This window comes from Thrips palmi, unplaced genomic scaffold, assembly GCF_012932325.1.
Source record: "Thrips palmi isolate BJ-2018 unplaced genomic scaffold, TpBJ-2018v1 HiC_scaffold_8, whole genome shotgun sequence".
In the NCBI taxonomy this organism is placed as follows: domain Eukaryota; kingdom Metazoa; phylum Arthropoda; class Insecta; order Thysanoptera; family Thripidae; genus Thrips; species Thrips palmi.
Window position 1 is genome coordinate 6,291,219 of NW_023144635.1, and position 135,837 is coordinate 6,427,055.

Here is a 135,837-nt window from a genome sequence, read left to right on the forward strand (position 1 = left end):
TCCGGCTCTAGAACACTGGAAACGGCTAAGCGGTCAAGTGCGGTGGGGTCGGGCCTCGCTCCTCGCTCTTTGGCGTTCTTTCGTGACAACGGCGCCGTGCGGACACCGACATTGCAGGTCGCGAGTCCACCGCCCGCCGCTCCACGCCACGCGGATCTGTGTCAGGCATGGCCGTCAGGCCGCGGGCGCGCCTTCCTTCTACGTGACGGCCTGGGCGTCCGGAGCGGAGTGACGTCAGCGCCTCTTGGCCCGGCTCCAGCGCGTCCAGGATCGCGCCTCCAGGACGCCCGGAGTCCGGAGCGGTCGCCCGTTTTTGACTTTGACCCCCGCGACCGCCAAATCCACGAAGCTGATTAAAAACTGGATGCCGATTGATCGGCGACTGGCCAATGGCGTCACGGCGCCCATGACGTAGGCGGCGGCCTGGCGGCCAGGCGCGTGGATGGCGCGCGTTGACCGCCCTGTCCTGCGCCGGGCCACGGCCGACGCGCCCGGCATGGCCTACATGGCCACGGGCGAGGCGGAAATCCATGCGGCCAGTTCCTCGTACTGCTCGTTATGAGAAAGTCGTATTGACCGTGTCGGACTGGCGATATCGCCGGCGACATGACGGCCGCGAGGTCGGGGGTCCGCGCGCACACCAAGCACGCCATGCACGCCATGCACCGCGCACCGCATGCACACAACCCCCGCGGCCATCATCGGCTGCCGATAAAGAACAAGAACGCCCCGTGCGGAGAGCGGCCACAGAGTGCCACACAATGCCGGGCTGTCTCTGTCTCTCTCGCTCCCTTGCGGGGCGCGCGGGACGCCCCATAAGTGCGAGAGAGACAGAGCAGTGCCTGGAATCAGCCCGCAGGGCCCAGGGGCCCAGGGCGCGGGGATTGCCTCTAAAGACGTCACATAACACCTTCCTCCACCCGTTGTGCGACGTCAGCCTGATGTAACGGCGCGCGACGGCGGCGGCGCTTTCCACCAGGCCCGACGCCCGACCCGGCCGGGCCGCACTATCCCGGGGCTGTGACCCCGCGCCGCGGCCGCGCGAGGGCCGAGGGACCGATGGGCAGGCAGGGGCAGGCCGCCGGGGCCGCGCACCGGGACGGCAAGTCAGGTTAGGTTAGGTTAGGCAAGTCTGAGCCTCGAGGCCTGGATGCTGGATGTCTGGAAGCCTGGAGGTCCTGAGGCCTCTGGGAGCCTGCCTGGAAGCCTGCAGAGATGGAGGGCTGAACTGAACCACGATGACTGTATACCGGGGTGCAGGCATCGCGCGATGAATGTACCCCTCTGGCAACCTGTCGCGGTGGGTTCAGCTATCACGCGATTCTTGTACTGGCCGACCAACTGGCCGCCGCCTGCCTGCTGCCCGCTCACGGCGTTGCATGACTTTAGGTAACGGGTAACGGGAGTGCTGCGGGCTTCGCGGGGGTGGGGGATGGGGGATCTAGTCGGGGAGCGCGACGACAGGAGAAAGCACACGTCCCTGCTGCAAAGGACAGTGCAGGCGGCACCGGCCTGGGCCCCGCCTCGCCCCGCCAGGACAGCCGCAACAAAGTCTGCAGTTACAAAGGGCTACCCGCACCGGAAGTCCGAACGGCGGGGAAGGCCCTCCCCCTCCTCCGCCCCCAGCGCACGCGACGCCGAAATTCGGCGCCAATGTCGATGACGTTGAAGGGAACGACGGCTGGCTGCTGGCGCTGCTGGCTCGCTTCGTCGTAGACTCCGGGTTGTTGTCAACTGGAATCAAACTCGCCGGGCACCAAGAGCCTGGAAATTTCCAGGCGTCCACGCAGGCTATGTTTTTAATGGGAACCGGCCGGCTGCGTCTGTCTGCCGAACCGGCAGCCTCTGCTTTGCCGACGCTACCCTCTCGGATCCCGGAGCAAAAATAACCTGGTCGTGTGCCTGGTTTGCAGACTTAAGGCATGGGGCTGCAAGCACCGGTCAGTGGCGCGCCGCGCCGATCCATGAAGATGGAGCCCTCTAGCGAGCGGCAGGTGCGGCAATCCACCGAGCATCTGACTTCTCCACGACTGTTCGCTCAGGCCGTTCGCTTCGCGGTTCGCGGGGCGTTGGGCGTTCGCGGGGCATCGCGGGGCGGGACGGGGCGGGTCGGACTCGCCTCGCGTGGTCTGGTCTCGCGGTCCGCGGTCCGCGCTCGCGCTGCTGCTGCTACTCGCTCGCGGCTCGCGGCTCGGCTCGCGGCGGAGCGGAGCGGGAGCGGAGCGGGTGCGGTGCGGTAGTCAGTCGCAGACAAGACGGCGGTCGGGACGGACGGACGGGAACGTGCAGCTCTCTAAGCCCCGCCACGCTCCGCCACGCTCCGGAAGGCATTAGTTGGCTAGAGGCTCACGGCTCACGCTCCACGGGGCAGTGGGCAGGCAGGCTGGCGTGAGGGGTACCGCGAGTGTCAAGAGTGTGAGGCTGACTCCGTCAAGTCAGGCCGTCAGCGACCTGCCAGTGACTCTCACGGCAAGTCATGTGAAGTGCGCGCGCGTGTTTGTGTGGCTGTGCGTCGCAGCGCCCCGCAGCGCGTTCTGCTGCCGCCCTGCGTAACCTCCGCTTTGAGGTTAGGTTCGTCTGTTTGTTATCGTCGGACAAGTCGCCAAGTCGCAAGCAGCCAAGATGCCCAACATAATGTCCAGGTACCTGGACAGCACGGCTGCCAAGTACAACATCCCCAAGGAGTACCTGTCCAGGACTGTCCTGGGCACAGCAGTGTGTTTGTATGGCATCAAGCTGGGCTACCCCCTGATCCAGCAGCTCTGCACAAAGACTGGGAAGCCTACTGAGAACGGTGTGAAAAATGCCAAGGGGAAGCCACCTCGCAACGGCACGGTGGTCGTGGCCAATGGAGAAGACGTTTCAACGAATAACAATGATCTCGTTGTGCCCAATGGCAAAGCTGTCAAGAGAGAAACTGCTTCATCGAAAAATGGTCGCTCTTCTCCGGCTGTCAACCAGGAGTTTCTGCTGCAACTGGAGAAGTTAATACGCATCATGATTCCTCGATTCTGGTGCACTGAGACTGGCTTATTGTCAGTTCACACATTAGCACTGTTTACTCGTACATTCTTGTCAATATATGTGGCCTCTATGGAAGGACAAATTGTCAAGTTCATTGTGCGACGGGACATCTGGAATTTCTCCATCATGCTGTTAAAATGGCTTGGAGTCGCCGTTCCTGCCACATTCATCAACTCCATGATCCGTTACTTGGAGAACAAGCTGGCTCTTGCCTTCAGGTCAGTGCTCTACTTCTAATACCGTATCAATTATTCAATTACTTGGTACTTAGGTCTCATTACTCATCGCCTGAGTGGAGTCGTGTACATTTGAAAGTCCGATTGTCATTAGTGGCAGCTCTGGTCCTCATTTCATTTTGTACACACTGAGACCGACTGACTAGTCAGGTCATGAATTTTCAGTGCCATTGTCCTCTCGATATTTGCATACATTAACCTCTGACAATCACGGTGGACACCACACAGTCCACCACGATTTCCTCCTGCTTCATTTGTTCCGACTTGATCACATGTGACATTTTCTTTGAAACCGTAACCACTTTCACTTATTCAAGGCTGATACTGCATTGACATGCAGTGTCCTTTGGCCCCACCTTAAGACTGATGTCGGGAAGCCTTAACAAAGCCAATACAGGGACAGGGGAGGGGTTGGGATGGGGCTACCTGTGTGGGATTCTCACCAGGACAGACTCACTGAGCATGAGTAAGAAAACCATGGGCTGCCTGGGAGCCTGCTCAAGTCAATGACTGACAATAGCTCACATCGTCAGGTACATGGACAAGACGCAATGTGGCCATGCACTGTGAATTCCTAGAGGCTGCTCGCAACTTTTAATCTCTAGATTGTGTACCTGTAACTATTGATATGCAGTATTTGCTATCAAAGTGGAGTGGTCTCTGTGGTTGACTCGATGGCCGGCGAGCGCGCGGCGCAGGGAAGCCCCCCTCTCCCCTCCCCCCTCCCCCTGCCCCCACGGTGGAGCCGGCTCGGCGGACCCTGGGACCCGGGGTACCCGTTGGCCATCAGCAGCAGCCGTCAGACAGGTGTCCGCCGTGTCTGTCCTGTCCTGCCGTGTCGGCGGTCGGGGTGTGGATGGGCCTGGTCGCCATGCAAGATGTGAGATGCAAGCACAAAGCGCCGCAAGCGCTGGGCTGCCAGCAGCTGCCGGCTGACTCGCCGTCTCTGTCTCGCACTTGTGGGGCGTCCCGTGGGGGTGCGCGGTGCGGTGCGAGCGAGACAGAGTGTGTCGATGCGATGGCCCGCCCGATGGCCCGCGCCATGGCCGGGTCGTTGAATCCGCATCAAGCCACTCAGCGAAAATAGCAGCCTCGCCCCACATCGCCCGTGGCGTCGTGGAGAAGTGCTGGGAAACCAGTCTAGCCGGGCGGTGGCGCGGTGGCGCGGCCTCCCTGGTCTTCCCCGCCACGTCCGCTCCGCTCCACTACGGCACTACGGCCGCGGGGCGCTGCAGCGCAGCGAGCGCACCCAGGCCGGCTAGGCTAATGCACTGCAGGAAGGAAGGGACGCGCTGCGCTGCGCTCCCCGATGGTTCAAGGCCCCCGTCGTGGAGGCCGCCCCCGAGACCGCCGCGCCGCCTTGCGTCTGTGTGTGCCTATGGCCGCCGTTGCCGCCGTGGCAGTGTGTGGGAATCGGTAATACCCCGTATGATTCTGGTAGGCGTATTTTTGGCGTATTTTAGTCGTACTTTGTACGTCATATTTACTTCAAAAGAACGCCAAAAATACGTCAAAAGATTACGGCAAAACTACGCCAAAATTACGCCAAATGCGTGAGGCATAAATTTGGCGTACCGAAGGCGTATTCTAGTCTGGAAAACGTTCTGTTTTACGACTAAAATACGCCAAATTTACGGTCATCTGCTGGATGACGGTGGAGCAAAAAGCAAAAGGTACGCGTAGACAGGTGTCGATCCATAGATCTACGTGTTCGCAGACGCATGCGGAACCACTTGGCCAGAGTGGATCTGGAGACTGAGCTGGGCAGCAAATAGACAAAGATCTGTCCACGACTGGTCGGATCCAGGCGGGGGATGGGCCTTTTCACCATGGCGCGGCGTGCGGATAAATCGGTTATCAAGGACCAGGTTATCGTTCAAAATGAACAGGTTCGAACCACCGCACACCCGCGTCATGTGTTGTGAAAATGGCCCATCCCAGTCCGACGTCCGGAGGGACAGATCTTGTCTATGTGGGTGCCTGCCCATCAGGTCTCCAGATCCACTCTGGCCAAGTGGTTCCGCATGCGTCTGCGAACACGAAGATCTTGGATCGACACCTGTCTACGCGTACCTTTTGCTTTGCTCCACGTCATCCAGCAGATGACCGTAAATTGGCGTATTTTAGTCGTAAAACAGAACGTTTTCCAGACTAGAATACGCCTTCGGTACGCCAAATTTATGCCTCACGCATTCGGCGTAATTTGGCGTAGTTTTGCCGTAACCTTTTGCCGTATTTTTGCGTTCTTTTGAGTACATATGACGTACAAGTACGACTAAAATACGTCAAAAATACGCCTACCAGAATCATACGGGACGACGCGCAGCTCGCAGCCTGGCGCAGCCTGGCGCACCCCGGCGCAGCAATGCCCAGCCCGCGGACACGCTCCTCGTGACGCGCGCACGCACACACGCACAGCGACACGGACACTTACACTTCACACACACACGTGCGCAAACAGGCTTCTCGATTAGACATTCCCGCCGCATGACATCGGTCAGACAACTCCTCTTAGACTGTAATCTCCTTTCGGCCTTTTCTCTGCTGCCCGCCGTCGCTGTCCTTTTCTGGTCAGAGTGCACGGCATAGACGCGCCGCGCCGCTGCGCGCTGGCTGCTCTGACGCAAGCCCGTTGTTGAGGGCAGGCTCCAGGCAGCTCCAGGCACCAGGCCGGCAGGCCCCAGCCAGGCCTTCTGTTGGTCAAGCGCCGTGAATGTCAGCAGAATGGTGGACCAGCCGCGGCTACCCGGCCGCGCTGCAGCCAGACTCCGAGCAGTCCTGTCGCTCTGTCTCTCTCGCTCCCGTACGGCACGCCCCGTGCGCTCGAGAGGCAGAGCGACGATGACTGCGACTGCTCGGAATCGGTCTGCAGTGCCGGCCGGCCGGGCTGGCCGGGCCGGGCACTTGGCGGCGGCGCGGACTGATGTCGACACGTCGACGAGAAACCCTCCCTGCAGCTGCACTGCGTTGCACCGCGCTGCTTTGCGTCGCTCCGTCTGCGTCGTGCTCTACCCTGCTGCAGGGGCGCGTCCCCGGGGGGCGTGTCCGGCCGGCCGGCGTGCCCACGGAAGGCAAGGCGCCGCTCGCCCTGACGCCGTGACGCCGTGACACTGTCTGACGCACGCGTCGCGCACGCGTGCGGTGGGAATGCGGCCGGGCAGGCGGCACACCGTTTCCGAAAGTCGCCTCCATCGCGCCCGTCTCTCTCGCACGCACGGGGTGTCCCCTGTAGGTGCGAGAGAGACAGAGCGGCCGCAGCGGCCCTTGGAATCAGTCTGCAGAGCAAGCAAGACACGGCGGCTAGCGCGCGTCTCTGGATGCACTTTGCTGACACGACTGCCACGCTTGGCTGGACGAGAACCCGCGTCTAATTTCCCAACGTTTTTATGTTTTCGGCGGCGGGCTGCGGCGGCCCGGCCGGGGCCCGGCCTTCGCCATGACACTCTGCCGGTGCTTGTGTAAACGCCGCCGCGTCCTGCCTGCCTGCCTGCCTGCCGGCCGTTGCAGTAACACTTGACCCGCGTGAGGTGAGGTTCTCGAGGCGCGCCGGCGGCACAGCGGCACGCCAGAGTCCTCTGGTCGTGGCGGTCGTGGCCGCTCCGCTCGCTGCTCGAGGCTTCCACGCGGCGTGTCGTTGTGCCCTGCAGGCCGATTGCGAGAGTCGTTTTCGTCGCTCTGTCTCTCTCGCACCTACACGGGGCGCCCCATGAGTGCGAGAGAGACAGAGCGACGAAAACGACTCTCGGAATCGGGCTGCTGGCCCTGTCGGCCCTGCCGCCGTGGGCCTCGGAAAGCGCTTTGCCCAACCAAACATCCAATTTCAGGATCGTCACGAGCGTTGTGGTGAACTCCGTGAGGACATGTAATTTAGAAATGAGGTTGTCCTGCGCATGGCGACGTCCCGAAAGCTCCCACTTCACCACGAGACGTGGACGCACTTGGAGTTTGGATTTTGGATCCAGCGGTTGGGAAACGGGGAGGTGCCTGCATGGTGCGCAAAGGGCAGACCAGCCGCCTGGTCGATGGTCACTATTTCAGCTGATTTGCGCCGTGCTGCGCCCCGCCCTGCCCCGCCCCGCCCGCCCCGCCCCGCCCCGCCCCGCCCCGCCCCCGCCTCGCCCGCTGGCTCGTGCCGCCACTCCACGGCTCCACGGCTTGGCACTTGACCAGCGCACTGGGAGGTGCTGCCGCGTGCTGCCGCGCTGCCTGCATGGCGACAGGCGCGACAGGCGGCCTATCTCTCGGACCCTTGGCCATTGCCTCTCTCAAGTGGCGGACCTTAGTTCGCTCGGTCCGGCCGCACCTGCCCACCTTTGATTTGAGATGTACCTTTACACCGCCGTGTCATCGAGATCGAGCCTCGAGGGCCTTCGAGATTGAAGCGCAGCACGCCTGACGTGCGTGGGAGTTTCCTCACGTGTGATGCGTCTGATTGTGGGAATGGGCACTCATGTTTTCCTTTCCCTTCCAGGACGCGGCTGGTGCGGCACGCGTACTCGCTGTACTTCAAGGGACAGACGTACTACCGCGTGGCCAACCTGGACGGGCGCATCGAGAATGCGGACCACCGGCTGACGGACGACATCACGGCCTTCACGTCCTCCGTGGCGCACCTCTACTCGCACCTCACCAAGCCGCTGTTCGACTGCGCGCTCATCGGCCTGGCCCTGGCGCAGTCCAGCAGACGCATGGGCGCCAACATCATCCCCGGTGAGGACGGCAACGACGGCGACGTCGTCTTCCTGGGGCGCGGACTTTGTCCCCGGTAGCTGCAATCAGCACGATAAGCACGTATCGCGCGTGTGCTTGGCGGGCCAGCTCATAGCCCGCCCCGCCCCGCCCCGATGGCTTGTTGCTCCATGGGGCACGTGCCCGGCGTGTGACACGTGTGCCGCCGTCCTGCCCGCCGCACTGCCGGTTCACTCGTTGCGTTCGATCCGGACGACGCGAGAAAGGCGTTGTTGTTGTGCGTCTGACGGGCTGACCTCCGAAGCGGGGCGATAGCGGCGAGGACGCCGTCGTGGCTCGCGCCTCGCGCCGCCGCCCGGTAGTCCCAGCGGCCTGGCGGTGGTCCTGACGGCCGTAGACGGCCGCTGACGGCGGTCTAGGGAGAGAGAGGGGGCCCCTGGGCCCCTTGCCCCTTCCCGCCGGTGCAAGTGCACGGTGCAGGCCCTGCAGGGGCGGGCCGGCCGGGCCGTCGACCCAAGTGAGTTTCACCTCCCGGACTGCCTGGACTGCCTGGACTGCATGTCCGGCCGAGTCTTCTGGAATCCTGGAGATGCCCCCACCACGCCACTCGAACGGTCGCAGATGAGGATAGATTTATTTTTCTCCTTGAAAAATCTTTCCGTCGCCCGCTCGTGTGTGTGCGTGCGTGTGTGTGCGTCGCGTCCTAGCTCCCGGACAAAAGGACGAAAACGGAAGCGGAAACGGGTGGCCGCCGCCGTGGCGACGGGGCGGGACGGCCGGCCGGCCGAACCCGTTGTTAAATTAAGGGGCCCCGGTCGTGTCGAGAATCGAGATTTTTTTTTGTTTTTTTTTTTTGCCGTGCCTTGTTGATTCCCGCGAGTGACGCGCATTTCCCTCGCTCCGCTCCGCGCCGTCCGCGCCGCACATGGCCGGCCGGTCGGCCGTCTCGCCGGACTGGACGCGTCTACTAGTCGCTGCCGTCCACGCCGTCGTCCGCGCACTGCGTCACCGCCGCACCGCCACCGCGTCTCGCTGCAACCGTGGCCGAGGCTGACGGGGAACCGGCGGCAAGCACCGGCGAGGAAACGCCGTCGCCGCCCAGGCCGCCTCTGTCTCTCTCGCACCCCCGCGGGACGCCGCCGGACGCCCCGCGGTTGCGAGAGGGACGTAGCGACGGAGACTCGGAGGGCCGCACTACACTGCATGGCGCTGAATCGAATCGGAACGCAAGGCGCTCGGCGCGGCGCGGGGCGGGGCGCGGACTTTCACCGCGTTTTCGATTGAATCGACTTTGCCGCCGAATGGGCGAGGAACCGCAGCGCCCAGGGCCGCCCAGGGCCGAGGGACGACGCTGACCCCGCAGTAAAGCCATCCTAGTGCAACGCGGACAAGGCGCGCGCCCTCTAGGCCGTTGCTGTTGGGAAAGGTGTGAACGTGTGTGTGTGTGTGTGTGTGTAGCGGAGGCTCCGGCCAGGTGGGCGTTATAAAAGGCACTGGCCACGCGCTGACTCGCTGACGTCACTGCATACTCGCTGCGCCGCACCATACCGGCCGAGCCAACGGCCAAGCCGCACTTTGCCGAGCCGCGCGAAAAACGTTGTGGCGTCAGCGCATCGGCTCGACCCGGCGGACCTCGCTCATTCCCAACAGTGGTCTCGTCGCTCTATCTCCCCCGCACTTGTGGGACGCCGGGCCGGGCCGGGCCGCAGGGGTGCGAGAGAGACGGGGCGACGAAAGCACCGTTCGCAGTCAGTGCGGTTTGACGGGGCGGGGCGGCTGCCCGTCGGAGTGCCCAGACTATCGGTGACGGGGCCCGTGATGGCTGTCTGGCCCCCGCTTTGCCCCAAATCGATGGCGGGTGAGATTAATTGATGGACTTGAAAAGAAAACGTTTTTCCCGTCGCGCGACCGCTCGGCACCCAGTACACTGCCGACCGTTCACTGCTTGGTGCACTTCGAGGCGCAATTTGCAATTTGACATCATATCCGGGTGCCGGTCCGCCGCGGCCCGCGCGCAGGGGCCCCGCCGAGCCCCGCTGAGCCTCACCGAGCCAGACAGAAAAAGAATGTGTTATTCAACTCGGCCCAACTCGCAATATCATTACAAGTTTGGTGAGGTGCACCCAGCGCACAGGCCCGGCCGGCCGATTCCAAACGGCGTGCTCTGTCTCTCTCCCTCCCTCGCGGTCAGGGGGGCCGCCGCGCCTGGGTCCGCGCGGGTGCGAGAGAGACACGGCGAATCAACCTAACCTGCAGCGCCACCGCAGCGTCCTCGATCTGGCTAATGTGCGGGCGTGGCGCTGGAGGTAAGGCGGCCTGGAGGCTGCAGCATGCTGACGGCGCGGTGCAGAGGGCCGGTCCGTGCGCGTGTGTGCGTGTGTGTGTGTGTGTGTGTGTGTTTGTGTCTGTGTGAGTGGCGCGGACGCCCTGCTTTCCGCCTGTATTTCCACCGCGCGGCTCTTGGCAACGCATCTCGTTGCTACACCGGCTCGGCTCGGCTCGGCTCGGCCCGGCCTGGAGCCCGGAGCCTGGACAACGCGGCTGGAGCGGCCGGAGCGGGTGGCCGGCCGTGGACCCGGTCTCTTTCTCTTTCTCACACTCGTGAAGCGTCCCCGGCGTCGCGTGTCGGAGCGAGAAAGACAGGCCTGCAGGCTGAGGCGGAGGCTGCGCGCTGCGCGCTCTGCAACGAGTGATATGCAAATCTGTCTCCGCGATGTCGAGGACCGCGCTGCTTTCGTCGGGAGGGACGCTTACTGTCTCGGTAGCGTGCGTAGTCTCGGAGAGACGCTCGGGACGGGACGGCTCTGCGATTGCGACGATTGCGAGGCCCGGGGCCTCGCGACCGGCGCGGCCCGCGACTCTGCTTTGTGTGTGTGTGTTGTGTTGCTCGGAGGGAATTCTGCTGCAGCTCAGCGCGCCGCGGCTGGCTGGTCCTAACTGGGTTACGGCGTGCGGGGCGGGGCGGGGCGGGGCGGGGCGGGGCGCCCGGTCACCGCGTTGCCTAGGCGACCTTGAGCGCGCACCGTGGCGTGGCGCCTGCCGAGCACCGCCGAGGCAGCAGCTGGAGCCGTCGATGCAGGTGGCGATGCAGGTGGGGATGCAGTGCAGGCGACACCACACGCCAGCCTCGTGTCGCTGTCGCGTCCGCCGCGTCCGCGAGGGTTGCCTGGTCTTTTTGGGCCGCTTGCCCGCCGCTCGACACTTCCCGGTGGGGCGGCCAGCCGGCACGCCGCCACTTCCTGCTGGGGTGGCTGGTGGCTAGCCGCTCGCCCGGTGTCTGGGGCAGGCCGGCGGTACCGGCGGGGCTCGCAAGGACGCGGGGTGTTTGTTTTGGCGGGCGTGGGTGGGGCAGCCCCGCGGGCCCCACGGGCCGCACCGGTCCCACTGGGGCTCGGTCCGCTCGGGGCGTGGCCTCGGAGCCGCGGCGCGTCATGTTGCCGCGGAGCGCGCGGAACTTCCCAAGGCTGACACACCCATCCCATCCTCGAATCCGCGAATCCTCTATCATCGGCTGCTTGCTCGGTGACTGACGAGCTGCCGCTGGGCCTCTGCCGGGCCTCCTGGATCCCACCGGACCCTCTTTGTTTAGCTGCTTGGCCGGGACCGGCTGGGACCGACCGGGACACGCGCAGACTAGCTTCGCTGGAAAGGAGTCGAAAAAAGCAACGCCGCCTGATGGAGCCACTGAGGATGACGGCGACGGTCTGGGCGTGCGCTAGCCTTAATGTCAAGCGCCCATGTCCGCTTGTCGGTGCGCGCGCCGCACCAGCCAACTCGTTAAGTAGCTGTCGCGATTTTTCTCCCCACCCCACTCCCCCTTTTTTTTCGCCCGAAGGCCTCTTCATTTGCGTCATGTACACGCGTGGCGGCGCTGCGTCGGCGGGTCCTGGTCATTTTGTTTGTTTGCTCTCGGTGTTTCTGGTGGGGTTTCGGCTTGGCCGCCAAGCCCGCCGCAGTCGCCCGGCCGGCCGGCCGCTCGGCCAGCCTGCCAGGTAGGCCATCTGAGCGCCCGAGCGCTCGGCTGTGTTCCGGTTGCCTACCTGCCGGGCGCCCGGCCCGACCCGGCCGCCTCCTTGGAGGCCCAATCACATTGATTGGTGCTGGCCTGCTGGTTTTTCGGCTTCGTTTTTTCGCCTCGTTGTTTGCCTGCGCCGGGCCTTTCCGAGCCCACCGGCTCCGCTTCCTCAATCTCGTCAGTGATTGATAGCGCTCAAATTGCACGCGAAGGCAAAGCGGCGTGTGCTACACTGTGTGGCTGCGGCGCTGCGGCTTTGCGAGGCGTTGTTGCGCAGCGAGCGTGTTGCGGCGCCGGCGTCTCGCCGCCCTGTCTCTCTCGCACCGCCACGGGGCGCCCCGTGAGTGCGACGGAGACGGCGCGACGAACCCGCTGTTGAGCCTGCTTTGGTATTCACGCTGGCGCCGCGCGCGGCGCGGCCCGGAAGGCCCGGAAGGCTCGGAACCGCGCGCGGGAGGCGGGAGTTGCGGGAAGAAGGCAACGACCGGACGCCAGAACGAAAAAAATAATTGATGCAAATATGTGTGGTGGCTGCGGCATGGCTGCTGCATGGCTGCGGAGGTCGGCCGTCCGGCGCGCCCGTTGTCCGTGGTTCCGGCCGGATGGTGGCTGGACCAGGCTTGGCCCGCCCGCTCTTCATAGTTTGACCGAGTCGGCTGCTGCCTGATTCGACGTGCACCCACGCCCGGTCCGCTCGGGAGGCTCAATTTCAGCGCGCGGCAATCATCATCAAAAGCCGCTTGAATCCGGAATGCGGGCTGATGCCATTTCGACGCGTATGTGTTCGGCGGTGCGGCGGCGCGTCCGAGGACGTGGTGTCCCGGTGTCCGCGGCGTCCGCGGCGGCCTTGGCTCCACGCTGGCGGCGCCAGACGCGCTAGACGAGGCGCTGACTGCCTTTTTCTGTCGGTTCCAGGCCCCCTGCTGGCGTGCATCGTGATCGGCGCCACGGGACAGATCCTCAAGGCGGTGTCGCCCAAGTTCGGGCTGCTGGTGGCCGAGGAGGCCAACAAGAAGGGCTACCTGCGCTCCATCCACTCGCGCGTCATCACCAACGCCGAGGAGATCGCCTTCTACGGCGGCCACAAGGTACGAACCGAACCGCCGGCCCAGACACTGTACTGGAGGGAAGTCCAGGGCGCGTTCTCAAGCCGCTGTGTGTGTGGGTTTTCAGGTGGAGCTGAACCACCTGCAGAAGGCCTACTACATGCTGGTGCGCCAGAAGAACCACATCTTCCAGCAGAGGCTGTGGTACGTCATGGTGGAGCAGTTCCTCATGAAGTACGTCTGGAGCGGCACGGGCATGGTCATGGTGGCCCTGCCCATCGTCATGGGCACGCGGCAATGTGAGTTTGGGGACCGTCAGGGAGGCAAGGACGACACCAACATAAACATTTTTCTTATCTATTTATTTTATGTTTCCAGCTTCTGATGGCACACCTGACAGCGGTGTCAGTGAACGCACTCAGTACTTCACCACAGCCCGCAACCTGCTGGTATCAGGAGCTGATGCAGTTGAAAGACTTATGTCATCTTATAAGGTATCATGTCTACCAATTTTTATATCTTAGTTTGAAGGTTTTTGCCATTATGCTTATTTATTCGAATTTCAACTTCCAGGAAGTTGTGGAGTTGGCCGGCTACACGTCTCGTGTCGGAGAGATGTTGGATGTGTTTGGAGACGTTAGCGAGGGCCGGTACAGGCGGACAGCCACTTCGGCCACCAAGCAGAGCAGCAAAGGATACGACAGACTGGAGTTTAAGGATGGCCTTCCAGTTGCTAAAGGTGAGTTGTTCGAATCAACCCATCTGTGTTTTACTTGAAACCCAATTTTGCCGTAAGGTAACTAATTTGTTGTGTTCTTCTCTTTCAGGAAAAATTATTGAGTCTACAGATGGCAGCATTTCTCTCATTGATGTGCCTGTAGTAACACCAAACTGTGACGTTGTTGTGCCATCGTTGACTTTAGTTGTACACCCTGGTATGCACCTTCTTATAACTGGACCAAACGGTTGTGGTAAATCATCCATGTTCCGAATTCTCAGTGGCCTGTGGCCTGTGTATGCTGGAGAATTGCATAGGCCAAAGGACTGCCCTATGTTCTACATTCCTCAGAGGTAATGCATTTCTGCGATTCAACCAATCTATCTTTTTTACCATGAGTGCTTTACAAACTTACCAACTCTCTGTCTACAGGCCTTACATGTCTCTGGGATCTCTGCGAGATCAAATTATTTACCCAGACACTGTAGAAGATATGAGAAAGAAGGGTCTGACTGACGATGACTTGGAACGCAGTCTGTCCCTGGTTCACTTAGCACAGTTGGTTTCTCGCGAAGGTGGCTGGGATTCTCAGGCAGACTGGAAGGATGTTTTGTCTGGCGGTGAAAAGCAAAGAGTCGCAGTTGCTCGACTTTTCTATCACAGGTACAGTAAATGACATTCCCCTTGGACAGAGGAAAAGAAAACATGTTCAAGAATAACAAATAATAATTCTTTTTACAGGCCCAAGTTTGCCTTGCTAGATGAATGCACCAGTGCTGTTAGCATTGACGTTGAAAGTAATATCTATCAAGCTGCTAAGGATGCTGGTATCACCCTGCTCACAATAACTCACCGTCCATCCCTATGGTATTATGAGTTTCTATGTCCACCTGAACCAATATTGTTCTTCCTTTATAATGTAAGAGACTAATTTTTTGTACCCAATTTTTTTTTTCCGCTTTCTAGGAAGTTCCATAGTCATATTCTTCAGTTTGATGGAGAAGGAGGTTGGGATCTGTCCCCACTGGATGCTAAGACAGCTATGACTCTACGACAAGAGAAGGCGCACTTAGAAGCACAGCTTGCCGACATCCCTGTGACACAACAACGACTTCAGGTAAAATACTGATAATGTTGTAATTTCCTTTCCTTATCGAAAATCCATTTTTAAAATTCTAATGAATGGATAAAAACTAATTTGTTTTTTGCAGGTGGTATGCAAAGAACTAGCAGACGAGGAAAATCGTTTGTCTTCCTCTACACTCAACTAAGCTAAAGTTGTAAGTTTCATCGAATGTTCACTGCAAGATTCTGCGCGTCTTGCACACTATGCTAACTAATTCTGTCTGTGAATGTAGGTATTCATATTCGTTACTTTCACTAGACAAGTTAAAATTGCCATGTTTATTACTAAGTAATAGTAAGTGGAAGTTGTTTGGTCATTGTCATATTAACTTAAGAGATTTGTGATTTTTACCTCATAGGTAAGGTTTGATACACTCTTAGTGTCTGTCAGAAGTTGGGAAACGAAATAATGTAGTCCATTAGGAAACAGAGCATTTCTATCTTTGTTGTATATCAAACTTATTTTGACTTGTGCTCCATCTATCAGTTGAATGATCAGGAAATTGACTGTTCCTGAAAGCTGTTTGATGTGATTAACTGTTACCATACTAGTCGGTGAATGTGTGCTCTCTTATCACATGCACCAAATTCTTTTTTCATTATCATAAACTTTTGCTCAGAATAGAAATTTTGATTAACACACAATATGACCACATCAAACCATTAAATGCTCAGAAAATTCTTTGCTTAGAAATTTGTGTTATTTTTTCTCTCTCTTGTACTTCTATTTCCTGATTAGAACAAACAGTTTTCTTATTATGAGTATGAATTTCTGACCATGAATATGCTTGATGCGTATCCTTGATTTTAATATTTGTACTGTGAATTGTTGTAGTACGAAGGACTATCAACAGGGTAGAACTGATTAATCTGAATGTTTCCTGTCGAGTGGAATGTATATATTTCCAAGAAGAAGGAACTTCTATTGTTGGAAGACATGCTAAGACAACAAAATTCAGTAAACTTTGTCTTGTGAATTTGAATGCATTGCTGCTGTCTTTAGGAATTTCCTGGTGTGGAAATATGCACCTTTGGTGCATTGTTTCAGGGTTTAGATTAAGATGGAGAATAGCTGGTCTTTCTCTTCTGTCATTAATATTAGTTTTATAGAAGTTTTATTGGATTAACTTAATTGTGTGTATTCAATCAGAATTGTATAAATTTTTGTAATATTTTGGGCTTTGCTGTAATTCTTCTCTACCTGTAACTGTTTTGTTACACCTCTTTTTTACTGCTATGTGTTTTTCCTCCTTTTCTTTCTAGAGTGTGTGCTTAATTTCAATCCTTATGAGTAAGCCTTGTTCCGTAAATGGATCCTAGCAATTTTCTACACCAGTTATTTTTTTTCTATTGTATAGTCTTATAAAGATATGTTCCTATTTGTAACTTCCTTTCCCATGAAACGAGAAATATGCATTTGCATAGTTTTATTGATACTGCTGGGATAAGTTTTACCCCAAACTTGTTTCATTTGCCATGAATTTGAAATTTATATTATGTGTGCATGTGTGTGTGTGTGAGAGAGAGAATGAGAGAGAGAGAGAGAGAGTGAGTACTTGTGCGTGTGTTTAGACTGCCTGCTGACCATTTGTATTTGTGACTTGGATAAGCAAGTTGATGTGCTTGCCTGTTAATTTCCTACTGAGATTCCCATTTGTTGCACTGTTTTTCTGATTTAGTCTCTAGCCGCATTTAAAATCACTTCTTGCCGATTTTCAATTTGTCTAGCCAACATTTTCCTTCATCTTTCATTAAAATTTGAATGTTTGCAGTTGTCAGTTTGTAAACAAACTGGAAAGTAAATTTGCCAGTAAAGCAGTGCAGCTAATTAAATTGTACTATAGGAGTACTGTATTACGTGATATTATCAGTTTTCTAATTGGGTTTAATGTTATTTTTGCAACGGATGTTGATGTGATATTATTGACGAGTAAGTTTTAAACCAATTCACAGTGAGTTGAAGCTTTAACTGTTTGTAAATGTTTAATTTATGTATGGTAGTATCATTTTGGGTATTATTACTCCAGAAAAATGTGTGATGGTTGTGCTCAATTTCAAATATGCATTCATTCAAGAGGTACAGATAATAAATGTCCTTTGTACATTTTAGCCCGTGTCTTTATTTCTCTGCCCTGTGGTTACCTGAGACGCACCTACATGTACAAGTCGAACGGGTCCTGCACTGGCCTCCTGGTCGGGAAGGCGTAGGCCTTCCTGGGCAGATTGGCGCTGACCAGGCCGGCGAGGGTGGGCTGCATGGCGGGCTGCACCTGTCGCACGGTGGCCGTGGCCCTGGCCGTGGCGCGGTGGTCTTCCCTGAGTCGGCTCCAACCGCGCCCCTCGACCGCCTCCACGCTCTTGGCCTGCCTGGCCTCCTGCAGCGCGCGCTTGCGCTGCTGCGCCTCCCGCTCCTTCATGAGCTTGTAGGAGGGCGTGCGGCACGCGTAGTACACCAGCTCGACGAAGGTGAGCAGCGAGGCGCCCAGGAACAGGCCCGCCGTGCCGCCCATGGACACTGCCAAGCGGAGGGCAGCCGAGAGAGTCAGAGTTACAGTGCGCCCGCAGAGTCGAGCATCGGCAACCCGCTCGCTTCGCTTTGGGCTTGGCGGCTTGGCGGCTTGGCTCACTTACCCACGAGGTCCAGCCGCGTCCGCACCACGTTCCTCCTGAACCTGGTGGTGGGCAGCGAGTCCAGCATGAGCCTCACCCTGGTGCCCTGCTCGTGCTCCCCCTCGCCCTCCACGTCGTTGCTGCCGCAGAGAAAACGACACGCCGGTCACCCTCCAGGCCTCCAGGACGAGACGCCCGACAGAGAGGCTGCTCTCTCGCTCACCCCTGGCTCGACTTCCACACGACGCTGTACTCGGGCTCGGTGCAGCTAGAGACGCAGTCGCACGCCAGGCCGGGCTTGGAGCTCCAGGACGTCTTGAGACTCCTGAGTTCCTCTGGAAGATCCAGCATGCGTTTGCAGTTTGCGTGGCCGTTATGTCCGAACCGAACGCACTTATTCGACATTTGAAAAAGAAAATTACCTACCGGAGTGTGAGTTGAGGCAGGCCAGCCCCTCCACACCGCACGTCTGGACCTTCATGTTGCCTGCAACAGAAATGAGTCGAGCGAGTGCTTGGCTGCGAGTCCCAAGAGGGCCGGACTGCCAGGCACACTGCACACTCACGCATGTTGGGCATGTAGTGGTGCGTGCAGTTGCAGAACTGCATCTGGAAGCGCGCGTGGCACTCCACGATGCACGTCGAGTACGAGTACTTGTTGTGCAGGTTGAGGGGGTTCTCGTGCGGGAAGCGGCAGTTCCGCTGCTCCACCGACACGTCCGTGAGCTGGGGGTCGTTCTCGATCTCCGTCACCTGGGAGGTGGTTGGTTCAGCATCACCCGAAACGGCCGAAACTCAAAGCGCGCCGCTGAAAGTCCTCACCGAGAAGCGCATGTGGAAGTTCAGCCCCCAGAACAGGGACTCCTTCTCGTCCTGGGGGTGGTTGAAGTTCGGAACGTCCTCTGGCGCGTGGATGAAAATCTAGAACATTGTCGGTTTGATTGATCAGCGTCGTCGCGTTCAAAGGCCATCGAGTGATTGGTCTTGGTGTACCTTGATGGACTCCTTGGCCATGAACTCGAGAGTGCCAGGCCCGGTCATGCGGTTCGAGATCAGCTCCACGAGGTCCTTGTTCACCGGGGTCCCGTTCCTGGGAAACAAGCCAACCTCGGGCACGGTAAATAATTTGAAACACTGGAACCGTGTCCGGTCCGCCCGGCCAGCAGCACTCACGGCTTGTAGCGGTTGTGCAGGGAGTTGATGGTGTAGCAGAGCCCGGTCTCCGTCTGCAGCGGCAGGAAGTTCTTGCAGCAGTCGAAGGGCTGGCCATTCCAGCGGCACTTGATGAGCAGCCCCGGACACGTGGAGCGCACCTGTCCGTCAACACACGTCACAGTGGCGTGGCGGCGCGGCGGGAAAGGGCGTTCGACGACTCACCAAGTCGATGATGGTCATGAAGTCGTCGCGGCACTTCATGCCGCCGTCGTCGGGCCTGGAGCTGCACTGCGTGCTGCAGGACCGGCAGGTGCCGTCGAAGAACACGATGTCCCTCAGGAAGAAGTCCAGGTTGCGGTTGCGGTCCGTGCCGAACACCCTGCGCAGCGCGCCGCGCAAACCATGACGTCATGACACACGCTCGCCACCCCCACCCCCAGCCGCCACGCCACCCCACTCACTTGGTGGCGCTCTCGTAGAGCTTGTCGGGGCTCTCCGTCTCGCAGACGGACACCGCCGGGAAGGTGGTGTTCCAGTCCAGGTAGGCCGTCTCGCTGACGAAGCTGACGGCGTGGTCCCGGAAGGCGGTGTAGGACGCGATGAGCAGGTAGTACGTGGAGATGAAGGCCGCCACGCACACCGACATCCAGAACACCCTGCAGGCCGAACACCCCGTCGCCCTGTCTCTCTCGCACCTCCACGGATCGCCGCATCGCCGGACGAGTGCGACAGAGACAGAGCGACTCGACCGACCTCTCCGACCAGTGGCGCCCGGGGTCTGCGAGGTAGCGCACGCCGTGCAGGGAGCTCTCCTGCATGTACTCCTTGACGCCGGCGGCCAGGCTCTGCGAGGAGCAGCGCAGGCGGGTGGCGCTGGACGGCATGGTGCTGGTGGCGGCGGCCGCGCGCACACTGGCGGTCACGGCGGTCACGTCGTGACTGTCACGGCGTCACGCTGAGACCGGCGCGCTGACCGGGCATTGATCAGTGCGCGGGGCTGTGTCCCATTCCGGACAGGGCTTTCGTCGCCCGGTCTCTCTCGCACTCATGGGCCGTCCCGTGAGGGTGCGAGAGAGACAGAGCGCTGGCCAAAGGTATCGGCCTTCGGCTGTCTAATGCATGCACGCACGCTGTCTGACCGTCGCAGTAAAACGGCGGCAATGGGCACCAAGAAGGGGAACGCTAGTCCAGCCCCGTTTTGTCATTTTTCGGCTAAAATACACGAGTGTCGGTTTTGTGGGGTGGTTTTCAACGGATACATTTTAGTCCTTTTATTGCTGCTCCTCGGCGGTACAGACTTTCAGTGCAGGTACACGTTGGAGAAGCTCCTCGGCGCGAAGGGCATGCCGGGCCGCGGCACCATGGCCTCCTCGCTGTCCGCGGACTCGGCGCGCTCCTCGTCCTCCTCGTCCGGCTTGCCGCGGTAGTGCTCCAGCACGTAGAAGAAGGCCTTGAGCGTGAAGAAGTAGAAGATCTCGATGAGGCTGAGCACGGAGCAGCCCAGGAACAGGCCGGCAGTGCCGCCCACGGACACTGTTATGGTTGGAACAAATGTTGGAGTTAATTTGAGAGCAAAACGTGTGGGAGGCCGAACGACTAGCCAGGCGGCGGCGGTCCACCCTACCCAGGACGTCGATGAAGCCGAAGATGACGTCACGCTTGAGCCGCATGCGCGGGTACTTGGTCATCCCCCACTTGAGGTTGGTGCCCAGGAACCTGCATCAACGAGAAGAGTGAGAAGGGTGCATCAGCCAGGAGAGGGTGTCGTCGGCGGGGCTCGGGGCACTCGGAACTCGCCAGGGCATGGTGTGGTCGTTCTCGATGATGTAGTTGACGTCGTCGCACGGGGGCAGGCACTTGCAGTTGACCTTCTTCTTGGTGACGGGATCCCTCAGCGTCGACATCAAATCTGTAAAGGATCAGACGCGAACAAATAAACTGCCCACCGGACGCAACGCGACAACGCTAGCAAAATGGAAACTCACCCTGGTACTTGGCGAGGCAGTGCATGCCCTTCACGTCGCAGATCTTGAAGGGGTCTGAAAGCATCGAGGGTTACAGTTGCCCGCCAAAGTTTTTCAGTGTGCCGACGGCAATTGTCCTTAAGGACACGCGATACGCACGCACGGGGCGGTAGAAGTGCGGCACGCAGCCGCAGCGCTCCTGGGCCAGCTTCATGCGGCACTCGTTCCTGCACAAGTTGTACGAGTACACGGGGCTGAGGATGAGGTTGGTCTCCTTGAGGAAGCGGCACCGCCGCTGCTCCACCTTGAGGTTGGCGGCCGAGCCGGACGTGTAGATGCTGAGGGCCGAGATGTCCAGCGTCTTGTAGGAGCCGGCGGGCGACTCGAGGCGCTGCGAGGCGAAGTCGGCCGTCTCGTTGGAGCTGTGCAGGTACACCTGGCGGGGAAAAGAACAAAAGTGCGCGAAAAACTTAAACAAAGAGACGACGGCGCGACCGCGATCGCCTTACCAGATACCCGGAGTTCATGTCCATGACCTGCGCGAACACGTCGCCGTCCAGCGGGCTGCCGAAAAACGACCAGCCCCTGTCCATGATGGTGAGGTTCTTGGCCTTGAAGTACCTGGCGGAAAATTTGAATCTCTCAGGGAAGAGGACTCGGCCATCACGTCTGCGCTGCCCTGAGTGTCCAGTGTACCCACTCGGGCGAGTTGTAGATGGCGATGTCCGAGTTGAAGGCGTAGCAGAGGCCGTGCTCCGTGATGGTGGTCTGCAGCTGGCCGATGTTGTTGGCCTCGGTGTTGCTGCCGCTTACCGTGTAGTAGAACTCCAGCTTCACCTAGAAGCCCACCCCACCGTGAACGTGTTTAGGAACGCAAACCCTCCCTCACGCCGTGCACTTGCATGCTGCGTACCGCCAACACGAGGTCCATGTACTCCGAGGGCCTGATGACGTCGTTGAAGTCATCGGGCACGTCGCCGAAGGTGTCGTACGTGGCGTTGGCCAGCTTCATGAGGAACAGCTTGAGGCGCTCCTTGTCCTCGATTTTGGTCATTCTGCAGCAGGGGGCGCGCGGTCAGACAAATCGGGGTTGGCTTGGCTCCCGCGTACTCCATGAAGTGCGCTACTCACGATTCCGCGACCGCCTCCACGTTCTTCTCCTCGTACTTGACGGTGGGGCAGATGGTGACGGAGGGGAAGGACGTGTTCCACTCCTTGTAGTCGCGCTCCATGGAGATGACGGTGGGGTTCTCCTGGTAGTGGTTCCAGGTGGACATCGACACCACCACGGCGCCGCACAGCCCGAACAACACGAAGGCCGTCCACACGATGCTGTTTTCGGGAATTCGGTCAAAAGGTGGAACCGCCTTCTTCCCTGCTACTCTCCCCACCGCCACCTACCGCTCGCAGAAGTGGCGCTTCTCGTCGGTCAGGTGGTTGAAGCCGTGGATGGACGAGGTCTGCATCACCAGGAACAAGAAGTCCCACACCGACTTGAGCGTGAACCTCTTCTTCTTCTCGTCGTTGTCCGCGTTGGAGTACATCCCGGAGCCCTCGCGGATCATGGTGGGCGTGACCGCGGGCGCGAACCCCGAGACCGGCGGCGACCCCTGGAGGAGGCCCCTGCCGCGGTGGACCACCCCCGAGGGCAGGCCCTCCACGTCGAGCGGGGAGAGCCCCGGCCCCGGGGGGCCCGCGGGCTCGAGGGTGGGGCCGTGGCGCAGCAGCTTGGGGCTGGGCTCGGGGTTGGCGCCGTTGCGCAGCTTGGGGCTGACGGCGTCCAGCCTGGCGGGCATCATGCCGGCCAGCAGCATCGTGGCGGCCGAGGGTGCGGCACACACTGCGTGCCTCTGCGCTTGACATTGGCGTGGCAGGCCTGGCGGGCCACTCGAATCGACGAAACCACGCAGCACGTCCAGATTGCTCCCGATAAAGCAAAACGCGCAAAACGGCAGGGGCGGTGCGGCCCGGAGCCAGGCAGCCAAAGCGGGAGCCAGGGCCGCAATTGGCAGGGCATCTATTATTCAGACCACGAGTGGGTTCGTTTCCAGCAGCAGGACGACATGGCGTCGCGCTATCGCGATGCACTCACGCTCGCTCCGTCCGCGCGGTCCGCGCCCACGTGGAGGACGCCCTCCACTCGGCGGCGAGGCGTCGCGGGAGCAGCGCGTCGAAAGTGCGGCTGGCGGACAGGCCAGCGGGTGCGAGCGGTGCTAGTGAGTGAGTATTCGAAAAACGTGCCTCGGTGCAAGGATGGCCCGTCCGACGCCGTGCTCTACACGGCCACGGCACCGGGGCCCGCGCTGGCCCCCTTCCACCCGCCGGCAGGGTCCTTAGGGTCCTGCGCCAGCAGCGTGGCGCGCGCGTGCCAGTACATGCGCAGCGTGAGGAAGTACACCAGCTCGACGATGCACAGCACGGAGCCGCCGAGGAACAGACCGTAGAGGCTGCCCACGTGGACTGCGACAGCGGAGCACTCGTCAACCCGCGTCAGCCACGGCAGTGAGACCACCCGCAACCCCCTTGCAGCACCCCATCCCACACCCACCGAGAAGGTCCTGCACACCGAAGGTCAGGTGCCTCTTGAGTCGCATCCGCGGGTACTTGTTCAAGCTCCACTTCAAGTCCGTCCCCAAAAACCTGAATCAAATCGGGCGCATCCGACTGAAAAAATTCTTTCAAAAACTGAATAAAACGAATGCAGGCGGCGGGCTTGGATTGAGCTATCGTACCACTCGTTGTTGTTCGTGTCGCTCTCGATGACGTACTGGTCCTCGTCGCAGTTGACCAGGCAGTGGCAGGGGAACGGCTCCCCCGTGTCGGGGTTCACCATGGTGGAGGCGAAGCCTGGGAACGAACGGCTGAACTCGTTAAAAGGTTCGAATGGCCACGCAGTAATAAAGGAGCCGGCAATCCCCGCCCCGCCCCAATCACAGCAGGATGTGGCAATAATTGAAGCTCACCAAGGTTGGCCGTGACGCAGCCGAAGTCTCGCACCTCGCACATCGGCACTTGGACGCCGTGCTTGTTGTCTAGCAGCGACGAGCAGCCAAAACAAAAGACAAGAGAAAAAGAACGAGCTAATTTTGCTTTTAGCGCCGTGATGCCGCTGTTTTGAAGGACGTCCCTTCCGATGGCCCTCCGGCCGCTCCGGCCACCGCAGCGCCTCCTGCTGGCCCTGTACGTCGTGGACGTCTTGGACCACGTGCTGCAGCGGCCGCTGCTGCCGTGGCTGCTGCCTTGGCTGCTGCTCAGCGCCCTGGTCGCCTCCGCGGACCCCGTCCCCATCACCGTCACCACCGGCTACGTCGGCCGCCGGCTGTCGAATGTAGCGGTAAGTCCGCGGTTCGAGTACCTCCACCGACAGTGTGTATACAGCTCGCGTTCCAGGGCCGCTTCCACACGGTGGTGGAGCGCTTCGAGCAGTGCCCCGGGCCGGCGGGGGGCGTCGGCGCCGTGGTCGTGAACGTGACCCGCGTGTCCCGCGAGTGGGGGCCGCGGCCGCAGCCGCAGCGCATCACGGGCAACATCGCGCTGCTGCACGGCCTGGACGACTCGACCGCGGTGAGTGACGGAGACAGAGACAGAGTGACTGTCGGCGGGGAAAAACCGCCCGGTCCTGAATGCCTGCCTGCCTGCCTGCATGCCGCAGACGCTGCTCACCATCGACAAGTGGAGCAACAACGAGTGGAAGCACAACGCCTTCGTCATGCGCCTGCCCGCGCTCTGCTCCGCCCTGCGCGGCCTGGGCGGCCTGGGCGGCCTCGCCGGGGAATGCCCCGCCAAAAAGGTAGTCCCAAGTTTAAAAAATTGCAAACAAGCGCTGAGGCTGGCGCCGTGACTCACGCCCCTACACTGGCAGGGCGTGTACCCCGTCCAGGACATGCCCGTGGACTGGCGCTTCCCGTCCATGCCGGAGTTCTTCTACGGCACCTGGCGGGCGCAGGCCGTGTTCGAGCGGGGCGGCGCGCGGCGGGGCTGCGTGCGCGTGCTCTTCAAGACGACGCCCGCCTTCCCCGAGGACTGGCCCGACGAGGTGGAGCTGGACCTGGTCCTGTAGTGCTTGGAAGTCAATAAAACTTGCTAAGAGAGTCTGGGGTTTCTCACTCGCACTCACGCATGGGGCCGTACAGGTGCGGCACGCACCTGCACGCGCGCAGCAGCAGGGCGGCGCGGCAGCTGCGGCGGCACAGGTTGTACGAGTACACGGGCACGCGCGGCGCCAGCTCCGTGTCCGTCGTGGCCGTCATGGGCTCGTCCGTGAAGCGGCACCGGCGCTGCTGCGGCGTGACGTCGCGGACTTCCCTCGCCGTGAGCACCGCCAGCGTGGACAGCTCGAGCCGCTTCAAGCTGCCCGCCGGCGCGGTGAGGAAGGGCGACTGCAGGGCCGGCACCTCCCCCGGGCCGTGCACGAACAGCTGCGGGCCGGACAGGACGGGGTGACACGCGTTACTCGGCATCGGCGCCACTCGGACTCAGCTCGAGCCGCAACGCGCCTACCTGGTACTGGCCGGGCAGCCCCGACAGCTGCGCGATCACCGAACCGTCCAGCGGGTTCAGCTCCAGCAGCCCCCCTCGGCCCTTGACGGCGTCCTCGCCCAGCCGCCAGTACCTGCCGACAGAGCGACTGCAACTCCCGCACCGCCGGACCGCCTCGCCGAGGGGTCGCCGACGAAGGGCTCACCGCGGAGACACGTAGGGCGCCACCAGCGAGTTGAAGGAGTAGCAGACGCCCTGCTCGGTGAGGGTCGGCGCCAGCGTGGGGTCGTGGGAGGCCGCGTCCGTGGCGCCCGTCACCACCGTCATGTTCATCGGGAGCGACACCTGCACAGAGCGCCGCGCCGGTAGGCAACCCATCCACCGCTGAGCGGCGGAGCGGAGCCGCGGAGCGGTCGGCAGAGCCGGGCAGAGCCCGCATCGGGGAGCGGGGCGAGGGGGCGAGGGGGCACACGCGAAACGCGGACATGCGGGCAGCATGACAGCATGGCAGCATGCGGTACAAAGGCACGTTTACCTTTTCAATGATCCGCAGGAAGGCGTGGCTCGGGATGTGCTGGTGGGTGTCGGGCACGACGGGCACGTCGGGCAGGGACATGAGCGTGGCGCCGGCCAGGCCTTCCACGAACGCGCGCAGGGCGGTCTCGTTCTTCGCGCCGAACCTGCGCAAAGGTCGGCGGGAAGGAAGTTGAGGTTCCAGGCGCGTTAGTGGAACGTCCCTGTTTGCGGTCGCGACTGTCTCCTATGCAGAAAATGGATACGGAATGCTCTTGGCGGGAGCTTAAAATTGTGGCCAAAAACAGGGACGCGTTCACGAGGCCCCAGTCGCAGGACGCCGACGACGCTCACTCCTCGGCCAACTCGCTGACGGCCTGCGTCACCAGGTCCGGGTCGAACTTGCTCTCGGGGCAGATGGTGATGGGCGGGAAGCTGGTGTTCCAGGCCATGTAGTCGCGCTCCATGGAGATGACGGTGGGGGCGCTGAGGTAGCGGTACCACGTCGACACCGAGAGGGTTACGGTGCCGCACACCGCCGACATCACCAGCATCATCCAGAGCACGCTGCAGGACAGAGCCTTGGCTGAGCGTCTGACCGGGCGGAGCGCCTGTCATCGGCGGGGTAGGCAGCCCTGCAGCGCAGTGGCGTCCGCCACCGGCCGCGGCGGCCTGCCTTCCGGGCGGCAGTCACGCTCCTCACCGCTCGGAGGGATGGCGTCGGCTGGGGGTCACGATGTGCTGCATGCCGTGCACGGAGGACTGCTTCACGCAGTCCACGACGTACTCGAAAGTCCAGCGCACCAAGCGCCGGGCCAGGCCAGGCCTGGGGGCCGCGTTGTCCTGGACGCGGCCGTCCGGCGTGGGCTGTGCGGGCGGGGCGATTCTGGCCGTGGCCCGCGGCGGCAGCACCCTGGAGGCGCGAGCAGGCGACATCGCGGCCCTCGCGCCAGTGGCCGACAACGCGCTGACAAGCCGCCCCGTCGTTGCTCGACAGCTCCGGGCGGCGCGTGGCGTTGACGGCGACGTTGACGACCCCCCGGGGAAGTCATTTTCGTCACTCCGCCGCCACGCCCTCCTAGATACATCTTCACAGAAACCGTAAACCGGACAACACACTCCCGATTCGCGCAAGTCACGCGCCGGGGCGCGGCGTGACGACACAGCTCCAAGTACTGGCGGCCTGGCGGGCCTGGCCGCCGCTCTTCTTGAACTTGGCCGCGACGGCGTCGAAAACAGCAAGAATAATGGTGGTGACGGAGAGTGGCGTGTGTGCGTCACGGAGCCTCGGCCGCTCGCAGCGCCGCAGCCTACCGCAGCGACGCGTCTCAAATCCAGTTTCCCCCTCCCAGCGCAATTTGCAGATGTTGGCGCTCCGTGGCTCCGTGCGGCGGGCCTACGGTGTGCCGGCCCGCGGCGGCTGAAGGCACCGGGACGGGCTGGACGAGCAGGACGTCGTGGACGCCCGCCGCCAGCACAGCCAGCAGCGCCAGCACGGCCTGTACAAATACGCAGTGCCCCAAGGACGTCGAAACGGGCAGCGCCAAAAGGATTCCATGACACTTGGGTCCCTTTATTTCATTTTCATTTTCCCTGGATCTCGTTCCAACAGCCTGGCCAGTGAGTCGTCGAGCTTTCGTCGATGCCCCCCCCCCCCTTCCCCGTCCTTGGCATTGGCACAAAACCCGCGTTTCCAAACAAAGGGGCCTTCCCTCCCCCTCCCCCAGCGACATGACTATCTGCAGCCGTGTCGCCATTAGCCGCCCGCATCGAGATAGCAGGACATCCCCATGACGGCCATGACGGCCTGCTGCCGTGACGGCCGGCAGGGCGCACGCCATGCACCCCACTACGCCGTCCTGGAAACCAAAAAAACCGATAACAGTTCTTTGATTTTCACCGAGATCGTCATCGCTTGGCGAGCGCGAGGCAATGAGTGAGGAGCGGGGAACCAATCAAGACGGAATGTTTAAAATGGGAATTAATTTATTACTCTTCAACAAAGTCAACCGACCTTTAGGCTATTTCGCAAAAGTCGTAATCAAACTACTTAAAGAAGACAGTAACGATCGTAAAAACAAAGAATTACCATATTGCACATACACTTAGATAACTATAAAAAAGATCACAAATTCGAGGCACCATGTCTGCCTGTCGTTAACAGTCAGATGCCTGCTGGAAGAACAATAAAAAGCGTCGTAGACACGATTTGGCAGTGGGGCGGGCGGACTCGTCATCGTACTTCGACCGAGCCTCCTCTGCCTACACAACACCAGAGATTCTCCCGCCTGCCTTCATTTACAGTCGGACGTGGCGAGGCGGAGAATCGACACTCGGAAATTAAAATTAGGAAGAAAGTACAGCCAGGGCACCCCGCAGGCTGCAGGTTCCCGTTTTCAGTTGGCGGGCGTGTTCTTTCCTTGTGGCTGGCGAACTGGCGTTGGCGTGCCGCCGAGGCCGTCAACCCCTGCGTCTGCGTGGGGCCCACGGGTGCCCCGGCTCGCCTCCCCGACTGGCAGCAGGGCAGGGCGCAGGACGCACTTCACTCCACATTCGTCCCAGCCGCCTTAGCGGGGCGGGGGCGGACACTGCGCGGGCGGGGCGGACGCTGCGCGGACATAAGGCCTTGCGCCGCGGCGAACCGGCGTCACCGCGGCCTCACAGAGCCACTCACAGCCTTTGCGATTTGTCGGTCTTGGTCTCAGTTCACATCGGGTAGTCCGGAAACACTATCGCGTCCTCGTCCACGTCCGCGCCCCCGTCCTACCCGTTGGCGCCGGCCCGCGGCGTCGTGGCGTCGACGGGGTGCCTGGCGGGGGCGGGCCGCCGGCCCTGCGAGCCCTGCTGCGCGCCCTGCGACGACGAGGACGCGGCGGGCGGCGGGGGACGGCGGTTGTTGCCGCCCTGGGCGGTGCTGGGCCGCTGGGGCGGCAGCTTGCTCACGTCCACGCCGGGGACGATCCAGTCGGGCATGGGCCGCACCACGCTGCCGTAGAACAGCACCAGCTTGGTGGCGTTGTGGCGGATGAAGAAGAGGAAGGGCCGGTTGAAGCGCATCACGTGGTTCGAGCCGTCGCGCGAGATGGTGATGGCCGTGGCCGCCGAGGCCACCGTGCCCGTCTCCGTCACCTCCACCTCCACCTGCGAAGACACGCACATTTAGAGAACGCTCCGAGCGCGCTACTCCTTCCTCGCGCACTGCCACGCCACGGCACTCACCTTGTGCAGGACGTCGTCGGCGTAGAGGCGCGCGGCCAGCTGCTGCTGCGGGGCTCCCCACCGGTCCACGATGGGCTGCCCGTCGGGGTGCCCCTCGGGCTGCACCGAGTTGTTGGCGGCCAGCTCGCTGAGCCTGCTCGAGAAGTACAGGTTCTCGCCGTTCGACGTTCCGATGCTGTTCTCGCCGGCCGGCCTCCTGGTCGTGGGCTTGGGCGGCTTGGCCTGCGCGGCCGGTGCGGCTACGGACGGGGTGCTAGCGGCTGGTGGTGGTGCCGGGCCCGCGGCGTGGCCGGCCCCCCCGGCAGCACCACCAGCGGCGGGGGCTGCATGGCTCGCCTGGCTCGCCGGTGCGGCCGCGGGGACGGGACTCCGCTGCACCACGGAGTCGCTGAGGAGCGTCAGGTCGGCCAGGTTCTCGTCGAACAGCGAGCGCACGCCGAGCGTCTCGAGGGCCGTGCGCAGGCTGATGGACCGCTCCAGCTTCATCCTGGGCACGGAGTAGATGACGGGCGCGTCCTTGCGCGAGGCGATGAGCTGCTCCAGGACGTCCGAGTTGAGGCGCCGCTCCAGGGCGCGCAGCTCGTCCACGCCCTGCGCGTCGGGCAGCACCAGGAACATGGACACGTCGCGGCCCTTGTACGGCAGCTCCAGCAGCCGGCAGCCCAGTGCGCGGTCGGCGGCGTACGGCAGGTCCATGTTGTTGGTCATCATGCGCACGGCGAAGGCCTCCAGGCTGCCGTTGGGGCTCGCGCCGTAGAACGGCCGACTGCAACGGGAGCGGTAAGTACAGGTTGCGGCCTGGGGGCGACGAAGCACACCAACACAACGCACGACACTCACGTCATGGTGGCCTCGGACGGGAAGGGAGCCTCCCACGCGCCGTTGAAGAAGAGCGCGCTGGCGATCATGAGCTTGGTGTCGGTGGGCGGCGCCTCGGACAGCACGGAGCGGATGCGGCCCATGGTGTGCTCGGAGAACCAGCTGCAACCACAGTGTCGTGAACCTCAACGAGTCGATGTACAACAAAGCCATCGGCGTCGGTGGCGGCAGGCCGCACTCACTTGTTGATCCTGTCCTTGGTGCGGCCGGGCTCGCGCGCGAACTCGACGGGGATGACCTGGGAACGGTAGGCCTGCGCGATGCCGGCAAACTGCTGCTGGATGTTGTACTCGTTTTGCACGAACAGGCCGTTGGCGAAGATCACCTGGTTGCCGCCAGACGAGGTGTTGCCCGCCTTCACGAGGGCGGAGTTCGTCTCCAGCTGGTTCAGGAATCGGCCAAACTCCTGGAGCAACGTTCACAAATTCAGCATTACGATAAACATAAACAACAGCAAGCCGACAGGACTTGAGGTGGCGCCGCTTTGCAAGCCCGGCCTCTACTCACCCGGTGCACGCGCTCCCTGTTGGAGAGCACGTTGACGCCCGTCGCGATGCCCAGCACCTTGGCGATCTCCGAGAACGTGGTGCCGTTGGAGCCGGCCAGCACGAGGGCGAGCGCGGACGCCACGTTGACGGGGGAGAAGACGACGTTGGACACCTGGCCGGCCAGGTCGCCGTCCTCCTCCACGGCCTTGGCGAGGCTCAGCGAGAGCTCCAGCACGCCGCGGGCGATGATGTTGTCCACGGTCTGCGTCCATTCCTGCTGCGTCTGCGCCTCCCGCAGCGCCACCTGCTCCGGCGTCAAGGGCTGCTGGCCCGGCACGGCCGGCGGCAAGGGCTGCAGCTGCACCGCCTGCTGCCCCTGCTGCGCTGGCGCCGGCCCCGCGGAGCGCTCCAGCGCCAGCGCCACCGGCTGCTGCGGCTGGTAGTACTGCTCATAGTACTGCTGCTGCTGCTGCGGGGTGTACGCCTGCTGCAGACAGACACAGTCGGTGAGCCGCGGTGACGTGGGTGAGGGACAGCGGGACAGAGAGGACACCGGAAGTGCGCCGCACTGCGTGCCCATCGCTTCCGCTCCACTTGTCGCCCCAAATCCCCGTTCGCGTCGCTCGCACTGGCGGCGGTGGCACTGACCTGCTCGCTGGGCCTCCAGGCGCCCGAGTAGCCCGAGTAGCCCGTGACCTGCGGCGGCAGCGCGGCCTGCGGGGGCGGCTGCGTGTGCGCGTAGTAGATGGGGTACTGCGTGGCGGGGTAGCGCTGCGCGGAGGCGGCGGCCATGGAGGCCATGGCGGCCAGGCACAGCCACAGCGTGCAGAGTCGGGCCATCCTGCGGACAAGCAAGCCGTTGAATGTTTCGGCCGACGCAACGGGGCAGGGCCCCGGGGAAGTACACGGGCAGCCGACTGGGCTGGGCACTGCTGGCACTGCTGGTGCTGGTGGTACTGATGGTTCTGCTGGTACTGCCTGCCGCCCCGGGGGCTTGAGCCAAGGTGGGCTTGAGCTGCTCGCGCTGCTTGCGCTGCGTCAGGGCTATTGGGAGGGGGCAGGGCAGGGCATCCACCTCACGCTCACGCCTCGCAAGGAGGCGAAGCAGGCGAAGGCGGCAGTGAGATGCGTTTTGCATTCGAGCGTCGAGGGCGGCACAATCAAGCCGTGCATGCGGGCGCGCCTCGAAAAAACGCAGCCGTCATGCACGTTGCCTCGTCGCTCTGTCTCCCTCACACCTCTGCGAGACACCCTGCGAGTGCGAGAGGGACAGAGCGACGGACGCACTGCTGGGGGCGGAAGACGCGGCCCGGCGAAGGGCGGGGGCCGCGGGGGCCGCGGGGGCGTCGGGCGGGGGAAAGCCAATCGAAGAGGATTTCTGAGGCTTGTCCGCGACGCCATCGCCGTTCCCCGCCTTGCCCGCTTTGCCGCGGCGCAGCGCCTGCTCCGCGCTGTACTCTACACCGCACGTGCACTGACGTCACCGGGAAAATCAACGCGACTGGGGACTTCCAGGCTGGAGCGGGCAGCGGCAGCAGCGGAGGCAGACAGACCAGACAGACATCCACTGCCGCGACGGCCGCGACCACGGAGAGGCGGCTCGGTGGCCGGCATGCTGCCTGCGGCCTGCCTGCGGCCAGGGCCCCGGTCCACCGGGCAGCCCCGCGCACCGCACGCCGCGTGCTTAGAAACCAGCTGGAAACGAAAACGTGACGGCCATTCCGATACTCTACTCGCCTCGCCGCCCACGCCCGTGACCCGTGGCGACAGTGGCGGTAGCGCTGGCCGTGAACTCGCCGCCATTTCTTCGATCCTCCTTGCAGAGCATCGCCAGGGAAGTCCCCGTCCCCCCTCCGGCCGGTTCGGGTTTCCAGCCTTGGCGAAGTGAGCACGGCAGCACGCCGGTGCAGGCCAGGCTCTGCCCGGGCACTGCGAGCAGGCGAAGCCGCCGGCCGGACCTTTTTCTCGCCCGACCGGTTTGCATCATTTGCTCCTCCGCGTTCTGCTGTTCCGCGCCTGATTGGCGCCCGCTTCGGCGCTTTGGTGACGACCAAGACGGCCGAGCAGAGCAGCAGGGCGGTGTCGAGAGGCGCGCGGCGAGCCTCTCGCCGGCCCAGAACGCAGCGAGAAGATCCACAACCGGGAGTCCCCACATGAACACGGCCAACGATATCGCAGAGTTCATGGCTTCGCGCCGCTTCGCGCGCTGGCCCGATAAGCAACGCTTTAATGCGAACCGATAAATACGATTATTTCTTTTGGCACACGAACCATCGTTTTGCCCGAAGCAGTGGCCAAAGAATACGAAAACGTACTGACTCGGGAAAACAAAACCAGTCCGAACGAAAGACGGGGGCACGTCGTCATTCAACTTACGCGATTCGTGTCGGCGGGGGCGAAAGCAGACGGCGCGTTGTTGACAAGGGCCTAGCGCCCTAGCGCCTCACTACCGGCACCGGCTGCTGCAGTGCGAGTGGAGTGACCGGCGCTAAGCTGCGGACCGGACCACCGGGCCGACCAGACGGACGCCGAGCGTGACTGAGGTTCGGAGGCAGAAAACCGCCCCTCACTTGTGGCTAGCGCTCCGAGACAGCATCGCGCCGACGGCGTGCCGGGGCAGAAGGGGCGGGGAGGGCCCGCGACGGACTCCCCCAAGAAGGCTGTCGCCGTCACCCGGGGAGGGACCGGCGGCTTAGGGACCAGGACGACCCCAACACTCCCCCGAGTCACTCACATGCGCGGCACATACACGTTGGGGCACACGTACAGACAGACTGGCCGGCGTCCGACAGTCCGGCGGGCACCGCGGGCACCGCCACGGACCGCGGAGGCTTCCCCCTCTCCCAGCCGTGGAGTCAGCAAGCACACTCATTCCGCACGGCATTACGTCGCTCGGCCTCTCTCGCCCCGTGAGTGCGAGAGAGACAGCGACGGCGGCGGTCTTGACTGGCTTGACCAGGCTTGGCGCGCTCGCCGGATTCACGCGGATGGCGTCCACTCCACTGGATGGACCATGGATGGACCGGGACCACGGAGCTCACCATCCACTTGGACTCCACTCCGCAGCCCCGCTGCTTCCTTTGTTCGCCATCCCGTACGTTCCAGGTCCAACAAGCTGGTGCTATTCCTCAGTACCACTGAGCAAACATGAAAAGACATGGAAAAAGCCATAGCAAAAAAAGTAAAATTAAAACATGTCAGTAAAGAAAGAAGAAGATGCAGGGAAGGCCAAACAATAATACCACGAAGAAATAAATAAATAATGAGTTTATTTTCACATCTGGACTGGGACTTCAAAATGTTACTCTCCATTACACAATACAAATTGAATTAGATATAAAAGGCAGTACCATTGAAAGATTTTCATTAACCACCGTGAAGTGTTGAGATAAATAAAATTGTATCTTTTGATTCTATTTTATAATCAAGTTCGCCCTGTAAAAGCAAAGAAGGGAATTTCAAATTAAGTACATCTTACAAAAATGTGAAGCAGAGTTAATTTAACCAAAGCCATCATTTCTGTATGAACTCACAAGCAATTCCCAATCAGCATCATTTACAAGCACTAGAATACCCGGCCTCCTGCAAAAGAAAAGAGACATTTCATTTGATGGAAAGGGTGGAGTGCGACATATCAGTGAACAAGTCAGAAACTAGCAATGACAGACTCTGACCAAGATAAGCTTACATACACTGTGTCTCCTTGGATGAACAGTTCAGGTCTTTCTTTCAGCAGATTATCTTTCATCCACGTAAGAAGTGATCGAATGGTCCCTGAAATCAATTCAATAACTTTGTCACATCTGATAATGACGATGATTTTTTATGGCGATTCAGGACAATAGCAACTTACATGGTGTGTCATCCACGGGAAGAGTAACTTCGTGCTTCTTAATGTTACCAAAAAGCAATTCTGCTCCTCCGCTAAAAGTTGTTGATAGAAAAACGCATATTTAAGGTAAATATAACCTTTTCAACGGCATGGAGAGGTAGCTTAGTCGTCACACATACACATTGATATAATTCTCAGCAACGAAATAGTAGAAATTATACGTACCCAAACTCAAGAGTCACTTGTAAACCGTCTGTCATTTTAGAAAAACTAGCGGAAATTCTTGCTAAAAAAGCGAGAGTTGAGAACTGACACTGCCACTACACTATATACACCCAACCCACACCCTCCCTCTCCCTCGCCTCACCCCACCTCCCTCCCTCACCCCACTCTGCGAATAGTTGGTATGTCAGATCTGAGAAATGTAAACACCTAAACACCGTTGGAACGGATCGAAATTGAATTTATTTTTCTTGACAAGGCAGATGACACTGTCGCAGCATTGCAGATGTCCTATGAATGAAAACAAATGTTGAAACAAAACTAGTTATAGTGTGTCATGCATCAAACCTAAATAAAGTCTGCTGGGGATGTCTTCAAGAATGGCAACAACAAAGAAATCCACATCTAGACGTGGAAAGGGTTTACCAAGGCGAGCTCAAGACTTGAGGTAATTTATTTTCACTTAATTAAACTATTATTCATCAGTTGTCTTTCTATCGAACATAGTTTTGCAGCCGCATAACCTCTCATGAAATAGTCTGTTTCCTCTTTCTGCTTTTTAGTAAAGAGGAACTCCTTCTCACTCTTCAGAAGAAAAGAGAATGCAATGCCAAAGCTTTGAAGATTGTGGAGGGGATGCTGGAACCTGATGTCAAGGAAGATTGGTTCCTAGATGTCGTGAGTTACGCCACAACCTTACAGCCTGATTGACTGTGGACATGTTTCATCTCATAAATATTTTTCTCGATCCAGCTGCAGCACATCAACCAAAGCCATTTACTAGATATAATTGAAGAACGAGCTATCACCAAGCTTTGTGGATATCCACTGTGCTCTAATGAGCTTAAGGATATTCCCTCTCAGCAGTACCGCATATCGACCAAATTAAACAAAGTTTATGACATTAAAGAAAGAAAGGTTAAGACTACTCTTATGTGATTTTAAGATACCAAATGTTCATAATTTTTTGTGATAATGTTCTACTCTTACTCTGCTCATAGAACTTTTGCAGCAATAATTGCTTCAAGGCTTATAAGTTCATCAGAGATCAAATGCATACCAGTCCGTTGTGGCTCCGAGATATTGAACCGGTTATCAAGTTTTCATTGATGCCTTCGTCTGAATCAGGGTGAGTTCATGCACACGCAGACTCATCTGGAAAAGGGTTATTCACCCTGGGGAAAATTGTCTATGTTCCAGCACAAGGTTTATTCTATTCAACCATTTTCTTTGTTCTGTGATATAGGGAAGGAGCAGGAGATGAGGTAAATGTCCAGGTTGAGAGAGTCACCAAGGAAGAAATCAAACAACTGTCTGGGGAGGAGCTCAAAACGTCCTCGTCGACATCTCAAAAATCACTTGCAGACGTCCTTCATGATTTACATACAGTTACTGCACTTAGAGCAGAGAAAACATCAAAGCTACAGGAACTTTTTGTCAATGATAAACAAAATGTGGATAATGAAGAAGAGACTGCTTGTGTTGCAATTGAAAAACCCATCTCTAAGGTAAAAGAAAACACAAAATCTTCATCAAAATATGCCGAAAAAATACGAGTAAAAGAAGAAGAAACCTGTACCATAACTCAAGATACCACAAATAGCATCTGTCCAGATGTAAACTTAAATACAATGAAAAGTGGTGAAATTTTGTCAGGAGTTGAAGAAATTAGCATCAATGAGCTGTCTGATAGAAAAAACATTTGCCAGAAATCTATTGCAAGTGCAAGAATAGAATGTTCTAAAAAGCTTGCTGATGATAATTCCATTCATCCAGTTCATAAGGTAGACAAGAAGCAAAAGGAACAAATCATTCCTCAGAGAGACGTTCTGAACAGTGTAGATATGGAAGGTGACTCTGTGAAAAGTGAAGAGATTGCTACTGGTTACAAACCCTCTGTACCTGAAGAAGGTGAAAACCAGCGGAAGTTTGAATCCAAGGCTGTTCTAAAAGCCGAAAGAACTCAACATTTTTCAGAAAAAAAAGTAAGGCAGCAACAAGTTAATTCGAGCTTCCCACACCATAAGTTACCCTCAATTGTATCACATGTGGAAAAATGTTTAGAAGAATGGTTCACTATGGATACCATGTGCTTTTTGTTTGGGGAGACTGCTCTCAAAGATATGTTAGAACAAAAAGGAGAGAGTATCCAAGCTCATTATAATGCTCTTGGAACGGTCACATGGGATCAAGAAAAGCATGAACGTTTCCTTGCAATTTGTAAACGCTTAAGTCTATTGGACATTGAAGACAGCAATTTTGACAACCAAGTAAGTTTTCAAGTTGTTTGTAGTGTGTAGCTTAAATATTGAAATAATTAGTTTTGGAAAACTAGTAATGAAGGCCAATAACACAGGTACGGAATGAGGCTGAGAAGCGGAAGCCCTTGCCAGATTACAATGCTATAAAGAAAGAGGCTGAGACAATGGAACTGAAAATAAAGGCTTTTTATAGTGGAAATATGGAAATGGAAGAAAAGAAGGTATCATTTGCCAAGGATACTATTAGTGATGGCAATAATATTGATGAATGCCAATCTCAAATTCCTCTTGTACACATACATTCTCAAAGAGCATTAAGGAAAAAAATTGTTCTGAATGGCCTCAATAGAGTGTGAGTAAAGAAATATAGGTTGTAGTAGAAAATTTTCTACTATTGTTATCTGTTTTTGTATATTTGTTCTGAATTCTCTTAGGTTGCCAGACTTCTTGCGTACTTTTGGCTTGAGGCCAAGTGAAATGACAGCATCAATTCGTGGTCTTGTTGGCACATTTGCTTTATCTTCCACAAATATAACTTTCAAACCTCAGGAGTGGAGTCTTCTTGGACTCATTGTAATTAAGTTGTGAGTAAATCAACAAATTTATTATTATTTGAAACAGTGGTAAACTTGAATGTTGCTAACTGATGTTTTAATGCTAGGTTGGCCCTGCGAGAACCTGAACTGAAACATTGTTTGCAACTTGAGCAATCAAACACTTACCTAACATTAATGCTTATGAGCTACAAGCAAGAGCCTGGATATCTTGAACATCTTCTGTCATGGCTCACTGACATTGACAAGCTACTTGCTCGCCCAAAGGTTCCAGAAGAACAGATTTAGGTGATAGTTAACGTTATGTATAGCATTTTAATAGGGTGACTGTTGATATTTTGTAAATAAAAATCAGAAAATATGAGAATTCACTTTATTCTCTTCCTCCACATTATCAGATGTAACCCAGTTCAGATAATTTTCTGACTCTCTGTAGAACGTCCCAACACGTTAACATACAGACATCACATTTACAACAAGTAACTTAGATATATGGCCATTGGAATACAACACATTCAGTCAACAAAATATAACAATATGTATTTCACCATCTATCACGCATTTTCAGCAGAATATTCTGATCTGGAAGTAGCACACAGTTGAAGTGAAGGGCGGGGTATGATTTTTTAACACACTTTTGAGGCCATACAAAACTCAAGTTCTGATGATGAAAGCACAAAAGTAATAGACGTCAGTATGATGATACTTGACAAGGCAAAATCCTTACAATGCCTACCCTCCTTCTGTTCTCTAGCTATGGCTAAATATATTTTGAAAAGTGTATTAACATTAAATCACCTGACTTTGTACAACAAATCTTAAAACCATTGTAGTTTATAAATATTTCAAACTTACAACTTATATGTGAAGTTATGTACAGATATAACATGACATTTGCACCATCTCCAGATAGATAAGATAATTCACTATTTTTTTTTAAATTTATTTAACAGATTAGCACAATGGTGCATCATAAAAATAAGCAGCCCAGCTAGCTGGGTTGCAGAAGCAATCTGTGCCTCTCAGTCTTTCATTGATCCCTCCTTCATCCGTTCTTTTCTCTCATAGCCCTAATTATTTGTTTTACACCATTACAAGTGACAGCACAAGCACATAAAGAAAAGAAACAGCAACAAGTACTACATTCAAAGGCCCTGAGACAAGACCATATGACAACATTTTAGCGGCTGCTTTTCTTAATGACTGGCTGCTGCAAAGAAAAAATGCAACTGATAGGAGATTTCTAGAATTAATTTCGATTCTTACATAATATTCCAAGCGGCTTCTTCATTCTAGTAGACTATAATTAAAAAATTACAAATAATATGTTACATTTAAAAGCTTCCAAAAAGAACAGCTCTAGTAATCTGGCTAATACAGACCACTCAAAAATAGCACCTATTTGATTCATTTTGGGTCTATGAACCAATGATTTGCAACATTAAAATTGAACCAACAACTTAATTCTCATTTATAAAAAGTTCATAAATGTTTTGCTTGCATTCACAACTGGGCAACTAAAGCAGTTCAATAAAACCAAGATGTAAAAGTGGGTCTGCCAGTGGCCTTTGCATGAGATATTAAAATATGTTCATTGTCCAGTATAAACTGCCAATTCCTAAAAGAACTGAACCCAAAAGTTAAGAATCAAGATAAGATGCAAATTTTTCTGCAATTGTTTAAAACATAACATGGTATCAGATACATAATTCTGTCCAGAAGCACTATTATAAGATTAACTTCAGTCTGTTAGATTGACCGGCCACTTATCTCCAAACTAACCATCTAATGCAAATTTTGGTCCGAATAGAGAGCTGAGTATGATCAAAATATTAAGAGAAAATGAGTCTCATAGAGAAAACAGAGACACACACACACACAGAACTCAACTTCCTCTGATGAGAGCACATTGAAATCAATCTGAGACAAGTTTCACAGAGATGTATCATTCACAAGATTCACGTGTAATGAGGGAACTTTTTAAAGTAGGATATGTTTTAGAATGTTCTCTCTTTTGTTTTGTCGCATTAAAATTTAGTGTTCCTTTACAACAAATAAGGATTAATGGCTATAAATTAAAACAAGACCCCTTGTTAATGATTGACAATATTTTTATCTCATATTGATGATTAAAACACAACAGGCTCTTAGACAATATCTGTTACCATAACAAAAGAGAAGAGTTTTCTTAAACACAATTCATTAGGTGATTGGTAATAAAATAGACAAATTTAACAGATATTTGTATCCCACGCTTATGAAACCCAGACTAGAGACAGACATCAAATAAAAATATTTCAAAATGCAAAACAAGAGTGTGCCCCCTTCCATGCGATAGAAAATTTGGGGAAGGAGGGTAGAGCCATGCACAAAGAACCAAAGTTTCATTAACGCTCACATCACAGCACTCCTGCTTGCATATAAGAACAACATTACAGTAGTTACTTCAATATACTAGATTCACTTCATTGACCTTATAATTTAAACTTGTCAAAACCACAGTCATTAGGCAAATGGTGCACTCATTTATCAAATAATATCCACCTTGGCGGTTTCAGGTTTTCAAATGTAGCTGCCACTTAATACATTACCATTGTGACAAAGTGGCCAGGTAATATCAGCCCTCTTCGGGCGGGTTATTAGTTGTAACTTTTGTGGGTGTTGGAGGGGATTGAGTAGCATCAGGAATTTGCTCTGGCTGATCTACTATGACTTGTAAGTTTTGAATTGTAGAAACATCCCTAGCCAGCAAAGACATGCCCTCTGATGAACTCAAGGATTCAGAGAGAGGTGAGCTTGAATGAGGCAGTCTGTCATCACTGCACACACTATCAGGGCTCTTTGGATGCACATGAGATGAGCTGCCAGAAGCGGCTGGTTGAGACGCGGAGGGTTCTCTTCCTTCTCGTTTCCGCTTGCTTTTGAACTCCGCAATTATTTTAAGAAGTTCCAGATTATTCTCTTGAAGTCTTTGGTTTATCTTCTTTTGAGCTTGATATTTACTCTCTGTAGCCTGCAAAGAACAAAACAATCACAGTAAAAATTGATTTTTCATTTAAAAAAACCAAACAGAAAATAAACAAAAAAATACACACACACGCACACACAAAAAAAACATACCTGGAGTTGATCATTGTACTCATCTTTGACTACCTTAAGCTGCCGCTTCTTTTCATTCATTTGGTGGGCGACAGTCGTAGCATTGGACTCCAGCTCTGCTACGCGTGCCTTAGCAGCTTCTAGAGAGGAATTTTTAGAATCCAGCACTTGACGCAGACCTATAAATCAAATCAAAAGATTAAAAATTCAGAAATTAAGAGAAATTCTTGAGGTTGTAAGGTTTATAATTCTGTATAAAACTCACTGTTAAGTTCTTCATGATAAGCTTCTTTAATGCTGGTATATTCCTCTGGTCGGTTGTAATTAAGCGTCATGTACTGAATTTTTTCGTACATTCGCTGCTGCTGTTCTCCAGCCAAGAACAATTCACGTTGAAGCTGTTGCACATCTGTTCTTAAGCGTTCAGCTGCAGCAGCGCTCATTTCCGCCTGTCTTTTTTCATTGCTTATGTCCAACAGTTTGCCTTGGGCTTTTTGGTATTCCTAGAAATAAATTTATTCCAGACATATTACATAACACAGATTTACTTAGAGGGAGGTTGGGTTGTATATGGGAGGAGGTGATACTCACTTTTTGTACCATAGCTGTGGATTTTTGTTCAAGAAGGTACTTTTGCTCAATTTCCTCAAATTTCAGTTTCCACTCATGCAAATCAGCTTGTGCCTGTACACACTAGAGCAGGGCCAAAAAAATATCTCAGTACATACACAACAACAGAGACAAACAATCAAGAAGTAAGGCCATCTTATTCACCTGATCTTCCCAATATTTGACAGAGGATTGCTCTTGCTGGATTCTTTTGACCAACTCTTCTCTTTGTTTGGTTCCCTCTTTCCGTACCGAATCTAATTCATGCTGTAATAGGCTCAATTGTTCCTTCTGTCAAGGGAGGATGTAACAAGAAAATTAATTTAAGGCAACTGAGAAATAATTTAAGGACATTGATCATGAAAATAACTTACTAGAGCTGTTTTAACTTCTTCCAGAGCTCTGTTGTCACGAGATCTTCCAAGCAAGCGTCTATTTCTTTCTGCATAAACTTCTCTGCGTTGTCGTTCAAATTGTAATTGTATTTTCAACAACTCTATTTGCTCCCTCTGCTCTCGTAGTAAACGGCTATCTGCATCTAAGCTTGTACTTTTAGGTCGGTTTTCAATAATATTCCACAAAAATTGATCCAACTGAGCTTGAGGACTAACGTTTTCAAACTGTAAAATAAATGAAAATAGCCAAGGTGACAGATGAAAATAAATATTCAATTTTGTTAGTGCAATCAGCTAGGTTCAATCAGTATTATGCTAAAAATATAAATTGAGTAGTACCTTTGGTTGAAGCATGTTTGGGGCTGGGCTGGGAGTTTGGCTATAGTGAGGTTCCATAGGTGGAAATACAGACATGAATAAATGTTCATAAGGGGCGGGAGTAAATTCAATGGTTTGCGTGCTCTCAGAAACCATTTCTGGTTTGCACTGGATGTGGTTGCAACCATTCACCATTGCCTCATCACCAATTGAATTTTGAGGGGTCGTTGCATCTTCAATTATCATGCAATCCTCTGACTCTTCTCTTTCTTCAACAGTGAAATCCACTTTCAAATCAGCTCCTAAACAAAAAACAAATATGGATCACAAATGTGCATGAAGTTCCAAGCTCTCAGATTTATTAATTAATGCAGACTGATGATGATGATGGTTTCATACCTTGAGTCTTTTCCATTTCAGGACACGAATTAGTTCGACGTACTTTCCCACTTGGAAAAGGTGCTCCATTTCCCGGACTACTGCCAGTGCTTCCAATGTTAGTATCCGAGAGAACCGGGTGGTGGTGAACAGATGGCAAACACTGACTATGATAGCGCATGCGACGGGCCCTCCGAGTGATGTCCATGACAGAAGTCGGCATGTGCAAACCTCCTGATGCACATGGTGACCCTGACTGCTCTTGAAGACATTCCTCACCATCTATTTCACAATCCTGGTCATGACTTTGGCTTGCAGGGATGTCCTGAAGAACTGAATCACATTGTCGACTGGCAGAGTGAGGAGTATTCTGTAATGGTTACAACCGAAATTAGGACAAAAGATCAGTCAAAATAGTGGTTTTATTTCTTTTCAATTAAAAGAAGCGCAAATTGAGAAATGTGTACACACCATATTAATGGGATGCGACTCATTGCGGAACTGTTCTCCTTGTTTTACAATTTCAACAATTTCTTGATCCTCTTGGGTTGAATCACTTTGATGGAACAAAGAGCCAGATGGCACTTGTGAAGCATGCCTTTCAGCTAAATGAAATCCATTCTTTTCTGGTGTGGGTCTGAGCATGAGAAAAAATCATGATATAAGAGAAGAACCAAGCACATTATTTGAGAAGTACTAGTACAAGATAAAATACCTAGTGATAGGCCAATCCCTGGAGCCTGGCACTGGGGCAGTTGGTTCAATTGGTACAGGACTTTCCGGAGGTACTCCAGAAGAGCCTATGACTCGCAGAGGGCTTGATGGTAATCTTGTTGCCGAGGACGTGTTGGTAGAAACAGAACCACTTTTGATCCTCATTCCAGCCATGTTAGCCGATTGCTTGTCTGAATATGTTTCTGTGGATATCTGCAAACAGAAAAGCCAATTTTTAAAAAATAAACCAGAAACAAATGAATGTTAAAAGTAAAATTTTCAACACCAACAAAGTAAATAAAAATTAATAAAATAAAAAGCCAAAGGGTTTCCAACCAACCTGTTTTCGATCTTGGAGTAAATTTGCTACCCTTCGAGACATTGAAGTAGATTCTACAAGGGGTGGTTGGTCCATCATCAAATGTCCCCCAAGAGGAAGAGAATCACGTCGAGGTTGCTGAAACGCCGACATTGAAGGAGCTGCCTCTGAAGGGAATGTTGGCTGGGACAGAGAGATAATCAATTTAACAAATGAAAAAAAAAGGCAGTCCATGCAAGTCAATCTTATTTGAAAATTTGCTTACAGGTGGGGTAGCTGTCATCTGTTGATTGATTCCTGAATACCTGAATGGGGAGGGCTCTTTCTTCATGGGTGATGAGGGTTGAGAGTACGAAGTGCTCACCGACAACCCTCCAGGCCACTTTTGCGGCAGAGTCCCTCCTCCTGAGCTGAGAGAGTGGTTCAGAGCTCGGACAACACTTGATGGAGCAAGAGGTTGACGAGACAGCAGACGCAAATCCTGAATACAAACATCAAATTTGTATTAGAAAGTTACACATAAGTGCTGAAAGCAGAAGAATGGACATCTTGCCTTTATTGGTGTGGTTTCTGGAGTAGCCTCAATCGCTGCTTCTGGTGGAGATGTTCCTTCTTGATGTGGAAATGAGGAGCTAACGACATAATTCTAATTGAGAGAACAAAGATATATTAATTTTAACTCACTACAAAACACAGAATTTCACAAGTTATTAGATGCACACCTGTTGTATGGGTGTATGTGGAATTGATGTTGGGGTTGACTCAGGAGGAGGTGGTGTGTTGAGACCACACCGAGAACTGGGACTCCATTCTACGTCATTAGCCCCATAGGGCAATGATAAATCTGATGCCATGCATCTTCCGCCAGATTGTTGTGATTTCTCTAAAAAGACGCACAATGCAAATTTATACAACGTGAAACATTATTAGAAAGAAGAGTGGTAAGTTAAAACAAGGTAGTGTACCTAGAGCAGTGGCAAGCTCCGTCTGTACTGTTGAATGAGGCCGTGTGACACTGTTTGCTATTGGAACTAGTTCATCTCGGCCTGTGTCTAATACATACTTTGCACATTCAACTATTACATCATGATCCTCCATTTTCTTCCACCTTGAATACAAGTAAATTGGTAAAGGTACCAGTATTAAAAGATTGTGGAACTCAATTATAAAAAGACATGTAAAAGGTAATGGCAATACCTGCTAGCAGCAGTTTCAGCATCTTTGGATGTTGTCACCAGTTGAGGATGCATCCTTACGGAGAACACCATAGGCTAGACAATAATAGAAAACGTGTATTAAATTTACGTCAAGGACAATCACGCATGACCAAATTATCTTTTGATATTTATTGAAAAATACATTAACTAACCTTTATAGTGTGACTGAATACATCCAAGTTCTCTCGAAGAGAATACTGGTGTCGTAGGTAGTATAAAAAGTTACATGGGTACATGCCATACAGCCTATTGAATAGCTCAAAAAGGCCTACTTGAAGGTGTAGCAGGTTTTGTTCTGGCACTTTGTTTGGGTTGTTAGTATTCCATGCAGCCAGTCGACTAGAAACATAAAAAAGATGAGGACAAGTCAAAATTAAAAAGGTATTGAGGTGACAAGTGTACTTCAATCCAACTTAAAAACAGACCTGAAAACATCAAAAATCTCATTGAGGTGTGGTGATATCAGAGATGGAATCATAGGTAACAAAACTATGACCACTAAAAGTGCACTCATAAGAAGCAATATATCTGTTTCCATCTGCCAAAATGAAAGGAGAATACTTTTTACAATTATACATACAAATGAATATTGATGAATCAAATTCATAGGCAGACACATAATACATACTTTAAGTATTTTCAACAAATCACTCAAAACTGAATGTTTTGTAATCTTTATTAGCCATGTAGGTCTTCTTCGGACAACATGACCTAACAATGTTAAGGCTTGAAGTTTACATTGACCCTTCAGTGTTTCTGATAGCCTAAAAGAAAGCAACCAAATAACGATTCAAAATGTTAGACAGCGTAATGTTAATCTCACTTTAGCCACAGTCTAAATGGCAAATAACAATAATACTTATTATTATCTTTCACAGCGAACTAATACTTACTTGTTGAAGAGATGAACATCGTGGGGTTCTCTGACTCCAACAAGTATCTCCACAAGTCGTAAGCTGCTGGTCTGAAGGTAACAATCGAAAATACCATTGAGCAGCCATGAATCTTTTGCTGGAAAAAAATGAATTTTTGTCAGTCATTAATAAATATACATGGATTACTGTAGGTGTTTTGACTGGAGCACACAAGCTATCCTCAATGATTCATGCTTTGAGAACTTACTAGAGTTGAATTGTTCATAGAACTTCTTCTTCAGATCCTCTATTTGAGAGGGGGTGTTTGACTGGATCAAGGTCTGAATATCTTCCCCGTCCATCTTTGCTTTGATAAGTGTCAACCATTAAATCTTAGGATTTCTTGCATGTTGCATTCTAAAATAAGGAAAACAAGAAACAATCAGTAATCACCAAAGGGAATGGTGTCTGAAATGAATGGAAGACGCACATCAATGGGCAGTAATTGAAAGAAAAGAAAAGAAACATGAAGCTCTTTGTTTTAAAATAAAAACAAACAGAGAATCAGCATTTGTTCCTTGTTTTTAAATCAAAACATCTTTGATAAAAATGAGATAAGACATACATGGCATGAAGAACTATGACCATAAAAGTGTTACTAGACTTAATCAGATGGTGAACAAAGGAAACAAAAGACAGAAAATACAAGCTGAGAAAACTAATCAATAACAGCACATTTCGACATTGTCAGAGTGAAATATGTCACAAATAAAACGGTTAGTTGGGATTGATTAAATTGTTTACAATCAGAATCCTCATATGTGACAAGTACAAAATTGATTCCTTGCAGGTTTGTTGGTTATAATCCAGTTCTCATGTCACACATAAGACCAAGGAAAAAAATGATTTTGATGAGCTGCTTGAATTAAAACCGTCTTAAGTCAACCGCATGAAAACATGAGGAAACAATAATAATTTCCTTTCTTTTAGTGTGCCGAATGTCTGCAATGGACAGCGGTGAGGGGTCGAAGCTGATACAGAACGGTCCACTAATGAAATAGAATAAGAGGCCAGTCTATAGGTTGCGAGATCCTCACCCTTGTCATCAGACTGATTTTAGACATTGTCAGGGCTTGGAATCACTTTAAATAACTGCAATTTCAGACAATTTTTAGGGGTAATTCTCATATGCACCTACCTGGGGATCCATCTTGCATAAACCCACAGCCTTCTACTGCTGCTGGAAAAGCTGGTCGGTCGGCGAACGACCGGATGTGACTAGGACTTGGTGTGTGGTGTGTTGTTCTGCCTGCGGCATTTTCAAACCCCACCGCTCTAACGGCACTCCTCGCCTCGCGAATGCGACATTGGTGTTTTCATGCCACACTCTTCATTTATGATGGGATTAGGCCAGAAAAGTTTGTCTCGCAAATCCGTTTTCATTTTTTCAAAAACATCTTTGTTGGGTGGTGTCTGGTGGTATTGATACAGCAACAATCTTCTTAAAAACATATATGTATTTCAACTTTCTGTACAGTTCTAGATGCGTTAAGAATCTTTTAAATTTACGACTTCTTTCCGGCATGGCACTCCCTCATGAACGGTGTGTGTTTTCAGGGTAATAAAAACAACAAAAACATTCCATGGGTTTGATCATTCACAAGCCTTTTATTTCCTGTCGTAATTTATTTTTATTGAAGGAGAGGTAGTAAACAGCAGAGATGTATAAGCTTTACAAAATTACTTAAGTACATTACATTCGCAAGCAAACTAAATCATTTTGTTTCTAGTTGTGTTTATCCCAATAAAATATGAAATGGAAATGAAGGATTTTAGCACAGCTTTATTTAAATTTGGAAAAATAGAAAATGTGTACAACAGGTTTTTTCTAATGGTACTTTGATTCGTTCCTTTCCAATCGACAGCACATTCAGACACAAGCCATCATCTTTCACCAAAATATTTGTGGATAGTGAGAATTCAGCTACATCAATAGAAGTATAAGTACTTTAAAAATATATGTATTGTTCCCTGATTCCAATAATACCTCATATTGATCCATAGAAACTTTACATGTAATAGCAGAAAAAGGTCCAATCATTTTACAGAACTATTATTATAAACACTACATCCCTCTAAATAGTTTAGAATAAATATTGATTTCAGGCACACAGCGCCAATCACTTTACAAAAAATGCGAATGTTTCATTCACCTGAAATGGATCAAACGAACAAGGACGTGAGGGCCTCCCCTATCCAAAAATAGTAGGTTCAACTTTTTTTTATTGTCTTAAAAAGCGGTACGTATCGGCACGACATTCATCACATATGTTTAATTTAATTTAAGGATGGTGTTCAGGGAAGGCCGATATCGCCGTCATACCCCAAGACAATAATGATTTCGCGCATCTACAAAGCCATCACATTGCTCTATCTTAGTACAAAAATTACGAAATTGGGCTCTTTTACAAATAACTTACTCTAACTTAAACCTGACGCTTTTTGATTGCAGTCTGGAGATGACACAGAGGGCGCTAATATTGTCCGATTGTGTCACAAACTGAGCAGAGTCTGGGTGAGCTCTACACGACACTGAGGGGGGAGGCGAGTCTTCTGGAACTACTAGTAGGCTAACATCTACCAGGAAACCGAGTTTCTCTGCCTCTCCCGTTGGCACTGGCAGTGCGGCATGAAGCGGTGTCATTTGGAAGCAGTTTCGACGTCGGTGCGACGAGAGGAGGGCGACGGCTGCCCCTTCCGCGCCGCCACGGTGGCGCCCCACGGGGTGCGGACGGGCCGGCGGTGGGGTGCACTTTGGGGTGGACTTTGGGGCGCCTCGGCGCGGGCACTGGGTGTCTCGGGTGCACTTTGGGTGTCACTTGGGGTGCCGCGTGGGAGCCACTTGACTGGGGTGCGGTGCCACTGGGTGTCACTGGGTGCCACTGGGTGCCACTGGGTGTCACTGAGTGCCGCTGGGTGCCACTGGGTGCCTCTGGGCGGTGCCTCTGGGCGGTGCGCTGGGCGCTGTGGGGGTGGAGGTGATAGAGCGGTGCGACAAGGGCCTTACAGCCACTTGTTGCGCGCGCCGCTCATCCTCCGCCCCCACATAAGGTTATATCATACAATAGTGCCTTGTAAGTTCTGCGGGTCGCCCACGGGGGAGGAGGGGGCGTTGGAGGGGGAGGGCGGCGAGTGCGCGTGGCTGCCCATGGCGGACAGCCCCATGGCCATGCCGCTGGACATGCCGCTGCTGGACATGCCGCCCTGGTCCTGGTCGGGAGGCGTCACCTCCAGGCCGATGCTGCCGTTCAGGGCGATCTTGATGGGGTTGACGGGCACGGCGGGCTGCTGGTGCACCGGCCGGCCGGGCGGCAAGGCGGCGCCGGGGCTGTGCAGACCGTGGAGGCCGGGCAGACCCGGAAGGCCCGGGAGTGCCGGCTCGGCGTGCTGGTGCGGGGAGGCGTGGTGCTGGAAGCCGTGCTGGAGGCCGATGTCCTCCAGGCTGCTCTTGCGCCGACCACCGCCACTCAGACCCTGCCTCAGCGAGTTGGACCGCCTGTGGGGACAGCACACATCAGCAACAAGCACCGAGGCGGAGGCGGGCGGACAGACGGACAGACAGACAGACAACAAGACAGAAGACAGACAGACTTATAGGTAGACAGACGGGTGGAAAGACGGACGGATGGACAGGACGAGAGAGGGATCAGAGTTTTACCAACAAAAAAATCAAAGAAAACAAAGTTCAAAGCTCCCAAAGTTCTGTTCTGGCGGCATGTGCACCTGCAGCGGGATTATTCCAAAGCCTGTAAGGGCTGCAAAGATGACACGTCAGACTCTCGCAGCACGCGGCGCGACGCGGCGTGATCGGCATCTTTATTCAGTCCCCGTTTCTAGCAAGGTCTACAGAGGTCTGTGAACTGCCGAGGAGCATGCGCAGGAGGGGTTTGCGTTATGTACAGTGTCGTCGAGGCTGCAGGGCTGCAGAGCACTGCGGGGCGAAGGGCGAAGGGCGCAGCCAGGGCGCAGCGAAGGGAGAAGGAGCGACAGCAACATAGCAGACAGACAGAGAGAGAAGACCGTGTGTTGTGTGCTGTGGTGTCTCTAAGGGCTTTTGAGGTGAGGCATGGCTTCGTGTTCCCAGTCTTCCCTACGACCCGTGGGTCTGGAGGCCCGAAGGCTCGCCCGAAGGCCTACGCGCCTTGGAGATGGCCTGCCTCTTCCCTTCGTGGCTCGCAGACTCGCAGAGGTGAGGTTCTCAGGAAATGAAAAGCTTGGCAGGCATTCTTTGAATCTTTTTAATATGAACCACAAACGCATTACATTTCAACAGTGATCTGATGTCAGAGTGGCTGTGTACCAAACAGCTGCGGGAGGGCTTGCTTAGGTTCGCGTCTTTCTGGACAACGAGTCCGGGGAGCTGGAGCCAGGCCTTCCCTGAGTGTGTGGCCAACGATTTGGGCAGGAAGAGCCCCGGGCCTGTGCCGCCGGTGATGGAGGAGCCTCGGGCTGCCTCAGGCCAAGGTGGCACATCGACAAGTTTCATTTTTTTGTGTCTTTTTCTTTTTTTGGCTTCGGTAAAAAATTAAACCCCGCTCGAGTTTACCTAAACTATTGCAGACTTTATGATGCGGGTTTTCCCAGGAAATGGAGAAGTTGAGTGAGATGCATATGGATTGATTCAGAAACATGTGGGTGAAGGAGACTGAAGAAGAGCAGAAAACTATATCCAAGAGAGATTTTAGTAGAATAATGGACAGCACGAAGCTATCTCAGTCTCTTTTGCTTGAGTTTTTGGAAACCAGCGTTTGGGACACAGCCGCAAGTTTACAAGTAGCTATTATTGGAATCATAGGTCACATCTATTTTAGTTCAGCATTCAACAGGTGCAGGGAAACGCACCTTGAGGCACTCAGTGAACGGGGTCACTCTATAAACGGGTGAATAGTTCTACTAGTGGATTTCTAAAACAAAATGTAGTCAACGGTTGTGAAATGAACGACAGAACTTACGATGAGAAAATAAATTCGTGTTTATCGAGTGACCCCGTGAAATGCACACTGCACTGACACATTCTCACATTCTCGCACACATGCACAGACACACTCACACATTCATTGGTCAGGATAGGGTTTCTCGTAGCACAAACAAGCACCGAGTTACATTTAAGACTAAATATCTTTTAAAATTAGAAATGTTTCTATACTCCCGAACCCTTGGTAACGCAACTTTTTTGCCCCGTAATTATTTACACAATGTTCCGAAAAAAAAGGAAGTTGGACACGGTGCATTATATGTTTGTACGGTTGTGCTCCGTAAGGAAATTGTCCACAAATCACACCACAATTGACTTTCAAAAAAATAAGAGCATCGGCCCGGCTTGCCGTGCTCGTGGGGACTGCCCATCCTTTTGAACTGGGTCTTCTTCTTGCGAGTGCAAGTTCCAAATAATGTTTTTAGGGGCAGAAAACAAGCGTTAGCTACTTAGCGACGGGATATGTCGGAGAAGAGAAAATTGAACGGTAGAAAAGTTTAAGCGCTATCTAGATAATGACAATCTCGAGAAAATTAACAACAATTATTATTGCGTCAAAAATATATGTATAAACGTCAGAATCTTCAACATTTCAACTGAAAATAGAATTTGCTACTATGCAACGAAAGGGGAGTGGGGATGGGAAGGGGGTGGGAAGGAGGGGTGAAGGAAGAGGGCAGAGGGGGTGGGGACTGAACAATATACAAGAGAGGCAATCTAGCATGCATCACAGACACTACGACAGGAGGTTCTACTGCCCGTGCACTCTAACAACACAGTGCTCTCGCCTACCAAGGCGAGGGATGAAACAAGCCGTGTCACAAGGTGGAGGCCGTGGGCCAGGCCGGCCGCCGCGGCTTGGGGCTCCGCGCAACGCGTCCGCGAGCCTGGCCTTGCGGCCTCGTGGACTACGCGGGGACCGTGTCGACGGTGAGGCCTGAGTGCCCACAGCACAGGGCGTAGGGCGTGGCAGGGCGTGGCGGGGCGTGGCGGGGCGGGGCGCCGCGCCACGCAGAGACAGAGGCATGCTCTCCGACGAGGGCCCTGCCGCTCCCGTCGTCGTCCGGGGCCCCGCCTAGACCGCCGAGTCCACCTAGACCGCCGCGCGCGCCCGCACCCTGCGCTGCAGGCCCGGGCCTGGGGGCCGTGGGACCCGCGAGGGCGACGGGGCGGGGGCGGGGCGGTGGGGGGTGTTGGGTCAAAAGGACTGGCGACTACGTGCGCACCTCAGCAGGATGTCGTCGGCCACCCGCAGCGAGTTGGAGCGGCCCCGGAAGTGGCCCTGCACGGTGGGGCTGTCGGGCAGCGACAGCGAGTTGGCCTTGGTGGTGGCGAGCGGCGGCCGCGGCGACGGGAAGGGCTGCGGCCCCGTGGACAGCCCCAGCGAGGAGCCGCGCCGCGACCCCGTCGCCGAGCCGCCCGCCTGCTGGGAGCAGAAGCTGATGTTGGACTTGCGCCGCGAGTTGTGGCGCTCGAACGTCTTCTGCGCGGAGAACGGGCTGGGCCGCACCAGGTAGCTGCAACCAACACAGTCAAGACCTTGGTCAAGACAGCCAAGACCCGGCGGTCCACCCCCGCCGACCCCGCCACTCACATGATGTCCCCCTCCTCCAGCTTGAGGTCGCAGCTGGGGTTGATGATGACGTAGCTGAGGTGGTTCCGCTTGTCGCCCACGTCGTCGTAGTCCGTGTAGGGCAGGTTGAGGCTCTCCATGCGCGAGCGCACCAGGTTGGCGATCTCGGCGCGCTCGATCTGGTTGGTGTGGTTGTCGCGCGCCTCGTCCGCCAGGTTGAGCGAGAACTGCAAAGCAAGGCGGGGGTCAGGACTCGCAGCCGCTCAAGACGTCAGCCGAAACGAGAGAAAGCAAGACGAGCAATGGTCTTGCCCCGCCAAACGACTCCGAAACATTGGGTTATTTCAAAGGGAGCAAAAACACTTTCCGCGCATACCACGTGGTACATGGTTTTCGTAAGTTTTGCGAAATTTCTGACCGAAAATTTCTGTTATTTTCAAGACAGCTTAGATGGACGTTTGGTCCGAAAGTTGCTGTTTTGCCTCGATTCGGAGTCGTGAGTCACAATGCGTGGTTTGCTCCCATTTGTGGATGGGTACATGCGGGCCCGGCACAGGCCTCGGGGGGCTGCCGCGCCTACCCCTGGCCTACCCCACAGGGCCACTACTGGGCAGGGCAGCCCCCACATCGTGGCCGTTCCGAATCAGACATTAAAAATCGAAGGTACGGCTTGCACAGTACCAATCACAAAACGGTGTTGAAGGTTGCAAAGTGTGCAGAGATACGAGTGTTGCATCATGCCTCATGCCTCGTGGGTGGTCGATGTCTGACGGTGTGCGTGCGTGCGTGCAGTGCGGAACATGCGGCCATGCACTCACTGGCTCGCCGAAGAGGGAGGAAGCCAAGCGGGTGGTGGAGTTGTCGGACAGGAGTAACAAAGTAACAAAAGACAAAGTGTCTGCGTGGGCAAGCGCACGATATGGCGAGGCGCAGCAGCTAGGTGATGAAATGGCCCCAAAAAGACGAAAAAGTCGAAAAAAATCCAACAAAACAAACAAAAATCGTGCAATAAAACGAAAAGAGGCGAGTGGCTCGGAGCGAGCCAAGAACACGCCGACCCGGCCCGACCAACGTTCGATATAGGAGCGCGTCACGCAACAACAGTAAAAAAACAAAAACAAAACAAAAAACAGCATGGCGTTATGTCGGTAAAGTTCCCTTCCACAAAATTGGGACAGCAGAAGTCTGAGCTGCTACTCTACAGCAAAAAGTTACTCGCTGCGCCGCGGCACACGCCACCGCAGTGCACTATCGGCAGCTGTCTACCGCCAGCCGTACCTCACCTGGTGTCCGCGACTACGTTACGTCTCCTACTTCAGTTCACATCTAGGACAAAGCCACTCTCATTTCGTCTACCGCGCCAATGGCTGTCTACCAAACACGCTACTCGTTCGCTGTCTCTAGAGGGCATGGCCAAAAAGCGCTCCCGGACTGCGCCGTCCAAGTTTCGGTCAAGCGCCGCCGCACTGGAGCATCGAACCGGCTGCTACCAACATTCCAAATGTAAACACAGCGCCGCCGCACTGCCGCCCCCGGGACGCCTCGTCGCCAAATCGGCAAAAGAGCGCGCGTGGCCGGTACTCGAACCCGGGACCGCGCCGAGGCGCTCGGGGGAGCAGTGGCGGCGGCGGCGGCAGCGGGGGCGGGGCGGGGTCGCGGCGGCTACAGCGGCCCTCGCTACGCGGATGGCTACGCGCAGGGCGTCAAGGACTACGCCAGGCTAGGCCGGGCTACGCACACTGTGCTCCGCCGTCAGGATGGGTTGGTAACTATCTGCCCGGCCGCGACGCCGCTTCTCGCGCCGGAAGGGGTTGGCCCAGCGCGGCCCCCAGCGGGGCGGGGACTCGGGGCGAGCCGACTCCTCGTCGGCCGCCTTGGCCGGCCGCCTACAGCAGCACGCGCAGCACGTCGGGCTCCGTTGGGACTGCTGGTCGGCGTCCTGGTCGGCGTGCTGGCCGCCCTGGCCGTCGCCCTGGCCGTCGCCCTGGGGCCCGCTACTCACCGCAGAGCTGTGGTGGTCGCACGCCACACACATCGAGGACCGGCCCTTCTTGGGCTTGTATGTAACACCCACGCCGTCGTCCTCGTCCAGCTTGTGGAGAAGAGGCAAGTGAGAGAGAGAGCCGCGGAGTGGAGGGAGAAGGAAGGGCGGAGGACAGACGGGCAGAGAGATAGAGAGAGAAAGGAGGAGAGAAAGAGTACCTGTTATTACACTGTCCTTGTGTGTGGTGTGTCAGAGAGTTTCTTTCTTTCTTATTCACAGCAAGAGTTGCTTTGGCGCGGATTTGGTTCATCAAGAATACGAGGTGCTAGTATATTTGTTCAATGATCTAGGTAATATATGTAAATAACAAGCAGATCTGTGTTCTACTGTAATAAATACATTCTAATCGATTGTACTGTCAAGAGAGTGTTACGTCAAAAATGCCTGCTCGCTGAATGCTTGGGCAAGGCATTCGATCTGCCCAAGCCATTCGCTGTACAGGGTTGGATATAAATAGAAAGAGGCTATCGGAGTAAATAAGGAAATATTCAATCTCTGACCTACAGAAGTAAGGCGAGGCGCAAGTCATCTACTTACTTGTGACGGTTCCGTCAAGGACGTCTCCTGCGTGCGGTAGATACCGATCGGTATTTCGCACGTCGTAGAGCACAGCTTTTGGTACAGGCGGCCGTAGGTTCGAATCCACATGTCGTCTTTTGTAATCTTCATCTGCGCGAAAAAAAAACCAACATTTTCGAAAAAACAGGCCACGAAGTGCTGGTCGAGCTAAACGGCAAACGACGTACCGAAGTGAGGAAGCCTGAGCCAGGGGCTTGGTCCACGCCGAGGAGCAGTCTGACGAAGGTGATGACGTAGTCCTTGACGAAGGCCTGGTACAGCAGCGTGTCCAGCATGGAGGCGGAGAAGACCGTCCCGGCGGCGAAGGGCAGCCGGAACATGTACGATATGTGCGAGCCTCGTTCCTTCTCGCGCTGTGGAAGGCAAAGTGAAAGGCAGGGTGAGAGAGAGACGCCTAGGGCAGCGCGGCAGAGCCACTGTCCCGAGGCCGCGACGGAGGGGTTATCAAATCTGCCGAGTGAGAGGACGAAAACTGTCGAAAGAATCAAGCAAAGCGCTGAGCTCGAACCAGGCCCATGTTTCGTATCTAGGAAGGGCGGAACGTCTAAGGCAACCTCTTGTAAGCAAGTGCGAACACCAAGAAGGTTGCCGAGAGTGCCGAAGTTATTCCCTAGGTTTCCTCTCTCTCTCGTGAGATCCCACTTCTCGCTTGCACATCCCTGGTGCTCCGGACGTCCAAGCGGGTGGTGCCAATGGAAAAGAATGAGATAGAAATAAATCCATCAAACTACGGTCAAGACCACGATAAGCGAGGCATGCGTGCAGAGTGCCGTAACACGTATCGCATTGTGGGGCGCGGTGAGCTGCCATGCATCGAACTAAAGAAGTGTCCAGAACCACAATGGATGAAAAAGGAATGACATCTAAATGAAAAACGTTCACACCCGGGGGTCGAACCTCCAAACTAAGTGTCTCAAATATGGCGCTGTACGTCCTCTTAGTACCGGCTCCTCGCGAAAAGTATCCAGACGATATGAGATAGAACCCTAATCCTCGTGTGGCTCGCTACTCTAAAGTGAGTATGTACAGTCCGCAGCAAAAGGAAAATGGAGAGTGAGTCTATTCCAGCCTAGGTTTTGGCTCGGAGGCATTCAACCAATACTTTGGCGACAACATCGCCACTCACTACGGCAGAAGTGTGAAAATGAGAAAAAGTAAACTCTATGTACATACATGTGTCTCACTGTGGCTGTCGCTCGGCGCGCCGCTCATGCCCCGTCGCTTTTGACTCGCAGGGCTCCCAAAATTCATTGGGGATATGAAATTCTTGCGTAAAGTGAAACAATGGTGGATTTCACAAACTCGATAAATAAAAAAACAAAAGTTATAAGGCATACGACATGATCCCCGCATCCCGTTTTGCTGCAGACAAGGCCATTGTCCTGTGTGTCTCCTCTAGTCCTGGCTAGCGCGGCGCTGGGGGCGTGGGGGCGTCGGGGCGCTGGGCGGCGGGGCGCAGGCGGCGCAGGCCGCGCGGCCCAGAATGAATGATCAATGGGACGGATGCATGCATGTCAACACAAAGTCCAGCCACACTCAAAGCCTCAAGGGGTGTGATGGGGTGACGCGTGGCGCCAGCTTGACTCGAATCCGGTGCAAGGTTCTGCATTTCGATAGTATTATTTTGGAAGGCTTGTAAAAGACAGAGACTCTGTTCCAGCTCCATCAGAACAAATGAGGATGCAGAGAAAAACACGACTAAAGGGCCCCAACAGAAATGCAGCGCCTAAGTAAGCTATGGTCGTTTTGACAGCTACGCCCAAGGCTACGCCAAACCCAGGAACCCAGGTCGGACGGCGCCCGGAAGGTCGCGCCGCCCAAAGGCCGCCAACACACACACACATGCAGCAGGGGTGCAGGCGGGCACGTACCTTCTCCATCTTGGAGAGGTGCAGCGCGTACTTGTCCTGCGCGCGGAACTGCATGAACCTCATGTTGGACGACTGCGACAGCTCCGTGATGCTCTTGATGCTGGGGAAGTACTTGAACATGGTCTGCACGGCCACGATGGTGTTGCAGTCGGCCAGCGTGTCCTCCTCGGCCGAGTTGGACAGCTCCTTGTTGACGACCACCACGTTCTCGGCCAGCGTGATGCCGGCGCGCAGCAGGTCGTCCGTGCTGCAGCAGGGCGAGCAACAGGTTAGCGCCTGCGGTGGGGAGGGCGGGCCGCGCGCCGCGCCGAGGTGCTCTGCGGGTCTGCCTACCCGGCGACTCGCGGGCGCTCGGCACTCACCAGTCGATGGAGCCCAGCATCCAGTACACCAGGGGGAAGTAGGCCAGCGCGTCCAGGAACACCAGGTCGGGTCGCCGCTCCAGCAGCAGGATGATGGGGTGCAGCGAGTTCTTGGAGCGGAAGTGCGCGCGCAGCGGGATGATGAAGTTGTAGATGCCGTTGGAGGCGTAGTCCGCCGCCAGGATGATGGTCTTGTTCTGCCAGTTGTACTCGCGCGCGTTGCGGTACGAGCAGTGTTCACAGACCTGGGCCAAGCACACACGTTCCGTTTACAATTCCCATGTCAACGCAATCACCACGCGATTTCAACGCTTGATTCACCTGAGCGAGCTGAAGACAACAGAGCGGCTTCTTCTCCTTGAGCAGGTAGCACAGCGTGGGGGTCACCCCGATGTAGGGAGAGACCGGTGGGAAGCCCTTGACAATTCTGCAGCGGAAACGAGAAACAGAACGTCAGGCCGTGGAGCAGGTGGCATGCAGGCGTTAAGTAATGCAAAATACACGTTACGTTTAGTTTGAAAGAGTCTATCCTTCCAGAGAGACGCTAAATATAACAGAGGAGCTACGTCAGTTCAATAGTTCCGATCGAAACAGCTTCTTTTACCTTGTTTTGTTTAAGCGCTACCGGACTCGGATTTTCTAAAAGCAGTCTACGCTGGTTTGGAGTTGAGTTTTCTCTAAAAGCTCTAGGGCAACATTCTACCAAGGCGGTCCGTGCTGCGCAGGACGAAAAGACGAGAGACAAGGAAAGAGAGACTTACCCGGACACTTCTATTTGCCAGGCAGACTTAGACAAATGCCCGTCTTCCACTGTGCTAGAGCTTGATACCAATCTGAAGGCATACGGACGGGCAAAGGCCAAGTCAAGGACCGGTAAAGGAATTGCTCTGTCTGCTTGCAAAGTGTCTAGAGGAAAACTATCGAGAACGGCTAAGGAAAACACTATCGTGAGATCGGAGAAGGTAAACCCTACAGTGAGGAAAACAGTGAGAAGTAGTTGAGACACCGAGGCAGACAGAGCTCCAAGAGGGTGATTCATTCACAGGTTTGTCCAGGTTCATTCAACAGACAAGGAGAGAAGTGGAGATGAGGCGGACGTCGCATGGAAGCGTGAAGCGAGGTGGTGGACATGACACAAGCGGGTATGTACAGAGGGCCGCCCGGAGTGCAGAGTGCACCCGGCGCACCCGGGGCCAGCCAGGCTTGCAGCCAGGGGCCACACGATGCAAGGATGCAGTTGGTTGCGCAACGTGCTCGTGTGGAAAAGTAGAATGGAAAATGGAGACCGACGGAGGATCCAAGTGACTGCACTCACGCTATCTTTTCGGACGGCGACCTCCACGGGACGTCGTCGTCCACCTCGTCCTCGCTCTCGTCGCCCTCGTCGTCCACGTTGTCCGTGGAGACGTTGAGCGCCGAGCTGGTGAACATGTCCGGCACCGGCAGGATGCTCGGCCTGCGGCTTCCTGCGGGCAGAGACGGGACGGCGTCAACGTGGGGCCCGCCTGTGTTGGCGACAGTCGTCCTTGCTCAGCGACGGCCCGCCCACCCACCTCTCCGCTGGTTCAGGATCTCCGGGCTGAGCAGGTTGGGGTTGTCGCCGGGCCGGGGGACGTCCAGGTGGTTGCCTGTGGTGGCCGCTTCGGGGGCGGCGGGGGAGGGCGGCGCGGCGCGCACATCAGTCTCAATGGGTACTGCGACACACAACACAGTTAGCAGTCAGTGGCGGCAATGGCTGCGGCGCCGTCTCCGGACTCAAAATTCACACAAAATTAGTACCTGTGCAGTCTTTTGGCTTCTCCTTGTGCCCTTGCGAGGCGTTGGCCTCGGGCGGGGGCTGCTGGTTGGCCACCACGAAGGCCGAGTTCTCCTCCTTGGTGATGCTCATGTAATAGCACGTGTCCGAGGCCTTCATGATGTGCCGGGGCCCCGGGTTCAGGAGGATGGTCTCCTCGTAGAACTCGGGCAGCTCGGCCGGCCGCACCGCCACCAGCGCCACGCCGTACCTGCGAGGGTTGGAATTTAGTCTTTAGCAAGGCGTGGCTTTGTGGGCTTTGTCCCCGATCAGCACTTTGCGAGTTGCCTAAGTAGTTGCGGCTCGGCCGGCCCTATATCAACCCCGCACTCTCAACTTGGCGAAGCAGGGCGCGGGGCGCAGGGCGCGGCCACCGCGGAGTGAGGCAGCAAGCCGCACGCCCTGATTGGCCATCGTTAGCGGCAAGCTTCGCCGAGCAGCCGCACAAGTTTGCCCTCGTCCTCGTCGTTTTTAACAAGATGCAAAGGAGCGGCTTACTTTCTGTGCGAGTGGAAGCTGGCGTAGGTGAAGCTCTTGCCCTCGTACTCGCCGAAGAACCGGCTGTCCTGCAGCACGATGTGGTAGATCTCGTTGCCGGAGCAGCGGCCGTACAGGCGGTGCCAGTCCTCGGAGGAGGTCTGGCCTTCCCTGCGGACGGACGCAAAGCTTTACGATTGCGCACTAAAAAGAACGGAAACGCAACGAGGAAGCTAAATTGTACTGACTGTCCCCTGGACGTGTGCAGCAGCAGCGTGACGAGGGTCGACGTGCCCGGGCACGTGCAGTTGTTGGCCAGCAGCGCGTACTTGAGCTCGTCCTCGCACACCACGTGCTCGGCGAACTTGACGTGCAGCTTGTTCTCGGGCCGGAAGATCTGCACGTACTGGGGCACGTTGGGCGCGAAGTCCTTGACGGCCCAGGACCGCAGGATGGTGTGCTCGTCCTGCAACAGAGGCACGCGTCAATGGCGGGGAGGTGGCGGCGTGGCCGTCATGGAGGCCGTTAGGGAGGCCGTCGAGGACGCCGTCGAGGACGCCGTCGAAGGCCACCATGCCCTACTCACCGCGGCCGTCTTGTCGGCGTAGTTCCTCGCGGCCAGCACGAAGCACGCCTCGGCCTCGTTCATGCGCGCGCGCGCCAGGTCCGCGTCCTTGAGGCACGAGCCCTGGATGTAGATGACGCGCTGCGCCCAGATGGGCACCTGCAGGATCATGCGCATCGTCGTGTCCAGCTCCATCGGGGACAGCAGCACCACGTAGAAGTCCTGCGCAAGAGAGGCGGTCAGTAAGGGGCTGCTGTTAGCGTACTGCTTGGCGGCCCCAATCAAACTCGACGCCTACCTGCAGCAGCGGGTGCGCGTAGAACTCGTTGAGGAAGTCCATGATGGTGTCGGCGTGCAGCGTGGTGGAGCACACCACGACGTGCTGCTCGCTCTGCGCGCGGTGCGACGAGTACGAGCCGCCCAGCTTCTGGCGCTCCATCCACGTGAAGGCCAGCTGCTCCAGCTGCGTGGGCAGCACGATGAGCGCCACGCAGATCATGATGACCATGTAGAGCTGCGAGGGCCAGATGTCGGGCACGAAGTCGCCGTAGCCCACGGTGGAGAAGGTGACCACCACGTAGTACGTGGCCTGGAACAGGTTGAGGTGGCGGTGCCCGGCGCGCTGGAAGTGCTGGATGCCGCACACACTGCCACAGCAACAACGGCCACAATTAGACCAAAAAAACCTCACCTCGTGTTTTGCTGCGGAAAAAGAAAAGGGGGAAAGTGCCGACCTTGTGAAGACGAGGCAGAGAAGCGTGGCGGACAGAATCATGAGCTGCTGCGACAGCGCGGACTGGGACTTCTGCATGGCGCGGTGAAGGTCGTTCTGCGAGGGAAAGGAAGGGAGGCTCGGATGACACGCACGGAACAGCACGCACACTGGCAGTAGCACAGACAGTGGCGCAGACAGTCGCGCAGCGCCGCGTAGGGCGAATCGGTACTCACGAACATATTCTGCAGGGACTGTTTGGCGAGCCAGCAGTTGAGGAACACGGGGATGAAGAGGTGGCGCAGCGGGGAGTACAGCAGCTGTCCAAGGCCGAGCTCATTAGTCGCGCCACTCGAAAAAAAAGGAGTGAAAAGGAATCCAAACAGAAAGGGCCTGCCGCGTGGCCGCGTACTCACGGTGAACATGAACGGGATGGTGTTGACGAGCTCCAGGACGAAGTGGAACGAGAGCAGCTGCTGCCAGATGTTGCCCTGGAAGGAGGGGAGTCGCCGTGAACGGGGGCCGAATCGAGTGTGGCAGGGCATTGGCTGCGCTGTCTCCCTCGCACTCGAGGGCCGTCGCGTATAGGTGCGAGGGAGACAGCGCAACTACACAGGCCGAGCAGCGCGGACAATGAAACAGTAAGGGCTTTCCTACACTGCGATACCTGCAAGGCATGGAAGCCGCGCCATCGATTCATCCTCCGCGCTGCGGACAGCGAGAATTTCTTTTTTGCTCTGCGAGTGGCGGGGCGGCAGAGCGGTAGTGGCACCACGGTGGCACCACTGCCACCCCTGCCATGCCCAGGCAGCCAAGCGAGCAGCCTCACACACCAGAGGAGCGCGGTCGGCCAGGTCGGCCTTGGCCGTCGCCGCAGACACTGTACCTTGTAGCCCAGGTAGGCCAGCAGCAGGGCCTCGGTCAGGCTGATCATGGCCAGCACCACCTGCACCGTCCACAGGTACACGGGCCGGTTCACCCACGTGATGGCGTCCCAGTTGATGATGGGGTTCTCCTGGAACATCTCCTCCGTCAGGTTCTTGGACTCGATGAACTGCATCTTGTCCGCCGCCGTCACCGTGCAGCCGTAACTGGAAGCAGAGGCAGTCGTGAGCAAGGCCGCGGCCACACCGACGCACGCACACTCACACACACACAGCTCACCATGACGCGTAGATGGGGTCCAGGTCGGTGACGACCCTCAGAATGTACAGGACACATGTTAGCAGCTTGAGGACCAAGTCGACGATGCGTATCCGAAGACCTGCGCACACAGAGACGCGACCGGGATTAGGCACTCCACGACACTCAGTGAGCCGTCTGTCTGGTCGGTCTGGTCCAGTGGAGCGTGAGGCGCCCCAAACGCACTCCTGGACGCCCTGGCCACCTCAAAGAAGACCGCCGGCCAGGCTGGTCTCGGGGGGCGAAGGGTCAGCGTGGGGTGACCTTGGGCTGGCCACTGTGCAGACGACAGTCCGGCCGGGCAGTATACCGCCCCAGCCAGCCAGCCAGCCAGCCAGCCAGCCAGCCAGCTGGATGTAGCTGCATGCTGCTGAAGGGTTGAATAATGCAGCTGAGTGCGCCAAGCCGCAAAGGGCGCTCAGGGCGCACGGCGCGCACGGCGCACGGTGTAGAGGCGGCCCGGTCGGCCCGGCGCACCGATCCTCCAGCCTGCTTTGATCAGAACCAACCTACCAACCGCACAAAGCGAAAACGAACGGGGAAAAATTAATGAAGGGAGAGGAACGCAGCAGCCGGGGATCCTGGATGAGCCCCGCAAGGCCAGGGGGCAGCAAGGCGGCAGGCCGAAAGGTGAAACAGCTCGGCATTTATACCGAGCGCCTCACCGGACAGGGGCGGGGCGGGGCGGGGCGGGGCGGGGTCAGTCCACGCGCCGCAACCAGGCCCGCCCCGCCCCGCCCCGGCTTTGTGAGAGAAATTAAAATTTAACGCGCGCCATTGCACCAAAGCGCGACGCGGCGCAACGCCACCCGGGCAGCCTTGATGTAGCCCACACGCAGTGCGACCCGCGGGCTGTTGTCAGAGCCCTTCCGTTTCCGCGTTCGCGCTTCACGCCGCTTGCAAATTCGTCCACGTTTTGTTTGCACTTCCTAGAATAGTTTTGGTTGATACATGATGCAGGTGGTTTGTTCCGTGTTTTTCCCCCAAGGCTCGCCCTGTAAGAGCCGGCGTGGACTGGAAACTACCCCCTCCCCTCCCCCTTCCCCCTCCAGGACACAATGCGGCGGCACGGCCCGAGCATTAACTTTGCTCGCGTCCTTGCAGCGTGAACACGGCGTGCGAACGCGGCGGGCCTACACTGCGTGCTGCGTGCGTGCTGCGTGCGTGGTGCGTATCACGGGGCTGCCTGGCCTCGGCTGCCTCGGCCCGGCCTGAATAATGGACCGCTAGTTATTGTAGTTGGCTCTGGCGGGCTCATTCCGAACACGACTTTCGTCACGCCGTCTCTCTCGCACTCTTGGGGGCGCCTCGTAGGGGTGCGAGAGCGACAGGATATCTAGCCTCGTCTCGGCGCAAACGCGGCGCTTTTGTCGCGAGGAACACCGGTGAGGCATTGCGGGATGGTCTACACCCGCACCTGCTTTTCAAATAAAATAATTGCGGCAGGAAACGCGGAGCGGAGGGACTGACTCATTGCGTGAACAGTACGAAGGCGGCCCCGCCCCGCCCCGCCCCATGCTCAAGCGGAAGGTGTGCAGACCGCACACGCAAACTTGCCGTGCCTAGCCCCGGCCCTCACCGAGGCCCTCACCGAGGCAAAGCTTCTCTCTGCTTTGCGCTTTGCACGGAAACGCCGTCGCGACGCGGAACGAACCAGGAACGACGCCGACCCAGGAAAGTCGAGGGAAGCGGGACGGGAGTTTGCTTTTGGCAGTCGAAGCTGGCTGACGTGCCGCGGCGCCGCCTTGCCGTCTCCTAAAGTAAATAGTGGACTCACTTGACCGCTGGTTTTTGATGAAGTACAGCTGCAGGCGCTCCTTGAAGGTGTTCTCGTTGACGTAGTACTCGACGCGCACCCTGCAACACACAAAGCAGGCCGGGGATGAAGCCCTCTGCTCCTCCACGACGTATTTTTGCAAGCTGACGCCGTCCTGGCGCGCGGCCCGGGCTGGGCCGGGCGCTGATTTAGTTGCCGCGCTGGAGGAGAAGACCCCCCGGGCGGCGGAGAGGAGGCGAGCAGGAGACTGGCAGTTTCTTTTGGCCGCCGGGAAGGAATTTCTATTGCGTAGCGCCCGCCTCCTGTAATTTTGAGGCTCAGGGAGGAAGACTTAGAGAGATGGTCTCTGCCGCTGCATGGGGCACAGCCGAGGGCACAGCGCCGAAGCCGAGGGCGGTCCGGCCAGGGCGTCCGGAGGGGGGGGGGGGCAGCGCGGCCCGGGACTGCGGCAGACACGCCTCGCGGAAAATGAGCCAATAGAGAGACAGGGAGCGACAGAGAGGGTCGGGGCCTCCATCATCGAGGGTCCGACAAGTCTTCCGGGTGACAGGCCCGCTCGCAGAGAACCTTTCATTGCCATCCTTCCCTTTCTGTTTCTTTTTTCTCTTTCGCATTTCCTGCTAACGAGAGTCTTTTTCCGCCGTGCCGCCCGTCCCACTTGCCGTGAATATTGGCTGGCTTGCCGCGCCACTGGGAAGCGCGCCAGCCGGAGTGACACACACACACACACACACGCACGCACACACGCACACGAGAGGCCAGGCAAACGGGCTCGTGAAATACGAGCGGCCCTCGCTGCCGAGGCGGCCAGGCCCCGTGCCGTACGGCAGCCGGGCGCAGCCAAGGGTAGAAACAGGACGGGGCACACGCGCTGCCGCCAGCCCGCCAGCCCGCCAGCCCGCCCCGGAGGGCTTAGAGGGACAAACCAGGCGAGGGCCCCGCCCGGCCCCGCCCGGCCCCGCCGCCTCTAGCCTCGCGCCGAGTCCACCCATCATGGTTAGCGGCAAGGCAGTTCATTATCGGCACAATGAGCTGCGGCCCCGTCGCTCTGTCTCTCTCGCACTCGTTCCGTTCGCACCACGAGTGTGAGAGTGAGTGAGAGAGAGAGAGGGCCAATCAGCGGCCGGGGTCGCCGCACTTGGCCGATGAGGCCCCGAGGGGCACTTGGCTCCGGCGAGGCGTTCCCAGCAGGTGAAATATCTCCCACTTTTCTTTGTTGACGGTGTGTGAGACAAGGGGATCAGTGTAGTGGCCCGGCAGCTCGGCAGCGCGGCAGCTACAGCGCGGCGAGGTCTCCGCCGCCTGCGGTAGGGTCTCACGCCCCCTCCGCCCCCCCCCCCCCCCCCCCCCCCCGGCCACCCCGCAGGCTGTCGCCCAGAGCGCCGACAGCTTGACAAGCCGCGCGCCGCGTCGCCTGGGCCCGGGCGTCGCCTCCGCGCCAAAGGCAGGCAGGCCAAATCTGCGTGGTGTGTTGGCAGTGTGTTGGTGCGCAGTGGTGTGTGCGGAGGCCCCCGCGGCCCGCAGTGCCCGCTGTGCCCGCGGGGGGCCGCCCTGTCACCCCGCTGCTGCCAGGCTAGGCTGCCGCCGCCTCGACGGACGGAGGACGGAGCAAGTGTTGCTGGGGTTGCTGGGCGCGCTCGGCAAGGCAAGGCACTACAAAACAACGCGTGAAATCCGATTGGACGTGAATACCTCAACGGCTATTCACCTCCACACACTGGACGTGAGGACTGTGTGGTCGAGAGCGTAGAGGCGTCAAGTTTCCATCCTGTAGGACGGAGGATCGACACCCAACAGGAGTAAATTATTTTCCTTTTCGTTCGAGCTGACTGTTGCTTTCACTTCCTCCTCAGGATGAAACTCCGCGTCGCAGAGTGCGATTCTGCAACCGCGCTGGTGCTAACGATGGCACGGCGCCACGGCCCGTCTCGTCCATTCGGGCGTCCATATTGAAACGCGGCAACGCGGCCGCGACTTCAAAGAGTCGCCGATGGCTGGCAGAAAAGTGGAGCGGCGGGGCGGCGTGTGGAACTTGTTGAAAACTCGCCCTTTGCGACCCCGTCCCGGCCCGGCCCGTCCGCCTGGTCCGCCTCGCTTCGACTCGGGGAAGGGGAGGGGGAGGGGAGGGGGAAGGCGGCCGCTCCATGTTCCATTTGGCGCACCGTCTCCCTCCTATGACTTTGCATACCGCCCCTAATTCGATCAGGTTCCCGATGCAGAATGGCAGAGGCAGCCAGAGGCTCCGGGTCACTCCCTCGAGGCCGGGCCGTCCCTCTCCCTGTCCCCCCCCCCCCCCACCCCTCGCCTCCGCCAGGCCGCCCGGAGCTGTCCCGGAAAATAAAACATGAATCGCGTTGCCCTCGTCCTCCGCGGCACTTCCACGCGCTTTTACGCGCCCAGGACGGCCAGGACGCCACAAAGCCCGGCGGGGAGCCCGGCGGGGAGGACGGCGACGAGGCGCAAAAAGCCAAAAGGAAAAAGCGCGCCGGAAAAAGTGGCCCGAGTGTCTGCACCACTGTAGCGTGGCGAATGCAGGGCGACGCTTGCCGCCGCGGCTTGCCGCCGCTCGGGTGGCTGCCGTTTTCAGAGAGTCGGCAGCGGGCGCGTCGTGAAGCACGGAGCGCGGCGAGGCCCCCCCGCACGAGGCTATCACTAATTTGCATGTGTGCGGTGATGATGACCTTGCAGTGGGGGCGGCGAGGCAGTCAGTGTCCCGGGGCCGTTCTGGGCACGCCCTTGTCACACGGGCCGCCCCGCACCGGGTACCTCCACCGCCGTCACGGCCGCCTACACGTCCTCCTCCAGCGTCCTCGACAAGGTCCTCGAGGTACCCCGGGCCCTTCAAGGGCCGCCGGCCGCCCGGGGCAATCAGAGAGGCGGCAGGCGGTCTGGCGTGGTCTGGCGTGGGAGGGCGGCCCGCCAACCCAGCCAACCACGTGGCGGCGCCGGGGATGATGACGCCGGGCTAAAGTTACAAAATCTCGAAATCGAGTTTCAATATATTGAAACGATCGGCGTGAATGACGAAATATTTTTCTTAATTTCGATTCCCTGCACCGCGACGCTTGAAACATTTTACTCTGTCGGGTTAGCGGCTTTCCGTCACGCTGACCTTTGAGCTTTTGAACTCACTGGGTGGTGGCGGTGACTGATGGACCACGCCGCCCCTCACTCACAGATGAGGTCCACGCGGTTTGCCCCCGAAATTGGCGATGGAGCGGCGGCCCGATTCATTTGCGGTTCCGCGAAAGAGAGGCTGGCGGGCTGCACGCGGTGGTTCCCCTACACTAGCCGACCAGGCCGCGGGCACCTCCCCGCATTTAAGCATGGTCACGTTCCAGGGATATTCGCTCATTCGCGCATATTTATATTCGCATTCTTGACAATCCTGCTAGAATCTGACACCTTAAAATATTGAACAATATTCATGGCAGTCACATTCAACATTCTTGACGACTGATGTACACCCCTCCGCTCAGCCCAAACTCGGCTCCGCTCCGCTCCACATCAACCCGCCACATCCGCGCCACCCGAACGCCGCGCCGCGTAGCACGCCAAGTCTGCCAACATGCCGCTGCGCTGGCTGCGCTGCCGGGAACAGGGCGAGCTGCTGTCTCACATAATTGGCCCGCTTGTCCCGGAATTGTATTGTTCATATTCCCCAGCGCGTGTGTGCGCGCGTGTGTGTGCGTGTGCAGCACGACACACCACGCTAATAATTATCCGTCCCGATATACTACTCCCCAATTACCAGCAAGCTTGGCTGCCTGTCTGCCTGTCTGTCTGCCTCACGCACGGTCGGGTCGCCGCCGAGAGCGACGGAGACGGAGAGAGGGCGCGGCGGTGCGGCCAGGGTCACCGGGGGAGTGCCAGCCTTGATGATGTCTTGGAGGACGCGCCGCACAGCGCGCTCAAGGAGATCCAGCAGCGCAAACGAACGGGGAGAGAGAGAGAGAGAGCAAGAGCTGGGAGGACTGAGGGGGGGGGGGAGACACGGCGTCCTCGTCGTCCGGACACCTCGGGCTGCGTGCTGCCCCGCGCAGAAGACCGATATTCCGAATGTCGTTTTCGTCGCTCTGTCTCCGTCGCACCCATACGGGACGCCGCGTGAGTGCGAGAGAGACAGAGCGACGAAAACGACTCTCGGAACAGGTCTGCTGGCGGACGGAAGAAACGCCGCACTCGCCCCGCCGCACTTTGGACTCGAGTTCGCAAAGAGCGACGCCACGAGCCGCGCCGCCGCCCTGAGGACCCCGGGCCCGGCCGCCGCCCCGCGCGCCTCCGAACGTCGTGCCGTCTCTCTCGCTCTCACGGGGCGGGGCGGGCGGGCGGGGCGGGGCGGGCGGGGCGGGGCGGGGCGGGCGGGGCGGGGCGGAGCGAGAGAGACGCAACGGCCCACCTTGGCCCGGCCGGTGAGGCTGCGGCTTCGCCTCAATTATCGAACTTTGTTTGTGCGGGCCGTCACGGCACCCGAAAAAGGAAGTAAGGCGAAATAATTTAAAATGGGAACCTTTTTCCCGCCCCGGGTCTCCTGCAGTCCCGCCGTAGTGGAAGGGGCACAGCGTCAATTAATTAAGCAAAAAGGGAATATGAGAAAAGTAATTTATTTTCGGCAGTGTGCCGCCGCCACACCTGCACGTTGCACGCAGAGAAAACCATTATCCAGAAACACGTTTGTCTTGGCGGCGCGGCGGCGCGGTTGGGGAACAAGAAGACAAAATGAGTGTGACACCCGTCACAACGTCGCAGCGCGCATACAGACGACGGAGCGGGGCGGAGCGGGAGGAAGTAGGGCGAAGCGGGGCGAAGTTGGGAGGGAGGAAGCAGTGGCTGCGGCACTGCCGTGCGCGCGACGCGCGATGCGCGTGATGCGCGTGACGCGCACGGGACGCCGCGCCGTGCCGAGCCAAGTCGTGATGTTGCATCGACCACAGGGCCACAGGCAGCCACAGGCAAACAGCCATCGGGGAATGAGGCCGGGCCGGGCTGGGCCGGGATCGGAGCGCGCCCCACCAGGCCGCCCGCTCGGATGAGTGGCGAGCACGGCATGGGCACAACGACGGCGGCGTGGCGTCCGGGAGTCCGGGTCGGCGGGGGCTTCCCGGCCTAGGCCCGGCCGGGGTCAAAGTGGGGCAGCACGGCGCATCGACCCGCCTCGACGCCGTGGCCGTCACCGTCGCCGTCGCGCACCTCTGGACCGCGAGGCTGATGTATCGGCGAGGCCGCCGCCGTTGCCGCCCTGCGTCTTGCCTTGTTTGACTGTCAGTTTTACGAGGTGGATCAAGGCGGGCGGCGCGTCGGCTGAGCCGCGCCTAGCCTCGCCTCGCCTCGCCGCCACTAGACTGGAGGGCACTTGTCGGTCACGGCCCCGCCGAGGGCCGCGCCGTTGGAGGGCCTGGAGGGCCTGCTTACCTGGGAATGCGGTCGTAGCTGTCCCAGCTGGTGAGGCAGTTGTACGACGAGTACCTGCTGGACGACCCCATGCCGGGGGAGGACGCGGGGGAGGCCCGGGGGCTGGGGCCGGGGCTGGGCACACTCAGCAGGTTTCCGCGCATCACCACGGCGCCGTCACCACCGCCGCCAGCACCATGTCCAGTGCGGCGTCACCGCGGCGACGCCCGACGCCCCGGCCGACAGCGCACTTCTGTGAAAACGCGGCCGCCGTGTTGTTCGGGGGACAAGGACCGGCAAGGACGCGATCAGCGACCGAACGGCCGCGGTGGAGTGGCGCTCGGCGCTCGGCGCGGCGACACGATGACGACTGCCGATGGCATCGGTGCACGAGCAGGCGGAGCACGCCACGCTCCAGGCAGATGACGCGCGATACACCCAAACAAGGCCCTCCCAACGGCCCCATCGAGAGCCGAGTCTAGAGCGGACCGAGGGCGCGCTTCGACAGCTAGTTGCTGTCCGAGTGAGAAACAACGCGACCGACGACCCCGCGCCGCCCCGCGCCGGAGAGGTCACTTTGCCGATTTCAATCGGAGTGAAACGCTCGCGCCCGAGCTCGCGCCGCTTCAATATTCATCAAGCGACAGTGAAGAAGGGGGGGGGGTCTCTCGGCAACCCTGGAGCATCCCGAGTGGACCAGCGGACCGGAGGCTGGAGGACTTGCAGCCCTGGACTCGGAGCGACTGAATGAGAAAGGTCGTCGTGCGTGCGGACTAGGACTGCGAGGACTGTGCGGGGTCGTGTCCTTTGGTCCTTTCTCAGCGCCTCTTGGCTGGCTTTACTGCCGCCTCCCTCCCTGGAGACGGCCGGAGACGCCGGCAAGACGCCCCGCGACGCCCCGCCCCGCCCCGCCACGCCCCGCCACGCCCCAAGACGCGGCGGGACAGTGGGCAGCCCTGCAACGTCCTTCCGGGTCCCTCCGCAGACGGCGTCCTCCCCGCAACGAAGCCAATGCCGCACGCCACACCCCTCAGCTCGGCGCCACCGCCACCGGCGGCCTGGCCTGTTAGGCTCCAGCGTGCAGGCTGTGGCAGGCTGCTGGTGGTCAACGCGCTCCACCGCCCCCCTCTTCCGCCCCTCAGCGGCCCTTTTAAATGCACTGTAAAAAAAAAGTTGCAAATTTTTGCTACTTGGGTGCTGAAACGCCCCTGCACCCACCCTTCGATCACGAATTTCACAGCCCAAAGGGTTGCGAAATTCAGTAACCCACTGGCGCCAAAATTTTGTTGCCCAAGGGGTGTATAAGGGAACCGTTCTTCCCCAAATAGTGAATTTCTCACGTGGGCAACAGTAGGCCCTCCCGCTCCCCAAAGGGTGCATAAATTTTGCATCTTGGCCGCAAGACGCTCCCCAACTTGCCCACGTGTATAGACCCCGGGTTGGAGGTAAAATGCGGGCTGACCTCAGAAAATCACGAGGTGCATGGGCATCGAACCTGCAATCTCCACTCAGGACCCACCCCTCTGACCACTGCGCCACCACGCTAGCTAGTCGAAGACGCTCGGCGGAGGCTACTTGACCCACCCGGCTCGAGACCGTCTGCCGTTAGCGGCGCCCTCGATGGATGATTTGCATTTGTGGGCAAGTTGAGGAACTCAGCTTAACCACAATGTTAACTTTTCTACAGGTGGGCATGGTGGTCCATCCGGGGGTAATTCAGCCCTGGACCGGAGCGACTGAATGAAAGGTCGTCGTGCGTGCGGACTAGGACTGCGAGGACTTGCGGGGTCGTGTCCTTTGGTCCTTTCTCAGCGCCTCTGTGATTTACTGCCGCCTCCCTCCCTGGAGACGCCGGAGACGCCGGCAAGACGCCCCAGCGACGCACCGCTCCCGCCCCCCGCCCGCCCGCCCCGCTTCCCCGCCCACGCCCACCCCACCCCAAACGCGGCGGGACAGTGGGCTGCCCGCAACGTCCTTCCGGGTCCCTCCGCAACGGCGGCCTCCCCGCAACGAAGCCAATGCCGCACGCCACACGCCACACGGCGCCGCTCGGCGCCACCGCCACCGACGGCCAGGCCGAGCTCCCTGGCCTGTTAGGCTCCAGCGTGCAGGCTGTGGCAGGCTGCTGGCGGTCAACGCGCTCCCCGGCCCCCCTCTTCCGCCCCCAGCGGCCCTTTTAAATGCCAAGTCCACAGATAGCGTGCGCGCCGCCCCCGGGCCCTGCCTCTCCTCGAGTCGCAAACCGCCCCAGGGAGCACCCCGCCCCACCCCGCCCCACCCCGCCCCACCCCGCCCCACCGCCCCACCCCCCCCACCGCCCCACCCCGCCCACCCCGCCCCCCACCCGGCCCGGCCACTGGCTGGCCGTTCAAAGTTTAGCATTGTTATAGTTGGCCGCCGTCGTCGGGCGGCAGATACGCCGGGGCAACACGCGCAGCGCGTCCGGCCGTCCGGGCGTCCCGCCGTCCGGGCCGCCAAGTCAACGCGATGAAATATCAGGGCTTCCGGTGATCAGCAGGCGGCCTGCAGGCGGCCCACCGGTTGCTGCCGAACAGCGTCCTCCCTGCCACCCCTGCGGGCCTGCAAGTCACCCCATGAGTGCGACAGAGACAGTCAGACTAAAGCACGGCCGTTCGGACTCGGCCTGCAGCTGTCTTCGCAATTGTCACCGGAAATGTGTTTACAAACGCGGCTTCGACCGCCTGCGGCTCATGTCGTTAGGGGTGGGGTGGGCCTCGGGGCACGCTATCTGCCTCAGGCCAACGCCAGCCTGATGGGGGCATGGGCCGACGTTAAGGCTAGAAATTTCGCTTTCAAAGGGCACCGTTTTGCTCGATTCAAACGAACGTCGGACGCGCTGGTGTCGAAGAGCGCCCGACGGAGCGAGGGTAGGCAACCCGCCGGCACGGCTGTTCGGCGGGGCGCTAGAGCCGACTGCGTTGGCATCGCTTGATTGCCATCGCTTCGCTTCACGTGTAGGGCTCGGCAGGGTTCCTCGCGGGGCCCATAGGCCGATGGGCCGATGCAAGCACTGCACTGCAGTGCACTGCGCGAAGCACAAAGGAGGCAACCGGGGCCCGGGGCTGTTTATTGGAAGTCGGCCGCTGGGGCCCACCAGAGGAACCGGACCGGACTGGATTGGTTGCTGGAAAGGATTGTGGGCCTCCCGGGAGATGGAGGAAAAGAGAGAGCGAGAAAGGGCGAGAGCGAGGGAGAAAAAAATGTGGCCAGAGAGGAGTGCAGGTCAACTCACTAATGGATGATGGTCCGAACAACTTCGCCATTGAGCGCCATGTGAGTGTGTGTGTGTCCGTGAGTGTGTGTGCGTGTGACACCCACGGCCAACACACAGACACGCACTCGTCTATACACACACACACAGACACGCACACCACTCAGCCAGTAGCACTAGTGGATGGACTGAGCGCGTGACCAGAACCCCTTCTCCCTGGTCTTCCCATGCGCTCCACCCGCCCCTCCCCGCCCGGCCAACCCTCCCGCCCTTTTCCTAGCCTCCAATCCGATCCCTTTGTCCTCCCATGCTGCTCTCACCTGCACAGATACACGCGCACGCACGCACGCTCACACTCACGCACAGCCTCGGTGGGAATGGCCCAATGGCCCCGGCAAGCTAACAGGTCCAGACGGTGCCTGAGAGGAAGTCGTCTGGGGATTATGTGGCCGGTTGCCTGCTGCCTGGAATGTCCTGGAACGGCCTGGAACGGCCTGGAAGGGGAAAAGTCACCATTGGTTGCCGAGGTTCCAGGTTCCCGGGGGCCCAATCAGGGCGGGCAGTAATTGGCATGCATTTTGAATCGCCGGGACGTCAGTCGGGGCCAGGCCAGGCTCGGCCTCGACCGCCGACCCGTCAGTGGGGACAAGGGACTAGGGACTAAACCCCGGGATGACCCCCCTCCCCCTCCCCCTCCTCCTCCGGCACCTTTCAAATCTCGGCGGGAGCGCGGCGGTCGCGGCCACGCGGCGGTCGTCGGCACTTCCGGCGGAAGATGGCGGCAGCGGTTCGTTCGCGACCCGGCTGCATGCCCTGCATGCTTTGCGCGCAATCCAGCTCGGCTCGGCTCGGCTCCCGGCACGGCCCCGGCTCGACTCGGCCTGCTCGGCTGGGCTCGGCTCGTCTCGGCCTCCCTCCGGCTCGTCTCCGGTCGGACTGGCGCGGACTGGCGCGGGGACGGGGTGGCCGTGCGCCCCTCGCGCGTGCGGCTGCAGGCATGGGGGCGCCCGCCACGCCAGCCTCGCCAGCCTCGCCAGCCACGCTCGTCGCCGGCGAGGGATAGCGCGCCGGGCCGCGCACGCCCTCTGGCGGCGGCGCGCGGAACCCCGTCGCCGTGGGGCGGCCAGCGCGCACCCGACGCGCTTGCGCCGCTCGCGCGCACCGCCACGGGGTGCCTACCTACCTCACGGCCCTGGCGACCTGCGCCCCGCCCGGCGCGTCAAGGCAACCCAAACACTGGCCAGCGGGCAGCCCCCCCGGCACTCCGCGGCACGACGATGGGGAGCTCGGAGCACCGCGTCGACGCCGGCCTCGGCCATGCAAGCCGTCGCTCTCGCATTGCAAAGAGGCGCCCCAATTGAATCCGGAGAATAATTGAAGCCGACGGCGGAAGCACGGGTCGGGTGGACGGGCAGAGCAATCAGGCAGATGGAGTCAGGTCAGCCCGCCCCGCCCCGCCCCGCCCCGCCCCGCCGCCCGCCGCGCCGCGCTCACCCGCCACGCCCCACCCCGTCCCGCCCCGCCGCACCTCGGCAGCCAGATGACGACATAAAGGGCACCGTGGCGGTGAGGCTTGGTGAGGGCAGCAGTTCCACTGCAGTGATAGTGGGGCAAGAAAAGTGATCGCGCTTCATAAATCCGGCCGCCGTGCCGCCGTGCCGTCTCACGACGCTATCTCGGGAAACTGCCGCGGCGTGTGTGCTGTCCGCGCTGTCAGACGGCTGCTGGATGGCCGTGCTCCGTCTCCCTCTCGCATCGCTACGGGACGCCCTGGGATAAAGCAAGAGAGATAAAGCGTAGTTCGGAGTCAGCCTGCCTCTGACGGCTGGCAGACCCCCCAGACGGGTGTTTACCAACAACAAGACCGCCACGGCGTCCTACCCACCGCCGTCGTGCTCGGCTGGGCTAAAGGGCAGCCACAGGGCGGCGCGGCAGGGCGGCGCGGTTCCCGGCGGAGGTTTTGTGTCAAAGGGCTGCTTCGCCCGCCTGGCCCGCTTCGCCTGCTCAGTGATCACGGCCCTACGCCCTGCGCGCCCCGGCCGCCCTGCCTCCACGGGGTATTAATACACGGCGCTGTCTGCTCGTCGATTATGGCGCCTCGCTTATTTGGAGGCCCCAATTTGGCGGCAACTTCGGCGGCAACTTCGGCGGCCGCGGGGACCGGGGAGCACCTCGCCGTCGAGGCCCCATTTCCCGGCGCCATTTCCGGGATGCCGATTGGCAGCGTGATTCGTTGCGGTGGCGACGCGCATAAAAAGCGACGCGCTGCGACTGTCTCTTTCTCCCCCGTGGGGCGTCCCGTGGCAGTGCGAGAGAGACAGAGCGACGAAACGCGACTCGGAATCGGGCCGCAGGTAGTACATCCTCGTTCCGCCCGAAACGAGTGCGCAGATTGAGTTACCCGCCTTTGGGCGAGTAATGGATGGGAGCGGTAATTGCTCGCTGAAGGAGGCGGCCCCACTGCAAAGCCCGCAAAGCCCCCGAAAGGGCCGGAGGGGGGGGGGCGGAAAACAGGCGGCCTGAATGCCACCTGCGCTGAATAACAAACTGTTGGCGCCACCCTACACGCGGAAGCTGCTTCCGCGAATAAAAGCGCCGGCCGAACACGTGTCGCCGGTGCCGGCGGGGCGGCGGGGCAGCCGGGCAGCGGGCCGGGCCGAGGCGAGGAGATTGGTTGGGCCGGGCCGCGCGGGACGCGAGTGAGGGGGCCACCCGTCCTCCCCGGTCTCCAGCCGGATCATCCCCTCTTTACCTTTTGAAATTAGCTCCTCAATATTCGGCGAGGGCGCGCACCTGGCCGGGGGGCAACCCTACGAGGGCGCCACCCCGCCGCGCCACGCGACACGCTGTGGCGTGCAGGGGGAGAAAGGGTTGCCGACTCGCCCCCGGAAAATGCAGGCAGAGGGTCCTTTCCGCCGAGCCTTCGGGCCTTCGGCTTACAGAGCCAGTGGCGTGGACTTCTCGAGGGGCGAACGGCGTACTGCGCGGTGCCCTACTTCGCTATGATGAGATGGCAGGCCGCTCCCGTCCCGTCCCGGCTCCGTGCACATGGGGCCCTCCCTGACGTCCTGGTCCCCCAGGGGCGGGCGGCGGACGGCGCGCCCTGCACAGCCGCCGAGAAGGAGGCCGTCCACATAAAATGCAGCGCCGAAGCCACCGCCGTTTTTTTCTTGTTCTGCCCGGCATCAGCCTGCTGCAGGGGACAGAGCCGAGCCGATCCATTATTAATGTTTTGCTCTAAACGATACGGCACTGCTTCGGCGGCCTTTGAGCCGGAACGGGGAATCCGGGGAAAACACGAGGCATTGCGAAGCATAGCGAAGCGCGCGGCCAACGGACAAACTGGCCTCCATCGTGGTGGCTCGCTGGCCCGCTGGCCTCTGGCTCCCCTCCGGCCGAGCAATAAATGCATTGAATACAAGCCAGGCGAGTGCGTTTCTCATTCGGGAAGTCCGCCAGTGTTGTTGTTGTTGTTATGGACGGCACGTCGTGTCGCGCCCCCAGGGGCTGCAAGATATTGTCACGGCAGCTGCCACAGAACAAAGCGACTCTTTTTCGTCTCGGCGTTCGTTTTTTCGGGCGGCGGCAAACGAGAACAAGGGAGAGCGGTCACTATGTGGCTGCGACGCGGGCGGACGCGGACCCTCCAAGGCACATGCCTTGAGCGAGGCTAGCTGGAGCGCGCCTCGAGAGCGTGCCTCGGGGTTGCGGCTTGGGTTCGCCTCTCCAGACTGCATTCCACCCCCTGGAGAGCTCGGGAGAGCCTGGAGCCGCGCGCTTTTACTGCCACCCGTTATAGTTCCAGCCTCCTTCAGCAGAGTCCTGGAGGACTGGCCGGCCAGTGCCAGCCAGCGGGTCCCCGACGGCCTCTACTGTACCCGCGCCGCGCCCGTCGGGCTGTCCGTCCGTCATCCCCAAACGAAATTGGGCTGTTGGTAATGGGGTCGTCTATTAATAGACCCTACTCTGGCGGCGGGGGCGGCGGAGGCGGCGCCGTGCACGGTCCCCGATGGCCAGCCGGGCCGGGCCGGGGGCTGCGCATGGTTGCCATGCGTGTGTGGCCTCCCTCCACCGACGACGACAACCGAACCGAAAATAGAGAACTCCGGCGTGAGCAGCGCGCGCGGAGGGCGGAGGTGAGAGGGGTGAGTACGGCAAGGAGAGCAAGATGAAGAACATGGAAGGGGGTGGGAATAACTTTTCGAGGCCGCCGTCGACGGGGACGGCCAGGACCGGGACGGGCAGGAAAGGGAATTAGGACACGGAAGATTAGGTGCATTATTCAGGTTGAACGCGCACCGGAGAACACGGCGGGGAGAGAAAAAGAGAGAGAGGGGGAGAAAATTTTGCGCCCCCCTCTCTTTTCCTCCACCCCGCCCCGCCCCGCTCTGGCCCGGCCTCCGCGACGCTCATCCAAACGGAATGCAATTCGCAGTGAAATTCCCCGCGACCTGCTTTCTTCCTCGTTGTTTTCTCACCGAATCGCGAATGGCGCGTTTTGCGGTTCAGAAGGTGACGGCGCAGGCAGGGCTGCATTAGCGCACCAGCGGGCCAGCACAAAGCGGTGCCGCCATGCCTGCCATGCCCGCCAGTCGAACCTGTTGAGCCCCTTGGCGGCGTTGGCGCCGTTGGCGCGCTGAGCCCCGCGCCGCACGCGCTCGGCAATAATGTCGTCGAGTTGTGCTTCCGGGCCGAAACAAAAAGGCTGATTCGTCGTCCGGGAGTCCCGGCGTCCCGGGCCTGCGTCTCGGGCCGGGCTGGGCCGCCCCGGGGACACGGCGAACGCGGCGAACACAGCGGGGCGCGCCCCAACCCTTACGAACCCCCCGTGGCGCGGTCGGGCGCGGCCCGGGCGGCCCAGGCCCAGGCCCAGGCCCTCATGTAATTGAAATGGCGTTGGGCCGCGCAGCTCTCCTCCAGGACCGCCAGGACCGCCAGGACCTGGTCCCAGATGCCGACCGAGTCATTACGTTTTCAGGTAAACACCGCGGAGCGGCTGGAGCCGGAACGCGCGGAAGGCAGAGCGCTGGCAGAGCCACTGGCGCGTTGCCCGGCGTGACGTCCGCGTGACGCTGCCAGGGATAAACCGCCGCGACCGCGCTTGCCCGCAGAACCGCTTTTTCAAGCTGCGCGGCGGCGGCGCGGCGGCACTTTACTTTGAATGAATTTCTCATGCCGCCCCTCATCCAGCTTCCGGATTGAATGCATGAATGGGCAACAAACTCGGTCATAATGCAGCAGTGAAAAGCAGTAGTGGGCTCAGAGCAAGAGCGGACTGACTTTAGCGGCGCTTAAGCTTTCAGGTCCCTATAATGTGCTGGAGAATCTTACGTAGTCCACGACTTGCAAAATAAACCTGAAAATATGTATTTACGGACCACTCGGGTAAACCCGAGCCCAGAGAGGCAATCAATTTTATGTCCAGTGCGTCTCGGGTTTTACAGAGTGTCCCCAGGGCAATATCTGGGAGGATTCATCGGGAGAGCCTGCTGCAGGAATAGTTTTACCGACCCCAATAAGGATTCAGAGTCCGGCGGCTCTGGGAGAGATTCTAGCCAATCTTATCAAGCAGCCCCGCCTTGCCGCCCTGCGGGGACGCGCCGTGCCCGCCCCCAGCGCCCCAGCCCGAGGAGAGCGAGCGAGAGTGGGGAGATGGATTTTGCTACGAAATCGTAAGTGAATTATTGCCGTGGGAGAGAGAGGAAAGTTCCTAAGCGGATTAGGCGCGTTCATTACCCACACGGGGCGGTCCTGGACGGGCCGGCGGGCCGTAAGCGTGAAGGACAGGTGGGTCAGCTCGTGTCCGCGGCCACACCTGGGTCACCAGGGTCGCGCCCGGCGGGCGAAACAATCTCGACCACACTCGGGGCAACGCTCCACTCACTCACCCACGCGGCGCCGGGCCGACGGCCGGGCCAGCAGCACGGGCAACAACCTCACCTGCAACAGACACAAGGAGCGGCCACGTCAGAGGGCGGCCATTGCAGGCCATTCTCCGCGAGGCGCGCTGCAGAAACGCTCGTCGACCCCCACCGGCATCACCACCACCGACACGGCCTGCTCGGCGACGCGCGGGCACCGCCAAGCCAAGGAACCCGCAGCTGTGCGGCCAACACGTTACCTGGGGATCTGGAGCGCCACCTCGTCCAAGGAGTCCGACGGCGTGAGGGGCGTGCGCTCGAAGAGGCGGCTTGGCGCCAGCGTGAGGTTGTTGGGGAAGCGCATGGTGGGGCAGCCCAGCGTGCGCCGCTGCCGTACGTCGCGCTGCCGCTTCTTGTTCTCCTCCTCGCGGCGGAGGTTGTGCAGGCGGAAGAAGAACATGGACATGCTGGGGCATGGACACGTTGCTCACCGTTAGTTCAGAGTCACGCGGATCGTCAGGCAATCTGTGTGCGTGTGTAGTGGTGGGTGGGGGTTCGGGAAGCAGGGGAACGAGTCGCTGGAACGGAATAGGGAGGTTCCGCGAGTCGTGCTGCGCGCCGAGCAGGCCGGAAGCAAAAGCGGTTTCGTCTGAGCGCCGCCGCCCCGCCCTCACTACAGCCTGCCTTTGGCCGGACCGCCGAGGACCGCGGATCATCCATAGGAACAAAGGAAAAAGACGGAAAGCGAAAAGTTGCCGGGGCTACTTTCAGGTACTTCCTAGCCTAATGACGGCGGGAACCAGAAACCCCGCAGTTGGAGCTTCGAGCTCCGTGAAGAGGGTCGCTGCCTGCGCCCCGCTGTGCCCCGCCCAGGCCGTCCCGCCCCAACGCAAACAGGAGGCGCCGCGCTGAGGACGCCTTCAAGAGCGAGGGGGAGGAGGTCGGGCACCGGAAGGGAAGGCTGGCGGCGCCGTCTCGATGGGCTGCTCGAGGTTGCAGCGGCCGGACCCGTCACCCCGCCACGCCAGGCCATCGCCGTCAGCACGTTCATTTGGAGGACGCCAAAGCCAGCAAAGCCAACAAGGAAGCGGGACGGGCACACCGGCACACCGCAGACCGGAGGGGGAAGGGGCACGTCGATTGCAAACCCCGGCGCGCAGGCTGCGGTCCTGTGGTGGAGGGGCACCGGATTGGGGTTGCATGCGGAGTTCGTACACGCGACGACGGCGGCTTGTGCGCAGGCAAGAACACGTTATCGAATGCCCCATTCTGGGGAGAGCAGAATGGCGGCGCGTGACAATGGGGAGTCCATACTACTGACGGTGGACAGAGCGCGCGAGAGGCGGGTTCGCTCAATGCACTCTAGTGGTGGTGGCATTCGAAGCAAGAACACGTCCACGTCGATGGCTGCTGGCCCTGCTAGTGGCGGAGGCCAGTGCGGTGAGTGAGGGAAGCCGTGGCAGAGGGTGACAATGGGGCGCCAAAATGGCGGCGGGACACAATGAGGTGCGCATACTACTGGCGGACGGAAGAAAGCGCAAAGGTTTCACGTGGAGAGTGGAAGGCGGCGGAGGGCGCCGGAAGGGGACGGAGGTGCACGAAGACGGCGCCGACGGCACGGCCGGCGTAAAGGCAAAGGCAGGCTCGCCGAGTCTGTCTTCCGGAACGACGCCCGCTAACCGCGCGCCGCCACGCAAAGGCACGCCGGGCCACGCGGCCGGAAGTGCGGCGAGGATGCAGCGGCCGACAGGCCGACAGGCCGACGCGCCCCGCGATTACTGCCCCGCGACACGCACAGTACCCGGAGTTCCCGGAGTTGCCACGACAACTTCCAGGCCCAAATTCGTCCTGGGTTCGGCGGCGCGCTCGGCAGAGAGGCGCGATCCGGCAGCAGCCAACGCCAGCACCTACGGCCCGGAGTTTTCTATGGAGCACCCTCAGCACCCTTCACTAACGGAACGCCCCGCCCGCTTCGTTCTACTACACGTCCCTCTCGGGCGCGCTGAGAACTACTCCACTTCCACTTGCACGGCAACGACGAGGAAGAGCACGGGCCGAGAGGGGCGCCGCGCCGAGCACCGGGTCAAGTGAGTCTCGCGCACATTATTGAAACCCCGCTAGGGAAGTGCCCGGCAAAAATAAAACGTGTCAGTCTCGACGACGGGAAGGAGGCAACATTTTCTCAGATAGAGACGCACACAGGCGCGGCGGGTCGCATGATGTCGTCTGCCCCAAAATAACGACGCGCAGTCTGTGCGGCGCAGTGCTGCCTGACAAGCCTCGCCGCGTTGGCGGACACGGCTGCCAGCGCCCCGCCGCCCCGGCCTCGCAATGCCCCGCCCTTGCGCGAGAGCAGAGAGCACGAGGGGGTAACGACTGGTAAATTTCGTGTCAGCCGGATTAAGGATTACCTCGGATTACCCCGGATTACCCCCAAATTACCTCCGGATTACAACAAAAAAATTCCTGGATTACCCCGGATTACCTCAAAATTTGCCCGGATTACCCCGGATTACCTCAAAAATTCGGGTTATCCGGATTACGGATTACCAATTTGCTGTCAGCCGGATTCCCGAAGTCGTTACCCCCTCGAGAGAGCAGCACCGTTCGGAATCAGCCTGCAGCGTCCCGGCTGCCTCGCCCCTCCCTGGCGTTCCTGGCGTTCCAGGCCCCTCACTGTTGCGGCAAGTGGATCAGGCTGGGCAGACTGGGCCTCTTGTCTCAAATAAGCTGTTATCCAGTGGAGGGTCTGTCAGGGCCACCGCCCCGCACCGGGACGGCGAGCGAGGCGGGGGCCACGCCCGGGTGTCCCCGTTATGGAAGTTACCCCGGGGCGAGGCTGGGCTGGGCGGCCAGCCAGGCGAGAGCGAAGCCCGCCGCGGGCCTGCGCCCTCTCAAGCACCTGGACGGGAGCCGAGCCGGGCCCGGGCCCGGCCCTGCTGCCGGGTCGCGCACAACAGGAGGGCCCTCCAAAGTCCCGGGCAAGGTCCCGGGCAAGGTCCCGGACCCCGTTATTGGGGCCCGGCTGGTGACGCGTTGGGTTTTGCCTGCCCCGCCACGGCCTCACTCCCACGCGTCGACTTCGCCGTCGGTCCATACATCGAAACGAGTTTGTGCTGTTTGCTGTCCCCGCTTGGCCACGACGCGGGGCGTGGCGGGGCGGCGGGGGAGGCCCACACGTCACGGCCGCGGCCCTGTCCCCCAAGTGCGACTTGTTCGCCCTCTATTCGGATCGACCAGTCAGGGCATAATCAAGTCGCACGGTTGTCGCCCACAGTGTCACCGCGGACAGCGGGCAATGGACTCGCCCATGCATTTTAATGCCATTAATGCCACTTGCCACGCCGAGCCGGCTCGTTTCCCAAATGAAACACAGAGGCGGCCCGAGATTCTTCTGCCCAAATTGTATTCGCCTGGTGACTCCGAGTCCGCTCGGCAGCTCAACAGCGCACGCGGCCGAATTACGAAAAACACGGCGGGCTTTGAGACTCTGTCGTGCTCTGTGCCTCAGGGACACTTTAATCACGGCCACGATAATTCGGCCATTTCCTCGCACCTAATTGGATCAACCTGCTCGCTCGGCAGCCAATCGGGGCGCCGCTTCGGCCGGCCTCGGCTGCTTCATCAATCTTTCGGGCCGCAACTGAACTCACTCCGACTGCACGACACGAGAGAGGCGCCCGTTTCCAGCAGACTTGGCGCGCCGCGGCGTAGACTTCCACGACCGCGAAACACGGAGCAGCGGGGCGAGCGGGGAGTCCCGTCCTGATCTTGCCAGGCGAAGGAGCCTCCCCGGCTTACCCCGTATACATGAATGACAACGTGTATGGCTGCCTCATCATACCGCCGCGTGTTATCAGCGCAGAATCCCCCTCCTCTTCGATCCTTTCAGTGAAACCACACACTGAAAGCCCACGAAGTAGCACGATGCCGTCTTCAGATAGGCCGAGGGGGATGCCTCTGAAAGGCCCTCTGAAAGGCCCGGGACATGAAAATCAGGCATGCGCACGGACTAACGCGCGCGCTCCCTCCTCTCACACTCACGTGTGCTATCCTGATTTAGAGCAGACGCGCGACGTCCTTTTTTCTCTCTGAGGGGCCATGTGACCCGGTGACCTCTCCCACCTAGCCTCCCCCAGGGCCTGTCACTCTGAAGCCAATGCGTCTTCGCGCCGACACGGCTGTTGCCCTGATCAAGTCGAAGCATCCCCACTGCCAGGGAAAAACAACAACGGGACCTAAAACAACAACCCGACCTGCACACGCGCGGGTGTTTGAACCCGGGCCAGGCGCCCCGCCGCGCCGCGTCGTCCGAGCACGCCCCCGTCGCGTGAATCTCCGCCGTCTCATTTAGAGCCCCGACCCGCCCCGCCCCACCCCACACCGCCCCGCACTGCGACGAATACTTGAGTACATTGTGCTGCTCGGCGAGCCGCGGGCGCTTCCGGCTCTTTGCAGTTTAAAGCGGTCCACTCCGCAAGGTGCACAGGTCGGTGCAGGTAGATGGTCTCATAGTTCGCCAAACTTTATGGACTTGGGGCGTTGGTGCAAGACAGCAAAACACACAACCTCCAACACACTCTCACACACTGTCGCGCGAAGTGTCAAGCAGCCGATACCGCCCCAGGGCAGGGGTCGCCCCGGCGGTCGTGCCTGCCTGCCCCGGTCGGCCCCTGCCTGCCCCGGTCGCCGCTGATTGACACGGCAAGCGCACGGCGTGCGGCGCCAGCGACAGCGTCACATGTCGTGCCGCGCGGTCTGCGCCGTGCCGCACGGCCACTCGATAACAATGCCCCCCGGGGGATCAAATACCCTCTCCCCTCGCTGGTGGTGCTAGCAGTGCTGTCGGTGGCGGCTTTCACGAAAATTACCCAGCGGATTTGGTGAACGAAGCGGCGCGCTGATGACCTGCGGTTCCCTTCCCGCCCTGCCCTGCTGGCCCCGCCGCCCCGCGCCCACCCACTACTGCCGGCCGGGTAGCTGACGCGCCGCCTCCCCACCCCGTCGGCGTCGGCCCGGTCCTCGGCAGTGGTGCCATTGTGCAGGCAGCCCTTTACCCTTTGCGCGCGAGCTCTTTGTTCCGCACTCGTGAGTAATTCACGCACACCTTCGCCTTGTTAAGGAGTCCGGGTACGAGGCTGCATGCCTAAGTCAGGCGCTGCACGTGTCTGTGCAGGAAGGCCGCCGGCCCGCGTTGGGGGAGATTAGCCGAGCAAACGGGAACCAGCGTTCCAAATTTAAAGCGCCTACGGTTTCGCGAACGGTGCGCGCTACGAGCGTTAGGGACGCGAAATCGGGAAATCGAATTTGAGATCCAAGTTTGTTGTCCCTGGCGTAACGCTCCTAATGCCCACCGTTTAGGAGATATAGACGAGGCGGGCGGGTAATTTGTCAAATTGGTTGCCTGCTGTCGGTTGTTAGTCGCGTCATTCATCACACCGTGCGGTGTAGGCGCAGTGCGGACCCAACGGCCAATCCCGCGAGTCAGTGTAACGACCAGTCTGTTTCGCGGCGCCCGGCGCCAGCCTATCACGAGTCAAACCGCGGCACGTGCAGTAATGCGCGCTGGCGTTTGAGCCGCGCCATTTCAGCACGGCGGCACGGCGGCATGGCCGCGTGGCCCGCCGACAGGGCGGCCAACGTCTGGGCGCCTAATGAAGCGGGCGCGCTGCCAAAAGCAGCCAACCTTTGATTACCCGGCCCTGCCTCGGCCGGTGAAAGCAAGTTGGCAACAATGCGCGCCAATAACAATATGCGCGCCACCGTACGTGTTTTGACGGCGGCCCTTTCATCCCGGAGTTCCCGCCCTGCGTTTCCTCGTGCCGCGCAGTGCCGCCAGAGAGGGGCTCTCCATTATTCGCAGCGTGTGCAAGCCGGTCAAGTATTTAAGCCCCGCGTCCGGCCGAGCCGAGGGCCGAAGAGCCAAGGGCCAGGCCAGCGGCCACCTACATTATTCACTACACTGCTTTATAGGCCGTCGCAGGCTGCCCGTGCCAATAAGAAAGCCATTCCAGGCCAAAGGGAATTTTCTGGTTTTTTTTTTGTCTTTTTTGCGCGCCTCCGGCCCGGCTATCCCGGCTATGCCGGGATGCCACGCCAACGGCGAGCAGGGCGAAGCTTCCTCGGCCGGCTCGTGTCAATCCCGCCTACAAGACAAACAGCATTCGGGAGGAGGCGGGGCTGGCGGGGCCTGGCGGGGCGGAGCCAGGGAGAAACATGGCCAAAAATGGCAGCCATGGCAGCCGCAACAGCAGGCATTCCCGGGGCCGCTTATTGAATTGACGGGGGAGTGCCGCGGAGGGCTGATTCCACGCGACGTCGCTCCGTCTCTGTCGCACCCCGCCGGAACGCCCCACGAGTGCGAGAGAGACGGAGTGACGAGCTGTTTGGAGTCGGGCCGCCGCGAGGCCGATCGACTGGCCGACCGGCCGGCCGGCCGAGTCGGGGAATTCCATTATTTTGCCGCGCTAAGTTGATGAATACTGCGACCCCCTCGCAGTGGCGTGACCTTGGCTGGAGAGGTAGCCACGCCGACGTCGGGGCTGCGCGGCGCTGCGCGGGGCCGGGATGAGCTGCTGACCTCTCGAGGTGTGAAACGAGCGCGAAAACGCGCAGGATGAACTCCCCCGCGCCTTTTTGTTACGTCGAGTTGCATCGCCCCGCTAGAGTCATTTACGGGCGGGCAGCACCAGGAGGGGCGGATGTAAAATTTAAGTGCGGGCCAAGAGGAGCGGCCAGCTCCAGGCTCTATAAAGTGGGAGGCGCAGGACCCATTAAGGACGAGTGTAAAAGGGATCGGGCATCGGGCCACGGACCGCACTGCGGACGGCGCCACGGCAAACATCTTTCCCCGCAGTCCCGGTGGGGATCGCCGCCACAGGTCGGCCCGTCGTGCCCGTCCCGTCTCCGCCCCGGCGAGATTCCCTGCGCACGTCGTGCGCGGCGTGCTTTGTCGCCGCCAATTTGGCTGCTCGCCTTCGCCGGCCGTCTCGCTCCCACTCGCGGGGCGTCCCCGGGGGACGCGAGAGAGAGCCGTGTTCGGAAAACAGGCGCACCGACGCACGGCGCCGCACGGCACGCCCGAGTTGGTCGGAAAGCGGAATCAAATTAGTTGGCAGTGGCGCCCCGACCTGCCGAGCCGAGCGCGCCGAGCACCGCCAGCAAATCGAACACACCGGCAAGTTGACGCCGGCCCAGCGCCCTGCACTGCCAACTTGCTTTCCCGACTCAAAGCACCCCGCCCGCCGAGGCTGCAGAATCGAGCAAGGGTTCTGTCGGTAACGAAAAAGCAATCGTGCCGACGGCGGGCTTGGACGTGACCTCTTGTGAGTCTGCTTGTGCGTGTTTCGGCTGCAGGCCTCTCTGCCGGGGCTTCCGTGCCGGTGGAGAAGAAGGGGGTGAGACTCCGAAAGCGCACACGCAATACTCGTGCTCGGCTCGCACGCGTGTCGCGGGGCCTGCTCGCAGCACGCCCCGCCCCGCCCCGCCCCAGCTGTCAAAGCACGCCGTCAGCACCAATCGCCTGCAGGGCTGGCTGCGGGCTGGCGCCCTGAGCTACACAAGCAGTGCGGGAGCCACGGGAGTTTCACTCCCAGATTCCTACATGACATGGCGCTCCACCAACACCTTTGTCGTACTATTTCACGCCGCTTTCAGAACACTTTTCGCGTTGTCATGCTTTTACTCGTTGACAAAGGGACTGGAACAGCCATCAGCCCCAGCGCCGTGCAGCAGCAGGGTCTCTTATCCGCAGTAAGCTCAAGGCGCCGCCCCGCTGTGCAACCGGTGTTCCTTTGACAGCTGACAAGCCAGGGCCGCGTGCTCCCCGCCCCGCCTCGCCCTGCAGAGGATTACAAGCAGAGTGATTACGCGACGGGCGGCGTCTCGGAGGAGGCGAGCCCCGTTGTTGTGTTCGCCGCTTCTCCTCCACACTGACCCACCGACTGGCTGACCGGAGATCGTGCACTCTCTGTTGCTCCTTTTGCGCGGTGCTCCGGCGGTTCCAGCGCCTCCCCCTGGGGCCCATGTCTTGCTGGGCGGCGGCGGCGCGGTGCGAGCCCTTAATACTTGGCCTTGTTCGCGACCCCCAGGGGCTGGGCCCAGCCCGGCCTGACCGGCCTCGGAGGGCACTGGCCTCTGATACTCGCCGAACCGACTTATTGCATTTTTTACGCCGCCCTTGCGCGCTAAATTTGGCCGCGGCGTCTCGCACTCTGCTAGTCTTGCCCGGCCGTCGCGGTCCTGTTTCACTTCCACTCCGTAGCGCTGGCCCTGCCGCCAGCCCCGCCAGCCCTGCCATTAACCGGAATTAGCACTGCTCGCTATTCGCAGTGCCGAGAGGCCGAGAGTCGACGCCGAGGTCGCCGACGACGGTCGGCATCGCCAATCAGGCTCGCAGTGCCCTCTCGGCTGCTCAACTCAGAACAGGGCTCCGCGGCAGTCTCCCCCACGCCCTTCGAGCACGCCGCAGGAGAGACAGCGCCCGACACTGACACCCCGGGCCGAAATCGAAAACTAGCGGCAAAACAAAGAGGTGGGTGCGTGCGGCCGTGACACACTGTGGCACACTGTGACACGGCGACGCGGCACGCGGGGCTGACAGCTGATGGCCCTAGACGGTCGATGGCCAGGTGATGGCCTTGGGCCTTGGGCTGGCCGCCACGCGTCGCCCCGCCGGCCCTCGCCCTCCGGACTCGGCCTACCGAGCGGCCCACCACGCAGGGCGCAACGTGGCCCACCAAGGTGTGGCGCCGCCGGCACCGCCTTGCCGCAATTAGAGGCGCCGACAAGCAGCCAAATTGGGCAAGTTGGAGGCGGCGCTGTTTTTTCGGCTTTACAGTGGCGCGGCTGGGGGATGGGCGACGCGACGCCGCGAGGTGGGCCTGGAACCGTGGCCTCGACAGGCGCGTCCATTTGCAGCCCGAGGGACCGGCTTTGGCTTTCGCAACCAGAAGCGAGCAGCGGAGCAGTTAGTTACTTCAAAAGAGGAAAGCAATTATTTTCGACGCCGTGGCCGTGGCGCCGCGGTAGCCTGGCGCGCAAGGTACGCCGCCAGCGCGGCAGCCGCAGCAGCATCGGCTTCCGATGAACCGCGACCCGCCGCTGTAGCGTCCACGACGGCGCCATCGACAAACTGCCGGAACAACATTCCCCGGAACAAAAAAACAAATATTTTTGGTTCGAATCCTTTTTTGTTCGGGGCCGGGGAATCCGCTACTCGGGCAACCGCGAGGTTGGCTGTGGCCTGATTACATGTAAGGAAACTATCTGGCAACTTTCCGCCCGACAGGTGGTGCTCCACGTCGTGGCTGAGCCCCAGCACCACCAGCGCCGCTTGCACAAGCACTCCCTGCTCGACGCTCAAGCGGTTCCAGCCGCTCCGCGTGTGAGACCGCCTTACCTCAACCCGTCCGGACCGGCACCGGTGCCTCCCGGGGCCGCGTGCCGCCCATGGCGGTGGTGTTCGTCTAGGAGTACCCGCGACGGACTGGCCGGGCCACGCGACCTCCGGCCCCGCGGCCCTGGCGTGGCCCTGGCGTGGCCCTGGAGCGAGGTGGGGCGAGGCCGATGAAAGTGACAGGCGCCTCTGCATATCGCGAGTGTGAATGAGGTACAGTCCGCGCCGGCACTGTCCGCCGGCAGCGCGTCGCCGTCGTCGCGAAATATTCAAAAGCGCTCACTAATGCATCTTAGCGTCTCCGGGACGCCGTCCAGTGAGTCTCCGGGAGGGTCTCTCTGCTCAGAGCTTGCAAGTTCCAGAATAGCCTTGCCCTCCCCGGCAACGCGGCCCGACGCCCCGGGAACGTTTTCAACCTCGGCGCGCTCAAGAAGGCCGGCCAGATGACGGAATCACGCGACGACAGCCTCGAGGAGGCCGAGGAGGCGGCCGTGACCCTTCCGGATCGATGGCATTTATTGTCGCCGAGGATCACGGCGACGCAGCGCCGCTACCTCCGCTTTTGGAAGCGACTGTCCCACACGCCGGGCGGGGCGGGGCGGGGCGGGAGTCGTGCGGCGCATCCCAACGGACTAAAGCGGCCCGGTGGGCAACGAGCACGCACGCACGCACACACACGCACCTGATGATAGCACACACACACTCACGCACGCACACGCGCGCACGTTCACGCCGGTGATGCGTATTGGCACGTCGGGGTGACGCGTGCCGCCATAATAAAGGTCCTGTTGACCGAAGCGTTTCACGGCCTCCTCTCAAGAACAATCAGAGAGGAAAGTTTTTACAGCCCGAACCGGAGCGAACCGGCCAAGGCGGCGCTAGGCGGAGCCACACCGGATCGGTCGGATAGTAGTTTCACCGCTGCGGTGGCGGCCGGCGCGGCGGGACGTGCGGTGAGGTTGCCACCTCCATTTTTCAGGGCGCCGGTATATTAATACGGTCGGATGAATTATTGGTGCGGCCGGGTGGCAACCCTACAGCACCTGTCGCTCGCTGTGATTGTCTGCTGCCATCCGTCGCCGAGGGGAAATCAAATAATACGCATGCCGCGACGCCAAGCCCCACGGCCCCACGGCCTCATAGTTTGACGACGATTCCAATATGCAAAAGTGGCGCATGTCATTGCATTTGATTTGCATGGCGTTGGCTCGGCGTTGGCTCGGCGTTGCCCGGGGCCGGGGTTGGCGGTCCGCCTGCTTCCCCTCGACGACAACCACTAGACGTTCCAGGACACAAACTTGGTCGGCAGGTCAACGAGGTCTGCCCCCACCTCCCCCCGCCCGCTCACGCGACTTCTTGATCGGGGACCTGCCCCTCCCCTCCCCGGGAAGTCAAATAGCCCGAGAGCGAGTGAAAAGTAGAGGACCGCCCCGAGGGTAATTGAATTAAAACTAGTGAATAAAGCCCCGGCCGCGTCGCCGCGTCGCTGCGTCACGTCGCCTACGCTCCAGTCTGGTCTCGCCTCGGCCGCTCTGTCTCCGTCGCACTCATTAGCATCCTGTGGGGTTTCCACGAGGTGTGAGACAGACGGAGCGACGAGGCGACTCCTCGGCTGAGAGCCACGGGCAGCTGCGACTGGGTGGCGGGCAGCGAGGCGGGGCCGCGAGGCGGGGCCGCGCCGCGCGGAAAATCCCCGGTTTGACAAAAGGAAGACAGCGCAAAGACAAAGCAAAAGAGGGGGAAAAACGAGGAAGAAAGGGTGAGGCTTATAATTTCGAGGCCGAAACACGGTTCAAAAGGACCGGGGCGCGTCGTCTTCTTCCTGTTAGGGGTGGGCGGTATTTCAATATATTGAATACAATTTCAATATTTTAAAATATTGGAATTCCAATATCACTATATTGAAACTTTCGATATCAATATTCGATATTGAGTATTGGTGAACCAATATCCAATATTGAACATTCAAATTTACTGTGCGATTTTATTGAGAAAATAGAGAAATAGAGAACGATACTTGGTCCAGTCACAAAGAAAACCGTGCAGATGAGCTTATTTTTGTGCTTAAAGTGAAGCTCATGAGCCTTATGCAGATTCGAACTATCAACATTGGAGATGATCTTCAATATATTGAAAAACAATATTTCAATATTGGTATTGGTACCTCAATATTATCAAAAATTCAATATTCAATATCAAAATGATAGGGGTGTATGGATATTAAATATTGGATATTGAACGGATGAAAAGACCGGGCGCCCTACTTCCTGTGGCTGGCCGCCTCCGGCAACCTCGCCTTGAATGTCGCGCGCCGCGAGGTTCGCACCAACGCCCCGCTCCGCCGTTCCCACGGCAACACTGAGACGAGAGTGACTTGACCGTAGCCTTGCCGCCTTGCTGGCCTGCCCGGGCTTGCCCGTTGACACGGCGACATCGTCCCGGGCCTCCGTGTCGCAGCCAATCGACCAGAAGGCTGTCTGCTAGGCCGCTAGGCCGCTCGGCTTGCCTTTGTTTGTTTGCGTGGAGAGGCGTATGCAGGACCGTGTACCGTGTCCGAGCGGGGCCTGGCGGGGCCTGGCGGGGCCTGGCGGGGCCTGGCGGGGCTGCCGAGTTCCCCGTGTGTCAGTCCGAGGCAGCCGCCCGCCCTGCCCGGCCCCACCCGCCCTCGGACCCATCCAACATTGATGGCTGGCTGCTCGCCCCGCTGCCATATCTGCGACCTATATCTGGACAGGCGGAGCGGGCATCCCACACCGCGGTTCCCGAAAGTTGAAACGAAAAAAAAATTTAATCAAATACGACAGAAATGGTTTATCTCTTAGTCGTGGCGCCTCGTTGCCTGTCACTGTCCAACAAGTGTACTTCTGGACGTGAAACCGTCTATCCCACGAAAACAGTAGCGTCGCAAAACATCGATGCGAGTTGTTTTGTGATTTTTCAATAGAAGATACGAAGAAAGATAAAAATGCCGAAACAGGAAACAGTTCGCCCGAAATGCAATTATTTTGGAGGGACTCTCCACCGCCGCCGCGTAAGACACGGCGTGTCTTGTCAAGAGCGCACTTGCACCCCTCCCCCGGGACGAACTCATATTCCGTTCCATTTGCCTTCCGCGCCGGTGCGCTAACGAGGGAGGAGTGGCGGCCCGGCCTCGCCCACCTCGCCCACCTCGCCCACCTCGCCCACCTCTCCCACCCGGTCTCCTCCTGGGGCGCTGCACCCCGCGGTCTGACAGTCTAACAGTGTGGCAGTCCCGACCCTGCCTGGCCGTGGCCGGGCTTCCATCCCCAGCAGGTTGATTCCGCACCGAGCGACGCGCAGTGCCCTTGTCGAGAGCAGTGCGGGGACGGGGAATCAGTCTGCTGCAGCGCACTAGCTGCCGGCATGCGAGAGTGGCTGTCCGATGTTCCGATGCAGGCAGCAGCAGGCAGCAGTCCGATAGGTGGGGTGAGGGCGTCACCGTGGAGCGCGGCTCGTCACGGCCCGTCATCGGACTGGCGGAGGTGGTCGGAGCACTGCAACGATCTTCGTTCGTCCGATACTCAACCTCCATCCGTCCGTGGCTGAGCTTTGCCGTCTGTCCGCATCGCCCAAACTCAATACATTTTGGGTGTACCTCTGTGAGTGCGAGAGAGAAAGCGAAACGACCACATCGCCCAGTCGTCGCCGTGCGAGCGCCCGCGGAGCTGCGGGTAGGCCGTGCCGCCTCACCCAGCCGTCCGGCGGGTTGCCCACCGCGACGGCGCTCGGACTGCTCCGCCGTCGTTAGAAGGCGCGAGACAGGCAAGACCGCCAGCCAGCGAACTTTCGTTCTGGAAGTGCGGCCGTCGGGCACGAAGGGTGCGTCCCCCTCCCCCTCCACCTGCGCTCCGCCCTGCCCCGCCCTGCCCCGCCTTCCGGGCGACCCCTCGCAGGGCCTCGGCCTGATGAGCAGCGCGGTGCGGTCGCTCTGCGGTGGCCGCGGGGAAAAGTTGATTCGCTGCGCCCGCCAATCCGGGGCATCGGGACCGCGAGCACGCCGCCGGCACGCCCACACACGGCACCGCCAGCAGCAACAACAACAACAACAACAACAAACTGCGCCCTGTCATGTAGTCTCTTCCTAGCCGACAAGTTTTTAACAAGCACACACGCCCGGCGCAGGTCGTGCAGGTGCGGCGTGTTTTCACCGGCGCCCTTTTCGGACCCACAATTATTCCCGAGTTTATCGGCGTCGTTAGGCCGTGGCGGGGCGGGGCGGGGTGGGGCGGGCGGGGCGGGGCGTGCGATTGCGTCGCGCATCGCCGCAGGAAACGACGCGCCCGCTCGACGCGCCCGTTCGCTGCGGGTGTTTATGGCGTTGCTGGACCGACCGGCACCGCGGGCCTGCAGAGCTCTCCGCGAGGTCATCTAGTCCCTCTCCCGCTCACGGGGAGGCCCCAAGGGGCGCGAGAGAGACGGAGCGGCGAAAGCGGCTCGGCATCAGTCTGCCTGTCAGGCGCACGCCACGTGGCCCGACGGCCTGACACCGAGGCGGCTGGGCGAGTGAGAGGAGAGCGACTGCAGCCATGTGCGACCTTGATCCGGTGACGACGTGCATGTCACTGTCGGGCCGGCCGGCCGGGCGGGGCGGGGCGGGCGCCTGCATATTGCATCGTTATCGACAACGTCCCGACGCACCGCCCGCTCCTTTCCATAACCAATTTCACTCGACGGCTGTCGTGCGACGTAAGGCGCGTCGCCTTGCACAGCGCCTTCTTTGTGTCCGCGGGCGAGGCGGGCGGAGGGTGTTGTCAGTGCCGTGTGCCAGCACCGCCACCCGGACGGCAGCCAAGTCGCCCGGAGGGTCGTCCGGGTCGTCCTGAAGTCTTGCTGCTCCGAAGGGCCCGATGCGGTCCGCCGGCCACCGATTGCCGATACCCTCGGCAAGCTCATCTACGCCACCGGCGACGAAACCGCCCTCGGCGAGGAGAACGGCCATGATGACGAAGTAAGAGTCATCGTCGGCGCGCTTTTCTTGGCGCGGCGCACTGCGGCTGCAGTACATCACCTGGCCCAGGTAGAACAAGCCAATCAGCGTGGGCCCAACCTCCTTGGGGCCGTGCCAGGAGGCCGTTTCCGAACGGCGCCATCGTCGCACCGTCTCCCTCGCACCCCTGGGGCGTCACGGGGCCTGCCGCGCCCGCCATAAGGTAAACTTTCGGAGGGCGTCGTGGCCGCGTCGTCGGCGTCCTCGCGGATTGGCACCATTTGGCGCGGCGCTGTTTGGGCCGGGGCCGCGCGCCCTGCTCCGCCCCGCGCCCCACGCTGCGCCTGTTACCTCGCGGCGACGACCCCTTTCCCGGGCAACCCGTCCTCGGCGTCCTCGTCCTCCCCGGCCCTTATTTGTGCCGCCATCAACAAGGAGAGCGCCTCTAAGAGCGTCGCAGAGTCGCACCAGAGCCCCGAGGCTTTGATGGAGGCGGCGCAGATCGGCCCGTCCCGCCGCCTCTATAAAAGGCCTGTCGAAGAGGATTACAGAAATTTGTATCGAAGCGGCCCGAGAAAATCTTATTTCTTGGCGTCTGCTGGGGCGTGGCCCGCGACAGCGTCCTCGAATTTGTTTTTGGCGCTGGCGCCCCGCTGCCTGCCTGGCTGCCCGCCTGCCCGCCTGTAACGAGGCCCGCCTCCCAATCGCCCTGTCTTAATGACGTGTGCTGCTGGGGTGCTTCTGGGCGACCTGGCCCACCGCAAGCCGCACCATTTTTCCTCCTGCGAATAATTAATCCGGGACGAAAATAATGATTCGGCATACCCCTCCCCCTTTCCAGCTGCAAGGACACGGCAGCGGCACGCCGTCGAGTGTGTGAGCGCAGCAAAGCGCAGCAAAGCGCAGCAAAGCGTAGTGAGAAGCGGGTTGAAGCAAAACACTCGCCAGAGGTTACGACTTCCATTGCGACAATGTAAACTGCGCTGGGATTGAGCGTTACGACCAATTCCCATGGACGTCTCGAGGGCACACACACACACACACCCACACACACACACACACACACCCACACACACCCACACACACACACACCTACACACACACAGCGCAGAGCGGACAGCTACATCCGGTCTTCCGTCTGGAAAATCCCCCGCAGCGGAAACAAAGGAAGCGGTATAAAAATGCGGAGCCCTCTCGGCGCGCTGGCGGCGGCAGGCTAAACAATCTAGGGCTGACATTTGGTGGGCCTCGGAGGTCACCCTGACTGGGCTGGCAGCATGCTGGCAGGCCGGTGGGTCACTCGGCCACGCCACGCCACTCCGTCAAGGCAGTCAAGGTGAGGGGCGCACGCACGAGGGAGGGGGCAGGGGCAGCCAGGGGCAGCCAGGGGCGCGGCAGACTCGAAGGAAGGAAGGGGAGGAAATGGGGTGCAAATCGTGTTGTGTGTTCGGGCCGTGACTCAGACTTACGTGGCTGACGGATTTGTCTCAGTCAGAATTGATTAACATAAACTCTCAAAAAGCTGGCTAGTGACCAGTGTCGTGGCCTGGCCTGGCCAGACTCTTCCTCTCGCCATGCTGCAGGCCACCATGGCCTTGCGTCGCTGTGCGGCGCTTGGCGATGCTTTGCGAATGCAGCGGCCTCGGCGCGGGCCGAGCCGAGAGCGACGGTGGCGCCACCACAACGACCGAAGGACCGAACCCCGAGTCGGTTCGAGATATCGACGAGCACGTGCTCGCCACGTGACACCCTTGTTGCGCGCGGGCAACAATCGCGGCGGAACGAGCGCGGAACGAGGGCCTCGACGGAACGGCCTCGACGGAACTACTCGACCGGGCTGGGTCTCGCGACGGGAACGACCACAGCGGAAACGGCCTCGCACTGCGAGGGAACGACCAAGGCGGCGGAGGCCTCGACGGGAACGACGATTTCGACGGGAACGACACGGTTTCGCGAGGAACGACCTCGACGCTGACGATCTCGACACGCCGCGGCTCAGGCACGCATCGCCGAGCAGGCAAAGCACTCCGACACTCCGCGAACGCCCCACGAGGCCACGCCACGCCACGCCACGCCGCGCACCGATGGAGGAAGAGTGTCCCGTACGTCAGGGCGCCGTGGCGGTCCACGGGGACGGTGTGAGTGCGCGTGTGTGGGTGTGTGGGTGTGAGTGAGTGTGGGTGTGTGAGTGTGAGACGGTGGCTGCGCCGTGACGTTCCGCGTGGCGTCGCTCGGCGGACTGGCGGCCCCGCACCACGGCGGCGGCTGCTGGCGCTGCTGGCCTGCCTGCCCGCCATGGCGTCGAGCGGCGTCGAGCGGCGTCGAGGCTCACAGGGCCCGCGCACCACCGCGCACCGGCCGGCGGCGGCGCTGGGGAGGGGGTCGGGCCGTCGGGCCGCGGGACCACCCCTCCAACGGGCCGGCCACGGCGGTGCGAGGGGCACGGCCAGGGCGAGGCCCAGGACGCCGTCGTGATGGAGGATCGTCAACAAAGACTGCCTCCTCCAACGAAGCCACAGCGCTGCTCCAACAGCGACCCGCGCCGCCCCGACCTGCAGCGGACCGGCTTAGCATCTGAACGGCACCTCGATGATCCGACGGCCGTCGGCCGGAACGGGCCTTCCGGGGGAACGAGGCTGCCATGGAGGCCGTGGGGGCCGAGGCCCTTCCCAAGCCGATCCTGGAAGGTCCTGGAGGGTCCTGGAAGGGACCGGTACACCCAGCAGCCGAGACGGAACCCTTCTCATCCCTTCCAGCTGTCAGCGCAAGGCGCTAGGCCCAGGCTGCCGTCGAACACTCTCGCCGCTCTCTCTCGCACTCACGGGGCGTCCCGCGCGGTGTGAGAGAGACAGAGCGACAAAGTCCTTTTGGAATCAGTCTGCACACAACCAAAAACGCCCTTACTTACTGATGTGGCCTTACTGGCTCGCCCTTTTCCACGCGACTCGCGGCGCTCACACAGCCCGACCTCATAAATGTTGCGGCCTGTAGCAAATCCCGGCCCCGACTAGATTAAATTTCTACATACTTTCCTCCCCGCCGCCGGGCGCCGGGCTGGGAGCGCCTCGGCGTGCTGGGCCTCCTCCTTGCTCGGCGTGCCGTGCCGTGCCGCGTTCCTCAGTTCCTCACCTGGAAAACACGAAGAAATAAAGCCGTGAGCGAATGGCACAGACACACAGAGCAGTGCGGAGCAGCCAGCGGCCGGGGTGATGATGTTGACGCAGCGCTGTGCGTGGCGCGGCGGGGGACGCCGGGGGTTAGTGGAGGGAAAAATGGAGGGGCGGGCGGGGCGTGGACAAACAGTACGGACCAGCCGCCACGTCGCAGCCAGGCCAGTCCGCCAGCCCGGGTTGGTCAAAATCTCCGAAAGTAGCCGTTTTCGCTGAATTTGAGCGGCCACTGCGTCCGATCTAGTTGCGGCCAACGGCCTCCCTCGACGCCCTAGTATTCTTAAGACCCTACTCTTTCATGCCCTGTATCGGGAAGGCGTTGACCACAACGATTTTGCCTTTGACCGCAACGATTTTGGGACCTAAGTTGGTCAAAAAGTGGTCGAATCTCGGAAATTTGCTGATTTTGCTGACTTTGGGCGGCCACTGTGTCCAATCTAGTTGCATTAAGAGGCCTCCCTCGACGTCTTAGTATTCTTAAGACCCTACTCTTTCATGCCCTGTATCGGGAAGGCGTTGACCACAACGATTTTGCCTTTGACCGCAACGATTTTGGGACCAAAGTTGGCCAAAAAGCGGTCGAATCTCGGAAATTTGCTGATTTTGCTGACTTTGGGCGGCTACTGTGTCCAATCTAGTTGCATTAAAAGGCCTCCCTCGACGTCCTAGTATTCTTAAGACCCTACTCTTTCATGCCCTGTATCGGGAAGACGTTGACCACAACGATTTTGCCTTTGACCGCAACGATTTTGGGACCAAAGTTGGCCAAAAAGCGGTCGAATCTCGGAAATTTGCTGATTTTGCTGACTTTGGGCGGCTACTGTGTCCAATCTAGTAGCATTAAAAGGCCTCCCTCGACGCCGTAGTATTCTTAAGACCCTACTCTTTCATGCCCTGTATCGGGAAGACGTTGACCACAACGATTTTGCCTTTGACCGCAACGATTTTGGGACCAAAGTTGGCCTTTTGCGGTCTTACCCGCCGGGGTCTTTTGAGGGCCAGTCCGAGCCCGCGCACTCCGCGCTGCCCAGGTTCCAGGCGTGGGTCTCTCGCAGAGGCAGCGCGGCGAGGCGAAGAAAAGGGCCGGGCAAGTCCCAGTCCCCTGGAAGTAAGGGAGGGCCGAAGGGCCGAAGGAGTTAAGGGTGGAGGTGGAGAGGCGTAGTGGCATGCGGCATTCAGGCGTGCGCGCGGTCCAGGGGCGTCCCTCGCGCAGCCTCGCACAGCGCTGTACCGAGCACGCCTGTACCGCTGCAGCTCACCTGTTGCCGTGGGCCGCTGCGCCCTCTGCGGCCTCCTCGAAGGGCGCGCGCCTCTCTCACGGCGCCCCGCGACGCCCCGCGACGCCCTACGACGCGTGGCTCGTCCTTCGGGAGGGCCTTCGCGTACACCGCCAGGTTTTTAACCCCGGCCGTCCCGTGGGGCTGCGCCAGGCTGCGCGACGACCCGGACAGGGTGGGACGGTCGACGACGACGCCACATTTTCGGTCTATTTTTAATTTGAGTCCCGACCCCTCCACGGGCCGGTGCGTTCTGCAGCAGGCAAGGTCATGTGCCGGCAGGGCGGCCAGGGCGGCCAGGCCCACAGGGGGCAGGGAAGGCCCGACCCGACTGGTCGATGGCTCCGCTGTCCTTTAGGGTGGAGAAACGCAACTCACAATTTCACATAGCAGCGCCGCTCCGTTCATAGCGGTACTGCACTTTATAGTTAGGCGTCTGGGGTCTTTTCACTTTGGTCTAAAATAGACGATTGTGGGACACTTTTGGGATTCCGAGTCACGATTGTTGAAACCCTGTGCGAAGAAGATCGCGTTGTGAGCATTTGACGAATAATGGTCGCTAGGTGGCGCACCAAAAGGACCAACTTTTTATTTTTACTAACGCCGTTCGCCGAAATGATGGGACACGAGTGTGGATCGTATTGCAGCCAACAGACCGGCACGGCCGTGCCGCCGTGCCGCCAGCGCGCAGAGAACGGGACACTGCAAGTTTACGGTCCGCTTTATTGTGATGTGCGATGCCTGATAAAGGGGTTCCCTGGGCGCGGCTGGTGGCGGTCGTCCGAGTGGCCCAAGACGACGGCGTGCTGCCCGCGCTGCCCGCTGCACTGGGTGTGGGTGTGGGCCGGCGAGGCAGGCCCACCAGGACACCGACCCCGCCTGCAGCCTGACGGGCCGCCACCCACGCCACCCACCTGTCCCTAGTGATTGGTGTCGCCTGGGGCGTCTAGTGTGCGCTCCTTCCGGCCGAATGGGGGCAGGGCGGGGCGGGGCCCCCTCTCTCTCCCTCTCTCTCGCACGCGCAAACTTTACTGCGGCCGTACGCCCTTCGGGGAAGTTCGGCGAGCTTCGTGCTCCGCGTGGCACACGGCAGCGCCACGGCAGTGCACCAGCGCGGCAAGCTTCTCCAGCTGGAAATCGCTCTCCAGCCCCGGGCAGGTGCGCTGGAGCTGCTGCAGGCTGGTTCCGGGCAGTCTCTCTCGCACTCGCGGGGCGTGGCATGGCGTGCGAGAGAGACCGAGTTCGGAATGAGGCTGGCCGCAATCCGATAGTCGAGCATGCGCCTGCCAATGATGCGCCGCCCTACAGCCGCAGCGGAGGGAGAGGAGGGGCCAAAGGGGGTGCATTGTGGCGGCCAGCATTCCAGCCAGGCTTCCCCAGGCTTCCCCCTCCCCGCCGCACCGCCGCGCCGGCCTATTGTCCTTGGTGACGCGCTCCACAAAGCTGCTGGAGTTGCTGATGCGGTGTCGAGTTTGCGCGTCGCGGCGCGTCGATGATGCGATGACGGCGATGGGTCGTTATCCACCTATTCATGGCCGACGCGGTGCGACGCGGCGCGGCGTGGGCCGAGGGGGCGGCGCTAACGGCACGCGCACAAACAAGGAGAGCATTATGGCGGCTATTTTCCGCGCAGGAAGTCGCCTAACTGCCTGGCACGTGGCTGGCCTGGCACCATTAGAGTGTCCGATCGCCATCGCCCCGCTCACCCGGAACCACTCTCGACTCGACGCCTTTCCGACCGCCTCCTGCCAACCCCAATGGGACGACAAACACAGGGTAGCAATGGACTGCCCATCGGACGAGGAAGTCCATTAGCGGTGCGATTTCGAGACGGTGGAGCTTGGTGCAGATCAAAAAGCAGGTCAAGTCCGCCACTTGGGGTTGCCGATCGGGGCTGCTTGAAGGGCAGCTTTGACGAGGCGCGCGCCTGCAGGTGGCAGCTGCTGACGGGCGTCGCTCAAGTCGGCGAACCAGATTGCGCCGTTGTCGTCATCGTCGCGCTTGGCGCAGCTCGGCGGACGTGCAAAAACAACGTCGCCAAATTAAAAGCAGTGTTATTAAAAAATGCCGAGGCTCGGGCTTTCTAGCTGGCGCGGGCCGAGGGGCTGCCCGGGGCGTCACCAGGCCAGAGTGCCTGGCCGCCTGGCCGGCTGGGATGCACGGAGACGGCGGGGCGTGGCGGGGCGGCGCGACACGCGCATGGGGTATTGATGCGGCCTTGCAGCGTGCACGGCCAGGCCAGGCCGGCCTGGAGCTGGAGCCTGGGCCTCGCCACACACGGCCTGGGCACGGACGCTGGGGACGCTGGCCGCACGTGGGTGATGACGTCACCGCGACATGACTCTGGCCGCGCCGCCGCGCCGCCGCGCTCGCCGGAGTGATCAATGCTATCGCGGTCCATTCTGCGCCCTAATCCGCGTTATTAACGAACTTGCCGAAGCGAGGCGGGCGCGTTTAATCCGCTGGTAATTAGTTGCCACAAAGCCGCCGCTCCATTTTCGGTGTGGCTGCCGCGCTGGTCCGGCCGCCTCCCGGCACTTTGTTCGGCGAGGACGGCAGCGGCCGCGCGTGCAGCCCGTCATACAATAACGCCGCATGATGCCCGCCATCAAGACCGCCATAAACGGGATGGGTCGCGGTGACTCCAAAAAGCGAGCAAGGAGGAGCGCCACAACGAAAACAACGACAAGCGTGCCGTGGTCGTGGTGCTGGCGTGCGCCGTGCGCGGAGCGGCGCGCGTGGCGGCCGCGCCGACCGGGGCGCCGCCTGGCGGGGGCCGAGCCAGGCTGCCGCCGTGCCGGGCCGCGCACGTGCCGCGCTGGAGGCGCCCGTCCAGGGGTATCGTGGCGCGGGGTATCGTCGCGGGGGTGACGCGAGCGGGGTATCGGCAGCGAGCCTGAACCCCGAGGAGTCGATACCCCGCGCGGCAGCGTCGCCCTGGAGTCGACCACAGGTGGCGCTGGCGTGCTGTGGCACCCGGCCGACGGTCCGGGTACAAGCGAGGGGTAGGTAAGGAAGGGATCATATGTCAACAAACTTCTCGCCTTGGACCCGCCGCACGGCCAGCATGGCCCCCTCGGCGGCGCTGTAGTGCGTTAGGTCGGCGTCCCGGACGGATCCCAGAGCAGGTCCAGAACCGACTCGAGGAGGGCAGCCGGTCCCAGCGGCTATGCGGGTCCGCCTCGAGCTAATATCCGCTGATAAATACTAGAGTGCTCGCCGCTGGGACGGTCAGGCTGGTGGCTTGTGGCCGTAACGAGATACGGTGACAGGGGGCGGGGAGGACTTCTTGAAGTGAGCCCGCATCCTGCGCGCCAACACTGCTAAAATCAGAGCGTGTTTGTCCGCTTCCTTCTAGCGTAGATGCATTTAGGTAAGGAAAGGAGCGCATGAGCTCTTGCAAGCTTCAGGAAGTGGTACTGACTACGCCTCATGAAAGACACGGTTCCGCCTTAATCTTAGCAGTGAAGGCCCCCACCCCTGCTTCCCTGCCCGATGTATCTCGGCAGGCCGGCGTGACATGCAGGGTTGGCGGCCTGCCTGGCTGGCGTCTGCCCGAGGCCAGGCCTGCGTGTCAGCCACCTCATGACCCAGCGTGAATATTTAACCCCGCTCTGTGCTGTGCCCACAGCACGGCCGCTATGCCCAGGCTATGCCCACAAGCGACATTGTCGGCGAAATTGCATCCCCCTGGCTGATGGTCCGCCAGGCCGCCAGGCCGGGAGGGAGGCCAGTGTGTTGCCAGGCAGATCGCTCACATCTCCAACCACCCTGCCTCGCCCCCACCCCGCACCCCCGCTGTTGCCTTATTGGTGGCTTGGCAGCAGTCGGGAGGGCATCCGTCAGGACGCCACCGTGACGCACTGCTTGTGGGGGCGCGGAGCAGCAGCAGAGCGCCTGCGGACGGCCGGGTAGGCAGGCCCGCCGAACGGACGCGCGGGTGGGTTGCATACCTCACAGGCGGCCCGAACGCCCGACGACGGCCGGGTAGGCAGTCCCGCCGAACAGGAGTGCGGGTGGGATGCCTACCTCACAGGCGGCCCGAAACGCCCGCCGACGTGCGGGTAGGCAGGCCCGCCGAGCAAGCGTGCGAGCGGGATGCCTACCTCACAGGCGGCTCGGAGGCAGTCCTCCGGATCCGGAACGGGCGGGCACGGATGGTTGGCCTACCCAAAAACTCTGGCGCACTGATTGCCCCCTCACCTCCAACAATGTGGCGAGCGTGATCCCAGGCCGTAACCTGCAGCGACCCAACCCACTTACCACGCCTCGCTGGAGGACCTCAACAAGGTCCTCGTCGACGCCACCTCACCTGCCAGACCGCCAGGCCGCCAGGCTGACGGACTGCCACTCCACCCGTGATTTATGTGCACTCTGCTCCTCTGGACCGTAGCGCAGCAGCGCCGCAGCGCGCGGAGGGCCCAAGTTGTGCGCCGGGCTCATCATGTCGAGAGTCTCCCTCGACGCGGAAGTCCCTCCATCTGCCGCCACTCCCCTCCCTTCCCGCCCTTCATCGCGCCGCTGTTGTTGGCCCGGAGGCGGAACTACAGCAGCTGTTAAACATCGATTTTTGCAGCAGAGTGCACGCTGTTCCGGCCGGCCCGCCCGATAGCCGCCCGGCCCAAGGGCGCCGCGTGCCTTTTTGCCGCCCCGGGCCGCGCGCCACGCCACGCCACGCCGCCGCGGTATCGCGGGGATATTAATTGAGTTAGTGGTGGCTGCGTGGCGGGGCGAGGCGGGCCGCGGCGCCGAGTGGCCGCAGGGAGAGGGACTTTGGAACTTGGCTGCGTTGCGGTGCGGGCGGGGCGTCGAGGCGCGACGGCGCGTCTAGGCGGTCTAGGCCCCCGGCTATTTATTGGCTAGGGAAAGCAAGGGGTGTCGGCCGGGGCCTTGGGAATCAGCTGGCGGGGCTGGCGGCCGGGGGGTGGCTTGGCGCACAGCGCGACTGCAGTGCCCGCTCCACGGCGGCCCTCCCCGCCCCGCCGCGCCCCGCCCCGCCTGGCGTGCGCACCACCAAGACCGAGACGAACAGATAGGCCGCTTTACCGCACGGCCATGAAATGGGATCGATCATCGCCAAGGGATGAAATTCCCCGCTCCCCCGCCCCGCCTGCACCGGGCCCTATTTCGGCCGCTTCCGGCTCTCCGCGAGTACAAAGTACAATGGAAAGCCTCAACGCTTTGGCCGTCCACACCGCTGGAGTCTCTCCCCCTGCTCGCTGGGTTCCGGCCGACGTGGCAGTCCGGGCCTAATCTGGCCGAGGCCCGAGGTGCGTGCGTGTGTGTGCCGTGTGTCCGAGCCCGGGCGTGGCCGAGATGGTGGCCGAGGCCGCGGCAGCGGCGATAAAAGGTTACTGCTGGACCCGCAGAGCGCGCAGAGGCAGGCAAGCGCACGTCGAGGTGGCCAAGGAGCTGCGGCAAAGTGGCCGCCTCTACACCAACGCCCAGCCCCGCCCCGCCCCGCCCCGCCCAGAGAGAAGGACGGCAGCTTGAAAAGTACTTAGCGTTCCCGGGCGCGTGGTGGAGGGGCGGGGCGGGGCGGGGCGGGCGGATAGAATGAAAACACTGCGAGAATGAGGATAGAACAGAACTACTCTACAGTATCTGCTAACGGCTTGCCTCGCCGCCACGCTTATCGCCGGCCTGATTGCACCCCGGGCAAATTCGAGTCGCAAATGAAGCGACCGCCTGGGGGCTGCAGGGGGAGGGGGAGGGGGAGAGGGGGCGGAGCCAGACGGCCGGTCGACAAGCTCTTCTATGTAGCTGTTGTAGCTGCGCGACTACATCTGTCCGACACTGCAGTCATTGCCCTAACGACCCGATGAGTGTCGCCCGACTTTTTTTTTGCGCCATTTTATTGAAGTACTACCCTCGTCGGGCCGGCTGTCGGGCCGGGACTGTACCAGTGTACCGGCTGTACAGTCAACACGGCAATAACGAGGGGAGGGAGGCCCACGCGGCTTTCATTAAAATTCCGCCTCACTTGATGCCGCGCGGGATGGCCATTTGTATGAGGGGGCGGACGTGCGAGGAGGTCGACCTGGCTTGGCCGCCCCGCCCCGCCCCGCCCCGCCCCGCCCCGCCCCGCCCCGCCACAGCGTGACGAGGTGCGCCCCCCATGAAACATTCATGCCCATTTCCACTCATTTTGAAGCCGCTTGCCGTCGCAGAGGGGAGCGAACCGGGCAAGCCGGGGCATCCGAGCGTGCTGGACCACGCCGTCCGTCCGTCCGGCCGTCAGCGCCACGCCACTGCACGACGGGCACGGTGCAGCAGGACTCGCTCACCGCTGCGGACGAATCAAGGACACGCGAGCATCGTCGAAATTAATGAACAGCGAGACGCTTCAAGTTGGCCAAAGGAAACTTCGCTATTCCATGCACCGCTATCAAGATACCAAGTTAGCAACTTTGGAAGCCGTGTTGCCTTGAATAAATTTGTTCAATAAATTACAATTTTTTCGCGATAAAGCGTCGATTGTAGCCTGTCAAAAAAAAAAACTTTTTTTCACGACGCCGCAGCACCACAACTCTTCTCCAGTTCGTCGCCTCTGCCCCCTGATAAATGTAGCGAGGGCGGAAGACAGGCCGGGCTGGCTGGTGGCGGTTCTGGTAATTGCGGCATCGGGGAGGACAGCGCGACCGCCAGCGCGGGGCAGACAAGGCATGACTAATGGTCAATGGGCCGACATCGGCATTCGCGGGGCCACGGCGCGCGCGGCACGCGGCCCATCGGAATGCCGGCCGAAAATAGAAAATAGTGTGTGCCGGCCGCGCCCCCCCCCCCCCCCCCCCCCGCCCCCGCAATCAGGGCGCAACCAGGTAAAGCAGAGCAGCCCTTCGCGCGGCGTTCCGCGGCGTTCCGTGCCGCGGCGCGGTACAGCACGGGCTTGCCCTTCGATCTGCAGGCCGACCCCGAACAAGCGAGTGCTTCTGTCTCCGTCGCTCTCAGGGGGCGTCCCGAGAGAGACGGAGCGACGAAGCGGTTTCTTCGGAACCGCTTGGCCTGGCCTGGCGCGCATCGCTTTTCACGGCAGTGCGGCGGCCGCGCGGTGGAAGACAAGGCGGAGGGGGAGGGGGAGGGGGAGGGGGGAGTGAGGTCAACGAGCCAATCGCGACGCGAGGGCGATTCCCGCGCTAATGGCTCCGCGGCCCACCAGGGCCCACACACTCGCCGACGCAATCGCCGCGCGGTGGAGCGAAACACCGCGGTGGTGGCCCTCCCCGTGGGAGAGCGGGTATTTGAGTGTCGAGTCATTTGTTTCTACGACGCGCTCACGCGGCTCACGCGCCCCCAGCTGCCCGGCCGGACAGTCGCGGACAAAAACAAAGCCGCGGTGATCGATAGCTCGACAGCGGTTCGAGGTAATTAGGCCTGGGAGGCGCCAAGGCGGCGGTGGGCGTTAACGCGTCGCGCGGCAAGGTCGACGGGGTCGCCGACATGGCGTGGAAATCAATGGCTTGAGGCCGCGGACGCCACCGGGTTGATGGGTTGGTGCAGCGCGTCGCCTGCACTGTGCTGCCCGTGCCGCTGCCGTCCGAACGGGCGAGTCCTTTCCTTTGACGACGCCATGCCGCCGCTGCGGGCTGGTTCCGAGCGCGGAGGCGATGGTCTGTCTCTCCCGCACTCACTCCAGACGCCTCCGAGTGCGAGAGAGAGCCCTCCCCGCGCGAGATCAGTCCGCCGACGCCCTAATCCGCCTCCCCCCTCCCCATAACCGCCTCTCCCCAGCGGCGCGCTCTTTCATGAGCATCACGACATCCGCATTGTGGGGATATCGCCCGCGCGAGATTTGAGGGGGCGGGGGAGTGGAGGGTCTTCAAAGGCGGCAGTACGAATGAGAAGGCGGGGTGGGGGTGGGGGGTGGAGGGCCCGGCGGCGATGCGGCACAGGCCGGACGAGCTAGCCGACACAGCTCGTCGCGGAACACGCTTGTCACTTCTCGGCTTGCTCGGCCCTCGGCCTGGTGGCGGGAGATAAATGGTGCAGGAGCAAAGAATGAGGAGTAACGTGACACAGCAAATACGTGGTGGTTTCTCCTCTCTCCATCCTCCCGGCCCCTAACCTAACCGCACAGGGCGAAATCAAAACCAAAACCGCGGGGGTTTCCGTCTGCGCGTTGTGTGACGTAACAAGGGGAGCAGCAAAGGCAGCAATGCAAAAGCGGCCAGGCACGCTGGCGTCGAGAGTCTGAGGCGAGGCGCCCCTTCCACCGCCCCGCTTTCACGCACGCGTTATGCAGAAGCATGCAGAAGGCTGGCAAAGTGTTTCTCCGGGCCGTTTTGTCGCCGGGGAAAGGAAGGCCGCCGGGGCCGTGGAGCGTGGAGCCACTGTTATTTATTGAGGGAGACAGCGCGGCTGCAGGCCGGTGGGCCTGGCGAGCCTGGCACTGGCCGCCACAGCCCGCCGTCCCCAAGGAGGGCCGTGCCGCGCCGTGCCCCCGGGGCTTAGCGGAAGGATGTTCCGACGAGGCGGGGTACGCGCGGTGCGTGTGGGACAAGGGCAAGAGAGCCGCCTCCGCCCGGCCCAGCCCGGCCCAGCCCGGCCCCTCCAGGTGGATGTGGGTGTGCTCGAGGGGTGAGCTACACGCGCAGCCACTAGTTAGCCCCGAGACAGATCCGTGCGGCCGAGTTTAATTCCGACGGCCATGCTCCAGGATGGGGACCGAGAGCGGGGAGGGGCGAGCAAAAATGGCTTCTGGATTCCCGTCACGCGCGTCGCCTTCCGAGACCCTCGCCGGGCCGGGCCTTGCGCGGTGCGCGCTGAACGCGGCTCATTCTTCGCTGGTCCCGAGCTTCCCGTGCTTCCCGTGCCGTATCCGGATACCCTGCCTCTGCGGCTCCGCGGCGCGGGTTGGGCGTACACTGGTGTACACTACACCCCTCCGGTGCGGGGGTCGTTCGGCTGGGCGCGGCGGGCGCGGCGGGCGCGGCCCCAGGCTGATCCATAACCCATGAGGCGAGGCGAGGCGAGGTGCGATCTAAGTTCCTGCACTACTTGTTGAGCGTTCCACTTCCAGCCGAAGCTCGAGTGACGGAAGGGCGACGTCTCCTTGAGCATGAGGCTCTTTGAGGCGCGGCGGCGCGGCGGCGCAGCAACAGGATCCGGCCCAGCCACTCTCGCTTCGCGCTTCGCTCGCCGAGGCGCCATGAAAAAGTTAGTTCCGACGTCGCCCCCCATAGTCGCAGGCGCAGGCGGGCAACTTCCAGGACCAGTTCCTGACGCGGCAGGACAAAGAAAAGGGAATCAGCAAGCTATGCATACTTCCGCGGCGGCAGCGAGGAATAAATTGGGAACGAGATCCGCCAGGAGAGCCCTCCAAGGACACGGCTCGTGTTTTGGCAGAGCGCCCCCCCCCCTTTCTCTGCGGAGCGTGAAACCAGCTAAACGGCGAGGAGCGTCCCCGCCTCCGAGGGACGCCTCCCGACACGCCGCTCTGCAAGCTGCCTCACGCTGTCTCTCTCGCACGCAGACGGGACGCCCCTCGAGGGCGAGAGAGACGGAGAGCCTGCTGGCAGGACGAATAAAGAGTTGGGGCGGCGCTGCCCGTCCCGATGATTTGTGCCGCGCGTCAGCGAGAGCAGAAGGCGGCGAAGGAGGCGAAGCACGACCCCCAGGAGGACGGCACGCCACCCGGACCGAACCGAACCGCCATCGAGGTTCCTGCCGCTCGCCTGCGCAGCGCTGCGCATCGTTCAGCGGGGGTCCGTGCCACGATCCACGCGAAGATCGGCGCCTGGGGCTGGGGCACCGCGAAAAAGAGCCCGCCCCGACGAGAGGTGAGTGGCGTTTCACGCGTTTTGCGATTCTTGGTACAATAACTCTTGCAAAAGGGGGATGAAGGTCCAAGCGCAGTATTCTTTGATGCTTGCATGCCTTTTCTACGGAGCACCATTTCCAGCAGGATGCAAGGACAAGTCTGGCGGCGCCGGCCTTCAGTAGGGCGATCATCACCCGGCGGAGCAATCGCCGCCGAAAAGCTTATTTATCGCTTGGCACCGTCGTCGCGCCGCACAATGGCGCCACCGGTTTTATACGACAGGGCGCAGATCCACCGGCGATTTGAGTCGGCCAGAATGGCTTTGCCGATAATGAAATAAAGGACAGCCTGCCAGTGTGGCGCGCAGGCGTGCCGGCCAGGGCCGTGCTCGCCCTGAGGCTTTTAATGACGCCCTGGAAGCCACACGCGGCGCGTCCTCCGCCAGGACAAGCACGGCCGCGGCGCGTGCCGGGGCGGGATGAGCTGCCCGGCAGAAGGGGGAGGGAGAGGGGTGCGAGGGAGACGGCCGGTGGAGAGGCTTATTGGCGGATTCAATCCGTCCGACGTCGGGCCGCGGCGGCTTGGCGGGCTTGGCGGGCTTGGCGCCCATGTGTCTGGCTCGGCTCGCCGGCCTGATGCCTACTCCGCCCCACGGGACGCAAGGGATGCCGCCGCCCATTGCGGTGCGGGCAGACCACCCGCTGCTTCTTCTTCTCCAACCCCCTTTCCCGCGATTGGAAGACTTCCCTCTCGCCGCCGCGAAGCTGCGAATTTACGCAGTGCTGGGGCTTGCGCGCCGCGATGCGGTTTTATAGTGAAAGAGAGACGTGGGGCCGCCGTGCCGACTTCGACCGACTTCGGCCGACTTACCAAGCAAGCCCGAGGACGGCACCGCAGGCACCGCAGCCAGGCACGGCGTGGCGTGGCGTGGCGTGGCACGGCACGGCGTGGCCGATCCCAAAGGGCGGGCTGCCAAATGGCGTGGCCCGGACGCCGGGGCGGGGCGGGGCGGGGCGGGGCGGCCACAGCAACAAAGGCACTGACGCGGCACTTCAATCAGACCGGCTGTGGCGAGGGCGTACTGGTGTACCGTGGCACCGTGGGGCGGGCGGGGCTCCATTGAGGAGGCGACGGAGTGCCCCAGCAAAGCAAGTCGAAGGCTGGCAATGCCGCCACGCCGCGATCGGGGAGATGCTCCGGGGTTCAGCTCATCCAGATTGATGGGCGTCTTCGCGGGGCCCGTCCGCACCTCGGGCCGTGGCCGTGACCGTCAATAGTTAAAGTGTGGAGGCGTCGGAGGGTCGGCCCCCGGCAGCGGCCCCAGCGCCCCCACCGGCACTTCCCCGGGATGAGAGTAACCAGGTCGGGCGGGCAGCCTCATCACTGCTAACGGCTCCCCTGGGCCTGGCTGGGCAGCCCTGGGGCGAGGCCGGCGAGGAGGCCAGGATTGATTCGTTTGGCACTTCCCCGCTCGGTCGCTCCCAAGACGGCGAGACGGTCGTTTGATGCGTCGCCTTACCTGTCATCCAGCCTCCAGGAGATGTCGCTCCAGGCGCTCATGGACCGCGTGGACCGTCTCCGACGCTGGTACGCTGTGAGGTGCGCGCGCGACGCCCTCCTGGAGCCCATGCCCGTCGACCTGGTGGGCGACTCGTCGGGGAAGTTGACCCTGACGGTGGGCGGGGGTGTGTCCAGGAGCAGGGTGTCGCTGAGGGCGTCGGGCACGGATCGGATGCTCGGCGACGACGTCCTCTTGGGCGACACCGTCTCACCGGCGGCCGCGGTGGGGGTGGCGCCGGCGGGGCTGGGCGACTCGTCCAAGTCGGTGTCGGCCAGGTAGTCGCCGCTGCTGCCCGCCGACCGGCCGCCGCGCGCCGAGTCGCCGCCGCGGTAGAACTGCACCGGGCTGGCCTTGGGCGCCGCCGAGCGGGCCACTCTGCTGAGCCACATGGCGGTGCTGGCCGCGGGGCTTCGCTACGTGTCGTCTGTGTGCTTGGGGGCCTCGACGGCCACCTCCGGGGCCCGGATCAGCGGGCCGCGCGGCCACGGCGAGGACAAGCCTCGGCCGGCCATGGCGGCACCGGGACCCCGCACGAGGAGGCCGTCACGGCGGCCGTCACGGGCCCTGGGGAGGTGGCGCGGCCATGTCTGCGGGCTGCAAAGAGAGAGGCGGCTGAGCGGCGGGCCTTGGGCAAGGCACCGCGCCGCAACGCGCACCACCACGAGACGAGAGGACGAGAGGCAAAGGGCAGCGAGGCTCGCCGGGCTCCAAATCCACTTCCCAATCCTCAAAGATGTCGAGGCAGCGAGGCGGGCATGGCATGGCAGGGCTTTAGCGCGATGTTGTTGCAGATCGGAGTAACCAGAGTAATTCGGAGACAACGGAGAGTGGCCGGAAGCAGCCCTCGTTCCGGCCAATGGGAAAGCGAGATTGCGCCGACGGCGAATGCTTTATACCAGTGTACTGTACAGCACGGCGAGATCGCCATCTCCCTTTGCCTGGCTTTGCTGCTTTGCTCCGCCTTTGCTTTCCATTGAATCGAGTTTGCTGGACGGACGCGGCGCCGAGGTAGAGTTAGGCCGTCCGGGGTGGGGCGGGGCGGGGCGGGGGGCGCTGAGGACGACGGTAACGTCCTTACCCCCGCGCAGCACGGCCGGGCGGCCAGGCAGGACGGCGACTGATGGCGCGGCTGCCGCGTCCTGGCAGGTCAGACAGCGAGACAAGAGTCATTGGCTTCGACTGCTCGCGTCGTTGTCCGCCGCTAGTTTTTGTCTCGCGTCCCTTTCTTTCGACTGTCGCCGTTTTTTCGGCGGCGTGGTTAGCGCGGCCAAGGACGACAAGCGAGACAGAGAGGGAGAGAGACGGTGGCCTGATTGGGTTCGCGGCGCCCCAACCGAAGGGCCGCCGTCGACGTGGAGTCCACGCCAGCCGGCCGGAGGGAGGCCACCCGGACGGGACGCCACGGCAGTGGAGGCACGGCAGGCAGGCATCATCGGCGTTTTTATCATTTTCGCAATGCCTCCCGCATAATTCATTTCCCCTGCCCGCTCACGCGCTGCCGCTGCTGCCGCCGCTGTGCCGAAACGGCCGGAATATTAGCCTGCCTCCCCGCGGCGCCCGAAGCCAGCGCGGCAGGCACGGCACGCCGCAATCATTGCCCTGATGGTGGCCAATGCCGCACCGGCAGCAGCCCGGATTGCGAGCGTCCGTCCTGCGTCCTGCGTCTCTCTCGCACCCCTGCGGAACTCCCCGCGAGTGCGAGAGAGACAGAGCGGCCCGGCGGGCCCCGGAATCGGCGCGGCTCAAAGTGCGGCCTTTCGAGGCTTTCGAGGCGAACGGCGTCGCGCAGAATAGGACGGCAGGGTGGAGCGGGGGGAGAGGGGGGAGGAATTCGGGGGCAGTGGAAAGGCAGCGTGGGACTCGGCGGGCAAAAGCAGGCAAAGCAGGCAAAGGAATAGGGAAGGGGACTCGGCTTCCCGTCGCGTCCCACAGAGGGAGCGCCCCCGGCAGCAGGGCAGGTGGAGAGGGGGGGGGGGGGTGACATGAGAGGGTACACAATTGGACGGAATACGAGATGCCGAAGCGACATGCACGTGAAAGGGCTCGGCGGTCTGCGTGTGTGTGTGCGTGTGTGCGGCCCGCTGGTGGTGGAGCGGACCGGGCGGTCCGGCCCGCATGGCCAGGACTAACTCAATCTGCGAATTAATGCCGGGGGCCAGGACGTCACGCACACAGAACACAATGTGAGTGATTGCAGGCGGCGGCGCGTCGCGGAAATCCTTTTCTTAACACAGTGTCGCTAATTGGAATGCAAATTCGGCGCTGCGCGGAACGCGGACGTCGAGGACGACGAGGACCGCGAGGACCGCGAGGACGGCGAGGGCTGACTCCAACTTGGCGCGAACCGCGGCGCGCCCTGAAGGCATTAACTTTGCATCGCGTCCGTGATGACCGTGTTGGCCCTGGTGGCGTGGACGAGGGCGCGGAGCGGCTGCAGACTGACCTCGAGAGCCGTTTTCATCCCTCTGTCTCTCTCGCACCCAGGGGACATCCCGAATAGGTGCGAGAGAGACGAAAGCGACTCCCTGAATCAGCGTGCTGAATAATGGGCATCGGCAAACGGCCCGATGAATGGGCCGAGCGGATTGGGCATTGGGCGGCATTGGGCCATTGACGGCGTGCTCGCGGCTCGCGGGGCAATCTGCTCGATGAAGAGGATCGCGCGGAGATCTTCATTGTCGCCCGGGTCCGCCCTGCCGGCTGGCGTTCCACTTTGAGAGGGAGGGCGCCCTCGCCTCGGGGTGGGTCACGGCGGCCACGGCCTGTGGCCTGTGGTCGATGTACCGTGTGCTGCTGGGACGGCCCGACGGCCACACTGCGGGGCATGCCGAATCCGCCGCTCCCCCACCCCAGGTACGACCGGGCGGACGGGGCGACGGGCCTCATGCAGAGGGATGGCGGCAGGGCAGGGCGCGCCGTGCCGCGGGCCGCGCCCCCATACGCTCCCTGCAGCTCGGCAGCGCTACCGCGAGAGCGCGCTCCGGGGGTGGGGACTGGACTGGGTCGTCCCGGTTCGCGTTGTTGGCGTTGTTGGGGTGATGAAGTGGCGGGTGTCGCTGCCGCGGGGCTCGGGGGAGGGGGAGGGGGAGGCCGCGATAGCGGCGAAGCAGCGTCTCTTCCCGGAGCAGGCAAGAAAGAGCGCCAACAACTTGACCGACGGCGCGGCGGGCGGCGGCAGTGCAGTGCGGGGCCGAGGCCGCAGTGGCAGTGTGGCAGTGGGCCCCAGGGAGTGGCGCGGCGGCCTGGCATCGCGGAGATGCTGGAGATGGAGGTGGGCGGCGACAGAAACACTCTCGCCGCCGCCATCTCCGGCCCTGCCGGCCGTGCCGGCCCAGCGGCCCCGGGCGCCGGAAGGACCTTCATCGACGCCATCACGGCGGGGCAAAAAGTGCAGCCTCGGCCATTTCCGGCGCGAGGTCGAAAGTGAGGAAGGCGAAGCGGCGAAGCGCTGGGGCGGAAAAGCGGAGAAGGGGGGAACCGCGCCCGGAGACAATTGCCTGCCGCCTGCTGCATCCCCGAACCAAACCGCGCCACTGCCGCCACTGCTGCCACCGGCTGCCACTGAATGCCGAAGTGACAACTCGCGCCATCCTTGGAGTGAAAAAATGTCTCGCCAAGTTTCAGTGTAAGCGGGCTAGTAGAGTCCCTCTTACACACACCTGCACACACGGCCAACACGTACGTGCCTGTGTGTGTGTGCGTGAGTGTGTGTGGAGAGCAAACAACCCCGGGCTGTGTTCAGGAAGGCACGCGGAGGCCCCTCTCGGGCGGTGCCGGGCGCATGTCGGGCAGCATCTCGAGGCCGTCAAGCAGCACGGCGCCCTTGTAGCGGAACGACACTGCTAATCCCGCTGCGTTCAGCGTGGCAAATCGCGCACGCCGCTCCGTGAGATGGCCAACCAAGGGTTCTCCGAGAGGGTCTCCGTGGGTCTCGGGCGAGTGACGACAGCAGACGAGACGGGTCCCCTGTGCTCCCCGCGCACAACAAGCTGGGCACGGCCGAGGCCCTGCCGCGCCCCTCGGCCGCGCCGCCTCTGTTTTCGCGCCAACGGGCGGAACCCCGTGCCATAACTCGCTGCCGCCGTGCCGCCGTGCTGCTGGGCGCGCTATATTCCGTAGACCCCCTGCTTACCCTCCATTTACCCCGTCGGACTCCCCACCCCGGCGGGGGGCTGCACCACGGCTGCGCCAGAACAAGGGAGCCCCCCGCCCCCTTTCCTCGGGGTGTTTGGCTTGCAGCGCGTCCCCGCCGCCGTGGGTTCATACCCGCCCCCTTGTCCGCTCGGCCAGGCTCGAATGCCTGGCTGGGTGCACCCGACGGAAACGACCGTCGACGACTTCTCATTCACAATTCCGGTACGCCGTTGAAAATAGGAAAACGACCGGAAAAAAATCTCATTCAACGAACGTTAATGAAAGCAGATGATCCATCGCGTTTCACAACTGCTGTGATAGCCGAGAGGTTAGAGACGTGGGATCGAGTTACCGCAGGCCGGCGTTCGAATACTAGCGTCACAAAAGTTTTTTCGACTGCTATCCTAAGGGTGGTGGTTCGAGGCCATGAGAGCGGAGCCGTGTGCAACAGGCCCACATGCCGGAGGTTCGACTCCTAACAAATATTTCCATTTAATTTTACTGCCTCACCCAGTGCGGTTCAAACCCGTAAACGTGAGCCCACTCCGAGCATGGGACGTGGTAGTCCAGGGAGTAGAGGCGTCGGTTCCCAATGCTAGGGTCGGCGGTTCGACTCCCCCAACTTCTTGCGAAATTTTGACCGGGTCGGTCGAGTCCTGTTGCGTCAAGCACCCACCTCACGCCGATCCCTTCATCATGGGCCGTGGTGGCCGAGAGCGTAAAGTCGTGTGATCCCGATGGCGGGGTCCGGGGATCGAATCCCATCATTTCATTACATTTTTCGACCGCCTTCCTCCCAGTGCAACTCAAACCCGTCGTCCAACACGCTGCCAGACGTACAAGCGTGATAGCGTAGTGGTCAGAGTCACATTCACCTGGCCACTCCGCTGTGGGTGTCTAAAAAGCAATCCGCTTCGGCGGGTTGGCCTCGGCACTGGAGCGATGGCGTATTTGATCCATCAATCCAGACCATCCGGTGTGTGGTTGCGGGTGGTGCCTCCTTGATTCGTCGGGGAGGCGTTGATAAGTCCTTTGAAGCTGGCCTAAAACGCTGTATGTTCGGTACGGGAGCGCCGGACAGTGGGGGTACCATGGGGTACACAACCAACCCTACGAAAACAAGAAGCTCCCACCAAACCTCTTCTCTGTCTGAGTCTCTCTCTGTCTCTCTGTCGTCTCACTCTACGTCCCGCCCCTCAAAGAGCTTCGTACTGGGTGCTCTCACCCAGCTGCCTGAGCTTTGGGGTCCTACTGGGTCCCCCGGCGAACGCTTGGGTCGCTGACGGGATTAACCCCAGGTACCTGATAGCACCGGTTCCCATCCCGAACACCGAAGTAAAGCAGGAGGCCTCCCCATTAAGACTGGGGAGGGGGTGTAGAGTTCAAATTTTTTCTTTTCCCTTTCAAATTTCTCGGTTAATACTCGTTTGGTTTCCGAGACGACCGAAAATCAATTTGGTCCCCGATCGTGCGCCGCTTGTTGAGGAAGGGGCACAGCGGCGCGGCAGCACGCGCACGCCGGCCAGACAGCACTTTTGCCCCCCCCCCCCCTCCGCGGGGCGCGACGGGCAACGGGGGTGGATGAAGCAAGCGGGGATGATCCGGCTCAGGGCTCGATGCCCCCCGCGCGGGGAAAGGGGGGGGGGGGGGGGTCGCATCGCAAACCGGTGTAAGAGGGATGTCTCGGATTACCGGCCAGATAAATTATTTCGCGAGTCCCGCCTCAGATTCTCCCTTTCTTTAGCGACTGTTTTCCGTGGATAAAGCCCAAATTAGACGCGCTATAATTAGAAGGCGACCTCCTTTCTTTCTCCCTGGCCGTCGGTGCGAAACTTGCCGAGGCAGCGGGAACAAGGCGGTTGCTCATCAAGATGGCACGCCATTTGTTGCACGAGCTGCCGCAGCCTGCAGCGTCTGCAGCCCGGGGCTCGGGGTTCGAGCCCCGGCCGCGGCGCCATTTTTCTGTGAAGTTGGAGAGCCTCGGTGCCACTCGCTCGGCTCATCAAGGACGAGTATCGGCCCGGGCCCGCATGCAGTGGCGGCAGAAAGGCTGTGCCAACTTCAACTCGGACGGAGGAAGCGAGAGAAAGTCTCGGCCTGCTCAGCCTCCACTCCGCGCGGCCCGCCGCCCCGGCCCGGCCCGCTCAACGCCGCTAACTTACTTACGCCCTCCTCCAGCTGCGACCGCCACCCTGTAGGCAGGCTGACTCGCTCCGTCTCTCTCGCTCTCGGAGGGCGTTCCGGACGAGTGCGAGAGAGACAGAGCGAGGCCCGGCCGGAATGAGGCTGCTGCCCCGTAGAGGCCTCGGACTCCATCAAGGCGTGCAGGTGGCGCGGCCGAGGCCTTTGGCCGCCTTTGGCGAGGCCTGCGCAGTGTGCACACCCAACACTCCGCGCCGAGACCACGGCTATCCGTCTCCCCGCGCCGCGTGGCACAGTGTCGGGAAACAGGAAAAGTCGATAAAGGCTTTCCCCGGCGGGCCCAGCCCGGCCGGAGTGGCGTGCAAAATTCAAGTCCGTGATCGGGCAATGCTTCCGGACCGCTGCCTGCCTGTTTGACTTTGACGCACCGGGTGTGGCGGTGGCCGTTGTGTCGGGTCCCTCGTGGTTATTTCAGAGTGTACTTTCCTTAATCAAGCCTAGCGCTTTCCCGCAGTAAAAAAAATCCAAGCGGAGGAAAAAAACACTTTGCTCCCCATTGCGGCGGAGAGCGACCTCGACTTTCGGCAGCTCTATACTTCCCGCCCGCAACTCGCATTCATCACAGGGGGCGCGGAGCACACGCCACACGCCAGGCCCTTCGGTGGACACATCTGCCGCACCGGAAAGGGAGGCAACTTTTGCCCGCGTAATTACACCTCCCCGCAAAATAGCGCGCGCGCCACAGAGTTTTGTTGGAGTTTCCTTTCGAACGGCGCGCGGCTTTTTGGTGGGTTTTTTGCGTACCCGCGATGCTGTGGTCGCGCGCGTCGCGGAGTGCCGGGGAGTTTGGCCGCGCGCCGCCGTCGCGTTTTGTTTTGCTTCCAAGTTGGCTTCTCGGCGGCGGCGTTCCGCTTGCGTGATCACACCGCGTGCGGCGGACGCGGGGACGCGGGTTCGAATCCCGGCACCGCCCCTCTCCATTACGCGCCGCCTTATCCCGCTATCTGGCCGTCCCGGCAGGAAGGCCGAACTGCGCTCCGTCTCTCTCGCACCCCCACAGGACGCCGCCGGAGCGCGCGAGAGAGGCAGCGACACTGTGAGGAAGCAGCCCGCAGCAGGCAGTCAGGACAATGGCGCCTCCCTCGGGAGCTCCTGGAAGGGTTGCCCAGATAAGGAGCTCATCAGGACTGCCTCCAGCCGCCTGCCTCCAGTCCGGAGAGGTGCGCGCCGACGCCGCGGAGTGTCTCTGCGGGCTGGGACGCGAATCAAGCTCTCGGGGAATGAACTGCCCTCGGCGCGAGGACTCCACCCTTAAGACATGATTCGAGCACCGCCCGACCCAGGGTGACCCGGGGTGATCCCTCACGCCTTCGTCTGGCAGCCTGGCAGTCTGGCGTGGCGGGAGAGTGCGCAGCGACGCCGCTGCCGCAGGTGGGGCGTCCGCAGCGTCTGCAGTAACGGCCAGTCAAGCCCCTGATGGATAGGCAACACGCAAACAGGAAAAAGGAAAAGCTTTGCGCCGTGGCCGCGCAGGCAGCACTCCCAGGCACCAGGCTTTGTGGCAGCACTCGCCGGCGGCAACGCGCAGCCGCACCGCGACCCGCCTGAGTTATGGCGAGCTCGGCGTCCTCCAAGACGCGCCGGCCAGCGCTGCTGGCGTCTCTCTCGCACTCGCGGGGCGGCCCGGAGGGCTGCGAGAGAGCGGCGTGAGGGCGCCGTTCGGACTCGGCCTGCGGTGCAGAGCCGGCGGCTCATTCCAGGGCCTTCTCGGCCTCCTCGGGCCTGCAGAGCGGCGTCGCTAACCTCCTCAAGTAGTTTGGCAGTAGTTTGGGGATTCGCCCTGCCGTGCGTCACGCGAGAGCGCACGCACGTGTTGGGCTGTACCAGGCTGTACAGTGGCGCGACACGCGGGCGGTAATCTAGCCGGCGGCGGCGGATCGGCTCAGCGGGGATCGGAGTGGCGCGTGGTGGCGGGTGCTTGTGGTGGAGGGTAGTGGTGGTGGGTAGTGGTGCCCTGAGCTGTGCACATAATTCGTGCCGAAGCGACTCCGACGGCCCGATGGATTGCTGCCAGCCCCGCCAGCCCGCAATCGGTAGCGCTCCGCCAACACCCTCGAGCGCCCCGTCCGCCTGCCCACCAACAAAACGACAACAAAGGCGAATAAAAACGCGGACCGCCGCCGGGACTCGAACCCGCGCTTTATGGCAAAGCAATGGCAAAGGCGCCGAGCGAAACTCGATTAACAAGAGGGCGGCTTGAAATTTTCAGCAGGGCGGCGTGGTGATGCAACATTCAGCGCGTCGGGCTTTCCGGCATTCCGGCCTTCGCGCCGAGAGAAGAATTGTGGGCCGAAGCGGTGCGGAGGCCGAGGCAGCCGACGGCAGCCGCACTGTGCGAAAAAACCACAGTGAATCCCGTTAATTTTTTTGCCGGGATTTACTGTAGTTCAGAACACAGGATTTACCGTGCCTGGCTACAGTATCTACTGTACCTGGTACAGGATATTCCGTACTCCACTCCTGTGGTACAGTAAATCCCGTAGAAAGTACAGTAGATCCTGTTACAAAAGTACAGTAGATCCTGTACTCTGAACTACAGTGACCGCTGTACTAATCACTACAGGATTTACTGTAATTTTTTCCCACAGTGCGGGGGCCGCGCGGTCCGCCCCGTCGGCCCAAAGGGGAGGCCGGGATTTCGGGAGGCGGGCCGGGCCGGCCGCACTGCCGGGGCCGCTCTCTAACCGCGCCTTTTCAATTAGCGGGTCGTCTGCGGGGGGTATATCAGGTGAGATGTGTGTGAGGAGGCGTATGAATAGTAAGTAAATGAATATTGAAAATTGAAAATGGAAAGAAAAATGTGAAACTCTACACCCCGTCCCCGGTCATACTGGGGTGGCCTCCTGCTTCACTTCGGTGCTCGGTGCTCCCCGGCCCTGACGCCCCGCGTACCAAGACGTCTCGAGACACCGAGGCGACGGCCATCAAGTCCACGGCCGCGGCCCGGCGGGCCCGCAGGCCGCAGGGGGAGTGCTTTCATTCCATTCATCCGCAGGAGTCTATTTCACTAACCCGAATTATCACTTGCCCGAATTGTCACTAACCCGAATCTTCACTAGGCCGAATTATCACTAACCCGAAAACACGACCATTTAGTCCAAAACGAAATTTGTTTCACTGACCCGAATTGTCACTAGCCCGAATTATCACTAGCCCGAAAACATGCGTGCAGGAGCGTTGTTTCACTGGCCCGAATTTTCACTAACCCGAATTGTCACTAGCCCGAAAGCGGAGCTTTTCCATTCCCTGTCTCACTAACCCGAATTGTCACTAACCCGAAATGTGGAGGGGGTGGCCACACCCAGTGTCTTCAAGAGTGTCTGAAACTAAACTGTCCAACCTATACTAACCTAACCTAACGGGCTCGCGACAGATCTTACTCTAACTAAGACAGATCCTTCTCTAACTAAGACAGATCTTACTCTAACTAAGACAGATCTTTCTCTAACTAAGACAGATCTTTCTCTAACTTAGACAGATCTTACTCTAACCGCGACAGATCTTACTCTAACTGCGACAGATCTTACTCTAAGACAGATCTTACTCTAACTAAGACAGATCTTACTCTAACTAGGGCAGATCTTACTCTAACCGCGACAGTTCTTACTCGAACCGCGACAGACCAGCCCTATTCGCGGCAGATCTAACGCAGCAGAAGCGGATACTTCCCCCACCCCGGTGCCGAGTTTCGGGCTAGTGACAATTCGGGTTAGTGAAACACTTATTCTACAGACGTGGCCTTCGGGTTAGTGACAATTCGGCCTAGTGATAATTCGGGCTAGTGAGACACAACCATAATATTGCAAAAGGACGGAACTACTTCAGGAAATTCGGGCTAGTGATAATTCGGGTTAGTGACAATTCGGGTTACTGAAACTGCCTTGTGGGATGTTCGGGCTAGTGATAATTCGGGCTAGTGAAGATTCGGGTTAGTGACAATTCGGGCAAGTGATAATTCGGGTTAGTGAAGAACTCCCATCCGGAGTCTATTTCACTAACCCGAATTATCACTTGCCCGAATTGTCACTAACCCGAATCTTCACTAGGCCGAATTATCACTAACCCGAAAACACGACCATTAAGTCCAAAACGAAATTTGTTTCACTGACCCGAATTGTCACTAGCCCGAATTATCACTAGCCCGAAAACATGCGTGCAGGAGCGTTGTTTCACTGGCCCGAATTTTCACTAACCCGAATTGTCACTAGCCCGAAAGCGGAGCTTTTCCATTCCCTGTCTCACTAACCCGAATTGTCACTAACCCGAAATGTGGAGGGGGTGGCCACACCCAGTGTCTTCAAGAGTGTCTGAAACTAAACTGTCCAACCTATACTAACCTAACCTAACGGGCTCGCGACAGATCTTACTCTAACTAAGACAGACGGTACACTGCCAAAAAGAGAGCGCGCCGTGGCGCGCCGGGGGGGTCATCCCGGGTCATTCCGGACGACGAGGTACGGAGCGCGGGCGTGACCTGGATGCGGCCAGCGCAGGTGCGCGACACGCAGGGCCTCTGCTTTTGTGTGTCCGAGGCCGGCAGTGGACGGGCTCAAAAGAGAGGATGAGGCGTGGCGGGGCGGGGCGGGGCGGGGCGTCGTTGCACGACGCTGGCGCCAGAATTATGGCTGCGGGCCATTCCTTGAGAGGATCAGAGCGCAGTACAGCACTGAGCGGAAGGAAAGAGGTCCCGCCCGAGGCCATGAAGGAAAAGAGGAGGATTGCAAACTACACCCCAGCACCACGGCCCCACCATGCCCCCACCACGCCCCCACCACGGCGCCCATCGCTTAGCCACCACTTTAATTACCATGGCCGCAGAGGGCGCGGACGCGGCGGCAAGGCAGCAAGGCAGCCATCGTCGCCGTGCTGCGCCGCGCCGTGCCGCGCAGTGCCCCGCGGCCTCGTTCCCACAAAAGCGAATTGCAATTTTCAAACTTGGCGCCCAATTACGCAAAGCAGGCCGTCCCGGTCCCGCTTCCGGTCCCTCGGGTAGGCAGGCCCGGAACACAGGCGCGCACGGTGGCTGCCTACCTCCCGGGCGGTCACCTCTCCTCTCTCTGTCTTTCTCTCTCGCACACACGCACACGCGCGCGCGCGCTGCCACCGTGATTGGCTGTAAAAGCGTATTAATAAAAGGCCAGCCGGGACGACGCACGGTGACGCACGGCGAAGCACCTCGCGCCATAAAAGCGTTACCGTGTCCGTACGAGCCGGAGAGAGAGGGAGAGGGAGAGGAAGGGAGAAGGAGAGAGGAGGCAGTGGGGTGGGCGGGCGATCCAGCGGACACACGCGTAGGCCGAATCGGTGGGGCGGTGCCTGGCCGGACGCGGGGCCGCTGAATAAGTCACTGCGGCGGGAGACGCTCGGCGCCGCCAAGTCCCTCAAGACGCAGGCAAAGCAGGCCGTGCCGGCGGTCCCCGCGGCGCCGGCCGCAAACTCCTCGACAAAGTCCTCAGTCGCAGTTCCCAGTCGCTGCGCAAACATTGCCGCCGCACACGTCTGCACGCCGGCCGCGTTTTTCCGCCTTCGAGGAACTCCAGCCGCCAAGTTGTTTCGGCACTTACACTGGGCTGGCGCGGCGCGGCTCCAAGCAACGGGAGGCAGTCACCAAAGTAGCTGCCGAGCCGAATCAGCTCTCTAGCGCCGCCTCGCCTATCAGGCCGGGCTGGGCGGCTGAGGAGGCCCTCGAGAGGTGTACACACCAGAGGTACACCCCCACAACCGGCGTCGTCTGCACATTGGCGTTTTTGTCTGGCCATCAGAGCGAAGGGCGGCCTTGGAGGCCCTCCACACTCTCGTTACTCGCCGGCAGCCCTCCAGGGGGAGATCGACGGGTCGAGGGCCGAAGGACCGAAGGGCTCATCCCCTTGAAAAGGCTCCATATCGGCAGCGCCAGCACAAAGGGCCCGCCTTGAACGCCGCCGCGCCTCCGCGTCGCAGAGCTGCCGTCGGGGACGCCGATGGAGACGGAGCGGGCCGCCCAGGCCCACGTCGCGCACGTCGGTCTAGTGACACCCGCCTGACGCCTTTTTAAGGGATCACCGCCAAACTTTTCCCATCACCGCACTCCCTGGCCCACTTCGTCTGACTCCGTCTGACTTGGTCTGCCTCGCTCGGGTCGACGTCTTCCTCGCTCTCGCTGGAGGTGCGAAGCGGTGCGAAGCGCGAGGCGGCGAAGCGGTGGAGCGTAGGGCGAAAACCCCCCGCAGCCACCGCAGCCAAACTCGACGCGCCAGCCCCGAGCGTGGGCCGGACTGGGCCCTGGGCACATTCCCTTGTGCTCGACTCGACTGGCAGCGCTTTCTGGGACGTTCCGGGGCACTGGAGGGGAGGGGGCACGAAGTTGGAATGTATGAGCCGGAGGCCGACCGTGGCGCGCGCGTGCGGTTCGTGCGGGGCGTGCGGGGCTCGCGGCGTGATACGGCGGCGTGCCGTGCGACACGCGTGCGCGGAAAGCGGCGGAAAGCGGCGGAAAGCAGCGAAAGCAAAGAGGAAAGCGCGCCGCACGCGAGGACGCCGATAACGGGCCGGCCGCAGCCGCGCAACACTGATTCGGTTAGTAGCCCTTTCCCGCCGAGTGGACCGCACGGCACGGCACGGCACGGCCGCGCGGTGGGGCGCCGGGAACACCAATCGCTAACGAAATGTAATCCCCCGGTTCATCGTCCGAATCGGCCGGAAGCGCAAGCGGAGCGTGGCCTCCTGTCACCGCGCGTGGCCTCGGGGGTGGCGGGGAGGGGGAGGGGGAGGCCCGCAAGTGGGCGCAGTGTGTGGCAGCCTGGCAGCCGCCCTCGGCGACACACTAGGGAACCGTGGAGCGCACCGAGGCAGGAGTAGCACGTCGGGGCAGTGGCGACGACGGGCGCAAGCAGCAGGCGAGTTGCAGGGCGGGGCGGGGCGGGGCGGGGCGGGGCGGGGCGGGGCGGGGCGGGCGGGGCGGGGCGGGGCGGGGCGGGCGGGGCGGGGCGGGCGGGGCGGGGCGGGGCGGGGCGGGGCGGGGCGGGGCGGGGCGGGCGGGCGGCCTGTATACGACGGCAGGACGGCCCCGCTACACCCCAGGGGCGCTCCGCTCGGCTCCGCTACTCTGCCCGTCAAGGACTCCCCGCTGCGTTGCCAGCACCGCCAGCGCCGCCACGCCGCAGGGAGCTCCCCGGTGTTTGCTCCGTATCAATATTTCTCGGCCGGGTGAGGACGGCGAGGACCGGAGGCTGAGGGCTGATTCCGCCACACTGCTTCGTTCGCTGTCTCCCTTGCACCGCGCCTCGCCCTTCCACATGCAAAAATAGCGAGATGCAGGTCGCGGCGGCAGCGTGTTGAGGTCGACTGCATGCTCGTCACGCTTCGAGGGAAAGGGCGCCGCTGGATCCATGATCCCGGATCCAGGCCACTGCGGCGGGGCACTTGTCACCGCAGCCAACCTCGAGTCCCTCAAGTCGGGCCCGTACTCGCCAGTGAGGAACACGCCGGAGGAACTCGCCGGGGTGGTAATGAGAGCCGCGGAGTCGCGCGCTGTGCCAACTTTCGGGGTGGAACACGCAGGGCAGGGCCGGGCAGGGCCGCCCAGAGAGACTACTTCCACGCCGAGGTGTTCGCCTCCCTGCCAAGACCATCGCCATCATTGCCATGCCGCCTCGTCTCGTAGTGGTGCTGCTGCTGGTGCTGGTGGTGGTTACAACGATGTATTCACGCTGAACATCTTCTTGGCCTCCAGCGAGAGCGAGCGCGGCGCACCCGATGGGAGAGCGGCAGCCGCCAGCATCGTGCCAGCACACATTTTAATTTTACGTGAGAGTGAGCAGTGCCGGAGGCTTGTAAAACGCTGGCACCGAGGCGGCCGGGGCAGCCAGCCAGGCGTCCGCGCCACTGCCAAAAGTAATGACCGCGTGCCGATAACGGGAACGGGCCTATTGACAGTCGGAGACCGGCACTGCAGTGTGCCGAACATCGCCGCGTCTCTCACAGGAGTGCGGGAGGGACAGGGCGAGGACGGAATCAGCCTCGACGGCCCTTTGAGACGCGACGGGACGCGACAGGACGGGGCTCAAAGGGCGCCACGTCCCTTTCGATGGAATTCAAAAAAGCGTCCCCTCGCACGAGACGGGGAAAAAAGGTCGGTAAAAGGGTACTGCTGCACGCCGCGCGCCGTGGAATACATAATGCATCGGCGGGCATTGCGCTGCCGCTGGCCGCGCTGCCGTGCTGGACGTGCTGGCCGCGATGCCGGACCCGCGCGCGTTTTCTCCTCCATCGGGCGCCTCGCTCTCGCTCGCTCGCTCGCACGCACGCCGACAAACAAGGAGGACAAGTTGGCCACTGAAGCGGCCCGCATCATCTCGGACAACCGAGATGGCGATTAGTTTGGCGGGCAATGATAAGTTGGGAAAGTTCCAAGGGCGAAAGGATTCGCCCGCTGCACCACTGCAAGGCCACTGCAAGGCCCGGCCTCCAAAAGAGTGGCTGTCTTGGCCGTTGCCGCCGTTTCAGTGAGCCAACCAGGCCAGGTTGTTGGTCGGGACGTCCCGCGGCGGCACTCCCGGGGGACGCCGAGCACGCCGTGGAGGCGGTCGAGTGCCTCGGGGACGCCGCCGCGCGTCCTCCGGCATGCCGTCCGGAGCGTGCTCCAGGACGTCCCGCTGCACCGGGCCGCTACTCGCCTGCACTGCGATGCATCCACACACACGCACTAGAGCACTGGCACACTGTCGCGGGGCGTGGCGGGGCGCGGCGTCCACGCGGGCCGAGCGCGCCGGGCCCAGTCTCGTCGTCCGTCCGGACCGCGACGCCGCCAGCTACTACCAGCCCAAGCCCAACCAGGCCAGCGCCGTGCACGCTGGAGGCGGCGCTGGGGGCGGTGGGGGCGGCGGTGGGGGTGGGGGCGGCCGCCCCCGCTGCAGTCACAACGCAGAGTGGGGGCTGTTGACACAAGGGGCGGGGGGACTTGAGCATGCCGGGCAAGCGTGGCTGGCGTGGCTGGCCCAGGTGACAGGAGGAGCAAATGAGGCAGTCGCGACGTCCTCGCGGTCCTCGCGGTCTCCTAGTGCGGGGCAGGCCCCTATACTACTCCGGGGGCTCCGAGGCAGCGCCTCTTGCTCGCTGAGTCAATACTCCTGGGCGATGCGGTAATGCGAGAGGTTGCTGGACCGGCAACGCGTTGGTTGCAAGGGGTACCCAACTCAAGATAATCATTGCACGTCTAGTTGGTAATCAGTGAAATAATCAACATCATCCAATAAAATGGCAATCATACTTTCGGGGATTCAATCACTTTTAACCATTTTTGCGAGACAACTTACTGCTCCCAAACTATCAGCGGTCAAAGCCTTCCCGAGGCGGGGCATGAAAGAATAGGGTCTTCAGAATAGTAAGGCGTCGAGGGAGGCCTTTGACCGCAACTAAATTGGACGCAGTGACCGCTCAAAGTCGGCAAAAACGGTGATTTTCTGAAATTCATTCACATTTTGACCATTTTTGCGAGACCACTGCTCCCAAACTATCTGCGGTCAAAGCCTTCCCGAGGCGGGGCATGAAAGAGTAGGGTCTTCAGAATAGTAAGGCGTCGAGGAAGGCCTATGACCGCAACTAAATTGGACGCAGTGACCGCTCAAAGTCAGCAAAAACTGTGATTTTCTGAAATTCATTCACATTTTGACCATTTTTGCGAGACCACTGCTCCCAAACTATCTGCGGTCAAAGCCTTCCCGAGGCGGGGCATGAAAGAGTAGGGTCTTCAGAATAGTAAGGCGTCGAGGAAGGCCTATGACCGCAACTAAATTTGACGCAGTGGCTGCCCAAAGTCACCCTGAATTTCCGACACTTTAACAGCTTTCTGAGGTCGCCGCTCAAATAATCCCCAATATTTCCCAATAATCAACATAATAACCTCCTATAATCAGTGATAAATACTAAAATAATCAAAAGAAATCACATGTAATCATACTCTAAATATAATCAGTGTACATGAAAATCTATAGTTGGTTACCCCTTGGTTGGTTGTTGCCCGTAATTGAGGATCCCCTCCCCTGCCGTCCACCATGGAGCAAACACGGATGGATGAGCGGGGCTGGCGGCCCGGCTGGCGGCAGCCCTTAGTGCCGCGGTAAATCCTGCGACAGCCCAGGCCTGCGCTCGCCGTGCGGTATCGCCTTCAGGACAAAAACAGAGTCCGTCTCTCTCTCTCTCTCTCTCTCTCTCTCTCTCTCCCAGCAAATGCCCGCGCAAAGCCGGGACAAGTCGGCCCGATGGGCTTTGGCTGCTTTGGCGGTGCGAACCGCGCCACCTGCCGCTTCCGGTGAGCGGCGCGGCCGGGGGAGGGAGAGGGGGTAATTGTAAGCGATAAAGGCGCTGTCTGTCTTTGTCGCACGGACATCCCGGCCGCGATCTTCGTCTGCCTGTCTCTCCCTCCAGCCATCCGATAGGTGTGCAAGCATGCTCCTTGTGCGGAACGGGATGAGAACCGCCGGTCGAGTGCATGCCTGAACCGCGAGGCGGGGCGCCGACCGGGCGAACCACCACACTGGCAGTGGGAGTGGCGCAGTGGCGGGGCTGGGCCGGCCGGGCCGCGGTGAGAGTGAAAGTGGCGCTAATTGGGGGTGGCAGCACTAGGCCTGACGGGGCCCAAGCGGCACGCCCAGGGCCTCCATGGCCTCCAGGGCGGCGTCCGGGGCCTCTAGGGTGGCCGCCGGGGCCTCCATGGCCTCCAGGGCGAAGTCCGGGGCCTCCAGGGCGGTGTCCGGGGCCTCTAGGGTGGCCGCCGTGGCCTCTAGGGTGGCCGCCGGGGCCTGCAGAGCGGCATCCGGGGCCTCCATGGCCTCCAGGGCGAAGTCCGGGGCCTCCAGGGCGGTGTCCGGGGCCTCTAGGGTGGCCTCCGGGGCCACGCGCCGGCAGGCCGGCAGCAGCGCCACACTGCATGGAAGCAAGTCTTCCCAATTAGCGATGCCGTAAGGGTCGCGCCGTCAGCGAGGCGGGGTGGGGGTGAAGGGGTCGTCGCGGGGGCGGCCTGGAACGGGGTGACAGTGTGGTGGCTGTGTGCGGAACGGGGCAGCGCGGCAGCCTTGTGGAGTTTGTGGACCACAGGGGGCCATGAGCCGTGCCATGTGCCGTGCCGTCCGGGTTGGCCATTTCGACATAAAAGCAAACTGAAACATGAAAACCGCAACACCATATGAGGCCGCCATAAACCGCCCCGCACGCTGCACACCCGGTGGAGCGGGCGGATAATAAGCTGCTTTGCCTGTTTAGCCGCTCCAGGGCTGACGAGACCGCAGCCACCCGGAACAAGAATTTCGAAAAACGAGAAAATTTACTGCAAGCAAGGAACTTTTTTTTCGGATTGAGCTATTTTTTGCGTGCGCCCTGCGCCACTACCTTGATCAGATTGCCGGCTCGCTGCAAGTAAACTTTAATCTGCCTAAAACGCCGGGGTGGAGCGCTAAGTCAGTCGGGGCTTGGCGCTGGAGCCGGCAGCTACGCAAATTGACAAACAAGAGAAAATCCAGGACACCCGCGTTTTTTTTTTTCGCAGAGGACGCCACGCAACGCAGCAAACAGAAAGAGGCTGAAAAGCGCTCCAAATTATTTGAGCCGTGCAACCCGACCAGCCGCGCGCGGAGCGGCGTGACGTTAATATTGCACAGCAGGGACCTCGCGACACAAGGGAGAGGGATTAGGCAGCCGGTCCCATGTGTGTGCAGGTGTGAGCGTATCGCGCTTTGGAATGACAGCCGCGAGGGTCGCGCGTTGCGATCCAGTATTGGCTTGTAACGAACATGACACGAAAGGCCCGCGGCGTCAACGCTGTCCACAACGCGCGGACTCTCTCGCACTCCCCCCCCCCCCTCTCTCTCTCTCTCTCTCTCTCTCTCTCTCTCTCTCTCTCTCTCTGTCCCACACCCCACCCCACAGCGTCCTTTTTTATCTCCTGTGCCACTTGTTAGTGGGCCCACAGAGGTGGCACTTAAAGTTATGTCAGCTGTAAAAAGTCGCTACTTTCGCAGCCAGCAGCTTTCACTTTTTGACCGGCTTCTCGAGGGTGGTGCTCCTGAACTAGCCGTGGGCTAAATTCTGGAATAAAAAAGCGTTGAATTCCGCGTCGCAGGGTCCTTTTGCTCTCTGCATTTGGCGTCGCTGGGCGGGTGGCGGTTGGTCTCTCTCGCAGTGCCAAAACAAAGACCATAGGGCGGGGGAGGGGGGCGCCGTCCGTCCTCGGTATAGCAGTGTAGCACGGCGTAGCAGCTCTACGGGGGGGCCGTTGTCAAACAAAAGGCATGCAGCCAGCAAAACTCCGGGCAACAGCGTATACATGCGACCCCTACCGCCCCTCTCGCCCTTGCCGCCTCCTAAGCCCTTTGGACCAGCCGCCCCCGCCCCCTGCCTCCCGTAGGGGCCTGGGCCGCGCGGGCCGGCCTGGGCCAGCCTTGCCTGCCTGGGCGCGCCCCAGCGTGGGGATCGATTCTCGCCACGCCCCCTTCAGAGCCCCCTCGGCCCCCTCGGCCCCCTCGGCCCCCTCGGCCCCCTCGGCCCCCTCGGCCCCCTCGCCGCAGCGCCCCGCCGCCCCCTGACCAGCCGCACCGCGTGCCGCACCGCGTAGCCGGCCCGGGCGGACGCGACGCCCCGCGACGCCCCCCGTTGCGCCTCCAGGTCCTGCAGCGCGCGTGATGTGTGTGTGTGTGTGTGTGTGTGTGTGTGTGTAGGGGTGTGTGTAGGGGTGTGTGTGTGAGAGAGAGAGTGTGGGTGTGTGAGTGAGAGTGGACCTACGCCGGACAAGGCGGATATTTTGGGAGCACCCTATCCCTTCCAGACGAAAATACGGCGGCCCCGACCCCGGTCCCACTCAATCTGGTGGCGGGCGGCCTCGGAACAAGCGAGAGCGAGCGAGAGCGCGCGCGGGAGCGCATCATTGGACAACGATCCGGGCCATGGGCCGCGCGGCGGGAAGGCGCGGGAGGGTCTCCGCCGTCTCCGCGGCTTCCGCGCGTCGCGTCGCTCCCTCCGTGTTTTTGTTGCGTTGTCTGTTTGTTTTTACTTTTTGGCGGCGTGAGGTCTCCTAGGGCGCGCGGCCGCGCCGCCTGGTCCATTCCGGTTCCTGCTGGTTCGCTGGTTCGCTCCCTCGAGGCTCGGGGAGCTCATAAAGGGGCTGGGGCTCCGGGCCGGTCCGGGCCGGTCCCACCCCCACAGTGGAGGCGCAGCGGGCGAAGCGGGTGGAGCCATTGACAGTGTATGCAACCCCCTCACCGCGTGGAACAGCACGGCGCAAGGCGCTGGGTTGCGCACCGGTCGCACGGTGTTTCGTCCAGTATTTCAGGCTGCCGTTCGAGCTGCCGTTCCTTTGCGCAATGTTGTGCAAATGTCAACCTCCTGGTGGCTCGCGCGGCATCCGCGGCATTCGCAGAGGCGGACAGGCGTCGCGGTGAGACGAATGTCGGGGGTCGCCCCCGCCTGCCCTGGCCGTGCCCCTGGCCGTGCCCCTGGCCGGGCCCCTGGCTGCCCTCAAGCAGGTGACGTCACGAATGCAGACCGGGTCGGCCGTGACGTCGTGCAATCGATGACGTCAGCGCGCACGCCGCGCACGCGCCCAAGACCCACGCGGGCTGTGGGGTCGCGGCGAGCGTGCCGCCGTCGCGCCGTCGGCCGCCTCCAGCCCGGACAGGTGAGGAGACGAGAAGGACGGCCTCGCTTGGGTGGCTGGTGAGGCGGCGACCCGCGGTGACAGTCGAAAAAATTCCAACGCTAATCGCATTGCAAGGTGTTCCGCTTTGGGCCTTTCTTTAGAACACCTTTGTTACGGAGTGCGATTATCCGCCTTTGTTTGGGAGCGGTATTGCAGCAAAGTTTGTCGAAACGGTCACAAATGTGCAGAAATCGTCGTTTGGCCTGACTTTAGGCAGCCACTGCGTCTAATCTAAGGCGGCTAATCGTTCTCCCTCAACGAGTGGGTGTACTTTGGGCCTTCCTTTAGAACACCTTTGTTACGGAGTGCGATTATCCGCCTTTGTTTGGGAGCGGTATTGCAGCAAAGTTTGTCGAAACGGTCACAAATGTGCAGAAATCGTCGTTTGGCCTGACTTTAAGCAGCCACTGCGTCTAATCTAAGGCGGCTAATCGTTCTCCCTCAACGAGTGGGTGTACTTTTGGGGCCCTTTCCCTTTTGAACACCTTTGTTACGGAGTGCGATTATCCGCCTTTGTTTGGGAGCGGTATTGCAGCAAAGTTTGTCGAAACGGTCACAAATGTGCAGAAATCATCGTTTGGCCTGACTTTAAGCAGCCACTGCGTCTAATCTAAGGCGGCTAATCGTTCTCCCTCAACGGGTGGGTGTACTTTGGGCCTTCCTTTAGAACACCTTTGTTACGGAGTGCGATTATCCGCCTTTGTTTGGGAGCGGTATTGCAGCAAAGTTTGTCGAAACGGTCACAAATGTGCAGAAATCGTCGTTTGGCCCGACTTTAAGCAGCCACTGCGTCTAATCTAAGGCGGCTAATCGTTCTCCCTCAACGAGTGGGTGTACTTTGGGCCTTCCTTTAGAACACCTTTGTTACGGAGTGCGATTATCCGCCTTTGTTTGGGAGCGGTATTGCAGCAAAGTTTGTCGAAACGGTCACAAATGTGCAGAAATCGTCGTTTGGCCTGACTTTAAGCAGCCACTGCGTCTAATCTAAGGCGGCTAATCGTTCTCCCTCAACGGGTGGGTGTTTTTTGGGCCTTCTTCCAATCCCAGTGTGGCGTGGCTGGCAGGTCTGACGCACGAGCAACACGCTGGGTCCCCCCTTTCCTGGTCCTGCAGGTCCTGCCTGCCAGGTCCTCCCGGGCCAGGTCCTGCTCCACCGCTTGAGCAGCTCCTGCATTCATTGGTCTCGCTGATTAGTCCTGCCGGTGTAGGAGGCGAATTGTACCCGTCGGCGCAGGGTACCCCCCGGGGACACAACGCCTAGGGCCATGGTACCCTGGGGTACACGACGCCTAGGTTCAATGTACCCCGGGGTACAATGCGCCCAGGTGCCAGGCGAATTGTACCCCCGGGGACAATGCGCCTAGGCGAAATGTACCCCGGGGTACAATGCGCCTAGGCTTATTGTATCCCCGCCGGCCGGAGGGGGATGCACGTCGCCTAGGCGCAATGCATCCCCCCCGGGTACAAAGAGCCTAGGCGAGGAGTATCCCCTCGGCCCGGCCCGGGGGGGGGTACAATAGGCCTAGGCGCAATGCATCCCCCCCCCCCGGGGACAAAGAGCCTAGGCGAGGAGTATCCCCTCGGCCGGCCGGAGGGGGGGGACAAAAAGCCCAGGCGTAATGCATCCCCCCCGGGTACAAAGAGCCTAGGCGAGGAGTATCCCCTCGGCCGGCCGGAGGGGGGTACAATAAGCCTAGGCGCAATGCATCCCCCCCCCCCCCGGGGACAAAGAGCCTAGGCGAGGAGTATCCCCTCGGCCGGCCGGAGGGGGGGACAATAAGCCCAGGCGCAATGCATCCCCCCGGATACTAGCCAGGGGAAGGCCTTCGGCCTCGATGCTGAGCTGGATTTGCTGGAGATGGAATGCATTTTCATCAGTAGTAAATTTGGATGTGTTTATTTTGAAAAAGAGCCTCTTTTCTTTTTGGGGGGTGATAGCCAGGAAGTATGCTTTTGCGCGAAGGATTGTGATTCGGCAATGGTTGGTTTCTCCTTGAATCGACGGAAGGCTATTTAATAATCTAAAAGTAAATGTTCCAACCAATCCTAACCTAACCTAACGGGCTCGTGACAGATCTTACTCTACTCGTGACAGATCTTACCCAACTCTCGACAGATTTTTTTCTCAAACTAAATGGTCCAACCAAAACCCAACCCCCCTAACGGGCTCGTGAAAATCTTACTCTACTCGTGACAGATCTTACCCTACTCTCGACAGATCTTATTCTCAAACTAAATGGTTCAACCAATCCTAACCTAACCTAACGGGCTCGTGACAGATCTTTTTCTACTCGTGACAGATCTGTCCCTACTCTCGACCGATCTTATTCTCAAACTAAATGGTCCCGGGGGGGGGATGCATTGCGCCTAGGCTTATTGTACCCCCCTCCGGCCGGCCGAGGGGATACTCCTCGCCTAGGCTCTTTGTACCCCGGGGGGGGTGCATTACGCCTAGGCTTATTGTACCCCCTCCGGCCGGCCGAGGGGGTACCCCCGCCTAGGCTCTTTGTACCCCGGGGGGGGTGCATTGCGCCTAGGCCTATTGTACCCCCCTCCGGCCCGGCCCAGGGGATACTCCTCGCCCAGGCTCTTTGTACCCCGGGGGGGGTGCATTGCGCCTAGGCGACGTGCATCCCCCTCCGGCCGGCGGGGGATACAATAAGCCTAGGCGCATTGTACCCCGGGGTACATTTCGCCTAGGCGCATTGTACCCGGGGTACAATTCGCCTGGCACCTAGGCGCATTGTACCCCTGGGTACATTGAACCTAGGCGTCGTGTACCCCAGGGTACCCTGGCCCCAGGCGTTGTGTACCCGGGGGGACTCTGGGTCGGGGGGTACACTTACACTCCGACACCCGGGCCCGGGCCCGGCTGTCGCTCTCGCTCTCGTGGGGGGAGACGGAGCGACGAAGGGCTGTGCGCAGTGCCCAGCAGAAACCCCCGGGAGCCCAGTGGGGAGGATGGAGTCCTTTAGAACACCTTTGTTACGGAGTGCGATTATCCGCCTTTGTTTGGGAGCGGTATTGCAGCAAAGTTTGTCGAAACGGTCACAAATGTGCAGAAATCGTCGTTTGGCCTGACTTTAAGCAGCCACTGCGTCTAATCTAAGGCGGCTAATCGTTCTCCCTCAACGGGTGGGTGTACTTTGGGCCTTCCTTTAGAACACCTTTGTTACGGAGTGCGATTATCCGCCTTTGTTTGGGAGCGGTATTGCAGCAAAGTTTGTCGAAACGGTCACAAATGTGCAGAAATCGTCGTTTGGCCTGACTTTAAGCAGCCACTGCGTCTAATCTAAGGCGGCTAATCGTTCTCCCTCAACGAGTGGGTGTACTTTGGGCCTTCCTTTAGAACACCTTTGTTACGGAGTGCGATTATCCGCCTTTGTTTGGGAGCGGTATTGCAGCAAAGTTTGTCGAAACGGTCACAAATGTGCAGAAATCGTCGTTTGGCCTGACTTTAAGCAGCCACTGCGTCTAATCTAAGGCGGCTAATCGTTCTCCCTCAACGGTGGGTGTACTTTGGGCCTTCCTTTAGAACACCTTTGTTACGGAGTGCGATTATCCGCCTTTGTTTGGGAGCGGTATTGCAGCAAAGTTTGTCGAAACGGTCACAAATGTGCAGAAATCGTCGTTTGGCCTGACTTTAAGCAGCCACTGCGTCTAATCTAAGGCGGCTAATCGTTCTCCCTCAACGAGTGGGTGTACTTTGGGCCTTCCTTTAGAACACCTTTGTTACGGAGTGCGATTATCCGCCTTTGTTTGGGAGCGGTATTGCAGCAAAGTTTGTCGAAACGGTCACAAATGTGCAGAAATCGTCGTTTGGCCTGACTTTAAGCAGCCACTGCGTCTAATCTAAGGCGGCTAATCGTTCTCCCTCAACGGGTGGGTGTTCTTTGGGCCTTCTTCCAATCCCAGTGTGGCGTGGCTGGCAGGTCTGACGCACGAGCAACACGCTGGGTCGCCCCTTCCTGGTCCTGCAGGTCCTGCCTGCCAGGTCCTGCCGGCCAGGTCCTGCTCCACCGCTTGAGCAGCTCATCTGCATTCATTGGTCTCGCTGATTAGTCCTGCAGGCCGGACCCCGGCTGTCGCTCTCGCTCTCGTGGGGGGAGACGGAGCGACGAAGGGCTGTGCGCAGTGCCCAGCAGAACCCCGGCAGCCCAGTGGGGAGGATGGAGTGGAAGGCGACGAGGGAGACCGCGTTCCAAGGGTTCCAGGGGCTCCAGGGCTGCAGGGGCTCCAGGGCTGCAGGACCCATTAGCCAGGGGGCTCGGCCCTCCGATAAATACCTTCCACTGCTCCTCGTCCTGCCCGGCCTGGCAGGGCCGCAGGGGGAGGGAGGCTGTAAGCAGCCCGGGAGGGGACCGGGCTTTGGGGAGAGGGGGCACGACCGCAAATATTGGGTCGAGCGACACGGTGCCGCTCTCAATGGGGCGTGTGGGTCGCGGGGGATTTGAATTTAGGGCGGCTTTTACCCGCGTCTCAGCCAGGTGGCGAGCGGCGTAAGCCCCTCGGTGTTGATAGTGATACACAAACCGCATCGAGGGACCCAAGCACAGGCCACGGCCACAGCGCTGCAGAGGATTCGCGATCCTATTTAGCGCAGCAATAATGGGGGCGCAGCAATTTTCCAAACGGCCACGCGACAAATCTGGGATTTGCACGCGGCAATTTTTCAAGGGCGGTATACATGCCATGAGGTATCTTCAGTCCTGCGTCAATTGTGGCACGTCCGTTCGGCTTTCCGCATACGGCCACTCGGATCCCCAAGTGTTTCCACTGTGGCAGCGAGTGGGTTCCGCAAGCGGCCCGTGGACATCACTGATCGGCTCTCGGTCCTCGTCTCCGCGCTACCCCTCGCTGTCGGCGTGACTTGCCGCGCCGCCCGCTCGACGCGCATACCCCTCGCGCTCAGAGCAGCTAGCCGGTGTGCCTGGCCGTCGGGCGTCGTCGGGCATACCCCTCGCGCGACGCCCACGCCAGGCCGGCCAGGCAGGCAGCCCGCCATACTCCCCGCCAACGGCGCGGCACACCTGTTGAACGCCGCATGTTTTCGGCGACAGAGGGCGCGGCGGCGCGGCCTGGTGACGGCGATCACGGCCACCGCGACAAGGGCTGCATGCAGACAGTGGCCCAGGCCGCCCAGCCGGGCACGCCGTGAAGCTGAGCAAGCCTCCGGGACCAGCAGACTGATACCAAGAGTCGCTCTGTGTCTCTCTCGCACTCATGGTGCATCTCGTTTCGCCGCGCGAGAGAGAGCGCGACGAAAACGACCCTCGGAGTAAGTCCGCAGCCCGCCATGCTGGATGCTTGTCGAGTCCCACGTCGTCCTGCCTGAGCCTGCCCGAGGCTGCCCGAGGCTGCCCGAGGCTGCTGCCTGCCGCGTCGCGCCGCCTCGCTCCACTTCCTGCACCCCGACACCGCAATGCCATTAAACATCCGGCGGGGTCCACTCCGCCCACGTCGCAGCGGCTGACCCCGCGCGCCGTTTCGCCACGCTGTCTCTCTCGCGCGCCTGCAGGTGCGCCCGAGTGCGAGAGAGACGGAGACGGCCGAGACGGCGGTGCAGCCGCATTCCAGTGAGAGGAAAGGAATTGTCCGGCACAATCGATACACCGCACCGCCGGCACGCCAGCGCCGCCAGCGCGAGAGCGTGCTGCCGGCGACGTGCAGGCCGGGGAAAGTGTCGGCCGCCAGGCACGTCCGCGGCGCCCCCGACGACCTCGACGTCCTCGACGTCCTCGACGGGGAGATGGAGCGGACGGGCCGCGCTAATCCACCCAGGACGACGACGAGGACGGCGCGCACCGCGCCATAAAAGGACCACCACATTAGCGGCCCTCGTTATTGCGTAGACGGCGAGGCACTTGGAGGCCTCAAGGGCGCCGAGGGTGGCGGAGCTGGGCGGAGCGCGCTGGACCGGCCCTTCCGGCAGGGCCTGGGCCAGGGCCTCGGCCGGGGCCGTACCGACCGGGGAAACAAGTGGGATGTAATGATCCTCACCAGACTCGCCAGCAAGCCGGAGCAGGACGTGGGGCTGGACCAGGGGAGGGGAGGGGGAGGCTGGGCGAAGGGCTGGGCCTGCCGGCCCTGCTGGCCCCAACGGTCGACCGTAAGGGCGTGCTGGGGCGTGCTAGGGCGTGCCCACCGGCACGGCTCTCAATTTGCCATGCACTTTGAGAAGTCCCTTCGTCGAGTCTACGGGCGTGAGTGTGTGTGTGGGGCGCGCAAAGAGGATGATAGGAATCCAGGTTGGCAGCCTGGCCTTCGCTAGGCTTGCAAGAACGGAATGAGAGACACGCGAGGAGCGAGCCGGTGAGCCGTGTCCGGGAAAGCCAAGGGGGCGCTGCGCTGCACACTTCCAGTGTACTAGCTCGGCTTCACCGCGCACCCAGTCCCAACTCGCATTCGGACTCGCCCCGCCAGATACCACTTGAGGACGTCCCCGCCGTTTCCTCTATAATTCACCTCGACTGGTACGCGAGGCCACGCGGCGGCGGGGACCCTGCTGCCCTGCTGCGGTTATCCATTTATCACAGAAATCCGAACACCGCGCGGCCGAGGCCCGCGTCTGTCTCTCCCACACCCAAACGGGACGTTCCATGAGTGCAAGAGAGAGGGAGAGAGACAGAGCCCGCGCGACGGACACCCATTAGAGAGGGTCACGCAAAGCCACTGAGAGGCCCCGAGCAAGCAGAGAGGGCCGTGTTCCTGGCCGTCGGCAACCCGCACGGCAACCCGCACGTAGAGCCGGGCGTGCCTTATTGCCAAGGACGCGGGAACACCTGTCACCCTCCGTGCCGTGCCGTGCCGTGTCTCGCCGCGCCGCGCCACACCCGTAAAAGCTGCGCCGGCGCTGGCTGGGCGTAAACGGATTGAAAACCAATTTGGAGGCCGCCGTTCATAGACGGGCTCCAGAAATCCTCCAAGTCCCCAGGATGCCCCCTGTGGGACCCTGCGGGGCCCCGCGGGGCTCAGGCAGGTAATTGTGTCGACAGGCTGGCGGGCGCGACAAGCGCGACGGTGCGACAATGGGGAAGGTTAGGACCGAGTGGGAGGTTAGAGCGAGAGGGGGAGAGCGAGATAGAGAGATAGAGGCTTACGACAAACTCCCAAATTGACGCGACAGAGGCGACACTCCCCCCGCGGCCCGCGGCGACTTCCACGACGCGGATAATGTTCTGACGACCGGGGCACCTCGAGGGCTGCCTTGAGGGCCTTGAGGCCGTGGCGCGGCGAGGCAAGGCGCGGGGGGCGGAGGCCCGAGCAGGGAGCAGGCCCCGAGGGCCAATCTATGTCCGCCAGACTGCGTGCGAGTGTGGTGTGCGTGTGTGATTGCGTGAGTGTGTGTTTTGCGGCCGGAGTTGCGGAAACTCGTTAAAGTTATTTTAACTGCCGCCAGAAGGGAGAAGGGAGAAGAGAAGGGAGTCGTAATAAGGGCCGGGGGGACAAATCTGCGAGGCGCGAAGGAAGAAGGCATCGGCTGGCAGGGCGCCTCCCTCGCTCTCCCTCACTCTTTCTCCCTCTTTCTCTCGCTCCCCGACCGCGCACCGCGGCGACGGGAAAGGTCACTTCCTTCAGCGCGAAAAGTGCACGAAAGCCGCAGCCCACTTCCGGCCCGGCCGGCCAACTTCGGCGAAGAGTATTCTTCCCCGCGGTTCTGGAAGTTGGTACAAGTTTGGTGCGCGGCGGTTGGCGGGGCGGGGCGGGGCCGGGCGGGGTGAGACGCGGCGCGGCGGACTGACGCTCTGATGAGCGTCCTCGCCAACTCACCACTGCGGCCGCGCCCAGCAGCGAGCGGCAGCGAGTCACCCACCTGCAACAAAAACAGACAAGTGAAAACACGCGCAGTTTACCGGGTGAACCAGGCGAACCAGGCGAACCAGGCTAACCAGGTCGTCGGCCGCGGCCCCGGAGGCCCCGGACACGGGCGGAGCGGCGCCACACCGCGGCGACGGCCTGGGCCGAGGAGACGCGCGCTATAAATAGGGACGTCGGCTCCAGCGGCTCCAGCAGAAGCTGCGGCCGATTGCGGGCATAGCCTTTGCGCGCTGGGACCGTGGGCCGCGGGCTGGGGGGGGGGGGGGGGGGGCAAAGGGCTCGGCTTAGGGCTCGACTGGCTGCGCGACTGGCTGGCTGGCGGTGCTGCAGAAAGGGTCGTACAACAACAAGAGACCATCAAGCGGCACCGAGCGGCGCGCCCTTTCGAATAACATCCCCAAGGCGGCGGCCCACATCCCCGCACCACCCCGCACATCCCACATCCCGCGGGCACACAGTCGGAACGGCCTTGGCGAGCTGCTCGCCGCGATGCTCGCCGGGCCGCCGGGCCGGGGGA

General features: G+C 60.0%; 8 protein-coding genes across 20 annotated transcripts; 2 read left to right on the forward strand and 6 right to left on the reverse strand.

The window, feature by feature from the left end:
• Nucleotides 1-2,189: 2,189 nt before the first annotated feature.
• LOC117653325 (ATP-binding cassette sub-family D member) lies at nt 2,190-16,962 on the forward strand. Its single transcript, XM_034398935.1, has 11 exons — nt 2,190-3,242; nt 7,732-7,970; nt 12,880-13,052; nt 13,138-13,309; nt 13,389-13,504; nt 13,584-13,749; nt 13,838-14,081; nt 14,161-14,391; nt 14,470-14,595; nt 14,695-14,845; nt 14,940-16,962. The coding sequence occupies exons 1-11, from the start codon at nt 2,623-2,625 to the stop codon at nt 14,997-14,999; spliced, it is 2,298 nt and encodes a 765-aa protein (XP_034254826.1). The 5' UTR covers nt 2,190-2,622; the 3' UTR covers nt 15,000-16,962.
• Nucleotides 16,896-22,692, reverse strand: LOC117653133. The gene is made up of 21 exons (XM_034398540.1): nt 21,983-22,692; nt 21,713-21,913; nt 21,495-21,636; nt 21,282-21,418; nt 21,091-21,202; nt 20,741-21,017; nt 20,603-20,656; nt 20,415-20,526; nt 20,242-20,333; nt 19,925-20,150; nt 19,747-19,829; nt 19,079-19,529; nt 18,840-18,996; nt 18,636-18,775; nt 18,456-18,552; nt 18,285-18,383; nt 18,029-18,215; nt 17,890-17,949; nt 17,687-17,798; nt 17,485-17,603; nt 16,896-17,368 (listed from the first exon to the last, which is right to left on the reverse strand). Exons 1-21 carry the CDS (start codon nt 22,393-22,395, stop codon nt 17,007-17,009), a joined length of 3,633 nt encoding a protein of 1,210 aa, XP_034254431.1. The 5' UTR covers nt 22,396-22,692; the 3' UTR covers nt 16,896-17,006.
• A 164-nt stretch (nt 22,693-22,856) lies between these two features.
• Nucleotides 22,857-26,396, reverse strand: LOC117653134. Its single transcript, XM_034398542.1, has 10 exons — nt 26,277-26,396; nt 25,928-26,140; nt 25,596-25,740; nt 25,266-25,405; nt 25,082-25,193; nt 24,699-24,999; nt 23,545-23,613; nt 23,314-23,428; nt 23,130-23,221; nt 22,857-23,041 (listed from the first exon to the last, which is right to left on the reverse strand). Exons 1-10 carry the CDS (start codon nt 26,318-26,320, stop codon nt 22,857-22,859), a joined length of 1,416 nt encoding a protein of 471 aa, XP_034254433.1. The 5' UTR covers nt 26,321-26,396.
• Nucleotides 26,397-27,539: 1,143 nt separating this feature from the next.
• On the reverse strand, nt 27,540-33,166 carry LOC117654008 (serine protease inhibitor 28Dc-like). The gene is made up of 7 exons (XM_034400137.1): nt 32,536-33,166; nt 30,808-31,000; nt 30,179-30,646; nt 29,854-30,077; nt 29,633-29,773; nt 28,793-29,558; nt 27,540-28,714 (listed from the first exon to the last, which is right to left on the reverse strand). The coding sequence occupies exons 2-7, from the start codon at nt 30,997-30,999 to the stop codon at nt 28,337-28,339; spliced, it is 2,169 nt and encodes a 722-aa protein (XP_034256028.1). The 5' UTR covers nt 31,000; nt 32,536-33,166; the 3' UTR covers nt 27,540-28,336.
• Nucleotides 33,167-33,408: 242 nt separating this feature from the next.
• On the reverse strand, nt 33,409-34,343 carry LOC117654010 (ubiquitin-related modifier 1). The gene is made up of 5 exons (XM_034400140.1): nt 34,217-34,343; nt 34,013-34,083; nt 33,852-33,933; nt 33,693-33,741; nt 33,409-33,594 (listed from the first exon to the last, which is right to left on the reverse strand). Exons 1-5 carry the CDS (start codon nt 34,249-34,251, stop codon nt 33,526-33,528), a joined length of 306 nt encoding a protein of 101 aa, XP_034256031.1. The 5' UTR covers nt 34,252-34,343; the 3' UTR covers nt 33,409-33,525.
• On the forward strand, nt 34,336-37,395 carry LOC117654009 (putative RNA polymerase II subunit B1 CTD phosphatase RPAP2). Of its 2 annotated transcripts, XM_034400139.1 has the most exons (9): nt 34,336-34,395; nt 34,473-34,661; nt 34,777-34,891; nt 34,967-35,131; nt 35,215-35,342; nt 35,460-36,483; nt 36,570-36,826; nt 36,909-37,058; nt 37,136-37,395. In XM_034400139.1, the coding sequence occupies exons 2-9, from the start codon at nt 34,582-34,584 to the stop codon at nt 37,314-37,316; spliced, it is 2,100 nt and encodes a 699-aa protein (XP_034256030.1). In that variant the 5' UTR covers nt 34,336-34,395; nt 34,473-34,581; the 3' UTR covers nt 37,317-37,395. The 2 variants fall into 2 exon arrangements, with proteins under 2 accessions (XP_034256030.1, XP_034256029.1); XM_034400138.1 differs by having other exon boundaries at nt 34,377-34,661.
• Nucleotides 37,388-46,228, reverse strand: LOC117654007 (hamartin). Of its 2 annotated transcripts, none has more exons than XM_034400135.1 (22): nt 46,130-46,228; nt 45,200-45,348; nt 44,971-45,088; nt 44,706-44,841; nt 44,503-44,615; nt 44,230-44,416; nt 44,058-44,131; nt 43,826-43,968; nt 43,583-43,743; nt 43,414-43,506; nt 43,126-43,341; nt 42,882-43,043; nt 42,543-42,754; nt 42,299-42,464; nt 41,849-42,197; nt 41,471-41,751; nt 41,111-41,356; nt 40,902-41,027; nt 40,719-40,820; nt 40,393-40,630; nt 40,149-40,306; nt 37,388-40,041 (listed from the first exon to the last, which is right to left on the reverse strand). In XM_034400135.1, the coding sequence occupies exons 2-22, from the start codon at nt 45,291-45,293 to the stop codon at nt 39,646-39,648; spliced, it is 3,771 nt and encodes a 1,256-aa protein (XP_034256026.1). In that variant the 5' UTR covers nt 45,294-45,348; nt 46,130-46,228; the 3' UTR covers nt 37,388-39,645. The 2 variants fall into 2 exon arrangements, with proteins under 2 accessions (XP_034256026.1, XP_034256027.1); XM_034400136.1 differs by having other exon boundaries at nt 46,029-46,151.
• A 240-nt stretch (nt 46,229-46,468) lies between these two features.
• Nucleotides 46,469-107,889, reverse strand: LOC117652949 (potassium channel subfamily T member 2). Of its 11 annotated transcripts, none has more exons than XM_034398173.1 (26): nt 93,202-93,958; nt 77,648-77,854; nt 62,904-62,983; nt 61,109-61,208; nt 60,831-61,035; nt 60,361-60,435; nt 60,181-60,264; nt 59,967-60,061; nt 59,531-59,879; nt 59,254-59,454; nt 58,916-59,133; nt 58,689-58,838; nt 58,175-58,401; nt 57,949-58,089; nt 57,711-57,861; nt 57,157-57,228; nt 56,717-56,822; nt 56,396-56,640; nt 56,034-56,280; nt 55,336-55,428; nt 54,330-54,515; nt 54,121-54,252; nt 53,542-53,628; nt 51,561-51,766; nt 51,193-51,483; nt 46,469-48,487 (listed from the first exon to the last, which is right to left on the reverse strand). In XM_034398173.1, the coding sequence occupies exons 2-26, from the start codon at nt 77,851-77,853 to the stop codon at nt 48,049-48,051; spliced, it is 4,386 nt and encodes a 1,461-aa protein (XP_034254064.1). In that variant the 5' UTR covers nt 77,854; nt 93,202-93,958; the 3' UTR covers nt 46,469-48,048. The 11 variants fall into 11 exon arrangements, with proteins under 11 accessions (XP_034254064.1, XP_034254063.1, XP_034254062.1 ...); XM_034398172.1 differs by having other exon boundaries at nt 53,542-53,631; XM_034398171.1 differs by lacking the exons at nt 77,648-77,854; nt 93,202-93,958 and adding an exon at nt 107,459-107,889 and having other exon boundaries at nt 53,542-53,631.
• Between the last annotated feature and the right edge of the window lie 27,948 nt (nt 107,890-135,837).

Bases quoted from the DNA above. Each gene is read 5' to 3' on its own strand.
- LOC117653325 (XM_034398935.1), top strand. From the start codon at position 2,623: ATGCCCAACATAATGTCCAGGTACCTGGACAGCACGGCTGCCAAGTAC. The intron at 3,243-7,731 runs GTCAGTGCTCTA...TTTCCCTTCCAG, and splicing joins AAGCTGGCTCTTGCCTTCAG to GACGCGGCTGGTGCGGCACG. The intron at 13,505-13,583 runs GTATCATGTCTA...TTCAACTTCCAG, and splicing joins GACTTATGTCATCTTATAAG to GAAGTTGTGGAGTTGGCCGG.
- LOC117653133 (XM_034398540.1), bottom strand. From the start codon at position 22,395: ATGCTGCTGGCCGGCATGATGCCCGCCAGGCTGGACGCCGTCAGCCCC. The intron at 21,637-21,712 runs GTGAGTAGCGCA...CCCCTGCTGCAG, and splicing joins GTGGAGGCGGTCGCGGAATC to AATGACCAAAATCGAGGACA. The intron at 20,527-20,602 runs GTGAGTTTCCAT...GATCCTTTACAG, and splicing joins CTGCCTCGCCAAGTACCAGG to ATTTGATGTCGACGCTGAGG.
- LOC117653134 (XM_034398542.1), bottom strand. From the start codon at position 26,320: ATGCAGCACATCGTGACCCCCAGCCGACGCCATCCCTCCGAGCG. The intron at 25,741-25,927 runs GTGAGCGTCGTC...ACCTTTGCGCAG, and splicing joins GTCAGCGAGTTGGCCGAGGA to GTTCGGCGCGAAGAACGAGA. The intron at 23,614-24,698 runs GTGAGTGCGAGT...CGTCGCTGCTAG, and splicing joins GCACCTGTACGGCCCCATGC to ACAACAAGCACGGCGTCCAA.
- LOC117654008 (XM_034400137.1), bottom strand. From the start codon at position 30,999: ATGGCCCGACTCTGCACGCTGTGGCTGTGCCTGGCCGCCATGGCCTCC. The intron at 30,078-30,178 runs GTGAGTAGAGGC...ACGTTGCTCCAG, and splicing joins ACAGGGAGCGCGTGCACCGG to GAGTTTGGCCGATTCCTGAA. The intron at 28,715-28,792 runs GTGAGTGCCGTG...GTGTCTTCGCAG, and splicing joins CCGACGACGTCCTGCACAAG to GTGGAGGTGGAGGTGACGGA.
- LOC117654010 (XM_034400140.1), bottom strand. From the start codon at position 34,251: ATGACAGACGGTTTACAAGTGACTCTTGAGTTTGG. The intron at 34,084-34,216 runs GTACGTATAATT...AACAACTTTTAG, and splicing joins CAAGTGACTCTTGAGTTTGG to CGGAGGAGCAGAATTGCTTT. The intron at 33,934-34,012 runs GTAAGTTGCTAT...AATTGATTTCAG, and splicing joins TCCCGTGGATGACACACCAT to GGACCATTCGATCACTTCTT.
- LOC117654009 (XM_034400139.1), top strand. From the start codon at position 34,582: ATGTCTTCAAGAATGGCAACAACAAAGAAATCCACATCTAGACGTGGA. The intron at 34,892-34,966 runs GTGAGTTACGCC...TTCTCGATCCAG, and splicing joins AAGATTGGTTCCTAGATGTC to CTGCAGCACATCAACCAAAG. The intron at 35,343-35,459 runs GTGAGTTCATGC...TCTGTGATATAG, and splicing joins ATGCCTTCGTCTGAATCAGG to GGAAGGAGCAGGAGATGAGG.
- LOC117654007 (XM_034400135.1), bottom strand. From the start codon at position 45,293: ATGGACGGGGAAGATATTCAGACCTTGATCCAGTCAAACACCCCCTCT. The intron at 44,842-44,970 runs GTAAGTATTAGT...GCTTTCTTTTAG, and splicing joins GATGTTCATCTCTTCAACAA to GCTATCAGAAACACTGAAGG. The intron at 43,969-44,057 runs GTATTGCCATTA...CTTGTATTCAAG, and splicing joins GCTGAAACTGCTGCTAGCAG to GTGGAAGAAAATGGAGGATC.
- LOC117652949 (XM_034398171.1), bottom strand. From the start codon at position 107,889: ATGTGGCTCAGCAGAGTGGCCCGCTCGGCGGCGCCCAAGGCCAGCCCG. The intron at 53,632-54,120 runs GTAAGTAGATGA...CTTCTCCACAAG, and splicing joins CCTTGACGGAACCGTCACAA to CTGGACGAGGACGACGGCGT. The intron at 51,484-51,560 runs GTGAGTGGCGGG...TGTTGGTTGCAG, and splicing joins CTGGAGGAGGGGGACATCAT to CTACCTGGTGCGGCCCAGCC.